Source organism: Lytechinus variegatus, chromosome 5, assembly GCF_018143015.1.
Source record: "Lytechinus variegatus isolate NC3 chromosome 5, Lvar_3.0, whole genome shotgun sequence".
NCBI lineage: Eukaryota > Metazoa > Echinodermata > Echinoidea > Temnopleuroida > Toxopneustidae > Lytechinus > Lytechinus variegatus.
This window is the reverse complement of record NC_054744.1, coordinates 3,728,049-3,872,227: the sequence shown is the minus strand read 5'-3', so window position 1 is coordinate 3,872,227 and position 144,179 is coordinate 3,728,049. Positions and strand designations below refer to the sequence as shown.

Below are 144,179 nucleotides of genomic sequence, written 5' to 3'. Positions count from 1 at the left end.
GTGGATTCGAAGATAAGGGTCTCACAGGCCTAATTCATTCCCATAGACTCATGTGTTAAATTGGCACTTTAAAAAATTCATAAAAAATAAGGATGAAATTCGGGGGTCGAATGTTTACTACCAGTGGATAGGATTTATATCTGGCAATCCATATCTGACCAGAAAAGGGTCCCTCGACCGGCTCATTTTAAAAATAAATTGGTGTGTTTGAAGACACCGTCGGGGGGAGCAGATTCATCAACTCAAACAGCAAAATAGCCCTAATCCTTCCGCCAGTCAAAATATAGTCCAAAATTGGTGATATTTCTTCCCAATTAGGGAAAAGGAAGTTCAGTAATTACCAAAAATAGAATCAGTGTTAGATGGACAATCATATGCATACACTTTGTCAATCAGCCATATCAAAATAAAAAAAAATAGCAATGGGTTGGCTCGAATGAATATCTATGGCCTGCCACTAGTAATTAGGCCCGTGAGACCTAAGCCAAGATTGTGAAAGAATCCATTTTGAATTTCACCAATAATACCGATCTCCCTCTCCCGTTCATTTTTATGTGCATTATTCATTTCTTACTTTCGTCTTCTTCGTTTCTCTTTGTATTATTTTTTTACTTTTTCATATTGTGTTATTTTCAAAGATAGTTAATTATATACCTTTATTATGTCATTCACATCCCGCCCCCTTGTTCGACTCCATCTGCATCTTATTCTTTTCTTCTTTTTCTTCTTCTTCTTCTTCTTCTTCTTCTCCTCTTCCTTCTCCTCCTTTTTCATCTCCGTTACGCAAAATAAAATTCATAGGTAAAATTTAAAACTGTATGGGATGAATATAATGTCCTGTATAATTATTGCAGAACCATGTCTATATATCCGTAAATCTATAAAGATAAATATACAAAAGTGTAAGTCAACAAAATTATTTCCACCGCATCATAGAAACTCGTTTCGGTTTCTTCTGACTCTTCTTATTCTCCTCCTCTCCCTCTTCGTCCTCCCTTCCCTTCTTCTTCTTCTTCTTCTCCTCCTCCTCCACCTCTTCCATATTCTTATTCTCAGAATTCAAGAGTTAACAAAAAATAACCATTTCCTTTAAAAAGACAAATATTATGATAGTGGAACCTGTGTAGAACTATAAATACAAAAGAGCAAGTCAAGAAAATTGTTTGCACCAACTTTTGCTCGATAAGCATGATGAAATAAAGGTGACCAATGATAAACAAAAAGAAAAGAATGCTCGCTCCTCTCCCCATTTTTTTAATGGTAGCACAAAGAATCATTTGTAAATCATTGACTTTGACGGCCTCCATCTCAACATCCACTCCCGTCGCTTCCCAAATGCATGATGGTTTTCAAGAACATAGACAATGTATTGTCAAATGGTATTCATGCCAAAGCACAACGAGAAGTCTTTGCCGATTTTAGGTGAATCATAACAGCAGTTCCGTCCTGGGGAGGGTTTCATGAAAGGACTTGTCGGACGTTTTATCCGAAAGTTACTATAGTAACAATGCTTCTCAACCAATCAGAATCCAGGAAAGTTGTCAGATCTTACAACTTGTCGGAAGAAAATATTGATGAAAACACCCCCCCCCCCTGGAATCTGGACAATCTACCTACATGCGATTTTTCGTCAGCTCCTAAACATATGACAAAACTGCTGTTCCGGTTCGACAAAGACCTTCCAGCCTCTTTGTCATTTGACTGGCATTTTCAATTTATTTGCTGTGTTCTTGAATCTGTCACCATGCAGATGCGAAAACTCTCCCTAAGTTGTGAAAACTGCCTTTGAGATAGAGCAGTAGGGCTTGTTCCATTCCATCGCGTCGGGTAGAGTCGTCGCGTAACCTGACTTTAGCGTCCGTCCATTTTACTCACATATAAAACACGTTAAACGATGAAAGTACCTTCTCGTGGTAACTATTACTCTCTCTTCAACTGGTGGGGAAGAGGCTTTGATAAAGAAGTGCTCAAGTTCTTCCAGTTGATCCTCTGTCAGTTGGACGTCCCCTTCGTCGAGCTTTCCGCCAATCAAAGCCAGGGATGCACATTCGAACGTGGTGTGTTGGGTGTACCGGAATGACTCCATCTTGGATAGAAGGATTTCAGGTGAAAGGTCACCTTCTGAAAAATCGTGAGCGATGACTCCAACTTTACTTTTTCCTGTCCAAATTGAAATAGACCAGATTGGAGGTGACCGTATCCGAAATTCCTGATAAGATAAGTTACTGACCATGTGCACAAGAGACACATCCTACTCTTGCCGCTTTTTAGAATCCCATTAAGGTATACAGGTGCTTATGATTGACTTTTGATTATTGACCTTAACATGCCGTTTACATGGTTTATGTCGGCAGGTCCGTGGGCCTTTATAATTGCCCATGGACAGATTTTACATAATAACTTGCAAAAGGGAAACTATTTATGTAGGTGCAACTGCAGAATTCAGCATTGGACAACTCTTACTACCGACCCGGCGACAATTCGAGATGCTACCGGACATTAGTTGAGGGCCCAATCCTGTATCTTCAATAGAGATCAGGGGAACAGTCCAGAGGCGGCGGAACATCAGGCTCGAACGAAGAAAGTGGAGGGGCACCTTTTGTCTACCAAACAATAGGTGCTGACGTTCCACCGCCTCTGGAACAGTGACCCCCCCCCCCCCTTACGAGAGATTATTTGCACATGTTGAAGATGTTTGTGTGTGGGAGGGTGGGTTGGTGTGTGCTGCCGAAAAATATCGGTGAGCTCTGACCGACCTCTTCTATTTTTTTAGATGTCCCAGTATTACCCCACCCCTTCTTGACATTTTCGAGTACGCTATAACACACGTTGATAATAAAGCGTAGGTCTATCCGGGAGGTCTATATAATTATTGAAACAAGACAACTGACGATATCTTACCGAGGGTTTTTCTGGCGCGCTGCAAGAACCCGTCGTAGATAGAATCAGTGACATCAGTAATAGAGAATCGTCTGTTGTGTATGGAGTGACACAGAAGCAGAACATCTATACCGGTCAGGTCAAACCTGTTCATATCACTAATGTTGTAGGGCAGTGTCTCAAACCTTACGGTCCTGACAACATCGTTCATGTGTTGTCTTATATGTTGGATGAGCCCCTCGACGCTGTTTGAAAGACTGCCGCTACAGACGACTACATCGACTCTCTGTTTTAAGGGAAGTAACTCTGCGGATTCCTCCTAAGTGAGAAATGAAATCCCGAAATGAAATCAAGACATCAAGACGATGGTGGATCCGGGGGGGGGGGTGAGGAATAAAGGGAACAAAGGATAATAGAAATGCGTTGAGAAAATAATGTTTGGGCACGCTTAAGGGGGTGGAGAGATGACCTGGTTTTTCGTTTGTGACATGTGTAAACTTGGCTAATTTCAAATCACAGGGGAATTCAATTCGCCCCTCCCCCCAAATAAAACACTACAATTCATTGGATTACAAGAGCTTACCAGGAGAAGAGCACCTAATATAATATAATAATAATAGCAATTGGTATAAAGCACTTTTCCCAGAATGGCCCAAAGCGTGTTACAGCATATTATTACCCCGGTCATTGGATTCATTTCAATCAAGCACGAAAAGTGCACAATTTCCACTCCCTGGGGAGCATTCCTTGCATTCATCGCAGCCACATTATGGCGCTGGCAAAATCAAAGTACAATATCTTTCGCATCCTACCGGGTACCCATTTAGCACCTGGGTCGAGAGTGGCAAAGTGTGGATTAACGCCTTGCCAAAGGACGCTAGACCGCCGTGGGATTCGAACACACGACCCTCTGTTTACAAGGCGAGAGTCAGAACCACTACACCACGGCTCTTCCACATTATCAGGGTCCCTAGATCGACTAAATCGTTGTCATCCTCCATTGATAACAAGCGATAATAGCGAGTTCTCGTAATTGCAACGAGGACGGATTATAGAACACAGTAAATATATTAAAATCGCCCGTCAAATCGCAATGAAAGGTCTTTGTCGAGAATTGTTGGACCGGGACAGCAGATCGTCCTAAAATTCGGAGCTGACGACAAAAACTGCAAATATGTAGTTTGGCCAGAGTCCAGGGGGGCGTTTCATGAAAGGCCTTGTCAGACGTTTTATCCGACAAGTCAAATTTTATCCGACAGTTTCCAAAGGGACAGTGCCTCTCAGCCAATCAAAATCATGGAAAGATGTCAGATCTGACAACTTGTCAGATGAAAATATTGATGAAACGCTCCCCAGGACGACACTAGTCTGCTGGGCAAACCCTTCACTCGAAATAAGGGTCTGAATGTGCAGCCTACTCATGCCTTGTGTACTGAAGGCTCTCTGTGCTAGTCTTTGCGTGGAGGCACACTTGTTGATCAAAGTTCCAATGAGGGTCTGTGCCTGCAGACTAGGACGACACTGCCGTTTTGATTCACGGATTCCGACAAAGGCTGCTTCGCTATGAAAGGCTTTTGACTATAGATTCTCTACGTTCCAGAAAAAAAAGTCTGCGTAGTTGTTTAATAATTTTGTATATTATGTGTGTCAGGTTCATGGTGTACAACAGCCTCGGCTGATTATGTTTTATCTTTATCCTGAATAAATATATTACAATAAAATGAGTAAAAAACGATCCCAATTCTTTAAGCAGCAGGGTCAACGAAACGATTCTGAAATTGTGGGTCATCTCATTCACATTGTAAAAGGTGACCAATTATGTAAAGATTATCCGTAACGTGTAACTTATCATCCTGCCCCATGTGTAGCCTACACGTTAAGGCCTACTACAAAATAACAACAAAAATCTGTTCTGTGATCCCTTGATAGAATGACAAGGGCGATGATAGGATTTTTTTATGGGAGTGGGCACGACCCAACATTCTTCTTTCCACCCCATTCAAATTTCCCCCTTCCTTTTAAGTTACACCCTCCGCCTCTGGAGTTACCCCTTTAAAGATGGCCCGTTGTAAAAAAAATACAAGTTGTTTTTACTACAATCACAGTGTCGGAAAGTAAATGGAGTGCCCCGGGGGCACTTTGGGTCCTTGCTTTTTCAGGGGGGGCAACAGTTTTTGTGTGTGTTTACGTGTTACAAGGGCGGATCCAATTTGTTGTGAGAAGACATTGTCAACCCTTGTTCATGTTTGTATATAATTTGTGTGTAAAAGTATGACATTGTTTTCTTCCCTTCACCATTCACCTCATTTTTCATAATTTACAAGTCCCCCCCCCCCCCCTCTATACATATCCCAATATTTTTGTGTGTTTTTATCGGTCATTCTATTTTCTCTTTATAAAGCATTATCCCCTTAATTATATTTCTGAACCTCGAGTGCAATATTTAATCTTACTATTATGTTCTTATTATATTTTGTTAATTCGTAGGTATATATAATTTAATGTATTTTTCCCTTTTTTCTGTTAACTTTGTATGTGTCAGTCTTCGGACTGTTTTACAATGTCTTTCATAATAAACCGAATTGAATTGAATTGAACATATGACATATACATGTATATGTCATAGATGTAACACACACGGAAATTTGAGGAATACATGCAGTAGTTTTATGACAGTATACACTATAAAAAAACACTGGGTAAATATTTTACCACCATGAAGGTAATTATGTGTCCAACCAATTTGGGGCAGTATTTAGCCAAATGCGGGAAGCATTTTGTCCAGTCGGTTTAAACAATAAGCAGCAATCACTTCCAAATGGGCAACATTTTCATCACACTGGATAAAGTGCGAAAAAGAAATGCGCAATGTTGGTTCTTTTACCCAATATTTTTAGAGTGTAGGCATGCAGTGAAATTGATGACTAATAATTAATACACTTATATCAAGTTTTGACTTGATATATACATGTACCTTTACAAAGTGAAATACTGTAGTCACCAATGGAACCAAAATTGAGAACCAAAACATCAATTATTTAGCCTAACTTTACCTTTCTCGAAAGTGCCGAAGTGAAGATCCCCATGCTGTCTATGCCATGTTCGCTCGTTCATTTAGTGTTCTCAGCAATGATGTATTGTGAAGAAAATTTACCGTGTATTTTATATGTGATCATACCAACTATGAGTGGTATGAACGGTATGCATTGTATCAGATGAGCGCTATTGGTGTCGGTCACAATACGTCACAATAGATTATTGTGTGAACGGTGTTCATCCGACCATAGTACGAGCCAGCAATTAAATTGTGGGGATTCCCCGCGAAAATGATGTACCGGTGTTATTGGAGAGTGAACAGGAGGCGAGAGAGGGGGAGAGTGAGGGGGAGAAAAGGGGGTTAAGAATTATATTTACACTGCAATAACTCTGATGTTGATTAAACATCAGTCCGGAATCTATATATGTCCATACCAGTGAAGTGTTAAACAATGCCGGTTTCGTTTAACACCAGATAGGTGTTTATACAACACCAATTATTCCAAACTGGTGTTGTTTCAATACTTCTCTGTTGTGGACATACATAGATTCCGGGCTGGTGTTAAATCAACACCGGAGTTTTTGCAGTGTAGAAAGAGGGATGACGGTTAACAATTAGAGAGGGAGAGAGGGGGGTGATACGGAGAGAGACAGGGAAGGAGAGAAACAAAGGGTTGAAGATAAAGAAAAGAGAGGGAGAAAGCAGACGGAAGTCGATATAGATTTAACGGAAGCTTTTGCCTTCTAGATTTACATGAGCTGTATGGATAGTATTTTAGTGTTTATGATTTTTTTTTAATCAGGAAAATAAGGAATAAATAACGTAGAATAATATTTCTTTCTCATCAAACCGTATCATCAAGACTATACGAGTTAATGGTTCCTTAGGTCCGTACGTTGACAAAGGCTGTTCCAATTTGAGCGTGTATAGATAACAGCCTTAATAATAATGATATGCGACATTTATAAAGCGCTTAATGCAAATGACATTTGTCTGTAAGCGCTGCATATATTACCCCGGTTCCTTTGTGCAAAACATTTTAAAATAAAATTGCTGCTTGTGTCATGTTGGGGGGGATTACTGTTGCATGAGATGTAATGTCTCAAGATATCGAGTGTTTGTTCTTTAAAGAACAGAAAGGAATTCTTTAAAGAACAGAAAAAGAATACGAGAGAATAAATGAAAAAGATATAGATGAAAGAGGGTGGAACATGAAAGCGTGGGTATGTGAAAAGTGTGTGCGTGTGTCAAATTGAGGTTGGCAGCCAAGTAAATGCTCTAAGTCTGTACTTTTTATATTATGTCTATAGAATATTTTCATTAACAGAGCTTCGTAAACTACATTGCTAATTGCATGTAGTACCGTACTTCTGTCACCTTGGGGGTACCGGGATTCTGAAAGTCTCGTAAGTTTCCACTTAAATTTCCTTTTAAGTTACCCATCTAATGTACCTCCAAATTCGTATTCTGAAAACTCTATTAGCGCTCAATTAAGTCCCTTTAGGCCACTCCCCTACTGAGCCGTATTAGCCAATCAAATGCGCTCTTACAACGTAAAATTGTCTCCTAGCGCGCAGTGTCTCTTCACTTTGCTGGCTTGCAGCGCCCGGCTGCTGCAGGTGCACTGTACCACGATCTTGATACAAAGAATTTTTGCTGAAAATAAGGCTAAAAGCGTTTGCATCGGAAATTAGAGGTTTGTTATGTTGTTGAAATTAGTCTTGTCCCTTTCTCTCTCATTTATTGTACCTTTGTGCTTTTCTCTTTTTTTCGAACGCGTTCTGATTTTCACATCCCCTTACTTGAATCCATTTGTAGCTTTCTTTTTGTTCTTTTTTTTACAATATTTTATTTGCCTCTGTCTCGGGGCCATGATAGGGGAGGGGGTTCATTTATATGAGAAATCTTCCCCAACAAAAAGCTGATTTGAATAAAAATATTTTAAAAATCAAACAAGCATTATAATAAAAAAAAGAAATTCTATGAAAATTGGATGTACAAACATTATGACATCTAAGTTTTTATAGGTTGGGAAAACGATGGTATCACTCACTATTTTTTTCTCTTGTATTTTATTCTATTTTTTTAATACTAAAGGGATCTATGCTTATTTTTTAATTGTCAGAAACAAGGTTTGATTCACCCCTAAAAAATTGCTGCACCTACCGTGATTTGGCAATCTCAGTATTGTCAAAATGTGCAAAACAAAACACTTTTTGATGCTAATGATAAAAGAAAATGTAGAAAAATATTAATCACATTTCCCCTAAAAGTATGCAATTTCTGTCTCCATTTCCCCTCTTTTCTAATCTCTTTATTACCAAATATACTCCCTATTCCTTATTTCTCTTTTTTCTATTTACCACCTTCTTTCCCTTTGTTCTGTTCCCTTTTTATACCTTTCTCCTTTATTCTCTTCCTTCCTCCTAATTTTGGTCGCAGTATTAAATCGATTTGATGATATTTATACGAAATGAAAGCCACATTTAGCAAGAGATGATGAGACTTAATGGACCTCTTATCACAATTATCTTTCCCCACGGCCACTGGAAAGTCCGCTAATTGAGACTTTTCAGAATACCAAAAGTCTCGTAACTACTCAATTAAGTCTTCGCGCGGTCATAACGCTAGTGCTATTGCTATTGATATTGCTATTGCTAGTGTGCGCAACGCAACCCTGTCAAATAAGGAAAGGGGCACTAAAGTGACTTTTCAGAATACCAAAATGCTAATTGAGCGCTAATTGACCGCTATAATTGAGCTTTCAGAATACCGCCCCTTATTTTCATTTTTTTTTCTTGCTATAATTTTTTCTTCTTTTTTTTCTTTTTTTTTTTCTTTAAAATAATTTTCCTATTTATCGCATTTTACTGTCCCATTTTATAATCGAATGAATTTCCACATTTTATTAACTGTTATTACTTAGCCTTTTCTCAATTACTTAATAGAAATTATTTCTTCAACTTCCTATAGGGTATACACGCTCTACAAGCAATGCTTTTCAGTGGATCCCCTCATTTCCATACACGCTTTATACTATTTTATACAAGCTTTTATTTTTTAATTATGTTGAGGTAAAACTGATCTTGTACTCATACTTTGATTTGTATCTGTATTTGATTTATATTTGTCATGGAAATGGAAATAAACTTCTTGAATTTTGAATAATTATGTATGTAGAGACACAGCTGAATATGTTTCCTTGGCTATAAAGAAGTGAAATGAATAAATGTATAGATAAGTCAATTATCAATCTTCTGAGAAATATTTTATCTGAGCAAGTTTCTGATAACCATCATCGTCAGCATCATTATTATAAATACCACGTTATTACACCGTCATCATAATCTATATCACCGATATCATTACCATAATTTTCATTTCATAGTCATCATTTCATCATGAAAAAATGTCTTCATCAACATCATCCACATAATCCTCATCATAATCATCATCATAACCTGTATCATAATCATTGTCTGCATCATCATCATCATCATTATTATCATAACCATCATTACCACCACCATCATCATCAATCATTTATTATTATCATCATCATTATCACCACCACCATCATCCGTATTACGATAATTACCATCATCACCATCACTTAAATCATTATCATCATCGGCTTCAAAGTGATGATCATCCTCGTCATGATCAACATTATAGTCATATCATCGTTTTATCATCAGTATCATAATAATAATTATCATCATTATCATCACCATCATTATCATCAGCTTCATCATGATGATCATCACCATCATTATCGATCATTTATTATCATCATCACCATCAGTATCATAATAATGATTATTATCATCATCATCATCATAATCATCACCCTCATTTCACCCTAAGGTTGTCATCATCAACATTCCCATTCCCATCATCATCATCATCATCAGTATCATCATCATCACCATCATCAGTATCATAATTATCATCATCATCACTATCATCATTATCATCACCATCATTATCGTCATCATCTTCATCATGATGATCATCATCTACATCATTGCTTGAAATCCGGGGGGCATACTGCATAGTGGGTATGTGCCGTGGAGGGGACCCCCATTTAAATTTCCGTTCCAAGGCATAGCATTTTTATCTTATTGAGAAAAAGAACAAAGAAAGCCGCTCCAAAGCATAGCATTTTCTTCTTATCGAGAAAAAGAAAGAAGAAAGAAATCCGCTCCAAGGCTTCGCATATTTTTCGTTACGCCGTTCCGGTCGCATTGATCTGCTACAATTTTGGTGAAAAGCGACTGCAGAGCGCTGTCCGACCATCGCCTCTGCGCGAGCGCACCCGGCGGAGGCCGCGCTAGCTGCATCATGCACGCATGCCCTTTCCATAGGGATGCATACATACGCACTCACACGCGGGCGATCCGTTCCAAGGAACCCCATTTTCACAAACATTTGTAGTTCCGAAGCCCGTTCCGAGGACTCTCCTTTTTACAATAATCCCGCTCCAAGGCCCCCGTTTTTTTGTCTCGCCCGCGGCACACCCCTACCACTTTTTTGGTCTGAATCTCATTTGTTGAAATGATTTATTCCTTTGAGCGATGTTTTCACTTCAATCCAACACCCACTTTCTCACTCACCCTCACACACTCGCCACACACCCCATCCTACCTAAACGAGGTCGCACTGAGGAACCAAAGATAATAATAATAATTTAGGGTATTTATATTGCGCACATATCCACTTTGTTAGGTGCTCAAGGCGCTCCTATATTACCCGGCTAAGCTAGGCGTTCATAGCGCACACAGCTTTTTAAGGAATTACTTCCTACCGGTACCCATTTACCTCACCTGGGTTGAGTGCAGCACATTGTGGATCAGTTTCTTGCTGAAGGAAATTACGCCATGGCTGGGATTCGAACCCACAACCCTCTGTATCAAAGTCCGAAGACTAATCCACTGGGCCACAACGCTCCAAGATTGTCAATATCAAGAAAATTTTACCATAAATTTCTTTGTTCGTCAAGTGGTCTGGTCTGGGTTTTGTTTTTAATGACACTCACGATGTGCATTGGGCTAATTACTTCTACACTTATCTTTTCAATTTTTCCGACAAGCTAACAACGAAATGAAAATAAAATATCAAGTGGATGCCGAGGAGGCATTGTTTCTCGAAACTGGACTATTAAAAAGGACTCCTGATACATAACCAAGGACGATAATTAAATACCCATGTAAGAACATAAGATCCTACCTCAGACAAGAATCTAATACTTTTGACATTCATACCGACAGTGTGAAGTTATCTTTTTGTTGAATCAAATGGTCGTCAAAGCAACTTAATAATTAGCAGGTCATCATTGTTTCTTATTGATAATAATTCAATGAATAGACAGCAAACAGAGGCCCCTTGGAATAGATTTTTTTTATATATTATTATAACCATTTCATGATATACAGTAGATAATGGAAATCGTTGAAGGTTAAACAAGATTTTAATGTTATCTATTCATTTGATCTACTTTTCAGTGATTTTATTAGCAAAAAAAGCTTACAAGTAAAATGGACGGAACGTGTTTTTAACCAGTTTTATAACTTTAACCAACTATTTTCAGAATAGGCAGAAATATAACCCCACGAGTTGGATATTGTGTATATGCTTTAATAGGAGGGTCAGTTTCCCCCTTACCCATATTAAAAAACAAAAATGTTTGAACTGATTTAGAATTCATTCATGACGTTGTTTTACTTCATTTTCGTTAAATATTGTCAAATGTGTGGATGCGTTGATCACAATTAATTGTACACTGTAAAAAATGAAGTGCGAATTTAACACTTCCAGTGCTTGTATAGTGATTGCACTACTAGTGCTGATTTTCTAGTTCAAATTTAAACTAGAAAATCAGCACTCGTAGCGCAGTCACTATACAAGCACTGTAAGTGCTAAACTAGCACATCATTTTTTTTACAGTGTGATGATGGTGATGATGGAGAGGATTATGATGATGATCATGATGATGATGGGAATGATGTTGATGATGACAACCTTAGGATGAAATGATGGTGATGATTATGATGATGGTGATGATGAAGATGATAATTATTATTATGATACTGATGGTGATGATGATGATGATAAATGATCGATGATGATGGCGATGATCATCATGATGAAGCTGATGATAATGATGGTGATGATAATTATTATTATGATACTGATGATGGTGATGATGATGATGATAAAACGATGATTATGATTATGATGATGATCATGACGATGATGATCATGACGGTAAAGTGATGATAATAATTTTAGTGATGATGATGATGATAATTATTATGATACTGATGATGGTGGTGGTGATAATGATGATGATGATAATAATAAATGATGGATGATGATGGTGATGAAAAAAAAATGATGATGATGGTGCAGACGATGATTATGATAAGGTTATGATGATGATTATGTGGATGATGTTGATGAAGACATTTTTTAATGATGAAATGATGACGATGAAATGAAAATGACGATAATGATATCGTTGATATAGATGATTATGACGGTGTAATTACATGGTATTTATAATAATAATGCTGACGATGATGGTTATCAGAAACTTGCTCAGATAAAAATATTTCTCAGAAGATTAATAATTGAGTTATCTATACATATATCTTCATTTCACTTCTTATCAAGGTAACATAATTATTCAACTGTGTCTCTACATACATAATTATTCAAAATTCAAGAAGTTTATTTTCATTTCCATGACAAATATAAATCAAATACAGATACAAACGGATGGAGCCAACCCCATAATTTTGCTAGTCCACTGTATCCTTTATGCATACGTTTTGTGTCCAACGGCCAGTGAGACCAGGCATGTGGTAATAAAAAGGTATTACTGGGTAGACACGTGAAAAATGACCACCAAGAAATACTGCATAATTATGTTGTCCATGGGTGAATTAGAGGTGTAAATGTTGTCTGACGTAAGGAATATCTCTGCGTCCCGTGCGACAAGCATTATTTTCACCCGTTCACTCATTTTGTGGGGTTGGTTGTCAGTTTTTACATAACTACCCACTAGAACTTCATCACCGACAAAAGAGAGCACTTTATTGCTCAAGTATTTTGCTAAGAGACTAGATATTGTCGAAATGTCCAATACGACACGTATGGAAACGCCCTAATAAGTCACCCCTACATGGATATTGAGATCTTCATTAAATCCTAGCTAAGCTTTAAAATGATAAATAATTTGTAATTTTCTTTAAAAAAAAATGCATAACACATCCAAGGCTCAGAGAATCATGGAGAGTCTGAGAACTAGGAGATAATAAGGTTTAAAGTTCGGGTTTCCATTAAGTATGAGATTTGTTGCACACTGTGGGAACTCGGTGAATCGAACAAGCAGTTTGGAAAAAATATCAAAGCGTCTTTGTCATGTTTTATTTAACTTTACAACTTAAAAATTGGCAGTATGTATATCGAACATGGAGTATTCTTTCAAATGAGCTAATTTACTCATTTTCACTTTTTGATGACCAAATTACTACACCCATCCACAGAACACTCACTGGCAGCTTATTGGTTTTGAGATAGATGGTCACATGTGCACTTATTTTTGTGTATAAAATATGGGATATTACTAACAGGTTTTCTTCAACCTAATTATTTTGTGTGACTTTCTGCTATTAGGAGTAGAACCAAAGTAATTGCGTTCGAACGACCCTTTAGCAAAAAGGTTTGCTTCGATCCAGACCACCTTGTGTCGGTCTAGTTTTTATTCATACTACCAAGGAGCTTGTGCTGGAAGCTCCTTGATACTACTCAATGATGTGTAGATTTGCCATTGGGTATAATACTTGGTATATTTTTTTTGGGGGGGGGGTTGAACGTGCACCCTCATCATTACTTCAAACATGTTATCTCGTTTGTGGAAATGATTTATTCCTTTGGGCGATGTTTTCACTTCAATCCAACACCCACTTCCTCACTCACCCTCACACACTCGCCACACACCCCATCCTACCTAAACGAGGTCGCACTGAGGAAACAAAGATAATAATAATAATAGCATAGGATATTTATATTGCGCTCATATCCACCTTGTTAGGTACTCAAGACGTTCCTATATTACCCAGCTAAGCTAGGCGTTCATAGCGCACACAGCTTTTTAAGGAATTACTTCCTACAAGTACCCATTTACCTCACCTAGGTTGAGTGCAGCACATTGTGGATCAGTTTCTTGCTGAAGGATTCGAACCCACAACCCTCTGTTTCAAAGTCCGAAGACTGATCCACTGGGCCACAACGCTCCAAGATTGTCAATATCAAGACAATTTTACCATAAATTTCTTTGTTCGTCAAGTGGTCTGGTCTGGGTTTTGTTTTTAATGACACTCACGATGTGCATTGGGCTAATTACTTCTACACTTATCTTTTCAATTTTTCCGACAAGCTAACAACGAAATGAAAATAAAATATCAAGTGGATGCCGAGGAGGCATTGTTTCTCGAAACTGGACTATTAAAAAAGGACTCCTGATACATAACCAAGGACGATAATTAAATACCATGTAGGGAGAACAGAAGATCCTACCTCAGACAAGAATCTAATACTTTTGACATTCATACCGACAGTGTGAAGTTATCTTTTTGTTGAATCAAATGGTCGTCAAATCAACTTAATAATTAGCAGGTCATCATTGTTTCTTATTGATAATAATTCAATGGATAGACAGCAAACAGAGGCCACTTGGAATAGATTTTTTATATATTAGTATAATCATTTCATGTATATACAGTAGATAATGGAAATCGTTGAAGGTTAAACAAGATTTTTATGTTATCTATTCATTTGATCTACTTTTCAGTGAATTTATTAGCAAAAAATGGACGGAACGTGTTTTAACCAGTTATAACTTTAACCAACTATTTTCAGAATAGGCAGAAATATAACTCCACGAGTTGGATTTTGTGTACATGCTTTATTAGGAAGTTCACTTTTCCCCCTTACCCATATTAAAAAACAAAAATGTTTGAAGTGATTTAGAATTCATTCATGACATTGTTTACTTCATTTTTGTTAAGAATTGTCAAATGTATGGATGCGTTGATCACAATTAACTGTACGTTCAACCCCCCCCCAAAAAAAAGAAATTATACCAAGTATTATACCAAATGGCACATCTATAGACAGTACTGAGTAGCGTGAATAAAAAAACTGACAGACACAAGGTCGTCTGGATCGAAGCAAAATTTGTGGCTAAAGGGTCGTTCGAACGCAATTACTTTGGTTGTACTCCTAATAGCAGAAAGTCACACAAAATAATTAGGTTGAAGAAAACCTGTTAGTAATATCCCCTATTTATACACAAAAATAAGTGCACATGTGACCATCTATCTCAAAACCAATAAGCTGCCAGTGAGTGTTCTGTGGATGGGTGTAGTAATTTGGTCATCAAAAAGTGAAAATTAGTAAATTAGCTCATTTGAAAGAATAATCCATGTTCGATATACATACTGCCAATTTTTAAGTTGTAGAGTTAAATAAAACATGACAAAGACGCTTTGATATTTTTTCCAGACTGCTTGTTTGATTCACCGAGTTCCCACAGTGTGCAACAAATCTCATACTTAATGGAAACCCGAACTTTAAACCTTATTATCTCCTAGTTCTCAGATTCTCCATGATTCTCTGAGCCTTGGATATGTTATACTTTTTTAGAAAATTACAAATTATTTTTCATTTTAAAGCTTAAAAAGGATTTAATGAAGATCTCAATATCCATGTAGGGGTGACTTATTAGGACGTTTCCATACGTGTCGTATTGGACATTTCGACAATATCTAGTCTCTTAGCAAAATACTCGAGCAATAAAGTGTTCTCTTTTGTCGGTGATGAATTTCTAGTGAGTAGTTATGTAAAAAGTGATAATCAACCCATAAAAAATGAGTGAAAGGGTGAAAATAATGCTTGTCGCACGGGACGCAGAGATATCCCTTACGTCAGATAACATTTACACCTCTAATTCACCCATGGACAACATAATTATGCATTTTTCCCCCGAGGGGCCACTTCCATTGACGAGTGGATACCGTTTTCATTCGCTCAAAGTGGCGAAGATTTGCGTAAACAGAACGAAAAAACAGACGCTGGTAGTATGTAGAGGTTACACTTCGTAATTCCGAAGGTTCAATATTCCGAAGGTTCGTAATTCCGAAACACGTAAATTGCCTATACCTCGATGTTCGTTAATCCGAAAACGTAAAAGGGTTCGTTAATCCGAACATTTGTGGCGTTATTCCGAAGGTTCGATAATCCGAAAACGAAAATAGGTTCGATGTTCCGAAGGTTCGTTAATCCGAAAACGAAATAAGGTTCGTTGTTCCGAAGGTTCGTTAATCCGAAAACGAAATCAGGTTCGTTAATCATTACGTTTCCAGATTAACGAACCTTCGAAATTACGAACCTTATTTCGTTTTCGGACTAACGAACCTTCTGAATTACGAACCTTCGTAAAAACGAACTTTCGGAATTTCTGAACCTTCGGAATAACGAAGCTTCGGAATTACGGATGTATCCGGTACGTAGAGTGGGTGTTAAAATTGATGTTTATCGGAAGTCTAGAGGGTGAAAGCGGATGGAAGTGGGGTTACCGGGGATTTGATTACTTTATACGGGTGCATACATCGTTTCTATTCCCGTGCTACTTACGATGTATAAACGTTCCATGTACCTTATATTTCCCCTTCCCTCTTTTCGTTTTCAGCTGCAGTGGATGTGAGTTGCGAGGATGTAATGTCCAGAGGAAGCAAAGAGGATAAGCGGACGTTTAAAAAGATGATAACGGACATAGAATATTTGTTGCTCGGATACGTCGTAGATTTACATCGTACACGGCGGAAAGTTCATCCTTTCTGAAAGTTTTGGGCAACCCAATACTTTTTGGCACGGATGAATTCACAGTGGGCGAGATCACTCGATGGAGAGCTCATGAAGCACGTAATCAATGAGTAAACAACGGATACATAACGCTTCCGTTTTAAATCCTCTCTGCATCCGTAAGTGCAGTGGGACCAAGGCTTGGTACTACGAAGGAAAATACTTGTAAGGATAATCCTATGTGCCTTAAGTTTCATGAATTATGCAGTAGCGTATCAGGCGGGGGCAAGCGGCCTCCCCCCCCCCCCCGGCTGATTCACCGGGAAAATTTTTAAAAAGAGAAAAGAGAGAAAGAGAAAAAGGGAAAGGGAAAGAAAGAAAGAAAGAAAGAAAGAAAGAAAGAAAGAAAAAGAGGAAATAAGGGGAAAGAGAAAAAATGAAAAGAAAGGGACAGAAAGAAAGAACATAAATAAAGAAAATGGAAGGAAAGCGGGAAAAGGAACGAAAGAACATTTGAGAAAGTTCAAATTATCCTGAAATACTAATATATTAGCATGATTAGCAAGAGAGGGATATAAAATTATGACTCAATGGCACAGGCAAGAATGGCAGGAAAATTGGAGGAAGAGGCGAAAAGAAACGGGAAATAAAGGTAGAGCCAATAGCTAAATTATAAATTCAGAATATGAAGAAAAGGGAAAAAGAAAAAAAAAGAAAAGAACTTAATAACACGATCGGGCTGCCGAGGATTAAAAAATATAAAGAACGGGAAGGATGGTGGATGGCGTACATTATAAGCTTGTTAAACTTTATGCAATAATGGTCGCAATCAGGACAAAAAAAATCCTTAGCCAAGGGCTATATCCCCCTATGTCGATCATAACCTATAAGCATAGGCGGCGGAAGCGGGGGGGGACGGGGGACAGGTCCCCCAAAAAAAATTTAGGTGGGGGGATAATCCCTCCTAAATTTTTAGGGGATAACCTTTTTTTTTTGCTTGTCAAATTTTTTTACATGTGTCCATCAAAAATTTCAGGTAGACCCCCTATTTTTTTTGGCTTCCGCCGCCAATGCCTATAAGTAAAGCATTACGCCTGCTAGATTTACCGTACAAAGCTTCTCAATGTTTACTTTGGCCAAATTTTCAAAGCTATTATCATATAATTAGAATTTAATTTTTAAATCATTTTATAAAATGCCAAATTTTCTGGCTCGCTTCGCTCGCTGGCGACTTTTTACTATTTTTACCACATTTGCTATGTTGTACTGCCTCAAAATATTTCGTTTATTACCCGCAACTGATTTGAAGTTATGTTCCGTGTATGTACCCCCGTTTGATAATAAAGTGGCCATCTGAAATGTTTTTTTAAAAATATCACGAGGTTCCGGGGTCTCCGCCCCGGACCAGTGACGACATGGGGGCATTTGCCCAAAATGAGTTGGGCCCCACTGCTCCCCCCACCCCGAAATTTTGAAGTTAATGTTCTCATAGGCATCCTAATAAATCTGCAAAGTTCTACAAAACAGCTTTTCGTTCTTTAAATTTTGAAAATGTTCTCATCATCCATTCACTTTTAGCTCCAAAAATATATGTCAACATAAAACTTTCAGGCCATTATATAAAATTCAAATTTCTGCTCGGGCTACCCGCTCGCAGTAACTGTCGACTGAGACATGGGGAATAAAATTCCAGTGTTCAATTCAATATACTTCTCGTGATTAGAGTTATCATTATTCGTTTTAAGGGAGATACATATTCTGCGTATTCATAATTTTCATAAATTAGATTTTTTTCAGCTCAACAATTGTTTAGTTTGATAGCCATCAAGTTCATGATAACAAAAAGTGCTTAGAACGTCCAGTTATCTTCTCAGTATATGAAAAGTATACCTTCGCGCTCGCATAATTATTTGGTGAGATGTAAACTGCATGATCCAATGGAAACAGTTATCCCTTAACAGGTCCCTTTTCAAATCAGTATAGTGCCTACATTGAAATGATTAGCTCACGCTTCCCCAACCCCCCCCCTAAAAAAAAAATTGCCTCCCCCTAGATTTAAAATTCTAATGCCGCCACTGCCCCGGACCCAATCCGCATAGCACTAGCCAAGAATAAAAAAAAAGGATAAAAGAAAAAGAAATGAAGATCTAAGATATGTAAGATATGATGTTATTTTCAGAATAACTTGTAAAAATCAATCCAAAAGTTAGATTCTGATGAAAAGATGATGTTTTTTTCTCGCTCGCTCTGGACTTACATTAAGCAACTTTTTGCCACGCGCGTCATGCTGTGCCCTTTCTTTTTTTTGTACCTATCACACATTGAGCTGTTGTTGAAATCCTGTTCATACCATGATATGCTCTGGCACAATCTTGTAAAGTCCTATTCATATACCGTGATATGACCGGGAAATTTTTGGCTCTTGCCCCCCCCCCCTGGAGTAATGTGAGTGGGGCAGATAAGCAGTGGCATACAGATAAAGGGACTCTTGCCCCCCCCCACCAAAGAAAAATCATAACCAAGAAAAAAGAGAAAAGGAAAAAACATGGAAAGAGATAAGGTGAAATATCATTATCATAGTATTTTTTTTGTCGTTAAAAAAAAAATTGCTCGCTCGCTTCGTCCCCTCGCAGCTTCTTAAATATTTACGTGATACGACATATCTAGCACCTTCAAATTTTTATTCATCACACCACTGTAGATAATTCTTAGTTGTTTTTTTTTTTAGATAGTGCCCTTTTGGAAAGAAAAGGTGCTTTTTTCCCTGTGCTCCCCCCCCCTCCCCACTCTCAACTTCACTCCGCCGCCCCTGCACCGGATGGCAAGATTTTTGTTACGTTTTTCATCCTCTTCGCATCCGTAAGTGCAGAGGGACCAGTCCTTAATGGTTAAGTGCCTTATACAGACGGATGGTTCCATGTTCTGAATTATTAAACTGTTATCTAATCAAGATGTGAACTATCAATTTCATCCTATACCATTGTAACTAAATGTGTGTTCATACGCTGAAAAAGAATGAATTTATCAGTCTCAATAGTTCAAGTGAACAAATGACTTTATTAACCATACCTCGATCAACAATCACTGTGAACTCAATGTGAACTCACTGTGAAATCACTGTGAACTCGCTGTCAGTAGTGAGTTCGCAGTTCACAGTGATTTCACAGTGAGTTCACAGCATGTTTATAGTGTGCTCACACATTGTATTCGAAGTGTGTCCACAGTGTGTTCAAAGTTTATTCACACAATGGGTTCATAGTGTGTTGACATAGTGTGTTTACTGAGTTCACACTGCATTCACAGTGTGTGAACACAAAGTGTTCATAGTGTGTGTTCACAGTGAAATTTTAACTCACTGTGAAATCACTGTGAACTCATTGTTAACCCACTGTGATCTCACTGTGAAATCACTGTGAACTCACTGTGCATAACAGCAAGACTTTAAGAATTCAAGTATGCCATGTACAGATCATTTAATTATCTTTTACTCGCCATAAGGCGGTCGTAGGGGGGGATTGGAATGTGACTGCAGGATCAGCCATGCCTATGTAATCTAAACGTGCATCAATATGGTTATGAGGCTTAAATATCAGATTCGACAACCGAATTCGATTCCACAAAGTTTATTCCAGCAGTGTACCTTGTCTTTCCTTAAAGGTGATTCTTTCCTAGGCTGTCCTAGCCTCTCGACCACTTTCTACGTGGCTACCGATTGTCACCCCCAAATAATATTTCCAATCCATTCATGAGTAAACTACTGAAATTGTTTAAAGGTCAAGTCCACCTCAGAAAAATGTTGATTTGAATCAATAGAGAAAAATCAGTCAAGCACAATGCTGAAAATTTCATTAAAATTGGATGTAAAATAAGAAAGTTATGACATTTCAAAGTTTCGCTTATTTTCAACAAAATAGTTATATGAACGAGTTACATCAAAATGAGAGAGTCGATGATGTCACTCACTCACTATTTCTTTTGTTTTTTATTGTTTGTATTATACAATATTTCAATTTTTACAAATTTGACGATTAGGACCTCCTTGTCTGAAGCACAAAATATTAAAATAATGAAATTCCACATGTTCAGGGAGGAATGAAACTTCATTTCACATGACAATGACGAGAAAATAAAAATATTTCATATAATAAAATACAAAAGAAATAGTGAGTGAGTGATGTCATCAACGCTCTCATTCGGATGTAACTGGTTCATTCATACAACTATTTTGTTGAAAATAAGCGAAACTTTAAAATGCCATAACTTTCTTATTTTACATCCGATTTCGATGAAATTTTCAGTGTTATGCTTGTTGAATTTTTCTCTTTTTATTCAAATCAAGTTTTTGTTGGGGTGGACTTGTCCTTTAACTTCTTTCTAGCAGGAAGAAAATCAGTCTCTGTCACCATCAAACAGTAGTTTTCATAACGGGCCTATCCACCCCTCAATCTACATGTTAGTGAACTTGATTCGATGTGGTTTTATTCGGTTACACTTCGTAATTCCGAAGGTTCTTTATTCCGAAGGTTCGTAATTCAGAAACACGTAAATTGCCTATACCTCGGTGTTCGTTAATCCGAACATTTGTGGCGTTATTCCGAAGGTTCGATATTCCAAAAACGAAATATGGTTCGATGTTTCGAAGGTTCGTTAATCCGAAAACGAAATAAGGTTCGTTAATCATTTAGTTTTCGGACTAACGAACCTTCGGAATTACGAACCTCATTTCGTTTTCGGGTTAACGAACCTTCGGAATTACGAACCTCATTTCGTTTTCGGACTAACAAACCTTAGGAATTACGAACCTTCGGAATATCGAACCTTTGGAATATCCGAACATTCGGAGTAACGAAGCTTCGGAATTACGAATGTATGCGGTTTTATTCACCGTATGAAAATAACAACAAATACATTGTACACTACAAATATTAAAATAGATATATAAACACTCAAAAGTAACAGATGGATCACTCTATTCAGAGCCATTGATACAATGGCTCAGTTCTTCTAGAGGTCCAGCTATCGCCAACTTCAGTCGTGACAAACTTTAACTGAAGACATCCAGTGAGTATTCATACCCTGTTGTCTGGACTTCAGCGTCTAACTCTAAGAATAGTGTCCTACTTATTGTCCCGGTTACTAAGCTATCATCATATGAAAATTCTCTTCACTGTTTTCTTACTTCTCCAATTTAGTTTCAACGACTGAGTGCTTGTGAATACAGAGAGAACAAGACTAACGAAGAGTCAGGGTGAGAATGGATGTAAATCAAAGAATTTCCCACCATCGTACTACATGTATATGAAGCACTTCTTAAAGGAGGAGGGGGATACTCCAGGCTATGCAATAACATGACTTAAATTTTTTTTGAAAAATCAGACAAACAAAGCACTGAAAATTAAAAAAAAATCGGTAAACAGTTAACAAAGTTATGACATTTTTTTTTAAGATAGGCATTATTTCGTTGAAAATGTTCTGTGCATGTCTTCGTGAATATTCATTGGAAAATTGATGATGTCATATCCACACTTCATCTTTTGAATTCTTCCCCCAAGAAATAAAAAAAAATGGATTGACAACTGATTTGATACATTGTATATTCATTGCTGCAACTTATTTTATCAGAAGTTAGACATACCATTCACATTGTATAGTAAATAAAATAATTATAGTTTTATGGAATAAGTTTAGAAAAGGCAATGTGGGGACGTGACATCATTACCTAATGAATATCCATGACGACGTGCATATAACTGTTTTCACAAAATGTTGCTTAACTTTGAAATTCAATTGTAAATTTCGTTATTTGTTGCCAGATTTTGATTAAATTTTAAGCATTTTGCTTTGTGAATTTTACTCTATTTATATAGATGTAATAGATGTTATATAGATGTGTTTGCATGCTTTTGTCCTATTCACAAGTATTTTAGGCATTTCTGATTAGAAGCTCACAATCTTCTAAATCCCAAACTAGCATTCATTATAATTCGACAAACAACCGATTCTAAGAATGGCATTAAAAATCTTCTGTGTAATTTTATCCAAATCCTGTCTGATAATAGAACGAAACATATTCTACTTTTAAGAAATATAGTCAAACTGAATTAAACTAATGTAATGTCTGAATAAATAGGAATGCATAAAATAAAAGGAATTACGCATGATTTATATTGTAAAAAAGAATGTCTCCAATATTGACTAAAGTACTGATGACATATTCTATGTGACCGCGGTCCAAAGCCTCCTTCTCAAAAAATAGTTTCTTGAACTGGAGCTTTTCCTGAATAATTAAAACAAATATTCCATCTTCAATATAGCGCACCAAGTCAGACAAATAAAACCAAACATTATTTATTAATGTCACTGAAACAATTCTGGAAAAGGCTAGACAAGAATACGGCTGCATTGGGGTCAGTTTGTCAGCGCAAGGAGGTTAAAATGAGACGGAGTAATAGCGAACAAAATCCCTTTCAACAACGTTTGAAGCCGCAAGCAGAAATCATATTTATGCCAGGCATGCACTTTGATCAACCTTCCTTGCAAATGTAGACAAAATATTCTCGCATGACTCCCTACCTATAAGTCATAATTTGTATAAAGGGAAATATGCAATTGTGATGATAATTGTTTTTTCGCTACATCTTTTTTTTCAGAGGCGTGCGAAAAAATGCAACACGTCCTGAAATATTGACAATATGTTAACTCGAATGGGCATGTACGGGCACTCTTCTGACTTATACCATATAAATATTCTTGCGACCGCATTCTAAATTTTCATTCACCGCAAACGATCGGAAAACTCTCAAAATCTGGTTTCAATACAGGTCAAATTCCCAAATATTTAATACTTAATAAAGGTTACCTGATACAAAGTGCTCAACCAAAACACCAGTTGACCATTTCCAAATACTGTTTATTGCAGGTGACTTTATGAATATAAAGACACATTATAACTTCCATCAACTAGTAACATGTCTCTAACCGCCCTTTCACACGGTAAAAATAAAAATAATCCCAATTTAACTGATGATTCCAGTGAAAAATAAGGCTAATGGCGACTATTTAGCACGTGTGAAACCAAACTAGAACATGATTAGAATCACGAACGTTAATCACAGTCACGATTACAATAGCAATCATCATTACAATGATGATTCAAGATTCACGTGTGAAAAGGCACTACGACTAACTATCCATAATGTTAGCCACTAATTCATGATAAACTAATTCAAGATGAACACAGCGCCAAATTTTACCATGCATGTTGCTACCAAAATGTACCAAGCATGCCACTACCAAAATATACTAAGCCATGTAAGCGGGCTACTACTAACAAAACCAAAATGTACAAAGCCTGCTACTGTCCAAAATGCACCAAGCATGCTACTACCAAGTTGTATATCACAACAAATATCAGCAGGAATTATCAAAATATAAAAGGTGCCAAATATGGCACTAGTATGATATATCATACATCTTACTACCTGTAGTACAAAAATTCAGATAAGAACAGTTCTAGCATAAAGTACCAAAATCGAATGAGCACGAAATATCACAATTGCCACTTTGATATGATTAATAAATATGAATTTCATTTGAGCAATATTATATAGGCAGACATATTCACATTAAATATCCATAAAATTTCGCCTGTGATCTGATACCAAAATCATGGTTCACAAGATAGATATTCCATCCAAAATTAAGTTTTTAAAGACTTTTCCAAAGTACAAAAGCGACCAAGCGCACTGGCGGATCCAGGGGGGGGGGGGGGGCAATTACAATTACAATGTGTAATGTAAAAATGCCATTAAAGCCGAAGTATGTGCCCCTCCCCCTTTGAAATTGAAGACCCTTTTTGTTTGCTTGTCAAGAACGAAATGTCCTAAATTTTTGATTGAAACCCCTTTTTTGTCTGTCAAACTTTTTCATAGACGAAAAGTGCTCCCCCCCCCCTTGAAAATCCTGGATCCGCCCGTGACCAAGAGGGTGTTGCAAGAAAATATTTGTGATCAATTGCAAATATTCTGATCGCAAGTTTCTTACAGCACCCCCACAAGCCTTTTTACTAATAAATAAAAAAAAATACAACCCAAAGGACTCTCTATACTATACGCTGATCTGCAAGCCAGCAAAAGCTTGCGCGGGAGACTCAAAATATGACGTCATCATTCTCATTTGTTCTACCCAAATTATCAGCTCAAATTTCCTTAGTTTGATTCAGTTTCAAAAAAAAAAAACAGTTTCTCTGTAAAAGTACCGAAAACAGCAAAGACAGAAGAAACATGACTAAGAAATCAATACTAAATATCGAGGGCGTATGCCGGGGGCACCCTCCCGCTGAGGCAGAGGAGTTCCGACACTAGCAAGCAAAACACAATTTGCACCCCTTCACCTGCTTTTCAACAGCTGATTTTCAAACTTAAGTTCTACCTCCCCAAGATGTGCCCCCCCCCCGCTCCGTGCCACCTTAGTTCCACCTCCCCATGCTCAAACCAGTTACTGGGGGCCATGATGCCCCCCCCCCCCCCCCCCCTCGACGCTACGCGCGATATTTCCGAAAGCAAAAAAATAGCCCTGCAAAATTTATGATTGTTTATTCAGCAATGTTTGTTTGTTTTGTGTTTTTTTTTGGCTCAGTTTCTACGCTCCATCTCATAAAAGTAACTGAAATTTATTTTTGAGAGGCTAAGGTTACCGCCCCTCCCGCCAAACTAATATAATCCATTGTATATTCTACCATACGTTTAAAATGACCAAATTTAACAGTTATAAAGATATTGGCAATTTTCATCATAAAGAAAATTTATATAATATTATTCTTAAGAGAGCGATATGATAATCCCCTTCATTTCTACACCCTCTTATGCCCCAATACCCAAAGCTATTTTTGACCCCCCCCCCCCTCAAAAAAGGACGTGCAACTCGGGTCTATAAATCAAGTGGATTTAATACCATTCAGTTCCATCCCTGGATAGGAAACGAGCCCTAAGTAGCAGTACTTTCATTTCACCCCAAGGATTTGTTGCTTTTTAGCGTAACTGCACCTGTTTTACTGTTCACGGATGTTGGCGTTGTTACGCGCACCTCCGATGCCAGCACTATTTGTTGACTGGGCCGGAATCGTTGTGTTGTTTAATCCATCCGTCTTCACATTGGTCAGTCGGGTTGGCTTATCAGTGTTGTTGTTTCTCTTTTCCTGTTCGAAGATAGCGGTCAGCGGTCGCCTCTGCCTACTGAATAAAGCCCACACTGCTTCTCGGAACTCCTTGAACCTGATGGCGTAGATGATCGGGTTGGCGCAGGAGTTGAAGAATGAGAGCATGAAGATGATGATCCATGCTGGACTCTGTCTGAAGCTTGGTGGGAGGATTCCGAAGAGGAAGAGAAAGACGGTCACTTGAGATGGGCCCCAGCAGATGATGTAGGTGATGATGACGATCAGCATCAACTTGACAACACGCCGCCGGGCAACATCGTGGAAGGATGTATCCTTTTTCCCACGAAACCTGCGGCCTTGTCGATAGAGATGCTTGGCTATGAGGCTCTGCGTCACCAACATCGTCACCGTTGGGATGAAAATACGGAGACAGAAGAGGTACAAGGAGAGAGTGATCTGATTTGTTCGGCCGACAGGCTTATAAAAGCAGACCCCCAACGTGCCGCGGTTGTCCACGCTGCGGACAGTGATGGTAAAGATGCGAGGCACAGAGGTAAGGATGGCGAAGAACCAGATGATGACAATGGATGCAGCCACGCGTCCACGTGTCAGGAAACGGTTGAAATAAATAGGATGACCAATGGCGATGTAACGCTCGAATGATATGGCGACTAGGAGATAGATTGACGCCGTGACACAGATATCTTTGGTGATTTTCGTTTCTTGTATCATGCAATAAAGTTCACCCAGCCAGTTCACAGGAACTGTAGCTGCCTTTGGGACAGGGAGGATGAAGATGGATGTAAGAAAATCGGCTGTGGCAAGTCCGCCGACCAAGGTATCGGTCGAACGTCGCTTAGCCCTTCTTTGGAAAAGCACCAACATGACAAGTCCGTTGCCTATGATGCCGATAACTGCGGTAATCGTTTGAAAAATGAGATACCTGGACCAGATAAATGGGCCGGTAGACCACGGCCCAAGCTCCGAATGAGGAATCACCATTCCATTTCCTAAAGTACTTGATTCTGTACTTTCCTGGTAGTCATAAATCGTTGTTGTCTGCGTTAGAATACCTTCAGAGGCACCCGGTCCAGGAGTCTTTGCATCATCCGACACATTCAGATTTTCCATGATAACAAGCTAGATAAATCTTTTTCTTCTGATGCGTCTGACTGCCTACGAACGTTGATCCTTATCTGGTCGGGGGCATTGCGCACGAAGGGTTTTTATGCAGACGACTACGTTTCCCCCTTTTTGTGCGTTCTCGCCAATGAAATGCGAGTACACAATGACGACATTATCCTACGTCCGTCTGTAGTCGTCTGGCACATAGCCTGATTGAAACTTTTAATCACCAAGTGTCTTCGCCCTTGTTAGCACAAATAACACATCTTGTTTATATTCCCAAGGGTCCTCTTTTGTCCACAAGTCTTCGGCGGGGGATTCAGGCTGCATATCCAAACTAATTTCTTCGAGTGAAGGGATTCCTAAGTAAAAAAAAGGGGGGGCTAGTCTGTTTGCTCTTGAAAAAATGTTTATTCCAGTTGCTGTTACAGGGAAAATATCATAACTTGCATTCCTTGCTAATGTTTCGACTTTTTTCTACTATCTATACGAAATAATTTCTGATAAAGTGTATCAATATCATTCACAACACACGGCCTATTCATTAATAATTCCCGATGAAACTGGCACCACCATTATTTTGGCTTGTGAAACTTAGATGTATCAAGGCACCCAAACTGATTTTTAGAAGAAGTGTGGCGTTTTCTTCATGTTCTCTCAATGAAGGCAATGATTGCTTGCTAGATATCACGTGAATAAAAGGCAATTTTAATAATAAAAATTGTTCATGGGTGACACTGGGGTATTCATTCCTACCCAACCCGCATATCAGGAAACCTTCCTCTCACCAACCCTAAGTTATTAATAACTCATAAATCAATTCGGCATTATGGTCCTGATATTTGGAACAACTTTCCAGACAACGTTAAGTCATTTTCAACTATATACTAATTTAAAGAAAAACCATCGAATCATATGCATCCCCCTCTTCAGGTTAATAATTTAACTGCCCTTGTCTTTCCGTTAATGCCCACAATCATTATATTGATTATTATGGCATATGAACGTCAAGATTAACTCGACGCGAATGTTGCTGGGACCGGCAGGTGCAATACACTAGGTGAACACCCTACTCTTTGACGAATAGTGTATTGGTTTTAACGTGCATAGGTTGCGTCCTTTCCGATGGACGGAGTGTTTTCCAACTGCATTCACACCTGCACTGAATACAGTGGTGAGGCACGCTTACACACAACGCTATAGCATCAGATTTTTGTTAGACGCGTTTCGGCATGAGCGGGACTCGAACCCCTCACGTTGAGATCTACGATCTTATCCGAAACATGCGCTCTAACCGACTGAGCGGCGCTGCCTCTGACTGAGCTACTTCACCCGCACCTGCATTGCACCCACTTGAAAAATGAAGAAAGAAATTCATGTACCATCTTACGAGGCCGCCATCATTTTCAAGCTTAACCGCTCACGATGGCGGTCTCCTGCATTCGTTTAAAGTGTTTTTTTCTTTCATTGAATATTTCTTATTGTTAATGTTTATTTTTCATTGCTTTACTATGACTATTGCTTAATTACTTTGTAAAACTTAATTGTATCACCTACATGTTATGTTGCATATTTATCCTGAGTGCAGAAATAAAATGAAATCAAATCATATCAAAATCAAATTCTGATCGGGGCGCAAGTCGACACATATTTTCTCTTAATATCTAATGCCAGGGTATGTTATATTTTCCCCTTACTTAGACAGAAAAGTTCCTGCAGAAAAGTCTAGAAAGCACCAGTAATTTGCATTGCTTAAAATTACCGAAAATATGCATGGTATACGGGAATATGTAACTTCTGAAGATTTATGTGGTAAAGAATACTGTAGTAGGTTTCACGGTACACCATGTATCTATCTTGGACAAGTTTTGGTTCCGAAAAGTCCCCCTTGAACAAACATCAATAATTTCCGAACCAATGCGAGTTTTGATATATTTTTACATGAGCGTGTAGGTAATTTTATAAGCTACCCTCTGAGTAAATGTTATGGACGTATTTTACGTCATGCTTCAGTGAGCACCGTCGGAAGGCAAAAATGTCACTTTTCAAAAGTCACAAGCCAAATATCATGACTTTGATTCCATTTTATAGGAACTGATTCCACATTCTCATCATGAAAAATAGTCAGAAGGCTTGTAAAAGGTACTTTCTAAAAGACGATACAACTTTTTGGGCTAAATTTCACGGTTGAATAAACACAAGTCCTAATTTGCTATAATTGGATTTTTTTACACATTTTTTATCAATAAAAATGATCGAATATGATGACAATTATTTTTGGGAAGAGTATCTTCAACAATATTCATCGTTTCACGGTTCAATGAACATTTATTGAAAACAAAAAATACGATTTTCAAATATCATAGGCAAGTATTGTGTCATTTTGGTAACTGAAACTGATCTTTTATCAATTTTTTCGTTATGTTCATGAGCAATTAACATGCTTCAATGATTCAAAGGTGTTTAATTAATTAACATTCACGCTTGAATGAACATGTGGAATGTGATTAGCTCTTCTTTACGTTAATGGAAAAAATGCAATTTGTAACTATGGATATCTGTCACAAACCTCCTTGCATGGTTCATTTTATTTGATTTTTATGAAAATCCCGATGTTTAATGCATCAGTGAGCACGCAATATTCGAAAATTATGCAAATGGGAAGAAAGTTCAAAACCTTGGCCCCACTCTGTGCCGCATCGAATTGTTATTTTGGTGTGCGCGCCATTTGGATAGCGTTATTCTGAAGTCATGTGCAAAGTTTCATGAAATAACTGTTGGCAGAAGTAACAAAAACCGTCCATGAAACAAACCCTTATTTCATATTTGTTAAAATTTTGACTTCCTCTCTCATAGACTTGTGTACATTATGGGTGCATATGTTAAAGAATAAGTAACCCCTTATTAAATATTTTTTTTTCAAGGCTGTCTTTAGCAATGTCATTTGGCAGTAATGTTTATCAACCTATGGGCAGAATTCTGTGCAAAAATGAAATCAATTTGTTTATTCATGGATGAGTGAGCACGCATCAAAGTGGGAAAATGTCCTGATGATTCATACTGCTCAGAATCACGGCTTTCAACGTAATACATTTTGTTTACAAATCTCGCTAAGATTGACTCTAAACCAGTGGCGTATCTGGAATCGAGGGGAGCGTTTTAACAACATTTTTTTTCTTGACAATTATTCAGATTTGACAACTCCCTTTGATTTTGATTGGCTGAGAAGCACTGTTACAATGGTAATTGTCAGATAAAACATCCGACGAGTCCTTCCATGAAACGCTTCCCTGGGGCCCATTTCATAAAGCTGTTCGTAAGTTACGAATGACTTTACGCACGACTGGTGACCATTTCTTTTGCAAAATGCTATATCCCTATGTAACTGATTTAGCTCCTAAGAACAGGTTCCAGTCGTGCGTACAGTAAGTTGTGCGTAACTTTACGAATAGCTTTATGAAACAACACCCGAATCATGAGGGGCCGCAGACCCGGGGAAACCCCTTCAACTTTCTCCATAAACGTGCACAAAACCTTTAAAAAAATTACAATCTGATTGTGATTCTGTACATGGTCAGCCCCCCCTCCATCTTCAAAAACATTTGGGGATCCCTGTCTGTGACAACCATTTTCTAAGATTCTAGAGACTCTTAATCTCCCTATTTCTCTTTTTATTTTTTTTCCTTTTTTTATCAAATGTACTGGTTTTCCACTCAAGTTGTCATCTTGTTAAATTACAATTTTGGGGTCTTTATTATTTTTTAGAAAATATACATCTTTTACATAAGAGGCTGCAATCTATAAGGTCCGCTCTTTAGCAGTCTCCTCCATTCTCAACCTGTTTGTATGAGAATCTAAACTATACAGTATATTGTACGTACATGTAGAAATTTGCTCTGTATTTATTGCTTAGCGAGATGTACAAAACAAAATATTACATTGTAATCAATGGAAAAGGAAATAAACGAAATTATTTGTTAATGTAAAGAAATTATCCCCGACACACGCCTTGCTCTCCACCACCTTATTTTTACATCATTATTTTTTTATGTAACAAAACTAGGGTCTATGGGATAATTGTTTGATACATCAATGACTTTGTGAAGATCTGTACGCTTTCTTAATTCGAGTTATAATTGGAATTGCAGTCAGTGTACTCTTTCTGGGCCCCGTTGCAGAAAGAGTTGCGTTCAAACGCAAGTCAAAAAATCAACTGCAAGTCCCAAATGCGCGCTGTTGATTGGTTGAAAATCAAGTTACGCATGATTTTTAGAGTTGCGATCGATTGCAACTCTTTCTGCAACGGGCCCTTTCTGAATTGCTTTGTCAAGAAAATCGTGGTGAAACAAGCGGGTGAGCTTTATTCTTTATATCGATTCTATCATCTTCAAAATGAATCAAACTAACCGACTCTGATAATTGCCGACGTAATAATCCCAGCCGCCCAATTTATACCGAGATAGGATTAAGGAATCATCATGCAATTATTTGTCCGTAATTATTTGCCAGACATTGCTCATTAGATGAAATCGACACTGATGATTTTTTGAACAACTTGAAAATCAACAATTACGAAAAAATTATGATGTGTATGGTCAGTTATATCGGTAGGAGAGACCTGGGGGACATAGTGATTCAGTTCGCTTTTCACCTCCCAGGCACAGGCGGCGCCAACAAACGAATGATAATTATTATAGCAAAGGGCGGTGACGAGGCTCTACAGCTGTGGGATTTTGTTAATGCCTGTTTATAGGAAAAAAAGAAATCTTCATGGATGACCCCTGATATCATGAACAGGGGTGTCGATCCATTTTTCAGATGGGGGGGGGGCAAAATCATGAATCAACGTTCCAAATGCGCTCGATCACACAAACAAACTCACCCACACACACATAGGCCCATATATTTATATGTATGTGTGTATTTATGTATATAAATATGTATATATCTCACCAACAAATTAATGCGAGCACGAAGCGCGAGCTGAAATTTATTAGAATACTGACGTTAAAACAGGAAATGGTATACATGTTTAGACAGTTTAAGACAAGTTTAAGACAAGTTTAGACAGTTTAAGACAAGTTTAAGTAACTCAAGTAACTTGAGTTTAAGTAACTCAAGAGGATTCATATCTCACTACACAGATAATGCTAATACCGAGAGCGAGCTGAAATTTCTTTATATTCTTACCTGAAAGCTTGATATTCTAAGCATTATTTTGTGGTACCAATGATTAAGATGTGTAACTAAAACAGCAATAGATGCGAGCGAAAATTCAATTTAGTAAAACAGTCACTAAAATATTTGAAAAAATCAAATGGGGGAGTGGGCTTTCGTTATTCGAAAGTCCACTCCCCCATCGTCTCACTTTTACTTTAGTGGCATCATTTTCATTTTAGACATCTATTATTTAAAGGGGAAGTTCACCCTGACAAAAAGTTTATTGTAAAAATAGCAGAAAAAATAATAAAAAATATTGCCGAAGGTTTGAGAAAAATTCATCAAATAATTAAAAAGTTATTAGAATTTCAATTATTTGATTTGTGACGTCATATGCGAGCAGCATTCCTACATAGCGAATGGTAAAAAATCAATGAAATGTCATTTTCTCAGAAAATTGAAAATGGTTTTCACTGTAACTTTTGTATATCAATAGACAAATCATTTCACACCCGATCATGAAAAGAAAACAAAATTAAGTCATCAGGAACCATACAAAATTTGAAATTCATACATTTTATATTACATAACACATGGGGCAGCTGCTCGTTTATGACGTCACAAATCCAAAATTTTGAACTCTAATAACTTTCTTACTCTTTAACGGATTTTCCTCAAACCTTCACCAATATTTTTTACTATTTTTTCTGCTATTTTTACAACAAAGTTTTCTTCAGGGTAAACTTCCCCTTTAAATACTAGACTTTGTGCATTTTCACTTACCTGTTACATGTATAGGTACTTACATTGATATTTATACGCGATCGTTTCATTCTTACAAACAAAACAGTGAGAACAATATATTCATTTTCCGAAAACCGAAAAAGACATCTAAAACTTCTGCTGAATGACTATTTAATGTTGCTCTTTCTTTGATTCAACAAAAGAACAAAATAGTTAGCACACCCTTATCCGAAAAAATCAAACACAAATATGAATATGACAGTTATTAAAAAAAATGTACTTGCTCTAACATGTCTAATGAATATTCATGCATTATTTGAATAAGTCGTGAATTGAAAAATATAATTACATTAAACACGAATTGAATTTATGAATTTATGTATTTATGTATTATCCAATGCAATGATAATACCAATTTACAAGTTTACAGACAATGATTTATGAATACATAGAAAAGCAAGGATCATAGGAACCAGAAAATAGCATGAATGCTAGTCAAGTCTGGCCCCTGCTAGTCTAGATAGATAAAAACATGTTAAAATCGTTAGTCTACTAACACACGCTAGCAATGACTACATAACATTTTAACAAAATTAGTTAACAGTATTTACATATGAAAGATATCTAGATAATAACAAATATAGATGGTATCAAAATTCATTTTTCCAACAGATATTCGACAATAGCTTTACGAAAACTTGATCTTGATGGTTTCTTTCTGATTTTGGTTGGTAGCTCATTCCAAGAAGTTGTGCCTACATAAGATAAACACTCCTTTCCCAAGCTTGTCCTAACCTTTGGTACATACAGGTAATCGTCTTCCTTTTGCCTTGTATTATATCTATGTTGAATCAGTGAACAATATTGCAGCAGTGAATGTGGCAAATTTGTATTAATTAGATCGTACATAAAACTACAGATAGATGATCTATACAGTTGGTAAATGTCAAGTATCTTAAGAACCCTGAATAATGGTGCTGATCTTGTCATATATGTACTGAATGTTATTGCACGCACTGCCATTTTTTTTAATTAATAATATAGAATCTAGATATTTTTTCTAGCTCCACCCTATACTTCAATACCATATGTGATGTGGGGCTGTATGAATGTCTTATACAGCAGAATCAAAATACTTCGTGGTACGAAGTGTCTCAGTCGATATAGAATACCAACCTTCTTGCGTATGCATAATTTAAGTTTTGCAATATGATTTTTCCATGTCAAATGTTTATCAACGTCTACTCCAATAAATGTTGTAACATCTACTTCATGCACCTCTGTGTCCATGAGATGAATTTTCCCTCTTATCTTAATTGCCTGTCTCTTCCCTCTAATTAGCATATAATTTGTCTTTGACAAATTTATAGTAACTCTATTAACATTATACCAAATCAGACCTTTTTTTTTAATTCTAGGGTCACTTCTCCCAGATCTATCTCAAATTTTCCAGCTTGAAATGTATGAAACAAATTGGAATCATCAGCAAACAATCTTAAGGTGAAATTGTTACTTGACCTTGGTAAATCATTAATATACAAAGGAAACAGAGTTGGTCCAAGAACAGACCCCTGAAGTACGCCGCAAGTTATTGGACTGTACTCAGAGAGTGCCCCATTATAAGTTACAAACTGAAATCTATCAGATAAGTAATCCATAAACCATTGAAGGGGCATACCTTTCAAACCCATAGTGTTCTGATTTCTTGAACAAAATAGTATGATCTATCGTATCAAAAGCCTTAAGTAATAATCATCTTTGCCTAATTGAGTTAGATTTTTACTCAACCAAAGCAAGCCAGCAATACGTGAATTTTCTTAAATGTATATTGAACCCAAATAAATCAAGTAAATGAAAAGACAAGTTAAAACTACAAAAAAAAATTACAAATCATAAATTCTACAAATATTCATTAAGTATTAACTACTTAGTCATTTTTTTTACATTGAGGGGGGTGGGCAGATAATCCAGGTGCGTGCAGTGATGTGTGTCTAGTCCGGTCTCGAGACCGAGACCGGACTCAAGTCCGTTTTGTCAGACCCGGGACACGAATGTTCATGACTCGGACTCGGACGCTGTGACTCGATGAGTCTGGCACGAGAACGGGGTTTTTTGGCGCTACTTCACGCAGTTTCCGTACTCCGAAATCTCTCCCAAAATGTCACACAATATTATCAAACATCACTCACACAAATTTCAGCCTAGCCGATTACGGAGTGTTTAACCTTTACCACTCGTCCAATGCTTGTGCAATGCCTATGCGCAGTACATGTTACGCGTAATATAAATAATAGTATGTGTGTACACACACGAATACACTCTGAGCTGCATGGTTATCTTGGGAGGTCATGCTCACTGTCTTTGATATACTATAATTGGACACGTATGATAAATGTAAAATTTAGTAATATAATCATACTTGCTTATATAGCGCTTAATACTTAACTTTGTCAGAAGTCTCTAAGCGCTCTACAGTATATGCAGCATAATTACCCTGGCTTTAGCAGTGCAGCTGTTACGCGCGCTGCGTTTCAAGGATTAAATTCCTGCCAGGTACCCATTTTCCTCACCTGGGTTGAGTGCAGCACATTGTGGATCAATTTCTTGCTGAAGGAAATTACGCCATAGTAAGCATTTTTAAAGGTCAGGTTCACCTCAGAACAATGTTAATTTGAAAACAAGCATAACGCTGAAAATTACATCAAAATCGAATGTAAAATAGGAAAGTTATGACATTTTAAAGTTTTGCTTATTTTTCACAAAATATACACAAAGTCAACCCAGTGACATGCAAATGATACAGACGATGATGTCCTTCACTCATTTTTTTAATTGTTAGAATCTTACAATATTTCATTTTGTGCATATTGACAATAAGGACCAACTTGACTGAAACATATAGTATTATACAGTATAATGCTAATTCCGCGTTTTCAGGGAGGAAGTGTAGTTGTTTCACTTGTTAATGAGGAGAATATTTCATCTAATAAAATACAAAAGAAAAAGTGAGTGAAAAATCAAAGAAACAGATCAACAAAAGTTTGAGAAAAATCGGACAAATAATGAGAAAGTTATGAGCATTTGAATATTGCGATCACTAATGCTATGGAGATAGCAAATTGGCAATGCGACAAAGATGTGTGATGTCACTTGTGAACAACTCTCCCTATTACTTTAGTATATATTTCAACTGAATTGCTTCTTTTATCACATCTATCCATAGATCATGTGTTCTTTCTACATGAGGGCATGTAATACATATTTTTTTTAAATACATCTTGGATAAAGAGTTTGTATCATCATAAGAAAAAGTAAAAAGAGACATTTTGAGGGTATTTTATAGTCCACCAAAGGGAAAGTTGTTCATCAGTGACATCACACATCCTTGTCGCATTGCCAATGGGAGGATCTCCATAGCATTAGTGATTGCAATATTCAAATGCTCATAACTTTCTCATTATTTGTCCGATTTTTCTCAAACTTTCTTTATTCTTATTCTTTGATTTTTCTGTTTCTACACAAGCCTCTTTATTCAAAAGGTTTCATTCCTCTTTAAGTTATGATAAATCATCGTTATATCTCGGTTTCGTTTTTTGTGGGACGCACTGTATATCAGTACGGTGGCACACTCTCTTCGTTAACCACAATTCAACAACAACCTGAGAAGATGGAGAGTAAAATACGTTGAAATGTCTTCAGTCTTTGATTAATTCAACGTTCGCTGAAAACTTGAAATCAGACAACCCTGTTTGGGAAATTTCTCTTTTTTGTACTATTAGAATAAGATCATTTAATTTGGGAAGGAGGGCTTTCATACAGCCGTATAAAGACTTACCCTCGGCGACATCTCAGAGCGATTTCGTCCAAAAATCCAGAAGTACTAATTCTGGACCGCTCTGTACCCATTCGCCTCTAGAGGTCCTTGATGATTTTGGGGAAGTTCCTGGAGGAACTTCACAGATATCATGCAGGAGATACTGTTTTCAGACAAAAAGAGACTGCCACCATAGCTATGTTTTAAAAATACAGCCTTTTCTTAGCTGCCCACATTTTTTTAACTTTAATGAGATACGAGGTTTTATCAGCAGAGCCCCGGTAGTATATGGGATTTCCCGGCCAAAGTCGGGGATTTCGCATTGATGTTAATTTCCTTTCTTTCAAATTCAACGGATTCGGAGTATTCGAGGATATCTCTGCTTTATATTCATTTTTCTTGCTTTAAAAATTTCATTTAAAAAGTTTTCATTCGAATTAATGGAAATTCTTTCTAATTAATGAACAATGCCCTTTTTTGCGAAGCGGTCATTCTATTGAAATCTGTTTTTGGTTCTCGCGACGGCGTGATTTTATCATTTAATTTCGTTTATAGCAATCAAATTAGCACAATGTTCAGTTTAATTTGCCTTATAAGCGTTTTTGCAGTGCTCATGGGATTTATTTTCCCCCCATTATTATCTCCTTATCTATATTAGAGAGTATTCTTCTTCGTTTATTTCTTCAGCTTCCTTTCATCATTTTTTGTATGAATTCTTGCGGTGATTAATGCTCGGTTTTTCAATTATATTGCTCGACTTAAAAAATCTATCTAATCTTTTTTAATACATCAGCCTATTAAATGGAAGGGGGGGAAATTATCTGCCATATATATATATATATATATATATATATATGTATATATATTATGTGTGTGTGTGTGGTGTGTGTGTGTGATTCCTCTTATTTATATTCATTATAATTTGATTGTGGGTCATGCCCATCATGGAGGGTGTTAATTATTCTTGTTACATTCCAAATCTGTACAGCGAAGTGGGCAGTTGAGGGTAACACAGACATGTCTGTGCAGAATTTGCATTTATTACTCCCTTTCTCGGCTAGAATTCTGAATAGACCCATATACTATGTTCTTAAGAACGAATAAATGAAAGAACAGAGTAGATCATAACGTCAAACAGGCATTTCCGGCACCTTCTTAGATCGTAAACACATTTATTCCCCTGCATTCTTAACTTGAATGATCCCATCCAAAAAACGAATTCCAGTCGCTAATTTAAGAGCTAGAAATGACGCTTTGATAATCACTGACTATTTTAATTATTAACTGGCTCGATTCTATATAAAATGAAAAGAACACACAAAACATTCGACAAACATCCTAAATCTTATGTAAAAATAAAATATTTAATGATAATTTTAACGGCAAAACCGATCTACGATGATTTAAATGCCAAAAGTATTGATTCAACTGAAAATCGCGTGAATTTCGCCGGGAAATCCTGTATTATACAGTGCGTAAAAAAGTTTACACTTTGAAAAAGCCCTGGGAATTTAAGAAATATACCACATGTGGGTATTTTTTTTCATATATAATCTTAGGTTTGGGTCTCATCTTTCCAATGAAAGTAAAAATTTTGACAGAATTTTACACTTGAGTGAGCGCAGTCCATTTTTGTAACGCTCGCAGAAATCTGCGCAAAAATGCTTGTTTTCACGCTGTGTCAAGTGGACAGGGCGGAATCATACTTACCCTGCGAAACATTTCTCATACATTTCCCTTGCACCCTTTAGTCGATTGAAATAAAACGGATACATTCAAGCATTTTGTAACAATTTTGCCATCAAAATTGAAATTTCAGCACTTAGTAAGCACAACCTTTACCGTTTTGTGCCAGCTGGATCTGAGGACATAACTGAATCTGAACAAAAGTTTATATCAGACATCTCCAGCATTTTTTCACTAAGTTTTATCATTTAAAGTGGGTTTACATTCCACTTTTCTTAATACCTGTTTTCCCACATTTTTTTTAAAGCTTGACAATGATTAACAAATTGAAAGCGTATGCCATTTCATGTAAATCACAGCTCAGTGTAAAGCAAATATCGTCACGATGGCCTCGTTGTGTTAGGGAGTGGGGTGGGGCGCAACGCACTCTTCGAAGTGTTTTGGGCAAGGAAACAAGTTTTTAAAAAACTATCATAGAACTCGAATTTCATTTTATTTCGTTTTGAAGTAAGGAAATTTTGTTACAGACGCCGTGTTGTACTCCCTCCAATTGGTTTTGCTCATTGCGACACTGCATTTGTACGATTTTCAATAAATGGAAGGGAATGAAATGAGATGATAGTACACCCTGCCTGTGTTATTATGTCCACATTAGTATAAACCCCTAAAAAAAGTTTTGCAACTCAGTTTTGGGGGATGATATCTTTTTGGTTAATGAAGTATAACAGATAAAACTGGTATCATTGGAAAGCTGAATTATTCTCCTTTACAATGACATGCCATTTGCTGTGATTATGTAATCATGGAATATGCAATCACCCTAAACATTGAGAAAAGTCAGAAGTGAAATGTTGTAAAATGCATAGATTTCTAACAAGAGTCTCAATTTCTATAGAATTTCCACTATGCAGGTGACAGTGAATGCACTCGGTCCATCCTCGAACAATTGGAAACTCGCTATGGGAAACGACGCATTTTGCAACATTTCATTTCTAATATTGCTGCGTATTATCATGTCTGTATTTCATGATAACACTAGCATTACAAATGATACATGACTGTAAAGAAGAATAATCATACTTTCCAATGATACTACTTTTACATATGATGATGGCACACCAGGAAATTTATTAGCACACAAACTTGAGTTGCAGAACTTTTTTTGAGGGGTTTAGTGTATTCATATATTTACTATATTTACTACATTCATATCACATATTTGGTCTCTAGAAGGAAGTAAATGATTACACCATGGCATGTCTTGTAGAGCACATGGACCTATGACATGCATGAAATTCACGGTGTGGTCGAACTCTTTGAAGGGAAGTCCCCATTTTAAAGTTCCAGAGAAGTATTGAATAAGAAGAATATGAATGCAGATATGAAAAAGTACTAAATCCCTTGACCAGGTTGAAGTTATAATCTTACAAAAAAATTTAACGACGATACATTCTGCATAAAGCATGGAGACATGGATATCGTGTGATTCTAACCATCAATTTTCTCTTAACGGATATGATTTCGTAATGAATAACCGAGAAGACAGACCTAGGGGTGGGGTAGCGTTCTATATTTCACATGACTACGAGTATACGGTTTGTGATTATTAATAATTTCACGAAATATTGGTATTATTAATAGGCTAAAATTTTGTATTCCCTCCACATCACTAATCATGCTCTACTCATCCTTAATCTTGCCTTATTTGAACTATGGGATTCCTATTTGGGGTGATACCCATCAATATTTATTAGATAGATTGTTGCTTTTGCAAAAAAAAGCACTTCGTATTATTCATAGTACATGTTTCCGTTCTCATACAGACCCACTTTTTCTAGAAAGTAAACTGTTGAAAGTCAAAGACCTGTATTTACTACAGTTAGGGCACTTCATGTATAGTTATAATAATAATGCACTTCCCCATATTTTTGATGCCATGTTCCCTAAAAATCAATTTTATCATAACTACCCCACGAGACACTCTGACGAACTTCACATTCCACTTTACAGAACTTTACTGGCCAAAAATACATTCCTATTAAACGGTCCTAAATTCTGGAACTCACTCGCTAATAATGTTAAAGACAGTGTCTCCTTGAATTCATTCAAACGTAAACTCAAATTTATCCTGCTTAATTCTTAATTCTTATAATTCTTCGCAAAGGAACTAACACTTCATTATCTTGATTACAATCATTACATTTTTACACTTTTATTTTATCTTTTTTTCATCTATATTGTCCAGTCATATCTTTTGTTATTTCACCAGATCAAGCTGGTTCATGGTCAGCCCTTTCCCATTCTTAGTTTTACTCCTTTTTAAAAAATAGTTGTCTTGTACGGTCCTATCTCTTGTCTTGTCTTGTCTTCTACGTCTTGTCATCCCCTCTTTCTGTTTTTTTTCTTCTGTCTTGTGCAACATATCCTTTACAACGAAGACCTCTTTGTGTGAAAAGCTTTGCATTTGTTCAGTAATTATGTTTCCGTCAATATGATTTCTCTTTCTTTCCTGTAATACATGCATGTACGCATATAGTAAGTCGACTATAATTTCTTCTTTTCCAAGGGGATCCACAATTTTACAAGCTTTGCTTTTTAGTGGATCCCCCTCATTTCCATTCATGCTCTATATAATTATACTGTTGTTTTTTTTACGAAGTAAGAATGCCCTTCTGTAAAATTGTATTCGATTTGTATTGTTTTAAATTACTTTGTATTATGTTTTGAATGGAAATGATATAAAAGAATTGAATTGAATTGAATAATATTTGAGGTTATGCGTCCTTTCTGAAAAACGGCCTTCCCCTTTTTAAGGATATGAGTAATTGTCGGTTAAGAGCAACTGGTTACTCATCATCAGAGTTTAGATTCAGTGTCAGATTAGAAGACATCATAAAACATATTTCATATCATGCGATGTCATTCTGATGACTGTATTTAAATTTAGTCTATCAACAGTAAAATAAGAATTGTGTCCCTATATTTGCTTTGTTTTCCTCTTTGGTAAAAAAAAACTACATTTCTCCTGCCTTGAAATTCATGACAGTTTTAGGATACAATGATATAATATTCGCGTATAGCTTCTCTCTTACGATGTGCTATCACATTCATCAGACTATGTTCGAAATGATCTCATTGGGGAAAAATAACCCCTTAGGCCCATATTCTGAAGTCGGGTTTAAGTTAAACTCAGCTTTAAAGTTGTGGTTTAAGTATGGATGGCCAATTGTATCATGAATCACTAACAGTAGAGATATCATATTTCAGCTCATTTGGTTATTAAATCATTCATAATTATCTAGGAAGTATGAATAGATGATTGTTTTCACCATCGATGAATCAGGGAAGAGCAGAGTAAACATAGGAAAAGTACAACATAATAAAAATGTTGATACTTTTGTCTTCCCATACTTAAACCAATACTTAAACCTGAGTTTAAGTTAAACCCGACTTCAGAATACGGGCCTTAAACGTTTTGTATGATCAAAGGGTCAGAATCACATTTTCATCTATTAAATAGATTGATAAAAATGATACCTAGGTCACCACTGCATATTTTTTAAATGTTTTCATAATCCGATGGGATGCATATTGATGAATCTTATAGTGAAATTGAAGATATGCTTTAACATAATTTTCTGAGGGGAGGTAACTGGCAATAAAGAATCTTAAAATGTGACCCACTTCTGGGATAGTTGATCACTGATGGGTCCTTCACCTTAAGAACATATACAGTGTGCATGATGCATACATACGTGGAGCCTTGTGGCCCAGTGGAATAGTCTCCGGACTCTGAAACAGAGGGTCGTGCATATGGGTTCGAATCCCAACCATGGCGTAATTTAATTCAGCAAGAAATTGATCCTTAATGTGCTGCACTCAACCCAGGTGAGGTAAATGGGTACCTGGCAGGAATTTATTCCTTGAAACGCAGCGCGCGTAACAGCCGCACTGCTAAAGCCAGGGTAATTATGCTGCGTATACTGTAGAGCGCTTTAGGCTTCTGACAAAGTAAGTATTAAGCTCTATATAAGCAAGTATAATTATTATTACTAGCAGCAATTACCCGTGGGAGCACAGGGGGTAGGAGTCAATTTTCTTTATCAAAGTGTGTGTGGGGGGGAGGGTGACAATCTTGTATGTACAGCTAGACTGCCTATTCACACTGAAAGCCAAGCAGTTTACTGATGAAATATATTTAGACAACTGATTCATAGCAGACTTCTCTTTCAATATAGATAGGAGGTTCAATTAAGTTAAGCATCTTGGGTTGAACTGGAGGAAGAACTTCAATAATCATTACAGAGTGAAATCCAAATCTAACTATAAAATGGAAAAATGTATTAGAACACGGTGTATTCAGTAAGCAGTCAAGAGGCAATTATTGTGATATAGAAATGTTATGATTACATGTATTGGGTCAGAAATAAATATGTAAGTACATTGCACATGTACCTTACAATGTACATTAGACTGCGGTTGTTTGTACTTCTTAAATTAAAGGTTGCTCAATCATATATAAGTATGGCAGGATGTCGAAAAGAAGTGAGAGTGAGAGAAGGGGGGGTGATAAAATGAGTGAGACAGTCTGTAAAATCATTTTACCAATGCTTGTTTATTACGATCACACTACATTAGTATTTTCATAATCACACAGAAATAAAGTTTAACATATGAATTGGCGAACATAATACTAAATATAATTAATTTATACCTGTAAATGAATTTTAGAGACATTAATTTTGTTGAATGTGTGTAGCGAAGAAAGAAAGTGCCACTGTTACCAATGTTCCAAAGAAAATCTGATCAAATTTGCCCTTAAATAAAAGGGTTAATAGCAAGTCTATTAAGAATTTTTTTAAATTGGGGTTTTGGAACTTAGCACTGAGTTGATTATCAGACTCAACCAAACAACTTCATCACATATTGGAATTTAGATTTACTGTTGCATTAATCATTCAATATAAATATTATGTCTTACGTCAAAATACTAACCATGCACTGAACTGTGTGCAACAGAGCACTGGCACAGCTTGGCCTTGGAGCATTGAGTGGCAGGTAGCTGAATCTGTTAAAATACAGGATTAAATATAAAGGATGTTTTAATGAAACTGGGCAGAAACATTAGATCTAGACCCTTACCCCCCCCCCAGCATATAGGCGCCGGAAGTGGGGGGAGGGGGGGCTGGGCAGTCGCCCCCCCCCCCCAAAAAAAAAAAAAAAAGTGGGGGGGCAAAACATATTTTCGCCCGCCCCCCCCCCCCCAAAAAAAAAAAAGTAGTAGTAATAGTACCATTGTTATTATTATTAAAAGTAGCAGTTGTAGTAGTGTATATATAAGTGTTCAAACTCTTACTTTACCTCACAGGTTTTTATGTTTCATAGAAAGAATTGTATTTTGTTAATCACACAGAAATAAAGTTTTACATATGAATTGGCAAACATAATGTTTAACCCTATCTAGGCCGGGGTATTTTGGGAGTTCATATGGCCGGGGGGGCCTGGGAGGCCCCCCCCCCCCTAAGATCTCGGCCGTCGACCGCGCGATCGCGCCGAAATTTGGCACGCGGGTTGCCTGGGACATAACCTACAAGATTGTATAGTAATTTATTTCATACGAATCGCTATTAAGTGATTATGCTAATTTATGCGTAATTAGTATGCGAAATCATACTTTTTCCTCTAACTCCCTAAATAAAGCTCCAAATGTACTAATTTTGGGTATAGAAACTCATTGTGGTGTTTTTAGCAAGTGTACTAGAAAAAAAATGCGATACCAAATAATTTTCTTATGTACTTTATTGTTTTTTGCAATTTCTTATGTATTTCTTTGTTTTTTGACCTTTTGTTTTTCATTGTTTTTATCAATGAAATTTGTTGGGGACTCTTCTGTGATCATAAAAAGCATAAAATAAATACATTTAGACCAGCAAAACTAAAAATAATCATACATTTATAAATTTGGGTAAAAAAACAATTTGATTTTTGATTTGATTTGATTTTATTTATTTCTGCATTCACATCAATATCAGAATTACAAAATACATATATACAATATTTACAAAGGTAATACATGATTATAACAAAATAATAGTCGCATAGTATAAATATTGTAAATAAATATTAACAAAAAAAAAGATGTGTGATATATTTTTTCAAAACAAGGTTATAAATGAATGCAGGAGACCACCATCGTGAGCGATTAGGCTTGATGATGATGGAGGCCTCATAAAAGGTACGTAATAGTTCTTCATTGATCAAGTGGGTGCTGTGCAGGTGTAGGTCCAGGTGCGGCAGAGAGCAGTTGAGATATTAAGTTTAAGAGGGGGCTGCGTAAGATGTAATAATGTTACGTTTAATATTAGCTTTCAAGGAGTAGATTGTTGAACATGATTTGATATTGTCTGGAAGATTGTTCCAAATATCGGGACCGTAATGTCGAATGGATTTGTGGGTTATTAATGATTTGGGGTTAGTGAGGTGGAGGTTTCCAGATATGCGGGTTGGGTAGGAATGGACAGACCTGTTGAATCTAAACATATTATTAAAAGACTGAGGAAGTTAATACTTATACATAAATATAGCAATTTGAATCTTATTAATATGTAAAATTGTCGCCTTGCGACAATTTGTGCTCTGCACTTGCCCGACTCAATTTTAAGCATTTTTGGAGACTGTGCCGTAGCTGAGTCGTTTGAGGCGCCTGATTTGCATGGAAAGTCCGGGGTTCGATCCCCGGGCGTGGCACCTATGCCCGTGAGCAAGACATTTAATCGACAAATTTGTATCGGCAAAAAGAAACCTAGAACCACAAATTATCTCCCATTACACAAATTGTCTTCACCCACCAGTCTGGGGACGTACTTAGGCCGCGGAACGGTTTTTAAATTGGGGGGGGCTGACCATGCAAAAAATCACAATCATATAGTCATTTTTGTCTCACCTGCGAAGCAACGTGAGACTATAAGCGCCGCTTTTCCGACGGCAGCGGCGGCGGCGTCAACATCAAATCTTAACCTGAGGTTAAGTTTTTGAAATGACGTCATAACTTAGAAAGTATATGGACCTAGTTAATAAAACTTGGCCATAAGGTTAATCAAGTATTACTGAACATCCTATTAGAGTTTCATGTCACATGACCAAGGTCAAAGGTCATTTAGGGTCATGAGTTTCACGTCACATGACCAAGGTGAAAGGTCATTTAGGGTCGATGAACTTTGGCCGAATTGGGGATATCTGTTGAATTCCCATCATAACTTTGAAATTTTATGGATCTGATTCATGAAACTTGGACATAATAGTAATCAAGCATCACTGAAAATTTTGTGCAAGTTTCAGGTCTCATGATTAAGGTCAAAGGTCATTTAGGGTCAATGAACTTTGGCCGAATCGGGGGTATCTGTTGAATTACCATCATAACTTTGAAAGTTTATTGGTCTAGTTCATTAAACTTGGACATTAGAGTAATCAAGTATCACTGAACATCCTGTGCGCGTTTCAGGTCACATGACCAAGGTCAATGAACTTTGGCCGAATTGGGTGTATCTGTTGAATTACCATCATAACTTTGAAAGTTTATGGATCTGATTCATGAAACTTGTACATAAGAGTAATCAAGTATCACTGAACATCCTGTTCGAGTTTCAGGTCACATGATCAAGGTCAAAGGTCATGTAAGGTCAATGAACTTTGGCCATGTTGGGGTTTTTTGTTGAATAACCATCATCTCTGTAAGTTTATTGGTCTAGTTCATAAAAAGTGGACATAAGAGTAACCATGTATCACTGAACATCTTGTGCGAGTTAGAGTAGTATTCAAAGTCAGCACTGCTGCTATATTGAACCGCGTGATGCAGGTGAGACGGCCAGAGACATTCCACTTGTTACGTTTTTGTACACGGTTTTGGAAAAAGGTGGGGGCTGAAGCCCCCGGGCCCAGCTTCCCGAAAGGTCGAGTTACCTTTCTTCACTTCAACCTGCTTCTATTAAAATCATCGCTACTCACGCTATCATCCACGAGGAATTGTGTCTCATCCTGACTTACAGTCTGAATCACAATCACAGCATATATAAGGCAGTTGTTGCGAAGATAGTGGCCAAATTATCATTCTGTCACCTTACGAAGAAAGACCTCGTTTAACCACACCATCAAACCTGTGGATGAACAATCTATTTTCTACATGACTATCTAGAGGCGGTCAGCCCTCGCTGGTATATAGAAGCTCTGCGGATCGGAAAGAAATTTGCAGTGCTGCTATCTGAACTTGTAAGTGGTAGCTTATTTTTTTTCATCAAAGATTGTATACTCTGTCGGCCTAAAGCTTAGAATGAGCCACAAGGAATTTGTCTTTTGCATAATTTACAAACCACTGATTCGACATTTTAATAAATTTACTATTCCTAAATCCATTTTAGAAATATAAGTGATATTTCAAGAGATTGACTTTACATTCCATGCTCGTTCACAATCTAACTTAATTATCAATATGGTATTTTCTTTATCCATTGATACAATTTGAAATAAACCATGAATGATGATGATGATGATGATGATGATAACAATAAATGCTAATCGTCATAAATGATGTATCCCCTAACATTCCAAGAACGTATCCTGGATCTTAAGTGACTTGTGAAAATAATGTTATTATACTTATGTGCAACAGGGTGACCAGATTTCACAAAATGAAATACGGGACAATCGACAAAAAAGATCAACAAAAAAGATTACACAGTGTTACACCTGTGAAAAATTATTATGAATTGGAAGGGAGGGTGAACGATAGAATGAAGGAGAGAAAGAAAAGACGAAAGAAAAAAGATGAATTGAGAAGAAAGAAAGAAAAAATGAAGGGGGAAATGAAGGGAAAAAAAGAATAAAAGAAAGTTAGAATAAAACGATGAAAGAAAGAATAAAAAGCGAAAAAAAATTCTGTCATTCTTTGAATGGAATACCGAAAGAAAGAAAAAGAAAGGAATGGAAGAAGAATACATGTGTGAAAGACAAAATAAAGGAGAGAAAAAAAGAAAGTAAGAAAAGGAGGAGGAAAGAAAAAATGAAGGAAAGAAAAATGTTTCCTTCATTCTTTGAAAGAAAGAAACGAACAATTAAGAAAGAATGAAAACAGTAAGTGAGGAGGGAAGGAATTAAGGGAGGGAGGAAGAGAAAGAATAAGGGAAAGAATTAGAAGTGAAAATAAAATAAAGAATGAAAGGAGGAAAGAGAGGGAGAAAGAATGAAGTGAGGAGGAATGAAAACATAATGGAAGAAGAGAAAGAATTAAAAGAAAAAGGAGAGGAAGGGAGGGGAGAAAAAAAGTTTAAAGAAAGAAAGAATGAAGGAAATAAAAAAAGGAAATTTGATAAAGACAGGTAAGAAAAAGAAGAAAAGAAAGAAAAATGAACAGAGAGAGAAAGGATCAGGAAAGAAAGATAGATGGAATAAAAACGGGCAAGCAGGAAGGGTAGATGGATGAAGAAAGAAGGATAGAAAAGTAAGAAAGAGGAAAAAAGTTCAGACTTCAAGCAAACAAAATCCAATCATCTAACAAAAATTCAGAATGATATTTGGTGTTTTTCAAATATGTTTTTAAAACTAAAAAAAAGTTTCAGAAATGAATAAAATTTCAAAGTGATTTTCTTTTTATTTAAAAATTAGATGAAGCATCGCGGCATCATACACAACAAGACTCAAAACGAAGGCTTAAACAACTAGATCTATAAACTCAAGAACTTGTTCCTCCGATCACATCTCCAAATCAGTAATCTGAGAACCCAAAATATTATACAAATTTTGTACATTTTTTGTGATTATTTTCGCACGTTTGATGGAGAGAATCTGCTCCGATCCTACATGCCTAGCTAGTAGCCTGCCACACAATGGCAGGAGGCCAGTTCGTTTGCGATGTACTTTACTTTGTCAATGTTCGACACGGCCCCAATGGAAATCAGTCTGTGAACTGTTTGGGCTTTTTAACCGTGTATAAATAAAATAAATCTTATCTTATCTTATTGGGGTTAGCAAGAAAATCACCGCAGAACTTGCATAAGTTTATTCATCAATTTCATTGTTGTCTCTGCTTCTTCATATGTTGGTTATTTGGATGAAAATTCGTCACTTTTAAATACATTTTGTTCAATATTCTGAAATACGGGACAAATAGGCGTCCCGGGAAGGGTTTGTCGGGACGCCGGGACAAAGAAGCAAAATACGGGACAATCCCGGGAAATACGGGACGTCTGGTCACCCTGATGTGCAAATAAATGATGTATAGAAAGTGCATGGTGAAATTCGCTAAAAAAAAATATTGAGCGAAGCATAATGTAGACCTGATTTTTCTAATATAATTTTTTTTTTTTTACAGATTCAGAGAAGATGGATATTAAATTAAAAGGGGTACTGCTGACAAAAATACTTGTATCGAAATATGTAAGAGCACGATTTACATAGCAAACGCTGAAATTTCATCGATTTGAAAATCTGATAACAAATAGCGAAGTTATTGAATCTTAAAGTTAAGCAATATTTTGAGAAAACAGTTAAATGCACGCCGTCATAAACATGCAATATATGGGAAGATTAGGTTGTTTCCCTACATGTACTTTCTATTTCTATGTTATCACAAGAAATCATAATTTCATTATTTCGTATTTTCATACATGTATGTATGATCTGTACCCCTTGCAACAAATTTCAACAGTAAATACATTAAATCAGTTGTCCATCCATCTTTTTTTATTCTTCTTGGGACAAAATTTATTAAATACAATTTCATGTATTGAAATACAATGATTAAGTGGGGATATGACACCATCAGCTTGCTAATTGCATATTCATGAGGACATGAATGTAGGATTGGTTTTAAGCAACATTCTACCCACACACTCTGCAACTCAAACAATACAATAAACTTAAAAACACCCAAAACAGACTTTGCATGAAATAGCAGCCTATATCTTGTTACACTTTATTTCAATTCATTGCAGAACGTATTCGCACTTTACCAAATCTTAATTCATTTGAACCTGAAATCGAAAAAGTCCTGAGTCCTTGATTATTCTTTTTTTTTAAACTTTGTTTTTTGTTACAATTGTGTTTTTGTTTGATTTTGTTTCTGCTTTGTTACACCCCCCTCTTTGGTTTTGTATGTAGGTTTTAGTTTGTTTTGTTTTTTTAGCTTACTTTGTTATGATTTATTATTATTTGTGTTGTTTATATATTGCACGACCTCTTTGAAAACCAGCCATTGGCTGATCGAGAGCTTTCTCCTGTGTTTAAATAAAATAAATCAGATCATGCATAGATCTGTTTCATCAAAATAATGCAAAAAACTTTTAAATTGTCATAATTCCATTATTCCTTGACCGATTGCAATGAAATTTTCAGAGTTTTGTTTTCGTCTGATTTTATTTTATCTGTTTAAATTTCATATTTTTCAGCCTGGAGTACCTTTAGAAATGTAAGCAGATGGGTGCGATAGCTCAGGAAGTGCTGAATAGCTCACTAGATAGAGCGGGGTTCGTATTCCGGTGACCCGGGTTCGATTACACTTGATGGGCTAGTTTAATAATGCCCTTTGCTAAGGCATTTAAATCCTCATTACCAGGTCCTAAAGCCGTCGGTCCTCTGGTTGCTTGCTTACAAGCGTTCATGCTTTCTTAGCAATCAGGTTTAAATAGAAATCACTACCAAACCACTAACCGCCCTTTCACACGGTACCAAAATCGTAATTTGAATGATGACTCCAGTGAAAAATAATTCCAATGACGAATTTTTAGCACGTATGTAACCAAACTAGAATCACGAACACCAATCACAATCATGAATTCAAATTCTACTCTGGAGGTGAATTCCAGTTAAGTTTCACTCAAATTACGGTACGAATTCTACGTCTGGAAGGGCTGACCGCCAAAACATCTTTTGAGGGACGGAGCTTACATGTACGTGACCTTTCAAGCACTTCCGTAGATAATACAATTGCCATGCACAAATCGAAGTTTTTTTTCGATGCGTTGCATTGATTGGGTTTGATTGAAAAATCACCAAAGGAACACAATATCGCCTTCGCTCCAAGAAAAAATCGAATTCAAATCACATTTTTCGAGCGAACGTGTGAGTGGTGCAATTATTTTACAAACGAATTGCAATAATCATGACGAATTGATTCAAGATTCTCGTTTGAAAAGGCCCTAAATGAACTTGTGAACTAAGGAAGCACCTCATCCGGGTTTGGCTGTCCGGTGTATAGCTTTATGACTGTATGCTTCTCTCCGTGGCGTAACTACGGGGGGCATGGCCCCCCCCCCATCGGCTGGCCAAAATAAAAACGGGGAAAGGAGAAAAAAGAGGGACAAAGGAAGAGAAATGTAGTGGGGTAAAGAAGAAATTATTGTTCATTATAATATGTTATATTATATCACAAAAAAACATTTTTTTCATCATTTAATGAAACATCATTTGCTCAGGGCCTATGTCTTCATTGTTCGTGCTGCTCGCACAGACTGTTTAACGAGATCTATAACCCTGCTGTACTAAAACCTCCCGTTTTCATATCAATATACTGTACCCCAAATACATTTCCTCGCACTTCGGGTTATAGTTTTATGTAGTGACATTTGCTTCTTTTCATGACCACTTAAAGTGATTGCCCTATTTTAAGGTCTTTGTATAAAACATTTCCTGTCCGTGCTAACGTTCACATAAGTTGAATGGTGAGATGTCTGCTCTTCATAAATTCCTAAAATCAGTCCTTAAAACGTCAACTTTTCTGATCTCAATATTAAAAATGTTTAGCTCGCGCTTCGCGCTCGCATCATTTGGTAAGTGAAATATGTACGGTCTCAGTGAATCCCTGCCAACAAGCCTCTTCAGGTCTGAATTTCCTAAATTTTCACCTCGCGCTTCGCGCTCGCAGTATTTATTTCCATTAAAAATATACAAAGTCAAGAATATACAACCAAACATTACAAAGTATAAAAATGAGACATTATACATATGATGTATCATACACATACTTTTTAAAAAATGCACAACAGTTCATTATCAGGAAAATTGGATGCCCATGAAAGCAGTATGCTTGTTAAGTAGGGTCACCCCAAAAAATATATTAATCGGTAAATGATAGAATACAAAATACAGTTATTTGAAATACTGAACAGATAAAACTTCTATCAATGATAAAGATATATTGTATTTATATGATACAACTAATAAGATGCGTATGACTATGACAACAAAATGTGCTTCATGTGTTAAGATGTAATTCTAACAAAATCAGCAAAGGATGGCATTATATCATTAGATGACTATGATGAGATATGTTTACTCTTAATGGATTCCTAAAACTACAGTCCTTAAAATGTCCGTTTGGGGTCAATATATACAAAATTTCAGCTCGCGCTTCGCGCTCGAATTGTTTGTTTAGCGAGAGGTACGTATCATGATTACAAACAAACTGCTTATAATGTCCCTTTTCAGGTCTGAATATCAAAAGTTTTCAGCTCGGGCTTCGCGCTCGCATTATTTAATCAGTGAGATACATATCCGTTTAATGGCACTGCATGTCCTTAAAATGTCTCAATTAGGTCAGTATACCTGGCAATTGAGCGTCCCTAAGTGACTCAAATTTTTTGCTGGTGACCCCCCCCCCCCCATGCCGTGACCCACGGTACGCCACCGACTTCTCTTATCTGTTTCTGGTGGTTCGTCACGTACAGGAGAGTTTCGTTAATAGTTTTGAAATATGGGTACTTCCATCAATAAGGGGCCTACGTGTACTGTCACCTGTTTATTTTGGCCCTAAAATCAGTCAACATTAGAAATAGTCTTATTGAGAAAGTATTCAGAATGAGAATAAACCTATTGTGCAAAGCTATAGGCCTACAACGTGTCTTAGCAAAATATTGGAGGATTATTCCAATACCATTCCAATGGGAGTGAAGATGAGGCAGAGATATTCTGCTCAATAGGGAGATACAATAAGATTAAAGCATAAAAAATCCCCATACTGGTTTACGGAGGGACTGTGCTTCTCATGTAATGGGGGACACCAAAGTGCAAAATTCACATTTATGCACTCCAGAGGCCAAGGACTTCAACTGTTCTAACTTTGCCATATTGGCAACTACCGTGGCAACAGGGCTCAGCAGCCAATCAAAATCAAGGTTACCATGGTAGTTGCCATAATGGCAAAGTTACAACAGTTGCAAGTTCTTTATAAAACGGGCCCCAGAACAAGTTCAAGTTCAAGTTTTATTTTCCATTTCCATTATCAACATTACAAGCAAATACAAATCAAACATACATTATAAATATAAACAAAAACAAATGAAATGTGATAACAATGATTACAAATCAATTACAAGTTACAAAATATTTGTAGAATAGTTTTAACAGAATCTGATATGGAAATGAGGGGATCCACTAAAAAGCATTGCTTGTAGAGCGTGGATCCCCTAAGAAAGTATATTAAACATTTGAGAAATGGGACTCATTCGCAGGTGTAAATACAATAAGTTAAAATAGAATATTGGAAATAATAACAAGATGGTGAGTGATAGCGAGAAATGATAAAAAGATGACAGAGATACGGGACGATACTAAAAACTAAAAAGAAAACAAAGACATGATAAAGAATAGAGGGAAGAGAGAAGGAATAAAGTACTGAAAGGGGAGCTAGAGGGAGAGAGAGAGGGCAAAGATAAGTAGGGAGGGGGAGGGAGAGAGATGGATGCACACACACACACACACAGACAGACAGACACAGATTATGTGGAGAGAGAGGGTCAGAAAAAGAGAGAGATAAAGGGGGGGGGCAAGACCGAGAGTACAAACGTGGATCAACGAGAGTGTGACTCAATAGCGTGCTTAGATAGTACTAAAAATATACAAACTAATTAATTACTTTGGTAAGACAGTAAAAGAATTATTTTTAGTTTTCTCTTAAAGGAGTGGATAGAGGGGGCCTGTTGAACATCTTTATGGAGTGAATTCCAAAATTTGGGGGCGGTGAAAATAAAAGTATTTTGCGCAAAACGAGTTCTTAAGATAGGCAGATGAAAGTTATCGGCTTGTCTGGTAGGATACCTATGAAAATTGTTGTTTTGAGAAAACAAATGATTAAATGCAAAAGGAACCATACTATTTTTATACATAAACATAAACTGCCCAAGCTGAAATTGGTATAAGTCTTGAACCTTTAAAATTTTGTAATCAAGGAAAAGCGGATCAGTGTGAGAACGGGGGTGTGAGAATGAAATAATACGAAGGGCTTTTTTTGTAATAATAATATTTTGTTAAGTAAACTTTGATGGGTATTGCCCCAAACAAGGATCCCATAGTTGATATATGGTAGTATAAGAGAAGAATATAATGTAAGTAGAGAAGTAACAGGAATAAACGTTTTCAACCTATTTATGATGCCTATATTTCGGGATATTGTTTTGCAAATATTATCAATATGGCATTTCCAGGAGAGTTTGTTATCTACATGAACTCCCAAAAATTTAATTGAGGTGACACTTTCCAATCGGAAATCTTCAATAAAAATGTCAAAAGGTAAGGAATCTATGGTATTACTGAATAAAATATATTTAGTTTTTTTAAGGTTAATTGATAATTTGTTAGCTCTGATCCAATTCAAAATATTGGTTAATTCGGAGTTTATTATGTTAACAAGTGTAAGCGGATCATTGTGAGAGAAGAATAGATTTGTGTCATCAGCAAAGATAATGAAAGATAAAATGTCAGATGCTCTGCAAAAATCATTTATATATAAAATAAACAAGAGGGGTCCCAGAATACTTCCTTGTGGCACACCACAATTAATATTACACAAATTGGAGGAATGGTCATTAAGAAAAACAAATTGTTTTCTGTTAGAGAGGTAATTCCTGAACCACTCCAAGGCCTTCCCACGTATGCCATAATGCCATAATTCATGAAGTAGGATGTCATGATTAATAGTGTCGAAGGCCTTGGAGAAATCCAGGAAAATACCGACCATGTGTGAAGATTTATCGACAGCATGAGCAACTTTTTCAACAAAGGATAATAAGGCGTGAATTGTACTGTGCTTTTCTCTAAAACCAAACTGGAAATTTGAAAAAACGTTGTTATCATTCAAAAATTTAATCGTTCGAGTATATATGAGTTTCTCCAGAATTTTAGAAAGACATGGTAGTAGGGAGATAGGTCGATAATTGTTAATATTCAGTCTATCTCCTTTCTTATAAATGGGAATGACTTTTGCAATTTTCATGGAGTCAGGAACTTGTCCATGAAGTAAAGACAAATTGAAAATGTAAGCAAGAGGATCAACAATATATGGAATTATAGTTTTAAGTATAACGTTATTGATATCATCATAACCGGAGCTTCTTTTATTATCAAGATTAGAGACAATATCCATAATTTCATAAGGGGATGTCGGGGTCAAAAATATTGAATTTGGATTGGGTGTACCAAGAAATTCGGTAAATTGTTTGTATGAGGGCGCTATATCCATAGCAAGGTGGTTTCCGATCGATGAAAAATGGTCATTAAATATATTAGCGATGTTGAGGGGCTGTTGAATAATCTCGTTGTTTGATTTAACTTCTGAAATAACATCTTTATTTCCTGAGACATTCATAGCTTGCTTGAGAATTTTCCAAGTGTTTTGCATATCATGTTTATGTAGTTGTAATTTATTTTCGAAGTATCTTTTCTTTTCAATACGAATGATTTTAGTCAAAGTGTTTTTATAAGATGTGTATTTCAATTTGGTATTTTCCGTTCCTTTTGCTTTATATTTATAATAAAGATTATTTTTTCGATTAATTGAGCGAAGTATGGATTTGGAAATCCAAGGTAGTCTCGGAGACTTTTTATAATTCATCTTGTCATTTCTCCTTTTAGGAAGGTGAATGTCAAATTGACCTAAAAGCAAATCGCAAAATTTATCGTAACAAGAGTTAACCTCTTCTATGTCATAAATACAAGACCAATCCATATTTTCAAGACTAGTACTTAATCTGTCTAAATTGCTTAAATTGACGCTACGTCTTGAGGAACAAGCACCTTGTCGAAAGGACGGTTGTGCTAATTTGTAAGAAGTCATAATTGGATAATGATCTGTAATATCGGACAAAATTATGCATGAATCAGGATGAGGTATAATATTAGAGAAGATGTTGTCAATTAGCGTAGCAGATGAGTTTGCGACACGAGTTGGTTTGGACACAAGTGGTAGGAAAGAGGCCGCTAAGAAAGTTTCAACAAGCTCGTGTGCAATGTTATTGTTTGTAAATTTCAGTATATTTATATTGAAGTCCCCCATAATAAAACAATCCTTGTTGGTAAAAGTGGGACAATTTAACAGGTCAGATAAATACGAGGTAAAGTCATTTGCATTAGAATTTGGAGGTCGATAAACGACACCTGCAATTACATTCCTGGCGCCGGTGATTTCAATTTCTATTAAAAGAGATTCTTGTCTATAAAAAGAGATTCTTGTCTATAAAAAGAGATTTATCTTGTCACATCTTTCACATTTGTCCATTCTCGTTGATAATCGAATTCCACCTTTCTTGAATAACATGAAATACAGTTGCTCGTTGCACTTGGTGGTTTTTTTCCTCTCCTACTAATTTCATTAGACTGAGGTCAAGACAACCCCAAGAATAATATTGGTTTGAATCAAAAGAGAAAAATCAAACGAGAATAACACTGAAAGTTTCATCAAAATCAGGTTTAAAATAAAGTTTCTCAATATTTTTCACAAAACAGTTGAATGCACAATTTATGACATGCAAATAATGAGGGAGTCGATGATGTCCTTCACCCGCTATTTCTTCTATTTTCGTTGTTTGAATTATACAATAGTTTTTTCTTTACTGATTGGGCAGTAAGGACCAACATAATATGAACCATGCAAAGTTAAAACAATTTAATCCCACATATTCAGGAAGGGGGAATTGTGTTACAGGAGAATGAGGAGAACATTAAAAGATTTCATGTAATAAAATGCAAAAGAAATACTGATTGAGTGATGTCATCAGCCCCCTCATTTACATACTGACCAGGTTGTCCATATACATGTAACAATATTTTGTGAATTTAACCGAAACTATCTGTTTTTTATAACATTTTCAGTGTAATGCTTGTTGGATTTTTCTCGTTTCATTCAAATGAAGTTTTTGTGGGGGTGGACTTATCCTTTAAGTTGATGTAAAAAATCCTCCTAATTGACAATGTTTCTTTACCAGAGTAGGCAAACTTCTAACTTTCGTTCCTGCCTTTGTCACTTGTGACTAAAGATGAACATGTAGTTACATAAATTAGAATCAGGAAAAGGACTTTGAATGTGAGAGGATTTACCAAAAATAGAACTAAAGACGAATCCACAATAGTTAATTCACTGTAGGGAATACAACAAGCAACGTACCCCAGTACTTCATACTAGGTCCGCTATTGTTCAAATTGTATATAAATTGCTTTCCAAACTTTTCTCCAGACCATTCTTTGCACACATGGTTGATAAATATTTGCATTTTGAGATACAGTATCCCTATTTGGGGCTGATGTCTACACGAGAACGTTATTTTCACCCCCTTCCCTCTCCCTCTGTTTCTCTCTCTCTCTCTCAATCTATTTTCCAAAACATACAGGCTCTTACACTGACGAACTTCAAGATAGATCTAGATCGCAGTCCGAAGATAATAGCGAAGCATACAGGCTAATAGCAATATGGCGGATAGTAAGGATTCGAAGACAAGCAGTGTTCCCAAAAGCATGGCTGCCAGGCTCATGAACACATTCGAGTACCAAGGGATTCACTTTCCAGCCTATACCACACCGGATATTCTGGTCGGAATTAGAAACATGGATGTCAGAGAAGATGATGTCATATTGACGTCTTACATTAAATGCGGTAATGTATAAATCTGATTTAAACTAATATAGCTTAGGTCAATAAAGTATCACTTATAATATCCTATAGTGTAGATCAATGCTTTGCCAAAATGAATCAACTTGGTGGCGTGGTGCACTTGTAGCTTAGAAAATTCAGTTTCTCAATTCTTTGTTGCCTTCCCAAACCCTAACTTGAAGAAAAATGCTTTGGAAATTATCAATTTCCATGGATGAAACTTTAATTTATATCAACATCCTTGACAAATCTCTCCATTCCTTCTCCTATTCAGTCCCGGTGGGGGGGCACTTCCATTGACGAGTGTATACCATGTGTGACCAAAACACGTAAAAAGGATCTTTTTTTCGAGATAGGGCACGTTACGTACGTAATAAGGGTGTCAAAATCACTCAGATAATGACGCTAGGAAAACTACGTGTTTTACTGTCCAATTTGCGAGGGTTTAAAAAAATACTAAAATACTTTAATTATATAAAGGATGTACTCTTTGCCCCAACACTACTTGTAATTTAGGGTTCGATTTGAGCGAAGTGTGTGGGATGGTACTAAAGTAAAGGTAAAGCCGACGTCCGTGATCACGTCCGGGATATAACAATGAAGATATCGTTGTACTTCTCTAGGGGTCAATTCAGGGAAAATTGTCAAGGGTGCCGTTTTTCCAATACTTATTAAGGGTAGGGTATCACACGCCAATACTTGTGAAAGGGTGCATTTCCAGATCATGGAAAATACCTGTTTAAGGTACTTTTTGAAACCCCTTGGCCACGCATCGTATCCTCTCGTCAATGGAAGTGCCCCCCCCCGGGCATTCGGTCTCCTAACACACTAGAGCTGTCAAAACCCCATTTCTTTACTGGTCCACTATCCCCAAGGCTAGGGCGGATCCAGATTTTCCAAAATGGGAGCACATTTTTCCGAGAAGAATTCGACAGCAAAAAAAAGTTCCCCGAAAATTGTATTTGACAAGCAAAAAAAAAATCCTTGCTTTCAAAGGATGCCACACTCGTGTTAGAACGGCATATTTACATTAAATATTTTGATTATGCCTCTCAGCCTAAGGAATCATCTACCCTTTCTAGTTCAAATGCCTTTCGGTGTGGTCACACCTCAATCTTCACCAAGGTACAGGTCTAAGGTTCAGATGGGTATAAAAATCGAAACAGTATACTTAAAAAACTTTTTCTCGTTTCCTGATATTTGTTTAGGTACACACTGGATGGCTGAAATTCTGTTGCTTGTACTTAATTCAGGCGTCCCTCTCTCAAGCCAAGATCGCTTTGATCGATCATCTCAGTTGCTGGAGCTTCCCGCTTGGATTCATAATATGAGCAAATCCTATGAATACATTGCTACAATTCCTTCCCCAAGGATGTATGTAACGCATCTCCCGATTCAGTTCCTGCCAGAACAAGTTTGGAAGAAAAAACCAAAGGTTAGTCGACACAAAAGATATTATTTAGTCCATAAGATAAAACTGAAAAACCAACAAAATTTAAACGATTCAAAAAACCACACAAACTTTAAAGTGCTATCGACCTGTAGAGATAGCGAGATAACTTATCTCGCCAAGTCTACATAATAATATCATTATGTCAACATGGTGAGCTACGTTATCTGGCAAAGGCGACATATATACAAACACATTATCTCCCAAAGTCGACATTCAAAAAGTTGCATGTCAACATGGCGAGACACGCCAAGTCCACATTAAAAAATATTGTACGTCAACATTGCAAACTCGCCAAGCCGACTGACAAAAAGCTGTTTGCCAACATGGTGAGACACGTTATGTCACCAAGTCGACATACCAAAAAGTTGTTTGTCAATATGGCGAGCTACGTTATCTCGCCAAGTCAACTTATAAAAAGTTGTATGTCAATATGGCGAGGTAAGTCATATCTCGCCAAGTCAACTTATAAGAAGTTGAATGTCAATATGGCGAGCTACGTTATCTCGCCAAGTCAAGTTATAAAAAGTTGAATGTCAATATGGCGAGTTACGTTCTGTGTTTCCACAGCTCCAAAATAAATTTCCCGAAATTGGATTCCAAATTTCCTGGAATTCATAAATATTTCCTGGAATTTTCAAGTTTGATTTTTAACGAAAATCGGGCAAGGATACAACGAGTGTAAATTTGTTCCAGGTGGCAAAAATCAGGGAATTTAGCATATTTTTTGTCCCCGCCCTGTTTAAAAATAGGAACAACATTACGAAATGCAAGCTACGTATGGAGGTTAAAATCATGTAAATATAACATGAACATTAATAGTTGCTATATTTAATCGTTGTTTCATTGTAATTTTCGGATTTCCCGGAATTTCCTGGAATTTTTTCATTTCCCGGAAATTACCTGGAAAACGTCTGGATTTCCCGGAATTCGGGTAATTTCCTTCGAAGTGGAAACACTGGCTACGTTATCTCGCCAAGTCAACTTATAAAAAATTGTATGTCGACATGATGAAGTACGTTATATCGCCATGGCGACATTATAAAACGTAAATGGTGAGATTTAATTTTACATCCACATCGTGCACGCACCACTTTCAGTTTGAAATGAATCTAGGTCATGTAGGCCGTGGCGTGGACTGCTGATTATAGAGGTTTCACATTGACTACGGAGTCGCTCTCTACAACGCACCAATTCCTTTCAAAATGCGAGTCAAATCACAATGGAAAGCTGAAAGGCATTTGTCAAATGCTGGTAGTGGAACGGGACAGCAATGCAGTCTCTTGACTCTCGAAAACGACATATTTGCAATTATTCGTCCTGTGCAAATCTTCGGATGATCTGCTATCCCGGTCCGCGAAATTATTTTCCCACCTCAATTCCGGATCCCAATATGAATACTATTGACTTGCGTCTTCGGAATAAGAGTACGCATGCGCGTGGACGTTGTTCGCGTTGCCATGATTCCCATGAATGAATCAGCACCCTCAAATTCCCAATCAATTCAATTCATGGTTTATTAAAAACATGAGTCGCAGCCAAATGGCTGAATTGGTCATGTATACAAAGTAAGAACAATTAAAAGACTCATTACATATTTCAAACATTAAAAGCAGTAACCTTTGTAAAAACTGACATGAGAAATGTGTATAGGCAAGAATACTTAGGCAATGAAAATTTATATACATGTATATAAGATAGTGAGGAAAGGTAAATTAAGAATAATAAAAACAAAATAAGTAAGCTGAAAAAGGATCAATAAAAATGTATGGATATTAAATAAGAGAGTTGATTTTCTCATTCATGAAAAACTTGATATTGCAAATAGGCTGGTATTGCTTTCAAATGATCAATATGTTTATTGATTGGGCATGTCTTTATTCAGGAGATCTATGAAATATGGTATGGGGCTATTGCGAAATCGATTTGTATTACATTTGTATTGCTCTTACATTTGTATTCCCGCTACACTTATGTAGGCCTTGGGCTTATATCTAGATCCAATTCTTAAACTCTTATCAAGTGGCCATTAATGACAAGACAAGATGTTTGGTTAGGCTATGGCATTGACATTATCTTAGAAAAATATGGACCTGCCTAATACCTGCAGCCGACTAATCGTTAACTTCGAACTGGTTAATTCCGAACTTTACGTTTACTTACGTTAGACCAATGAGCTTGGTAGCCTTGGTTTAATAGGTCTAGTCCGTATATAGAACTAGTCCTAGATCTAAATAAATTAAATTTAGATCAAGTCTAGTCTAGTCTCTAGATCTAGATCTTGATAGACTCTGATCTACAGATCTAAACTCACGTATAACGTCAGCCGTCGGGCACAAATTCCCGACCGTTCGTTTGAGGACGCGCACGCTTATTTAGGACGGTAGTTCATGTTGGAAGAGACTTTTGGGCCCGTCGTCATGGTCGTAAAACTCCGTCCTGTAATGCAAATTGTGTGACATTAAATTTTTTTTTTTCGTTTCGCATCTGGAACGGAAACATTCAATTTGCGTTTCGTGTGCAAAATTCTGGTTGCTACTATGGTAAATATACCCAGATATATCCGATTTAGGACGACCTTCCAAATCCAAATTCGGTTCCTCCCAGAGCCGAGAGGCCGCCCGGGGGACCCTCTTCCATTGAATGGTGGACACCAGGCGCGACAACACGTAAAAAGGGAAAGAGTGGATAAGTACGTTACCTGGTCTATGTAGCGTTATGAGGGTGTGAAAAACGATGATTAAAATACTGAAAAAGGGATATATTTCCACTACTTGTAGGGTGTCACAACCCAAATACTTGTTGAGAGATGCATTTTCATAATCTGGAAAAGACTTGCTTCCCTTGTTTAGGGTGCTTTTCGAAACCCCATGGTCGCGCCTGGTATCCACTCGACAGTGGAATAGGCTTTTTACACAGGATTTTCTTAACCCCGGACTATCGCTAACCCCGTACTATCCTTAACCCCGTACTATTTATTTTCCTTTTCACACATGCCAAATTGTTTTTGCTAACCCCGGATAAGGAATGCTTGCTTTTTACACACGAAACTCGCTAACCCCGGACTATTGGTAGCTCATGAATATTCACGAGCGCACTGAGAGGTCATTCGGGTCTTTTAAAAAATCGCTGACTTCTGGCACGCGCTTTTTTTTTCATCGCCGTGATCGCTGTTCATGAATATTCATTATACTTACCTCTGATTGGACAACAGGGCCGGCTCTGTTGCGGGGCATGAATGGAGCGCTTAGCCCACTTTCGTTTTACACATGCGATCTTAACCCCGTACTATTGCTCTTAGCACCGCAATTGGTGGGATAACCCTGCTTTTTTGCAGGGCCAAATAATCCCGTACTATAGGTGGGGTTAGCCCACTTTGCAAAAACGCTGTGTAAAACGAAAGTGGGCTAAGCTTAACCCCGTACTATAGGTGGGGCTAAATTGCCATTTAGCCCCACCAATAGTACGGGGTTAAGGAAATTTTAGCCTGTCTAAAAAGGGTATTAGTGTACCCCCCGGCAACCCCCCCCCCCCCCCCATTTCTGCGGAAAAGTAAAACATACTGCCCATTACATTGTGTGTTAGAGGCATATCGTTTGTGTAGAAGGTGCAGGCAAAAGAAAAAACTCCGCAAATTTAGACGGTTTATGGCCTGTTGCATGCTGTGTACATGTCAACGCATGCGAAATGATTCGGCTTGAGAGGTGATCTGACCCATGGAATCAATTGCCAGTGATCCACAAATAATGCACATTAAATGCAATATCGATGGACTGTAATGATCTATATCTAAGCCTTAATTCGGTAAGTTTTTCCTTACTCAATAATTTTTTTGTACTAGATTTGTTTGAAAAACCACTTTCTTATCCATGTCATAATCTACATTTCGCATGTCTCCAGCCAGCTGGAGTCATAGCCATGATACAGGTACAGTCCCGCGGCGAGCTCAGGCAGGCAAATGGCATGACATGGCATGCTGGTATCGTATGAAAGAGCTTTGCACACGAAAAGCAAGATCTATAGGGCCTGTAACACAAAGCTTAGCAATGATTGTAGAACAGTTTTCTAACGTTTGATTGTATTGACTGTAATGTACAATCAATCAAGAAAATCGAGTCTATGATTAATCGTTACTTTTTGAGTTACCCGACTCTAATCTCGCGTTGTAGAGGTTTGCGAAAGGTGCCTATTGAGGTCCGGAACTGCGGTGGGAAAATGCTTTCGCTCCCGGTCCAACAACTTTCGACAAAAACTTCTCAGTTGTCCATTGCTATGATTGTGATTTGACTTGCATTTTCAAAGGAATCGATGCGTTGCAGAGAACCGCTCCGTAGTAATTGCTACAAGTCTCTAATAACAATCACGTGCGCACCCTGTATTTCTTTTTAATGTACCATTTGTTTTATCATTATTACATTATTGTTTTACGCTATACATGTTTAATTGTAATACCTTTGTAAATAAATACATACATTTCAGCTTTTTAGCTGCAGTATGTGTATGATTGTTTTACTGGAAATAAATAAACCATGAAATGAAATGAAATGAAAATTAAATGAACCCTGTGGATTTTTATATCACATTGGCCAGATAACGTATCTACCCATGATGACATACAACTTGGCGAGAAAACGTATTTTGCCATTCTGACGTATAACTTCTTGTATGTCGACATGACGAGATTACGTATCTCGCCATTTTGACATAAACGCATCATTATGTCGACTTGACGAGTTAAATTTTCACTTTATCTCTAAAAGCCTATTAATTACACTTTAAAGCTTCCACTAAAAATATAGACAATTTTCCTCCAAGAATATGTTAAAAATCATGCAGTTTGAATATAATGAACTCCACAAAAAATGTAGCTTTTTTTTCTCCTGTAAAATATCCATTAAGCTTTAAAAAAAGTGGGTGGGAGAGAGTGGTCGCAACTCCCAGGTCTCAGAATAAGTCAATGGTATGTGTCTATTTAGCTTTTAACCCATTTTAGTTTCATAACTTCATCATTTCAAAATTTATTTTAAAGATAAATTCCAGTTTTGGTAACGATCTCAAAATTAATTTTTACAGAATCTAATATAATTACCACCCAAGTGTTTGTTTGTATGAATAAAAAATATGTGCCAAAGGATTCTGGAAGAAATTGTGTAATTGCTGAGAAATAAGCAAAATAAGCACGGATTCGGTCACTTCCGTCGGGTCTTTATTCCAGCAATAATTATACACCGTCCCACGTGTGCCTATCTGTGTTGGTGATCTTCGGTGTGAACGTTTTTCAGCGTAGATTTCAAGATTTCACAAAGTTCAGTTTATGTAACTGTACCAGATCTAGATCCTCGATGATATAGTGACAATTAAGCCTGGTTTTACAGACTTTCTCATGAAATCAGTGTTTACTGCAACTACTGGAATTTCTCTTTAAAACCCACGACTGTGTTCCGTATCACACGTTTTGAAATGTTAATTCTGTCATTCACCCATACATCCTCTCTTTCTCTTCATATTCTCTCCCTCCCTCTCCCTCTCTCTCTCCCCCCCCCCCCTCTCTAACTTTCAAACCCGTACGCATCTCTACCCCATCCACCCCCCCCCCCCCCGCAAAAAAATCCTCTTATAGATTGTATACGTAGCACGCAACCCGAGAGACTACCTAGCGTCCTTGTTTAATTACCTCAAACCTGATCCTCAGCCGTATACTTGGAATGAGATTTTCAATTTATTCACATTGGAAAAGAGTAAGTTGACCAAAGCCCTAAGCATTGGCAAATAAAGTCGACTGCCATATGACAAAATATTTGACGCCTTGAAGCCCAGCGCACACTTATGCGATCCGATGCGACGCGATTCTTTGATAACTCGCATTTTGCATTAAATGTGAAAATTTCTATAAGTAATGTTATTTCATTTTAAGTTCGGCATAATGTTAGGAATAATAAAATGTTAATTTTGCTTCGCGGCAAGCCCTGTGGTCGGAGTGAAGTCCAAATCGACTTCAATAGACCAGTTCGTAGTTACTTCGTGGGCAATTTTGGTCAGATGACCTGATAGGCAGATTTCAGAGCAAGATATTACGTAAGCTTGCCTTACATAGCAAGATGAAGGAACTACGAACTGGCCTTTTTGATGACATCCTGGTAACCAGCATCGCGTAGTTAAACCTGGCTGGACTACCAGCTGTCAACATAATAAGCAAGAATGGAAGTTTCTTATCCTTCCTCAAACAGTTATCCCAAACTGAATTGAGTCATGGAAACAGAATACTGGAAAAATGCCAAAATTATTATGAACTTTAATCAATCAAATTGTTACATTATAATCGCCACGAATATGGAAGAAATACTACTATTCCGCCCAGCTTTCGATTGAAGTTTGGTTAAAATTTCTAGTCTCGACTACGGTTAAACTTGTGTTTTATTATCAGAATACCGCAAAGTGAACTGAATTAAAAGCAATCGAAATACGATATCTATACGAATAGCTTAGATCTTGATCTGGTGATTTTAAAAGAGCAAAATGTTGTGTTTTCACATTCAAAATAGCTTCCGTTATACCTATTATGTAAATGTGAATGGCGAATAACATTTCACACAAGAAAACACTGTTTGACCATAAAATGCATGTAGTTGTGATGTGTGAGTGAAATACTGTATGATAAGCTGCTTTCCTACAAAATATGTTGTTTCTTATGTCATTTATTTTTGCAGTGCCTTACGGCTCAGTGTGGGATCATCAGTATGGCTTTTGGAAGCATCGCAATGATAGTAACATCCTCTACGTCGATTTTGAGGATATGAAAAAGGTATATGACTTTTATTTAAAAATACCTTTAAACAACAACATTTTAACGAAACGATTATGGGAAAGATAATTTGGCAGTAAAATTGCTATATATTCACTGACAAACTAGTTTCAGGAAAGTAGCTGATCTGCCAATTCATGCATAAGTGGGGATATATTTAAGGCAAAATATTACTTTTAAAAACTTATGAGGGAGATTTTGGAATTGATTCTACTGCTTTTTTCATTCCTCCACATTGTCCCTATGATATAACATCTTCGCTTGAAAGGGACAAGCTTGTATGTTTTTAATGAAAACGTGAATGAATAAATATATGAATTGATTGATTGATTCATAGATAAATTAATTATTTATAAATACTTTAGGGTCCAGTGAGTTAGTTTAAAATAAGCACTGTTTCGAGGAACAAGAAAAAGAAGCAAGCCCCATCAGTCCGTACTCTGGAAAGTCTAGTTAAAATTCAAGCCGTAGTCTTACCCTGCTAATTATTAGGCCTATGGGAGGCCAAATATGTTGAATTTTGTTTAAATTTATGTGGAAGAAACCATTTTCAGTTCATTTAAGGCTCGTATTCTGTTTACTTCAAACCTGGGGCACGTTTCATACAGTACTTACAACTGTTGCAACTCTGCCATTATGGCAACTACCATGCTAACAGGGCTCATCAGCCAATCAGAATCAAGGTTGCCATGGTAGTTGCTATAATGGCAAAGTTACAACAGTTGCAAGTCCTTTATGAAACAGGCCCCAGGTTTGAAGTAAACAGAATACAAGCCTTAAAAGTCATTCACTATCAGAATTAAAATTTGCCCTTACTCGGTCGCTACTCCCACTCGCGAACAAGTAATTAAACTGTATTTTGCAGAGTGGTGCTTAAGAAACTGAAAAAAAAAGTAAAATGACTTCTTAACTTGTTACCCATGTGACTCCCTGTTAAATAAGTGAGAGACAACTGACACATTAGATTGAGTCAAATGACACACAAAAGTGAGTCGAATGGCGTATTGAACAGTCCTATGAAATTCTCATGTGAGATACAACACACATAACAGACTTCGACGCACCTGTGTACATCACAAATTATTTGTGTCATGTCGTATAAAATTGTGTCATGGGACACAAAGAGACAAACTTAATATTTGACTCACTTTACCGTTAAATGTTACTCAGTTTCGGGAGTGTCACGTGTGCCCCGTTGCATAAGAGTTACCATTATGGTACGTTTGAAGTTCAGTAATTACCAATCACAACCACGAATCCTTTTTTATGAGGCCGCCTTCAATTACAAACTTAACCGCTCATGATGGCGGTCTCCTGCGTTCATTGAATTTTGTTAATGTTCGTTTTTTATTATTATTAAAATAATAATAATAATAATTAGACTTATATCGCGCCAAATCCACTCTGTAGAGTGCTCAAGGCGCTTTTTAGGAAATTATAAAAGAAATTAAGAAGAATTGAAAAGAAATGTTTTGAGGTAATTTTTGAAAGTTTCAGAAGTCAAGCACTGTCTGATGTTATGAGGGAGGCTATTCCATAGCTTCGAGGATGAGTAAACAAATGATCTTTCACCCCAGGTGAAGTATGTGAAGTATATGCCCACACTATTTTTTCTAATTATGTATTATGTTTATATTATATACATTATGAATTATTTTGGATATTACAACCAATGTCAATATTTTTGATAATGTATTGTGAACGCAGAAATAAAAATAAAACAAACAAACAAGTGTGATGGTAACGTGCATTACCTGATCCTTGATTTGATTGGCTTTTGTTCAACGTTACCATGGTAGTAACGATTGGATGGCAAAGTTACCATAATAGCAACTTTTATTTGATGTTACATTGCTTTTATTTGTAATGATCTTAACCCTTTGATATCTTATAGTTAGACATACATTTATAACTGATTGCCATTTTTCATTGTTCATTGTTTTTATCAGCGAATAAATTATACAATTAGTAGTTTTAAAATTAGTTACTGTTCCCTTTTAATGATTTAAAATATTTTAGTTTGATTCATATTATCATTCAAGTAACAATATTTGTTTATTTATGTTGCTAAGTATTGTTATCTTTGATTTAGATTTTGACTTTGTTTTCATGTATGATTTGATGATTTATGTTGTTCTTTATGTTTTCATCAGGTCATTGATGAAAAACTTCTCTCTCTAGCACCTAGATATTTTAAAAGTAGGGTTAGGGTTATATTTGAGGGTGACGCCACCCCCACCCACATACCCCTTTCAGTATTGGATGTCCACCATTTTCCACTGATGACCGTTTCGCGGGAGGGGGTATTATCTATTAAACTTTTCAGACAAAAAATCACTTTGTCAGAGTCTGACTCTGGATCCGCGCATGCCATTTCCTGGAGTGGAATGTTATCACTACCCATAGAAGGATATGAAAGTTTTTCGGATGTGCTAATTTTGCTCCTTCTTTAGTTATTTGTTTACTTCTCTCTTCACTTTTTCTTCCAATATTTTTTCTCTCTCTTTCATTCTTTATTTTCTTCCCTTTTTTTCGTTTCTTTTGGATCTCGCAGGACCCTGTCGGCAATGCAGCTAAAGTAGCCGCCCACCTTGGCTATGACCTCTCTGCTGAACAACTCTCTGAAGTCACTCGACTTTCCTCGCTCAGCGAGATGAAAGCCACCTACGCCAGACTTGAAGAAGAGCTAGGCGACAAAGGAAAGCTGCTCACCCATGCTGCTGGTATATTACCATTTCTTCACCAAGGTATGTACGAAAGATGAAATTGATGGTGGGTTTGATACAGGCCCATCCCCTCCCTAAGGCCCTGGGAAACGGTGTTACTGCTGAAGCACCCCAAGACTTATCTTGAGGTGTTGTGTGTTGTATTTCCAATTGGCAGCACCCCCAAGAAATCTTAAAGGGATACTTAAGAGTAAAAATCTAACCCAAATCACCTTAATTTTGTATTGATGATGATGGGTTCTTTTATAGCACCGGTATCCGCCTCAGCTGGGCGCTCATGGCACTTGCTCAAAAATAGGAAATATCTCATAAATTCCAATGTCTTTAAACAGTGCTTAGGATCATCGTTCAGTTCAAGTACTGTCCTAGTAATGCTACAATTGAGTTATTCTTGCAATAATGTTGGAGAGGGGAACAGAGAGGTCTTCAGGTAAGACTCAAAAGTTGATTGGGCCTCTGCTCTCCTGATAAATATTGGGGAAGGCTATTCCACAACTTTGGTACAGAGATGTAGAAGCCTCTGTCACCCCAAGTTGTGTGGCTGAGAGATTCTGTCAGCAATGCTTGATCTGCTGATCTGAGACTGCGTGTTGGTCTATGCTGAGATAAGAGCTCCGATATGTAGGGTGGAGATTTATCGTTAGGCGCTTTAAATACGAGGACCCCAAGTGTACAGGCTATTCTCTGGTTGACAGGTAGCCAATATAGGCCACCCAAAATTGGAGCAATGTGGACTCTCTTTCTTTGAAGGGACACAAGACGTGCGGCCATGTTCTACAAACGCTGAAGTCTGTGCAGTTGATGTTGAGTCAAACCAATTAAAAATGGAGTTGTAAATGTCCAGTCGGGATATTACAAAGGCATGAACAAAGAGTTCAGCAACTTTCTTAGTTACATGCTTGCGGATCCTTCCAAGATTACGAATAGAGATACAGGCAGCCTTGGAAGTGCCTGTGACATGCTGCTCCATTGTAAGTGAGGAATCAAACTCCACTCCAAGGTTTCTCACTTGATCAGAAGGCTTGATTAAAGAGTTGCCAATTCTTAGATAGTTTATTGTAACTTTGGCTCGTTTTTGACGAGATCCCACAACAAGGAATTCCGTCTTGTCCTCATTCATCTTGAGATAGTTATTATACAGCCATTCCTGGAGGTCAGCTACACAGGATTCAATGCGCTGAAGTCCTAAATTGACCTCAGTTTGAGATGAGTTGACGGTACAATAAATCTGTGTATCATCTGCATATCAGTGTTACTGGAGTCCGTGCCTCTTGGTGATGTGAGATATATGCGGGCCGAGGACAGAGCCTTGAGGAACGCCATACTTCAGTGTTGATGAGTCGGATCTGGCACCGTCGACGGAAACATAGCTCGTCCTTCCTGTCAGGTACGATCGAAACCACTGTAGTGCGACTCCGCTGATTCTATATAGGTCACCAAGTCGATGGAGAAGAATGTCATGGTCAACAGTGTCGAATGCTGCTGAAAGGTCCAGTAGGACTAGAAACAATATCTTCTTTTGATCCATGCCGGAAAGTATATCATTCTGGACTCTGAGGATTGCTGTCTCGACACTGTGATTGGCACGATAGGCAGACTGGAATGTGTCATGGAGAGAATTATCTGTGATGTAGGAACTCAATTGGTTCATCACGACGCGCTCCAGTGTCTAGCTCAAGAAGCTGAGGTTGGAGATCGGGCGATAGTTGCTCATTTTCTCTGGATCCAGTTTTGAATTCTTCAGCACTGGATTAACTTGAGCAACTTTCAAAACTTCTGGGACTTCTCCAGATTGTAAACTGGTAAAGAGGTATTAATGATTGATGTCACAATAGGGATCACAGTAGAACCACAGGATTTGAGCAAAAGTTTTGGGATAGGATTAAGATCACATGATTTTGGTGGTGAAGATAATACAATGCGTCGTACCTCATCGTCTTAATACCTCTTCGAAAACCGACAAGTTACCAGGTGATGACAGTATTCCAGCAGAAGGAAGGCTTAGGAAGGCCTTTTACTGGTGCTGTGGGGGAGGAGACTTGCTTTTGCGATGGAGGACTTTGTCAGCAATACTGAAGAGTCGTCTCTGGTCTTTTGCCTTCTCTGTGAACAGGTCATTGTAGTATGTATTGTAGTAGTATTGAACATTGAAAATTGAATTTCGTATTGGAAACCTGTTTTGCTTGTCAAATAGAGCCAGTACCCCCTGTTAGAAAATTGTTCACAGGGCCCTGCCTCCCCCCCCCCCTCTCAGTAGGAAGAAATGATGTGATATAATTTGGAGTTTCCCCGATTGCAAAAACCCTAATCACAGTCATCGTAATAACTCCCAAACTTTGGCGAACATGCTCATAGCATATGAGTGAAGCGAACACTACAGTATATTGTAAATGAACAGACATCCGATGACGGAAATAGCGATTTCTCGCGACACAACCGAGGTTTGAGCCGGTTCGTAAAATTACTGACGAAAGGGGGACCGATATTTTAAGGTCAAGTCCACCTCCCCCCCAAAAAAAAAAAATGTCGATTTGAAGCAATAGAGCAAAAGCAAACAAACACAATGCTGAAAATTCAATCAGAATTGGGTGTCAGAAAAGTAAGTTAAGACATTGTAAAGTTGTATGCGGAGATGGACCATTTTATAAAGGTGCATATTCAAACCGTTCTTAATTTCAAGTATTATGCATCAAAAAAGATGGAAGTTTGCCCCCTTCTACGATACAAACGAGCATATCTTGGTGCAAATAATAAAAAGGTGTAGTTTTCTCCCTTCTTCCACTTAGGGTGCAAGGTTACACCCAGTAGGTGCTCTTAGTGTTTCATTTTTCTTTTTAATCGTCTGGTGCGACAGGAAAGGCCATTTGGATGTTTAACTCGACGAAGCCCAGATCCGTCAAGTAGTATTGTGTGTGTTATTGAGTTTTTACATACGTGCATCAATCAGATATGATTTTCCACCTCTGGACCGACTTTACCTCACAATTCTGTTAACCAGAACCTCTACATCGGTTACTGTCGGATTCGTAACCTCCCCCGTATCGACTGGATTAGAGCTGCCCTATTGGTCTATCAAGAGAGCGAGCCCTTTTCATATACCCATAGGTATTTCAATAATACCTGAACGCACTCGTCACCTCAAAGACAAATTTAATTGTATAATTGTCTTTTCACTTATGCGTGCATGAGTCCATGGGCGTTGAGGGCGGGGCTCGAATTTTTTTCAATTCAATTCAAATAAACATTTATTTTGGTATAAAGAAGAAGGCGTATACCCTAAAAGCCAAGGCTTGTGGCAGGAAACGCCTATAGACAAAAATACAATACAATAAACAATACAAAGGAAAGGGCAGCCGCTTATACAAATAGTCTAGATCTTGTTCATGTGTAAATATTGTGATTTGCCGATGGTTTTGTTGAATTACTTATGACTGCATTGAATCTAATAATTGATTGAATTGATTCAACACAAAAATATGTTTAAAAGAAAACATAAATAAATGGACTGTCTTTCGTCCATGGTTATATTTCCTTCATGCAGGTACTGTCGGCGGATGGAAGAGCATTTTCACTGTGGCCCAGAATGAAACATTTGAGAAACAACAAGAGATGAAGATGAAAGACTTTGACGAGGAGTTCAGGAAAAAATTCAACCTTAGAACGGCGAATCGGTCGGTTTGGCGTTGGATTATTGACTTAGTCGGGTCCCCATTGTAGAATATAATTATGCTTAGAAAAAGGGGTGACATTCGTAATTCCGTAGGTTCGTTATAACGAAGGTTCATTATTCCGACGGTTCGTAATTCCGAAGGATCGTCATTCCGAAGGTTCGTTAATCCGAAAACGAAATATGGTTCGTTATTCCGAGGGTTCGTTTGTCCAAAAACGAAGTAAGGTTCGTTTATTTCTGATATTGTAAACAAAAGCATAAATGAGGCCACTGTCCCATTGGCTTTGAAAACGGCCCTTATTCGTTCTTTATTGAAAAAAAAAACATATTTAAATTGTGAATCACTCAAAAATTACCGACCATTTAGTAATCTTCCTTTTTTGTTCAAGATTCCCGAGAGGGTTGTCTTTTCAAGACTCACAGATTATTTGTTAGAACATGATTTATTTGGCCCGTTTCAGTCTGCCTACCGACCTCATCACAGTGTCGAGACGCTCCTCACTAATGTTTCTAGTTTTATCTTACAGAAAATGGACGGTGGTAGTCCTAGATCTGTCGGCCACATTTGACACCGTAGACCACACCCTACCTGTGGAGCGTTGTTGCCCAGTGGATAAGTCTTCTGACTTTGAAACAGAGGGTCGTGGGTTCGAATCCCAGCCATGGCGTAATTTCTTTCAGCAAGAAATTTATCCACATTGTGCTGCATGCACTCGACCCAGGTGAGGTGAATGGGTACCCGGCAGGATCAATTCCTTGAATACATGAGCGCTGAGAGGCAGCTCGAGCTAAAGCCGGTGTAATAATAATAATAACAACGTGCCTCGGAATAGAATATTTCTAGATAGATGGCGCTATATAAAGGCCTATTATCATTATTATTATTACCTATTAACGCCCTGACTAGTTTAGGTGTTCAGGGCAAGGCCCTACAATGGCTGAAATCTTATCTCTCATTCCATTCACAGTCGGTCCTCATAAATGGTGTTACCTCTTCATCTCGGCCACTGGTATGCGGCGTCCCCCAGGGCTCTGTTTGAGGGCCCAATTTGTTTGCCTTTTATTGTACGGGGCTTTAAGATATTTTTAAACGTCACTCTGTTCACTATCATTCATATGCAGATGATATTCAGATTTTTGTATCGTTTTCACCCAGTCAAACTAGTGCCACACAAGCCCTGTGTAATCTTGAAAGATGCATACTGGACATTGACACTTGGTTAAAGTCGAACTCGTTACTTTTGAACCATAGTAAATGTGAGTTCTTAGTTTTTTGCTCAAAGTTTCAACTTCATAAATTCAACATTGATTCCATTTCTATCTCAGGCAATGACATCCCCTTGTCAAAATCATGTCGAAGTCTTGGGGTTATTTTTTATTCTCACATGTCCATGTCCAACAAGATTACAAACATTTGCAGATCAGTTCGCTATCACTTGCGCAATATTGGTTTCATAAGAAAATACCTCACTCGCTCAGCAACAGAGAAACTGGTACATTTACTCATTTCTTCACGATTCGATTTTGGTAATAGCCTCCTTTACAACTTACCAGTTTCTCAACTTGGAAAATTGCAAAGGTTGCAAAATGCAGCTGCGCGTATTGTAACGCTATCTAGCAAGCGCAGCCACATCACCCCTATATTGAAAAATCTTCACTGGTTGCCCCTGAAGGAACGCATAGTCTTTAAAATCCTTCTTTTGATTTTTCATATTGTCAATGGAACTTCCCCCAGTTACAATAGGTCTTTGATGCATCATTACCAACCTTCAAGAAATTGACCATCCTCATCATCTTATCTCTTACAAATTCCAGTTACTAAGAAATCATGCGGGGAGCGGGCCTTTGCTCATGCAGGGCCTAGCCTGTATGAAAACCCAAACTTCAGTGACCACCTTCAAGGGCAACCTGAAAACATACCTGTATAAAAGTGTTTGTTGATAGACATTGACTTATTGTTCAGACATGTATTATATGTAACTAGTTTATGTCAGCTCTGAAGCGCCTTAAGCATCTAATCAAGATGGAAAGTACGCTATATAAATCGTATGTATTATTATTATTATCATTATTATTAATCCTAAGGATTTTTAGTCCGAAAACGAAATAAGGTTCGTTCATCCAAAGGTTCGTGAGTCCGAAAAGGAAATAAGGCTCGTTTTTTCCGAAAATGAAATTAATTCATTTTTGGAACAAAAACGGTGTTGTAATTAAAAAACTAACAGGATATTATGCAGTAATAGTTTCACCGGAGGAAGATACATGTTGAAGTTGTGGTCAAAGCATGTGTTGCAACAAGAATTGGCGCTTGGATCAAACATCTTAATTTTGATTTCTCTGAGCTATTGCTGCCTGATCGAGCGAATGGATTAAGAATATTTGGGAGTATGTGTTGGTCACATGTAACCTAAAGAAAAGTGGATTTTGTAACACTTTCTGCTGGTTATGAATTTAAAAAATCCCCTAAGTAAAATACCCATTTTTCAAAAAGGAAAATGTCTCTTTTAAATTAAAATGTGCAATTTATCGAAATTAATACTATTTTTGAAGTACAACATAATACATTTCAGGTTAGAAAACCATTTTTGCTCGCGCTTCTCGCTCGCCTCAATTATTTTGTAGTATGGAACTCATCAGCTCGCACTTCATGCTCGCGTTAATTCTTTGGTTAGATAAACATTTTTTTGATAACAAGAACTGCTCGGAATGTTTAATTTTCATTTTTATTGAAATGTCAAACAGTTTGAGCTCGCAACATATCGTGAGGGATTCCCTTTTAACGGTATGGCGGCTATGGCCTATTTAGCCCGATAATTGACCAAGTGAGTTTTATAACTTCAGATTTTGATTTTTTTTTTGAAACCGCGGAAAAGCCTAAATGTAAAATAATAATAATCATAAATCACTTAAAAATGCTTTGCTCAACTTAATTACTACAAAACACACAACGACATCACACAGATGATAATCTTATGGTGAAATTATCACCAAAATGCCTATTTTGACATATAAGTGTCCCTTTTTGGCTTTGCCCCCCCCCCCCCCCCCCAAAAAAAGAGAAAAATACGTTCGACCGCGCCTCTGCCTTCCCATCCTAACAACGATTGAAAGTGAAACGGAGTTTCTCCCCCCTTATTTCGTTTTCGGATTAACGAACCTTCGGAACATCGAACCTTATTTCGTTTTTGAATTATCGAACCTTCGGAATAACGAACTTTCCGAAAAACGAACCCTTTTACGTTTTCGGATTAACGAACATAGGCAATTTACGTGTTTTGGAATTACGAACCTTCGGAATAAAGAACCTTCGGAATTACGAAGTGTAACCGTCTGGTGTGACCACAATTAAGGGGCTAACCAAGCATTAAAATGGAAAATTTAGGCAGGAATGTCGGGTGGGCCTAAACTTTCAACTGCCCATATTTTATCTTAAACCTATTACAGTCAAAATGAAGAATTTTTCTGCATGAAATGTTTCAATAAAACCTTTAGGTATACTGCTATAAGCAATGGCGATAAAGTGCTTGATCCTATTAAGATTAATTTTAAAGACGTGCACATTTATTGCTACACCAGGGGCCCGTTGCAGAAAGAGTTGCAATTAATCGCAACTCTAAAAATCATGCGCAACTTGATTTTCAACCAATAAACAGCGCGCATTTGGGACTTGCGTTTGATTTTTTGGCTTGCGTTTAAACGCAACTCTTTCTGCAAAATACGGGCCCCAGAAGAATTTTCTGCTCTTAGATTTTTTTAGAATGTAAGCAATAATACATTATTCATTCACTTGATTTTTTAACGCATAATTGAAATTTATAATAAAGGAATTTCATTCTACAAAATTGCCTTTATTTTACCCTTGTAAATGATGTTCGTTTACATTTAAGAGAGTTTGAGTTCAAGATTTCGTTCCAAGAGTTTATTTTTTGCATCAAGTTGGGGTGAACTATTGTTTCATGCAATATGTTCTGGAATTGTTTGGTTGAATGAATTAATCATTTTAAAATGAACAAAGGTATTCATAGAGTTATCTTTAAAAACATAATTATAGGTTATTTCCTGTAATTTCGTATCTAAAAAATATTATATGATAATTATAAATCATAATTCATTTTTTTCATATTTTTAGATTTTATTATTTTTTAATGACATTTCAGATAATTTCTTTTATGAATATTATTCAAAAACATATACAAACATTCAGAACACTGTTATACATATCAATGTTTTCCCGGGGCCACATTTACAGCGGGAACCTTCCTTTACCGGAAGGGCATTCAAGCCCCAAGTGGATAAGACCAAGTAGAATGAAAGCAACGAGGAGCATGTGAAAACGTTTGAATCATTATTCGATCTTTATCCCTTTATGAATATTATGAATATATATATATATATATATATATATATATATATATATATATATATTTATATACATATATGCATATATATACATATATATATGTATTTATATATCTCTCTCTCTATATATATATATATATATATATATATATACGTGCTTTCCTATTATACATGCATTTAATTCTTTCAAATGTGACGTGTACTAGTGTCGGAAATTATTCATATAACTTGACAAATAATTTTTTATGGGAAAAAAAAACAGAGTGCAAGAGGCAATTGCCCCTTTGCTTATTCAAGCGATAAAAATGGAATTCAAGAAGAAGCAAAGTAAAGAATATAAGAGAAGAGAGAAAAAATATCTAAAATCGAGAGCTGGTGCATAGCACTATGCAAACCATTGAAAAATAAGTTCTTGCATCTTGTACCGCCCTTTCACACTGTAGAAATCACAATTTGAACGATGATTCCAGTGAAAAAAAAGGCTATGGACGAATTTTTAGCACGTGTGAAACCAACTAACGCTAATTACAATCACGAATTCAAATTCTACTCCGGAGGTGGATTCCAGTTAAGTTTCACTCAAATTGCGGTACGAATTTTACGTGTAAAAGGCTTGACTTCCAACACATATTTTTTGGGGCGGAGCTTACGTTACCTTTTAAGCACTTCCGTTGATAATACAACTATCATGCACTAACAAAAACAAATTCCAAATAATATTAGGTAGCAATGACATGGATATTAGCAAATTATGTGTTATAGGAATAAAGTTATATGTACGTGGAGAGACTTAGGATGCTTGAAAGTAAAATATGATATTATACTTATGTATTATTTTGTATATGGGTGTATTAATGTTTAGGTATATTATGTATGTGTGTGTATATTTTATGCATTTATGTATCTCGCATCTAACATTGCATCCAAGATTGGTGTTTTTTCTTATGTTTTTTTTTTTGCTTTGTATTTTTTTAATACCTCGTTTTCACTATGTTATGCTTATGTTGTATTATTATTTTTCTTATGTTTCTTTGTTTTTGATGATGATCCTATATGTCAGGATTTTATATCAATAAACTTTTGCACTTTTCGTAGTTTGTATAAGCAGTGATTTGATTGACATGTCACCAAGGACACATAACGCCTTCGCTCGGGAATTCGAATTCAAATCACAGTTTTCGAGTTACAATGATGGTTCAAGATTCACGTGTGGAAAGGCACTTAGCCACCCCTTTCAAAATACCCTGGTACTGGTATTGTTTGGATGGATAGCATGGATTTGGGTTATCATTTTAATTTGAAAAAAAAGATAAAGATAAAAAAGCATAAAACAAATGATGCTGACTAGATCTTAAAGAAACGATTACATCATGATTTGATTCAATTCGTTCAATTCTCTATTTTTTTTCCTAAAAGAAATACACAGTAATATAAATCAGATACAAATTAATAGATTAACATTTTTTAAAAATGCAATACATGTATTAAATACGGAATTTGACTTGAGGGTTGCACTAAAATCAATGATTGTAAAGTGTGGATCCCCCTCGAAATGTGTAAAATAAAGTAAGTGGGTGCTTTCATACCTTACATGCGATGTATGTCAGGGGCCCGTTGCAGAAAGAGATGCATTCAATCGCAACTCTAAAAATTTATGGGCGCAACTTGATTTTCAACCAATCAACAGCGCGCATTTTGGACTTGCGATTGACTTTTTGGCTTGCGTTTAAACGCAACTCTTTCTGCAACGGGCCCCTGAACTGATAAAGAGGGAGAAATGAATAGGGCGGATGTCATGAGGTATACAGCATAACGGACCAGGGCCCCGTCTTACAAAGAGTTACGATTTATCCAATCAATCGTAACTCTATGGAAAGCCATCAGTGTCATAATTTTTTTTTCTACAGGAGATGTGCATACTGCCCTTTGTAAACAAAGAGAAGCACAGTGTATTTTCAATAAACAATAAATGCATGAATATACATCATATAGTTAGAAAATACTTTAAACAAACATGCATAACAGATTATGACGTTGCTGGCAGTCCATAGTTGTGATTGATCGAAATAATCGCAACTCTTTGTGAAACCATGGTGAAACTGGGCCCAGAATAGATCTCCTGCATAAAGACATGCCCAATAAATAAACCTATTGATCACTTGAAAGCAATACCAGCCTACTTGCAATATCAAGTTTTTTTCATGAATGAGGAAATCAACTCTTATTCAATATCCATACATTTTTATTGATCTTTTACAGCTTACTTATTTTGTTTTTATTATTGTTGATTTACCTTTCCTCACTATCTTATGTACATGTATATAAATTTTCATTGCCTAAGTATTCTTGCCTATACACATATTTGTCATGTCAGTTTTTACAAAGGTTGCTGCTTTAAATGTTTGAAATATGTAATGAGTCTTTTAATTGTTCTTACTTTGTATACATGACCAATTCAGCCATTTGGCTGCGACTCATGTTTTTAATAAACCTTGAATTGAATTGAATTGAATTGAATTGAATTGAGAAGCAGGTCATGGTTTTGCTCTCCTATGTAAACAAGAAAAAAAAATAGTCGAAATAATAGGTCATTCAGTCTCACCGTGACTGCTACTGGTATTCTTTATTTACATTAAAAATCACTTATTTGCACACGACCGTACTTTGGACACGCTAGCCCACTGGAAAGCACTTGTAGACCGAAGTAAAGTTTGTGGCAAACATTAACATTTGAAGAACCATTGTAGATTTGTTTTTACATTCGTAAGATTTGTACATCGTCCATTCTATCAGTGCCCCTGTAGACTGCAGATTGGCGGCATCTTACGAGAAAGAGGCTGAGAAACAGTGAGTAACATACTGTAACCAAGGCGGGTTGATGGGGCCGGGCTACAAGGGAGGGCTGGTGGAGAGTGGTTATCGGGTTGGTTATCAATTATAGAGCAAGGAGTGCGTGATTACTGTACATGCGTACGCCTATTTAAAAAATATTAGCGTATTTTAAAGGTCAAGTCCACCACACAAAAATCAAACAAGCATTACGCTGAAATTTTCATCAAATTCGGATGTAAAATAAGAAAGGTTATGACATTTTATATTTTCGCTTATTTTTCATAAAAGAGTTACATGCACAACTCGGTGGTTTGCAAAATGTGATAGTCGTTGATGTAACTCACTCATTATGTCTTTAGGTTTTGTTTATTGCTTGAATTATACAATAATTCATTTTTTACAGAATTGACCATAAAAGGGCAAACTTGAGTAAAGCATAAAATGATAAAACAATGGTATTTCTACAAGTTCAGGGAGCAAGAAAACTTTGTTCCACATGAGAATGAGGAAAAATTGAAATATTTCATATTTCTTTTGATAAAATACAAAAGAAAAAGTGAGTGACGTCATCACTCCCCTCATTTTGCATACCGACCAAACTTTGCATTATATAACTAGTGAAATTAAGCGAAATTTTAAAATGCCATAATTTTCTTAATTTACATCCGATTTGGATCAAATTTTCACAGTAATGCTTATTAGACTTTCCTCTTTTTACTCACATCAACTTTTTTGTTGAGGTGGACTTGTCCTTTAAGGAGAGGGAATACGCAGACGCTTTGTATAACGCAGATTATCTATTGTCAAAAGCCCTCCAATGGCAAAAAAATCCTTTGTCGAAAATCGATGAATCGAATTAGCAGCGTTGTCCTGGACCCCGTCTTACAAAGAGTTACGATTGATCCAATCAATCGTAACTCTATGGAAACCCATCAGTGTCATAATTTTTTTATATTCAAAATTTGTAAACAAAAAGAAGCACAGTGAATTTTCAAGAAAACAATGAATGCATGAAAATGCATCATAGTTAGAACATGTTTTGAACATGAAAAAAATACATGGGCTGATGTTGCTGGCCGTCCATAGTTAAGCTTGATTGGATCAAACGTAACTCTTTGTAACACGGGGCCCAGGACTCTGGATAAACGACATGTTTGCGATTTTTCGTCTGGTCCGAATCTTCTTCGGACGAACTGTTGTCCCGGTCCATCATCTTTCGACAAAGACCTCTCAGCTGTCCACTGACACGTGGTTTGACTTGAGTTTTTTTTGTTGTAGAGAGCGTCTGCATATTGATTGCGAAAATGCGCTATTGTCCCCTACTAAAAGTAGGCCTATCCGAATATTGTATTTTTCGTTAAGCCATTGTAGCCAATTTCTCCTAACCATACATAATTTGTATTGAATTCCTTGAAATAAAGAAATCCTTCCCTTTTTATTATGTTTTTTCTATTTCATCTGTTTTTCATAGAACATGAAATCTAAATCAAATCCCTACCAATATGACAGTACATAATTACTTACGATTCATCAAATATTTATTTGGCGTTCGTTAAACTAGTGCATTCTGTCAGATGTTTAATGTCCCGAAAATGTTTTCCTTCCTTTTATTTACATTTCGAAAAAAAATTCTGTTCCCACAGAATAGGAGTAATAGCCGCTAAAACTTAAACATTGACAAAATATCATGACGCGGAGCTGCAACTGCCTACTAGCATGACTAGTAGTAGAAAATAATACCTGCATTTATTATACAGTGCGTATCAAAAAAAGTTTGCACTGTAAAATTATACATTTGTATTATCCTAAAGATTTTTCCACATTTCAACATTAGTACAGATCCATTTAAGCAAATGACGATATAACTGTCGAAAAATATTTCCGCTTGAGTGAGCAGATTTCTGCAAGTTTTACAAAAATGGACCGTGCATACTCAAGTGTAACATTCTGTCATAACTATTACTTTCATTGGATAGATGACCCTATGGACCACCCCTTTAATTCCCAGGGCTTTTTCAAAGTGTTAACTCTTTTTTGATACGCAATGTTTAAAGGACTCAGAAGGTATATTTTTCATTTCTATTGACTGAAATGAATGTATTGTCTTGTGCGTGTTACAACATACCGGCGCAGAATTGTCAAGACTGACGAATGTTCTACATCGTATTCCCTAGAAAGATAGATACTCTCTGCATGCAAGAGGTTTAATCCAGTCCCTAATCACAATCCTTTTAGAGTGATATGAGAGACTAGTCTATGAGAGACTAGTCTTAAATAAGATTTCAATCATTCAAGAGTGATTTTTTTTTCACTTTTGAGAGTGAAAGTGCATATCTTGACTTTTTACATTTTGACTCCAAAAATAAAAGGTCACTCTTGAAAGATTGAATTCTCATTTCATTAGGACCGGTTAATCATCTCACTCTGAGAGAGGATTGCTAAGGGACAAGATTTGCTCTTTTGCTTTTTAGAGAGTAGACAAGATGGCGAACCCTGAAATGAGTAACGTTCCTCGGAGTATGGCTGCCAACATCAGGAATACCTTCCTATACGAGGGAATTCACCTAACATCCTTTGTGACAGCAGATGACATCGCAAACATTCGGAACATGGAAGTTCGAGAAGATGACGTCATCTTGACTACCTACCCGAAATGCGGTAATATCTATCATTCAATATGCAAGATAAATTTCTAATCTTTAAAAGAAAAGCAAATGAGAACAAGGACATAACGATAAAATCTTAAAAGGCCTGAAAAACGATTGCAATTGGAGAACTGAGAGTTTGCATTTTGGTTCATGGCCGTATACACATATTTTTTTGCGGGGGGGGGGCAAGGGCGGAAATTTCTTCCCAATGGAGGGGTTACCAGGGGCTTGGAAATTTGACAGGGAAAAAAATAAAAAAATAAGGTCATCTCGTCCAAAATACATGTTTTTATTTCGATTTTGAATGATGTATTTCTTTCCATCATAAAAGACAAAAAAATAGTAGGGGGACATTTTATATTGTGTCCCCCTACTATTTTGGGTAGGGGGACCCTCTGGAATTTTCGCCCATGGCGGGGGTGCAGGACGCGTTATTATTTTTTGGAGAAAAAAAAATCAAAAGCGAGGGAACGAAGGGACCAAGCTTGTCACTGGGGAGCTTAAATTGGAGGATTTAATGCATACTTTTGGTTAACCGAAATTACAGTAAAAAGGTTATTGGGGCAACTCACATCTGCCCCCCCCCCCCGCTGCATACGACCATAAGGAAAAAATCCAATGACATTTACTTTGTCTCATCAAAGACGTGGAATTCAATGTAAAGTATTCCATTGACAGATAAAATTGATGATTTATAGAAAATTCAATTTTTGTGAATTCATTGCGAGCTGCTCTCATCGATTACTTGCATCAATTTATCGTTTAACACTATAGCAAACATTTTTAATTTGTGATCCGGTGAATCATAAACTAGCCTGGTAATCTTTCAGTTGAAATAGAATTAATAGAAAGATGATGCACAAATTAAAACACATTTGTTTTTTGATCCTGTTGAAATGTCCATGATCACCGGCTAACAAACCTTAACAACCCTTTAAACCTTATACAGATGGCCGTTGTACGATGAATGGGAATAATGACTTTAAATCATTTTCATTAAGACACTTTTATATATTTTATTTTTTTTTCTTGTTAGGTACACACTGGATGTTGGAGATATTGACCCTTGTCAAAAGTTCGGGCGTCCAAGTTTCTAGCCATGAACGCTTCGAAAAATCCGCTCATTTACTGGAGATTCCAGCTTGGCCTAAACAGTGCAAATCATACGAGGTTGTCGCTGAAATGTCTTCTCCAAGGATGTACATCACACATCTGCCTATTCAGTTCTTACCAAAACAGATATGGGAGAAGAAACCGAAGGTACGAGAACAAAGAAGACAAATAGCTAGAAGTCAGCTCCAGCTAAAGCAGGGGTAGTAATAATAATGACAACGCGCCTTGGAATTTACTTTCTAGATAGATGGCGCACTTTCAATGCCTATTATTATTGTCATTATTGCCATTGTTGTAGTTATTATTATTATCATCATTATTATTACTATTATCATTAATGGTATCATCATCATCATTATTATTATCATTATTATTGTTGTTATCATCATCATTTTTTTATTTATTTATTTCATTGTTTCATTTATTTATTCATTTTACTTAATTTCATTTCATTGCATGGTATGATGCATCTTGAAGGTATAAAAGGATGTTTTGATTATCACAAGAGAAGGAGTATATAACAACAAAACGAATTACATTTTTATAAGTGCTAGAGAAAAATATATAGGTATGACAATAGTGAAACGTTCCAACTCCTTGGCATACAAAATGTTCACATATATTCCTAGAATGATGGGATGTAAGAAATAAAAAAATAGAAAAAATTATCCTACCTCCTTCTCCTTGTGTCCCCCTGCTTCCTCTTTCTTTTGCATGCCTTCCTCGTTCGTCTCCCCCCCCTTCATCTCCCTTTTTTCAATCTCACAGATTGTGTATGTAGCCCGCAACGCAAGAGACTGTCTGGTTTCATTTTATAATTTCTTCAAGTCCGACCCACAGCCGTTAGACTGGAATGAGGCCTTCGACTTCTTCATTTCAGATGAGGGTAAGTTTTCAAACGTCTACAATCATGTTGTTCTTAACGCCATCCCGGGAATTTTTTAGCATTTGCTCTGGGCCTTGATCATGAACTGAAGCTCTTCAACCTGACGATAATTAACGCATCTGAAAATAGTCCCCCGTAAGTCACACGCAAGGGTTGCAAGGTTTGAAAATATTGTCAAAAAAGCTAATGCTTGCCTGAAAATTGCATGGACGTGAAATTAAGACGCATGTAAGTTTTTTTCTCAATACGATGCTTAGTTTATTATGCTAATAAGGCATCGTAACGTAGTCTTGGCAAGGTAAATAAAAAGCAAGCTAAGAATAATCAAAAGCAAGATGCTACTCTCTTCTTCCTGATCGCTCATCTGAATGTGACCTTGTCAATAGGTTTGCTAAGTTCTTTGTCAAGAAGATATCCAATGTTGGATCTGCTTTCTCAGACTCATCTTCAGCACCAGCATCCACTTAACCTCAGTGCAAATTTTCAGAATTTCGTCCTGTTTTTGGCCTGGAAGTTCAGAAATTCATCACATCACTACCAGCAAAGCACTGCAAATTAGACCTACTTCCGACCTGGCTATTGAAAGACACTCTTCATCATATCCTGCCTCTCATCACTAAAGCTGTTCAGCGTTTCTTTGTCCTCCGGTCACTCCCCGAGCCATTCAAGTCATCTGTAACTCCTTTCTCTCCTTAAGAAGGCTACACTATAATGCATTATGTAACATGCGTTTGCTTGTAAGCATGAACTTAACTCTTTCTGAAACACGTGGTTCAGTCCCGGGGGGGGCCACTTCCATTCACGAGTGGATACCATGCGCGACCATGGGGTCTGGAAAAGCACCCTAAACACGTAATTTCCATATTATGAAAATGCACCCCTGAACAAGTATTGGCGTGTGAAACCCTACCCTTAACAAGTATTGGAAACAAAACGATACTCTTGGCAAATATTCCCTGAAATGAACCCCTAAACAAGTACAGGAATGTTTTATTGTTATACTGGTCCTTCGGTCGTCGGCTTTACCTTATTTGGTTTAGTACGACCCCACCTTCTACACCTCGCGCAAATCGAACTCTAAACACGAAGTGTTGGGGCAAAAAGGACATCCTTTATAAAACATTTTAATTTTGTTTTATCATCCCCGCAATTTCGACCCTAAACACGTAATTTTCCTAGTGAAATAGATACCCTTTTTTCATTATTTTTGTGTTTTTGACACCCTTATCACGTTACGTACGTAACGTGCCCTTTCGTGAAAAAGACATCCTTTTTACGTGTTTTTTTGGTCGCGCATGGTATCCACTCGTCAACGTACGTGGCCCCCCCCCCCCCGGGTTCAGTATTGTCATATTCAAAGTTTGTTTGTAGATCTATAATCCTCTACTGTTCTTACATTTTCAAAAAACTTTCTCTTTTCATCGAAATATGAATTAATTTAGAATTTAAAAAAAGGCTACACTGGAATCCTAGAGTAAGGTGTTCGAGAGAATTGTATCGTCACACTCAGAGTTCATCTTGAGGGATTCGGCGTGTTGATCCTGTGCCTCAGTCTTCTTATAGGAACCATCACTCGACAGAGACAGCGTTGGTTAAACTTGTCAAAGATTTTCTCCTGGCTGTGGAGATGGGCAACGAAGTAGCATTATTCCTTCTCAGCTATATTGCCGCTTTTGAAACTAAATTTGCTTTTGTGACGTAGTTTGGTCTAATTGTTCTCTTGGTTTCCTTGATATACTTACTACATTACACAACAGAATGGCAAGGATTATCTTACATTTGTGATTTATTTTCTGTTCTTAAATGTTCTTGAATGTAAAGGTCTCTTTTCCAAACGGCATTTTCACCGAATGTATGAAGTATTTAAATGTGTTAACTGTATTAAATGAACGATTCATAAGTAGGCCTGTAACATATGGACTATATCAGTGTCCACTGCCTTCCTTTAGGTAAACAGTGCTCATTTGCACAATAATAGTGCATGGCTAGAGGACTTTTCAATACATCGGGACCACGGAGTGGAATAATCTGAGGAAAGTTCAACGCCAGACAATGTCCCTTATTTAAAGATTGAAAAAAAAACATATGCCTTGCAATGCAAGAGCTGCAGCATTGAGTAGTTGATTTATTATAATTTGGCAACATTGCTCAAATTCTTCTTATTACACATTACCCATCACTCAACATCTACTCAAATTATTTCTTAACCAATTGAACGACAATCTGTTACCAGTCATCCTTCCTTTTCCTGGTAAATCTTTTTAGCGGTTTCCAATTGCCTTAACTTTTTTCTTTTGTCTTAACTTTACAATAACCTTTTCTTTTGATTAGGCTTTGTTATTTTATTTCATTGTATTTTGATATTTATTATACCAATCTGGTGAAGTAAGACTGTAATCCCTGTATATGCCTTTTTGATTCTTTGTAAATATTTTACATGTTGATTTTTTAATCTCACGGCCCTCAAGGACAGCATTTTATATAACTGATGAGGCACCTTGGTTGATTAAAACTTGGAATAAATAAATAAATAATATATATATTATTATCTCGGCGTATATTATGTACTTCATTGGAGGGGGTTATGACAAAGATAATGATCAAAGTTCTATATACTATGCAGCGCCATACGGCACGGTATGGGATCATCAGTATGGCTTTTGGAAACATCGCAATGATGACAACTTCCTATACGTTGATTTTGAGGATATGAAAAAGGTATATTCATAACATCTTTTAATTATTATCGTTAAACTTTTTAATTCAACAAAATACTAAAAACTTTGGTAATAATAGCCTCCGTGGAGCAACTGCCATTATGAATTCTTAGAATTAAAGATTAGAGGAAGAGTATTCCAAACTCTCTTTTCCCATGCAAGCTCTGGTGTGCAACAAATTCGGAACTGACAAAAAAATCATACAACAGTACATATCTCAATCTGATCTGCAGTGCAGCAAACACTAAATCAAAATTTGTTATTCAATATTTATTTTGTGATGAATTTGTCAGGTATATTGATTCTCATTCTCAGAATAAACATAGGTGCAGACGATGATAGACAAAAATGAGGTCCGATCAGCCAAATATTTGCTTGTATAGAAATCTATTCCATTATAATAAGGATTTTCAAATACTATGTTTCTTGAAAAACGAAATTCATGCCCGTCCCTTTAATAAATGGTGGGAAGTAGTTTATGAACATGTTCACTCTTCCGCAGGACCCAGCCGGGAACGCAGCTAAAGTAGCCGCACACCTTGGTAATGACCTCTCAGCTGAACAACTTGCTGAAGTCACTCGACTTTCATCGATCAAAGAAATGAAAGCCACCTATGCCAGAATTGAAGAGGATCTGGGTCCCAAAGGAAAGCTACTCACCCATGGTGGTGGCATATTACCATTTCTTCACAAAGGTACGAAAGATGACATAGAAACAAGGCTCGTCAAACGGATAATATCTATTTCCCATATGTGAATCAGACCGTAGGTCTCGGAATAGACATATGCACATGATGCCGGTGGAGGACAAGAAGATTGGTCTTCCCCAAGGACGTGTACTCGTCCCTCTTTTGTTCAACCTAGTAATGAGTATACCCATTCAACCAGGCTATATTTGAGATTACAAGGTCAAAGGATATACAAGTTGAACATGATATCTTATACGTTAATATGATTACTTCGTCCAACAGCTTCAGAAACAATTGGCAAAACGAGTCCATATGTGATTTTTTTTTATATAAGTACACGAAATATAATGATCCCGTATACATGTTTTATGATGTAGTAGGTAATAAGGGCTTTGTAATTCATTCTTTTTATTGATATTCAAATGTTACAAATGCATAGGCTCGCAATCCATAATCAATCTTCGAATTTACCTCACAAATATCTGAGCCATAATGACCCATTCTCTTCTTTCATCCAGGTACTGTCGGTGGATGGAAAAACATCTTCACCGTGGCTCAGAATGAAATATTTCAGAAACGTCAAGAGATGAAGATAAAAGACTTTGATGAGGAGTTCAAGAAAAAGTTCAACCTCTGAATATGCAATGGGGAGAAAGGAAAACCATGGGATTCACAGTCATGATAAAAAACCGTCATTATGCTTTCATATATCTTGGAAAAGGTTGGTCTACAGACTGAGGGATAAAGTGTAATGATTTTATGATTGTTGGAGGATATTAATTTTCTGTCCCATTTATGAAAACGAAATGTTCAACATAATTTGTACAATTAAGTTCTATATGTTAGTCTTTAAATGTACCTTGAATATCATGCAATCTATCGCATCTAATATGCACAGCTAGGTCCTGATACATTTCAGAAATAAAAGGAGAGAAGTTAGGCAGAAATATCGAATTGATATTATTTTATATTTCAGGAAGCAATATGATAATTTACCATAATAAGAAAAAAATAAAGTGGAAAATGTTTTTCAACTCATGTAACAGTGTAAGCAGCTATTTTTTAAACGCAATACAACGTATCAGCTGAATGATAAACCTGTATTTTTATATTTTCACAGATTTTGAAATACTTTTTTAACATAAGTTATTAGGCGTACAATGAAATTCATTTTCTATATATTTCAAAATTGGTCTTTAGTCTCACTAACCTACAGGTCCTGGGAAGCAGGGGTGCTGGGGGTCCTTTTTCAAAGGGGGTGCTGCGTGTATTATTTTCCATATGAATCATGGTTAGTGTGTAAAATTGAAAAATGTAACCAAACGACGTATTTTTATAATGAAACTCTTTTTTTTTCTTTTTTTTTTTTGCTTGTCAAATTTCTCTGGACCAAAATGACCTTCGTTTTGTTATGAAACTCTTTTCAAATTTACATTAGCACCCCCGGTAAAAAAAAAGTGGTTCCCAGGGCACTGCTAAACTATTCGTATTCTTTTAAGGATCCTTTCTCCTCCCCCCCCACCCCCCCCCCCCCCGCCGGACCCAGGATGTACCAGTACAGGAGCGCAAAATTATCCCACTTTTTCTTCAATGGTTTTCGCAAGCGAGCACAATAAATACACCATGATTTTTGTTGATACAGGGCCCCTTGGTCGAGCAGTTCTTGTAACTGAAAGGGCTACCCTGTTAAAATAAAACAACAAATAAATAAATGAAATGAAATAGGTCATCACCTTTTCAACCTTCTTGAAGATTTATTCAATTCATTTATATTGTATCAAATAATGATGCTTGATTTTATATACAGTATAATGAACATACGTGTGTACGTTTGTACGTTTGTTATAAATCGAATTTTATGAACAATTATATATGCATAATTATGTTCTCCATTGAATTTTATTTTTACATGTGGAAGTGAATTAAATTAAATTCTATTTTCTTTAAGAAAAATAAATTCATAGAAGATAATTAAAATGTTTAGTGACAATAAATGGAATAAATTGCAAAGAATGTAAGGGTATATTTTTTTTTCTTTGATATTCCTACGTAATATAAACATGTAAATAAGTTTCACACACAAAGTGACATTATCCTTTCTTTCCCTTTCTTCAGATTACACAGCAGAAGCACCGGTGTTGAATTAACACCAGCCTAGTGTCTATATCGGAAAACACCAGGGAAGTGTTAAGACAACACCTGCAGTTAAGAATCGAACTAACATTGGTTTAAAACTGTTTAGTGTTGTTTAAATGCCTATGTGGTGTTAGCGTAGAGCCGAAGTGGTGCTGTTTCCAACACATCTCTGGTGTTTTCCTATATAGATACAAAGCTGGTGTTAAATGAACACCGGTATTTTTGCAGTGTATTCCCCTCTTTTTGATCACTGCATTGTGTATTGGTATCTAATGTTTATTGCACTAGCGTTACGAGACAAGAATTTGAGGGGGCCTATGGGCGTATGTTGGGTAAAGGTGGTGTCACACCTTGGCGTTTTAGACAGCGTATGCCCGACGTATTAAAATTTCTCTAAAACGTCGGCATACGCTGAACTTTGATTTTTTTTTCAACTCTGGGCGTATAGTTAGCGTATTCATAACGAGTTGGGCGTATACATAACGTATTAGTAACTTATATCGAACGCTTCGTTAACTTATAAGTAACGTATTCCAACGAATGCTTAGCGTATTGCTGGCGTACACAACTTATGCCCTACGATAGCCTAACTTACGCATAGCGCGCGGCAGCGTATCGCTGACGAACACGTGTCGTAGCCTATAAAAAGGCTGCCGCTCGACTATTCAAATCATAACCGCACGATACATCACCGTATCAACACCACCGCCATGCCGAAGAAAACTCCTGTGAACCCCACCTTTATATACCAATTCCTATAAACATGATAAACGTTGTCAATACGCCATTATACGGTAGCTGTAAGTTATAAACACGTTCAGTAAGTTATGTGGTCGTCCGGAGCACGTCTTCATACGTCAATATACGTTGGAGTTAAGTTACACATACGTTCAAAGCACGTTACTCATAGGTTAAAAGTAAGTTTTATGGTACGCTGGACATTATCTCGACGTACATCGACTTATGAGTAACTTACGATTAACGTGTGTCAACGTGTATCAACGATCGCGTAACTTGCCTACAACTTATGGCCCGCGTATGCGGGACGTATGAGCCATACGCTGGCATACGTCGAAAAATTTTGTGCTTGCACAAAATTTTTCGACGACCTCGCCGTATGACGACGTATACCAGCGTGTTTTAGCGTACTCTTAACGTATGCAAAACTTACCCGTAACGTATTCGACGTACGCCAGCGTATTCGCCAAATTCCTCATACGTCGGGCATACGCTGTCTAAAACGCCAAGGTGTGACAGCGCCTTAAAATTCTATTAAACAAAATTTGATCTTTTTGATAGAAGGTCTAATTTTGTAATAAATATTGACAAATACAAAGGAAATTATATCATTTTCCTCTCCTTTTCTTTCATTTTTCTCCCTCTTTTTTTCGTGGTCGTCATTTTGTAGGGGACATGGTCCCACAGCCCCCACCCCCATCTATACGCCAGTTGTTATACATATCGGGGAGTGTGTCATGAAAAATCTCGTTAGCGATTTTCATCGATTTTTTTTTTACTGAGTCAATCAGATGTTACGATTTCAGTAGCTTATAACAATAGTCAGTGAAAATCACTGACAATTTGTTTCATGAAATGCTGCCCCTTATCCTAAGCAGGAAAGTGTTCAAGAGAAGCCGAGCCAAAGAAATGGATTTCGAATTTATTGCCGTAAAATAGCTCATTAGAAGACGAGTCGTTTGAATTAAACGATGAGAATTTCAAGAATTTCATCAATCATGCATGCTACTAGCTGTTTTTTATTCGTCAATTATTCTCTTATTCCTTTAAGTTTCAGACTTAAATAAGATAAACCATACATTAACTACCACATGTTTCAGAAACTTGACAGGATATGGGAAAAGCGATCGGTAAAATTCCCTTAGCTAATATATAGGTCACGATTAGATCTCTCTCTTGATACTCTTCTTTCTCACCCCCCCCCACCCCTTACCCTTACCTTCTTTTTTTCTTCCTTTTCAGATTTCCCCCTTTTGATATTTATGTATGTATCTGACTTTCGTTTTACATGAATCGACAATTAATAGGCCTATTTTCTATGTTTAAAAGAGTAAAAATGTACTCGTGTGCATGCAAGGACAGTGTCACTTGAAAGGGGAGGGAAAGAGATTGATTGATTGATTGATTGATTGATTGATTGACTGACTGACTGACTGGTTGGTTGGTTGGTTGGTTGGGTGGTTGGGTGGTTGGTTGGTTGGGTGGTTGGTTGGTTGGTGGGTGGTTGGGTGGGTGGGTGGGTGGGTGGATGGGTGGATGGATGGATGGATGGATTGATTGATAGATTGATTGATTGATTGATTGAGATTTTGCAATTCGTGTACAAATCCAATCCAAACTGTGTTTTTAGGCAAAATTCATAATTTTCCACCTTTAAACTCAGCCGTCTCGTTTATGGTAAAGTTGCCGAAGATTTCAACCCTTCTCCTTGCAAACTGTTAATGTTATATCTTGTTGGTAGTAAATAAAATTTGTTAAGAAGGCCTTTTTATTTATTATTTTTTTTCTTTATGATTTATGCAAAAATCAAATAACAATAAATTATGTTTGTTTTGTAATGAATAATGTATAATATACAAGTTTATGACTGCAGAAGAAAACAACAAATCAAAATAAAATAATGGGAAAGAAAAAGTCGACTAACAGACTTTACAAAAGAATTTTATTTTTAAATACGGGTATGGATTTTTTAAAGCGGGTCTGTGAATAATAATGATAATAGGTCCATTTATATATCGCAGTTACTATGTGCATATACTCTACTGCGGTTTGATAATTGGTATCATATTATTACCCCGGCTGTAGCTGAGCCGCCATATTAATAGGCGCTAAAGCGTTCAAGGAAAAATCCTCACCTGGGTCGAGTGCAGCACAATGTGGATAAATTTCTTGCTGAAGGAAATTACGCCATGGCTGGGAATCAAAAAACAGATGGGGAGCGTTATTTAGTTAATAGGAGCAAATTATTATTTTACGCATTAATTAAATTCTTTGACGAATTTTATTCAACAGTTTTGTAGGTAATTTTATATGTCATGGGTAATGCGCGTAAAGTTCTTTTCGTCGCAAAAGCATGAGCCATATGGGAGATTAAATCAGCCCCGGCCCCCCCCCCCCCCCTGTCTTCTCAGTCATAAAAAAAAAACTTTTTCATATGGCTGACCAAGAGGAAAATGACAAAATATAACAGATTCACTATCACAAGAAATGATATCGAGACAATATTTCTATTTTTGTATATTACTATACTTTGGATATAGGTTGACTATATATCACTGGATCAACGCTGCTTTTGTATACGAATTTGACTCGGGGTAAAGTCCAACCCCCAGGGCTTTGATATATATGTATAATGTTTTTAAGGACTGAATGATGTTTAGTACTAGCAAAATACCACTGAAAACTGGCATACCGGTGCTTTCCGACATCCACTCAGTGTGCAACCCTTCACTCGAGTTACGGGGCTGAATGTGCAGCCTATAACGCCTTGTGTACTGAAGGCCCTCTCGCTAGCAAGTTTTATATGTGTTAGTCTTTGCGTGGGGACCCATTTGTTGATCTAAATTTCAATCAGACAATGCCCGTCATCAATGTGAATACTCATGAGTGAACAAATCAAATGAACAAATATAACCAAAAAATTACCGTGATTCGGTTCCGATATTGTTTCGTTCTAGCATTCTGTTCGTTCATTCGATTTTACGCTTATGAACGCTTACATGTCGAAAAACCTTCACCATATCCGTTTTAGATAATACTTTCCAAAGGACTATAGTTCACGTTTAATACATGAGGATTCATTGTTACATATTTGTGTAATTTCAGAATTGAATTTTCTGTCTGAACTATAACCTCTCGTGTCGCATGCAACTACTTGAAACTGATAGTGTGGAGTGTTTTCATAATCATGCAAGCTAGGTTATAATCCTAACAGCGTCGGTGAAGTGTGTAAAGATCGAGGGCATCTAACGAGGCGAACACCGAAGAGTATTTTTATTCTACCGGAGGGTCGAGAAGGCGGGTTGGTGGTATGGAGGGTATTATATCCTGATGCAGGGCGGCGCTACCGGGGGGGGGGGGCGGAGCAGCTGCCCTCGTGATTTTTCAGTGAATTGGAAGACAGCTTGGGGGCAATGAAAAGAAAAATATAGGAAGAAATGGGAAGGGTGTACAGCAAAAACTGTGGTGTTAACCGGTGTACATAGAGGACCACACCAGTTATTTTACACCGGTGTTAAAATGGTGGTGTTACATTTGCACTCTTTGGTGTTATGTTTAATCTCTAGGGTGTAATTTTAACACCTCAGGGTGTGGTCCTCTATCAACATCAATTGGTGTCAGTTTTAACACTGCATACAGTTTTTACAGTGTGGTAGAAAGAAGGGTACATAATAATAATATGCAACATTTATATAACGCTTAATACAAATGTTTCTAAGCGCTGCATACTATTTCCTTCGGCTTTAGCACGGCTACCCAGATCAGATGCTTGAGCATTCAACGAATTCATTCCTACCGGGTACCAATTTTCTACACCTAGGTGGAGAGTGGCAAATGTAGTTGAACGCCTTGCCAAAGGACGCGAGTGATTCGATGGGATTCGAAACCCCGGACATTGTGGTTCAAAGTCCGGAGAATTTTCCACTGAGCCACAACATCTCTACAAATAATAAAGAGCTGTCTCAGTCATGGAACTTTATAATACCCCTTCTACTATAGTATTCGAGTGAGAAAAGAGACGTCACATTTGGATCTTCATCCCCACCCCCTATAAAAGAATTCTTGCTCTTCCCTAGGAACATGACGATAGGTGGCAACTTGTCTGCTATGTAGACTATATGGCTCATGAGGTGAGATCTCAGCGCGCGAAGCGCGCTGCTGCTTGTTTGCCGAGAAGCAAACCAGCCTGAAAGGGAGAACGAAGTGAGACATGCAGAGTCGTTGAATCAGCTGTGGTACACGTACTGCAGATGTGGGTCTACATTTGTAGACTAGGTGGTATAGGGCATCTTTCTTTTTTAACAATATGCCAGTTTTGGCCATGTTAGCCATCATATTCTTTTACCAATGATGACTGCGCTATTCGGTAATCTCAAAGAGGGCTTTACAAGGGTTTGTTCCTAATTCGTCTAATGCCAATTCGCCTACTACCATTTGATCTGTCATTAGTTCGTCTACTCACCACATGGTCTACTTTTATTTAGTCTAATGCCATTCCATCTAATAACCAGTTGTTCCAAAAGCCATTTAGTCCATATACCATTTGGTCTAAGTAAGCTAAAGTGTTTTTTGCAAAATGAATGAAAATAAAATGGGTATTAGACCAACTGGTTGTTAGACGAAATGGTGATTAGACGTAGTGATGATTTGACCAAATGGTTGTTAGACGAAGTGTTGATGGACTGAATGGTATTAGACTAAATGAAATTAGACCATGCGGTGAGTGGACGAGTTGGCAGTGGAAGAATTTACCTTTACAAGCAGGGATATACCCTATCTAGCACCGAAAATTGCACCAGAAAATAATATTTTTTTATGTAAGTTATTTTGGGGCTTGTTTACAGAATTTATCAAATGTAGTAAGAATTAAAATATTTCTCTTTGTATTGCTTAATTCAATCTGTCTTGTTTTTACACCTTTTTACAACATTTCGGAACAGAAATCGATCCTGTTCACATCCAAGACAGACACAAGAAAAACAAGATGGCGGATCCTGAAGCGAATAGCATTCCACGGAGCATTGTTGCCCATATCAGGGATTCATTCCTATACGAGGGGATTCGCATAGCCTCCTTCGTGACACCGGATGATATGTCAGGCATTCGGAACATGGAAGTTCGAGAAGATGACGTTATTCTGGCGACCTACCCGAAATCCGGTAATTATTTATCACTCAATTTACAAGATAAATTTCTCTTTAAAAAAATAAGCATTTTAGAACGCGAATATTACGGTAGAATGATAGAATCTGAATTCAAAAAGAATGTAATTAGAGAACTGATCTCTCTTTTTTTAGTTCAATGAAATATAAAATGATTCTTTGTTTTGCTAATTTTACTAATTATAATGCTCATGAAGATACTTCCATTAATTTGCAATGCGACCAAATATTTGTCGCAGAGATAAAACTCTCCCCTTTGCACACTGAAAATAAACTTTAAAAGATGAAATTTTGGAAATTATAATAAAAATATATCATGTATGTGCGCATGAAAGGTTTGAAAAACCTTTTTAACATTACATGTCATCTTATGAAAAAAGCGCCTGATCTTTATATGGAATTTTGAAAAGTGAGAATTGAAAATGTGTACGAAACTAATAAGGGAGTTTTACATTTTTGATTCGGTAAGTAGGCCTATGACCCATAAGGGGAGGATGTTCATACAATACAGTGATCTCTACATACAAATGCTCATAATTTTCTCATTGTTTGACCAATAGTCTGTTATCAAAAATTTCACTGACCTTATTCCTTGAGTTTTCTGTCCGCACACATGCTAGCAAATTTTTTCTCAGAGAGCGTTTCATAAAGGCATTTTCCTTCATCTTTTATTTTCCCCGTTAGATACGGATAGCGAAGATAATAACGCTTGTCAAAATTTGGGTGTCCAAGCGTGGCCATACGAAGTGGGGGAGGGGGTTCTACCCCCATCTCGCCTCCGCAAAAACGTTTAAAACTTTTTTTTAATTCACCGGAAATGTTCAGTTGCACATTAGAATATGCAAAAGCGCCCCCATGACGAGCTCGGTCGTTTTGTTCCCTCGCTTTCGAGTTTTTTTTCAAATATTTTTAAGTGCCTTTCCCCCTCCCTCCACTCATACAAAATTTCTGTGCACGGCAATGTTGCCCAATTTCAAGTAATGGTCGCTTCATATAGCTCGAGCTTCTGTTTGTATTCTAAGGAATAATTTGACAATTTTCTCGCTTTCTAATACTTTAAAGGCACACACTGGATGACGGAAATACTGTTGCTTGTACGTAATTCAGGCATCCCTCTCTCAAGCCAAGACCGCTTCGAGCAATCATCTCAATTGTTAGAGAATCCTGCTTGGATTCGAGGTGTAGGCAAATCATATGAACACGTCGCTTCAATGCCTTCCCCACGGTTGTATAAGACACATCTACCGATTCAGTTCTTACCAAAACAAATATGGGAGAAGAAACCAAAGGTACGACCCAAAAAAAATATTATAAAAAAAACATGTTTAGGCAATAGGAGAAATGACAAATGAATGATACTGATAATACTATTGATGATGAGAAGAAGAAAGAGGAGGAGAAGAAGAAAAAGAGGGGATTTAAAACGAATCATGCAGGTTTACTGTAGTTAGAGATCAATCGAACATGGGATTTACTTTCAATCTTATAAAATTCAGAATTTCAAAGGATTTGAATCCTTTGAGATTTATAAATTGAGATTTAAGAATAAAAGCTAAATCCAAAAGGAAGGAGGATGAGGAGGAGAAGAAGATGATGAAGAAGAAGAATTTTTCTTGTATTTTTGTTTAATCCGGACGGACCATATCGTTATGGTCAAATTGAATGCACCACGTTTGTTTGTTTGTTTGTTTCGTTTACTTGCTTGTTTGTTTGTTTGTTTGTGGATTTTTTTTTATTTGGGAAAAATTTCTATTCAACTAAGAATACAATCCAATGACATCTCCCCTCCCCCTCCCCCACTCTCTCTCTCTCTCTCTCTCTATCTATCTATCTGCATCGTTTTCTCCCCCTCTTTCTCCTTTTTATTTTTCCCCCTTTCTCCATCTCATTTCTACCAATCTCACAGATTGTATATCTAGCCCGCAACCCAAAAGACTGTGTAGTGTCATTTTATAACTTCTGCAAGTCTGATATTCATCCGTTAGAATGGAATGAGGCCTTCGATTTTTTCATCTCAGATGAGAGTAAGTATTCACAGTATGCACTCTACGATCTTTAAACCTGAGGGGGGGGGGGTCAATCAAGATTTGGATCCTGAACAGCACTGGCATATGGATGGTTTATTTCCAATTCGTCTAATGCCCATTCATCCAATTGCCAACTCGTCTACTATCATTTGGTCTACCATCAGTTCGTCCGCTCACCGCATGGTCTACTTTCATTAAGTCTAGTGCCATTTCCTATTCGTCTAATGCCAATTCGTCCAATTGCCAACCCGTCTACTATCATTCGGTCTACCATCAGTTCGTCCACTACCGCATGGTCTACTTTCATTTAGTCTAATGCCATTCCGTCCGATAACCAGTTGGTCCAATAGCCATTTAGTCCATATACCATTTGGTCTAATTAGACTAAGTGTTAAATTGTGCAAAATGAGAGAAAATAAAATAGATATTAGACCAACTGGTTATGAGACGAAATGGTCATAGACGAAATGGTGATTAGACAAGTGATAATTGGACCAAATGGTTGTTAGACGAAATGTTGATAGACGGAATGGCATTAGACTAAATGAAAGTAGACCATATAGTGAGAGGACGAGTCGACAGTAGACGAATTGGCAATTTGGCGTATGGATGGGTATTACCTTAACAAATAAGTAATTGCTAAGAATAAATAGGGAAACAAAAAGGGTGAAATATAATTATCATTATACGTCAAAATTTATCACATAAGACTTTTTCTTATTCGAATAGGTCAAAATATTTACTGGCTTATATTGCTCGCTCGCAGTTCTTTAATCATGGGAAATTTGCCAATTTTTCCCCCAACACTTGCCATTGGTGCAACTTTACTATAGTTATACACTACAAATTAACTCATTGTACATGTTATTCCAAAATAGTACCGTGATTTAAGGAAAATATTTTTCATACATCCCAGTCACTTACGGTTCGATATGGGAACACCAGTATGGCTTTTGGAAACATCGCAACGATGACAACTTTCTCTACGTTGATTTTGAAGACATGAAAAAGGTAGGCTCTATTGACTTTTTCATAGATATTTTTTATTCTAATTCGGAATTTTCATTGCTCCAAGATATATGGGAGGGGAGGAATACTAAACAATAAAATTGTGAGCAACTGCCGATAGAATAAAAAAGAACTCCAAATCAAGATCTCAAGACGACTAAGGCAGTCTTTTCAAATCAATATTTAAGATAGAAATGGTTAATGATTATGATTACTATTGCGTGCTAATGTCCATAATAATGTCAATAATGTTGACAGACATACACGTTCAGGGGCGAAACTCACTCCTTAAAAAATATATGGACTCAAGTTTTGAATAACTTTATAGAGAATGACAGTGCAAGATTCTGAAACTGAGGCTCAATGATGATCTTGATATGTATTCATTGTCACTCTCAGAATAAACAGAAGCGCGTGCATTTTGAAAGAATATGGTGGGTGCAACCTATAAAGCAACGTGTAGGGAAATACAGTGCAAATTTGGTGTTGATAAATGAAATATCATGAAGCAAATAGTACCCCTTTTGTGGAGATTCCTCTAGTCACCTCCCCCCTCTAAAAATGAAATATAAACAAACATAAAAACAGTGTAGAGCAATTCATCGTAATTGTTTTTGATGATATTTTATCACATTTTCTTGTTCGATAAAAGAAGTAATTATATTCCATGTAATTTTCGTTAATGTGAATTTTACACATTATTTTTATTCAAACTTTGACTGCGAGGCATGTTTTAATAAGCCGTTTTTTAATTGAATTGAATTTGATATGATAAATACAAGTTTGAGGAATTCTCTTTTTGTATGAAGACCCGTGATGTAGTGGTTCTGACTCTCGCCTTGCAAACAGAGGTGTGTTCGAATCATTGGCGGCGGAAGCCAAAAATTTTAGGAGGGGACAACCAAAAATTGTTTGACAAGCAAAAAAAAAAGAAGGTTCTCAACCCAAAAATTTAGGGGGGACGTAGGAAAATAAATTGACAAGCAAAAAAAAAAAGGTCATCAAGAACAAATTTAGGGGTCCCCCCCCCGCTTCCGCCGCCTATGGTTCGAATCCCACCTCGGTCTAGCGTCCTTTGGCAAGTCCACGCTTTGCCATTCTCGACCCAGGTGCTAAATGGGTACCCGGTATGATGCGAAAGATATTGTATGTTTGATTTTTCCAGCGCCATAATGAGGCTGCGATGAATGTAAGGAATGCTCACCAGGGAGTTGAAATTGTGCACTTTTCGTGCCGGATTAAAATGAATCCAATGACCGGGGTAATCAGCTGTAACGCGCTTTGAGCCATTCTGGGAAAAGCGCTTTATGAAAATTGACTATTATTATATTATTACTATTATATTATGAAAAGGAGCCGTTATAAGAAACAAGTGGAATGCCTCTGGTCGTCTCACCTGCATCACGCGATTCAACATAGCAGAAGTGCTGACTACTATATCTCGCACAAGATGTTCAGTGATACTTGGTTACTCTTATTTCCATGTTTTATGAACTATACTAATACACTTTACAGAGATAGGATGGTAATTCAACAAGTACCCCCAATGTGGCCAAGTTCATTGACCTCACATGACCTTTAACCTTGATCATGTGACCTGAAACTTGCACAGGATATTCAGTGATACTTGATTACTCTTATGTCCAAGTTTCAAAAGTCAGATCAATAAACTTGCGAAGTTATGATGGTAATTCAACAGATACCCCCATTATGGCCAAAGTTCATTGACCTTTGACCTTGGTCATGTGACCTAAAATGCGCACAGGATGTTCAGTGATACTTGATTACTCTTATGTCCAAGTTTTATGAACTAGACCAACATACTTTTAAAGTTAGGATGGTAATTCAACAAATACCCCCAATTCGGCCAAAGTTCATTGACCCTAAATGACCTTTGACCTTGATCATGTGACCTGAAACTTGCACAGGATGTTCAGTGATACTTGATTACTATTATGTCCAAGTTTCATGAATCAGATCAAATTTTTTTTAAAGTTTTGATTGTAATTCAACAGATACCCCCAAATCGGCCAAAGTTCATTGACCCTAAATGACCTTTGACCTTGGTCATGTGACGTGAAACTCATGCAAGATGTTTGGTGATACTTGATTAACCTTATGTCCAAGTTTAATGAACTAGGTCCATATGTTTTCTAAGTTATGATGACATTTCAAAAACTTAACCTCAGGTTAAGATTTTGATGTTGATTCCCCCAACATGGTCTAAGTTCATTGACCCTAAATGACCTGTGACCTTGGTCATGTGACATGAAACTCTAATGGGATGTTCAGTAATACTTGATTAACCTTATGGCCAAGTTTCATGAACTAGGTCCATATACTTTCTAAGTTATGATGTCATTTCAAAAACTTAACATCAGGTTAAGATTTGATGTTGACGCCGCCGTCGCCGTCGGAAAAGCGGCGCCTATAGTCTCACTCTGCTATGCAGGTGAGACAAAAATAAACAAAATAACAGACTATTCGATGTTTGGCTCCCGTAGGACCCAGCCGGGAACGCAGCTAAAGTAGCCGCACACCTTGGTTATGATCTCTCAGCTGAACAACTTGCTGAAGTCACTCGACTTTCCTCGCTCAAGGAAATGAAAGCCACCTACGCCAGACTTGAAGACGAGCTAGGCGACAAAGGAAAGCTACTCACCCATGCTGCTGGTATATTACCACTACTTTACAAAGGTATGGAAATTGAAATAGGTCTTCCCCAAGGGAGTGTGCTCGTCCCTATATTGTTCAACCTGATGATTGACCTGTTCAACCATATAGGCTATCTGGGGGGAGTATGATAAAACAAAACACTTTTGATCATCCTTTCTCTCTTGTATCCCTTGATCATTCATAAAACAATTCGAACCAAACACAAAAAGCATTTTAGGGGTTTCTTTGGAATTTAGGGGTCATGCAACTGTGTATCCAACGACGCAACTGGGAATGTTGAAGCAAGAGAGCAAGGGATACCCCCAACCCGATTTAGCAAACAAAATATAGCGAACAAAATAAAGATATGAAAACAGAGGGAGAAAGACGAATGAAGAAAAAAGGTATCCATAGCAACCCATGTTCATGATCACTTAGGCCCGTATTCTGAAGTCAGGTTTAACTTAGACCATGGTCTAAGTCTGTGCTAAAATTATGGAAAGCCAAATGTTCAAAGATTCTGTTTATATTTCTTATGTTCACTATTTTGTTTCTTTTTGTTTTCATAATAAAGAAAAATGCTTCAATTAACATTCCCAGACAATTATGAACAATTTGGGTGTCATATGAGTTAATAAATTTGATTTGTATTGTTAGGGATTTGTGAACCAATTGGCTCTCCATAGATAAACCACAACTTTAAACCAGAGTTTAATTTAAACCCGAGTTCAGAATACAGGCCATAGAGTCCAAGTCATAATGGCCTGTTCATGGTTATATTTTGCTCAGGTACTGTCGGTGGATGGAAAAACATCTTCACTGTGGCTCAGAATGAAACATTTCAGAAGCATCAAGAAATGATTATGAAAGACTTTGATGAGGAGTTCAGGAAAAAGCTCAATCTTTGAATACTGGATAGACTGAAAAAAAAAGACGGAGGGAGCAAGAAGAAAAAGTAAAGCCTAAAGAAAAAGTTTTCCGTCTTTTGTTTTGCCGTAGGCTCAGAAAAAAGGATTCAATGAAGGAAAACACATTTGAACAATTTATAAATTGAGGATTACTCTTATGGTTTAGCGCATAAGAAAGATTCACCGGTCGTTTTTAAAGTCACTCTTAATTTACAATAAGACCCCCCTGTAAGATTTAACAAGCCTTCAGTTAGCGTTGTGGCCCAGTGGATTAGTCTCCGGACTCTGAAACAGAGGGTCGTGGGTTCGAATCCCAACCATGGCATAATTTCCTTCAGCAAGAAATTGATCCATGTGCTGCACTCAACCTAGGTGAGGTAAATGGGTACCTGGCAGGAATTTATTCCTTGAAACACAGCGCGCGTAACAGCTGCACTGCTAAAGCCAGGGTAATTATGCTGCATACTGTAGAGCCCTTAGAGACTTCTGACAAAGTAAGTATTAAGCGCTATATAAGCAAGTATAATTATTATAGCACCATGCAAATCGCATCAGGAGGGGTGCATTATCTCTCTTTCTATTTATCCCTCATTTTCTTTGTTTTTGGCTCCTTTCCCCTTACAAATGCCAAATTGTCAAAAGATTGAACATACGGGTAAATTATTTATTAGTTCACAATAAAATTTTGAATTACATGTACATCACCAGAATAATCATCCCTCAAAACCAAGAAAGCAGGCAATATGATGATTATGATGGTTTCATAAAGTTCATTTAAAGAAAGAAAAAAATACAAAGACAGGTATTTCATACTTTGTCAGCATTTATTTTCAAATTCAATATGACATAAAATTAGTATCATGAATACAATTTTGAGTACAATAATGCATTCTCAAATAAATGTTTTATTACAGGATCTTGAAGAAATATATCAGACTGTAAGGACGGCATTCGCAATTTAAAACAGTAAGGCTTAATATGAATTACAAATATAAATATCTTTATCAATGGTGTGTTTTAATAAACTTTGATGAAAATAAATACATTTATGCCACAAATGTTATGTGTTTAACCACAGATAATTATTCTGCATGTGAGAATGAAAAATATGAATAAAGCTGTTCGTAAGATAAGAACGACTTTAAGAACGACTGGTGATCCTTTCTTTTGGTAAATGGTATACACCATAGGCGATGGTTAACCGCGTAAGAAAGGATCACCAGTCGTTCGTAAAGTAGCTCTTAACTTACGAACAGCTTTATGAAACACCCACCGGTAGTTGTTTCTAATTTGTCTAAAAAAAATAAAGAATTACAAACATGGGAAATGTGCAGATCTTCAGTAGTTTTGAAAAAAAAAGGAATAAATAAAATGTAATGAGTAAAAAGTGAACAATGTAACCTTTTCCTTCATATTCATACACACTTTAGAAATATACATATGTACAACAAATTTCCTTATCAGTAAAATTGAAAGATTGAGAAAGGCCACATGTTTCCTTTGTATCGAAATTAGGAAAAAAAAAATATATATTGGAAGTTGAAATACAGAGGCGTCGTAAATTCTTTTCACGAAAAAAAAATGGAAAAATAGAAGCAAAGTATTGTTGAAGTTGAAGTAAAGATCATGAATTTTGAGATAATGGTGGAGTGGAGAAAATGTTATGTCGATAGATAGTGACATGTTGGTATTTTAATCCATTCTTCCACTGACATAATCACATGGAGTGGTGATTTCATAGTATTTCTTATAAAAAAAGCCAAAGACAAAGAATAGGCTTCAGATTGCGATTTGGGAAATAGCATATAACCACACCTGTACTTATGGACCAGTATTTTGAAGTTGGGTTTCATTTCAACTCTGGTTTAAAGTTGTGGTTTAACTATGGATAGCCAATAGTGGCATTAATCTCTAACAGTAGAATTTCAATGTATCAGCTTATTTTTCTCTCAAATCATCCTTAACTGTTTCGGAAGGATAAATAAGATAGTATTCTTCACCATTCACGAATTAATAAAGAGCACAGTAAACTTACAAAAAACATACAATGTAAGTGAAATTTTGACATTTTTAGCTTTCCATAGCACAGATTTAGACCATGGTCTAAGTTAAACCTGAATTCAGAAGACGGGCCAGGGTGCTTACTGACAAGCTTCAGTTTCAATCCCCTTTGGATGGATCTAATAAAACCAGACAGTAGTCTGCAATTACTCCCAATGGGTCCCAAAGGTGACACCAAGAAGCATTTTATGAAGCATCTTGTCAGTGATATCCATTGTCACAATTTGCTCTTAGCCAATCAAAAGCAAGGATTTCAGTAGCTTATAACAGATGTCAAATGGCAAAGTGCTCCATGAAACAATTTCCATTTTTACAAAATCTCAATATATGGAGAACAGTGAAATGATGAATTTGTGCTGTAATCTATAATTTAAAGTTAGGTTTGGCCAGACAATTGCCCCCATTTTTTTTTTGTACCCAGTCATTAAATTGCTCTAGGTGTCCTCTTAGCTTTTGTTATCCTTGGGTGGCTCTCTGACCAGAGCCAGAAGCTTGTCCATCTTGGCGATCTCAGCCTCGGGGCCGTGGTTGAGGGCGGCACCCTTCTTGTCCTTGGGAACCTTCCTGAGGTTGGGCGAGAGCTTGAGACTGGAGACGTAGCCCCGGTCATCGCCCACCAGCACGATGGGGAAGTTGGGGTTGAAGGTGATGTGAGTCAGCTTGGTCTTCTTCTTCTGCACCACTGCCTGCTCGCAGATCGGCTCGTATTTATTGAGATTGAGGTCAAAGACATGGACCTACAAATGATAAAGACAAATACCACCTGTTCACACACACACAATATTTATATCTAAACTCGATTTTGAAATGTCATGTAAAATTTTCATATAGCGTTTGGATCATTCAGACACATATCGTGACTGACTAGTTTTAGGGTTTGGTCAGAGTTTCTCACTGCGGAAAATGTTCATGGTGGCCGCTGGCCCTAAACGATGGAGCCAGGACATCACATTAAGTCCATATATATATATACAAATAATGAATATTTATGAGTTCAATGGACAGAATACTTCATTCTGTCCATTGCACAAATGAAAAAAAAATCATTATTTGGTTTATACGACACCTAAAAATAGATTTGTTTTCATATGAAATTTATGAATTTTGATGCAAAATATGCTCATGCAGTGCGAGCGTACATGCAACATGCACTGCAAACAGGACAAAATCAAATGGACCCAAAATTGCACGGTTTATGACGCCATTGTAAAATGGGCTGAATGATTGATATCCAACAACCAATCAAATGTCAAGGATCTATCTAGGTGTCATATAAATCACTCTCAGGTAGCCATCCATTTGCTTTACACCCATGAAAGATGCATAATCATCAGAGTCTCTGGTCAAATGGTTCTCTAACTCTATAAGCCTGTTCACGATTGTAAACTGCGCACGAGCACAAAAAGGTCATTTGAGATAAATCATGAAGGTGGCTTTCAAATTCACTGACATAGGCACTTGTGATTTGATGATTATTCATGTATTCCTTTCAAAATATTCATTTATCACATCCAAGCTGAAGAGCACCTAATAAATAGAGCCTTCATAATCACTGGTATTTGACAGTAGCCTAAACAATAGTCAAATGTGCCAAAGGCAGATAATAAAATAGATTTCCAAACTTTATCCCTGATGTACTATTCTAGTCACCTGGTCTATACAATGCCTTTGTTCTTAGAATTTGAATACTCTACTGGTAAAGCTTATGCAACATCTACATTTGAAAATGATAGTGCTCTTCCGAATGAAAAACCACAAAGGTCACTTGAGAAAAGTTGATCATTAGCTAACCGTGAACTGGCTTATTTTACAAGTATGAAGTTTCACAAGTCGGTATTCAGACACCTAAACCCATTGTACAACAATAATTATCTTCTTCCTGACAGAATGAAAGAATGTTTCTTTACTACTACTGCCACATGGGCAGATTTCGATAGCGATCATATATTTTATTTTTGAGACTCAAGGTACTATAATAGCAGGGCCTGCTGGGAGAACAGTTTTCGGGACTGAAGTGGCTACCCTGGGTAAATATGCCGCTATTATTATTATTATTATCCCCATCAGCGAAACAGCGTCATAATCCTTCACTTACCTTGCCATCTGCCGTAACTGCTGCAAAGACTGTGGAGGAATATGGCGCCCAGGCTACGTCGCCCACTGCACTTCCAAGGTCAAAGGTGAACATCGGACCATTTCTGTATTCAAGGAAATGTTGGGGGAGGGGGATTAAATACAATTCTATTCATTATCACTAATATTCAACCTACAGAAGAAATTTCTTGGATATGAGAACTTATAAAAAAGTTTGGCAAACAATAGCACATTTGAAACTACTATTTTTCACTTGTTACTGTTCAATTTTTTTAACAAAATGCTCATGGAATACCAATTTTGACTGGGAGCCGTTCATAAAACTCACAAATTTTTCTCGTAATTATTTCTAAATTATTCATATCCCTTGCACTGACAATGTTTGTCAATAGTACATTACGTCTGTGTATTTCAACCTTGGCTAATGTGGTCAGGGGAGTGTTCCATGAAAGGACTTGTCAGACGTTTTATCAGGCAAGTCCTATTTCATGCGACACTTACCATAGTAACAGTGCTTCTCAGCCAAATAAATTCAAGGAAATTCTGTCATATCTGACAACTTGTCGAATGATAGTGTTGATGAAATGCTCCTCTGATTACGGGAGTGTTTCATGTTTCATGAAAGGCTTTTTTTCTGATATCAAGCTACTCGGACATCTTATACAACAAAGACTGTTTATCCGACTGTCACCATAGTAATGTCACCATAGTGCTCCTCAGTCAATCAAAATCAAAGAAAAATCTGGCAACCATTCAGAGAGACCAAAGAGGCTTGCCAAATCACAGTCGTTCATAAAGTCATGCATAATTTTACAAACAAGTTTACGAAACAGCCCCAAAAATTACAAGACTTCGGAACTGCAACCAACCTGTAAGTGTGGTCCCAGATCTTGACGCTCCAGTCCGCACTGCAGGAGATGAAGATCTTTGGATGGAAGGGATTCCACATCACCTTGTAGACGGCCATGTGGTGGGCCTCGAAGGTGTCCAGGAACTGACTGGAATAGGCCTTCGAGCACTTGTGGATTTTGCCTTCCTCCGTGCCAACGAGGAACAGGTAGTCTGTCTGCTTGTGGAAGTCAAAGCATGTCCCACAACCTGGATCATGGATGAAGAAAAGAATTCAAAGCTTAAGTTCGGTTATGACAGCAAAAAGTACGCTGAGTTGGGACCCCATTTCATAAGGACTTACAACTACCGCAACTTTGCTACAACTGTAACTACCTTGGTACCTTGTTAGTGATTAGGCTACTGAGCCTCCTTGATATATGGTAGTTGCCATAATCAAAATCCCACGCACATTCCTATTCTTTCGGACTGCTGCGCTGCCGATCCTACCAAACTACAGCGAGTAAGCGCTAGTTTGAAGAAACCTGCAGAAGCGAGCAGGCGAAAGCTCACAAGGTAAACACCAACATGATTGTGAAAAGATGAAAATTTGTTTCCTTGGAGTTCTACCAATCAGAAGAATCTCTGTACAGTTGGCATGATTGCAAAGTTGCCATAGTTGTAACTGTTTATGAAACAGACCCCAGATACTGATTAAATATACATGCACGACTAATTATACCTCGTTGTCAATGCAATCAATTGTAAACAAAATGTTCTATGATGATTGCTATGCTTTGTGATACAGGTTCCAGAACTTATCATCATCAAGGACATACTTTTTCTTCAGCATGTTCCATAATGCATGTGATTACCACCTTTAAGAACTTAGCTAGAAAAGAAAATAGTGACTGTTGCCAATTTGAAGAGTGAGATGATTTCAGAAAAGCACATGTATCGATGGCTATCCTTACCAAGAGGGGTAAGCTGTGTGCCTTCGGGTCCATCTTGAGGAGCGGCATCAAGCTGTAGCTGAATCACATCAGTGTACGTCAATTCATTCTACATCAAAACAAACGATAGAGCAAACTTAGGGGGTGTTGCAAGAAAATATTTGCAATCAATTGCAAATTTTCTGTTAGAATTTTTACAATCAATGGATCAATATTATCTGTAGCAAATCAGATTACACTCCTTGTTTCAAGAAGCAGTTCAGCAATCAATCACAAATTTACAATGAATAACAAGAGATATCATTAATTAGGGACTGAAAATAGACTTGCAATAGATTGCAAGTTTCTTGCAATGCTCCATTAGAGTCATATATCAAGAAATTGTTGTTGTTGTTCGATACCGGAATTGAAACGAAATAAAGATTCATTCATTCAATGCACTTGAATGACTCCTATCACACATATGTCAGTGTTTATTCCTTGGAGACTATGCTTCGATAATGAAAGGGGCAGGTATAAAAATTGGGATAGTCAGTTGACATATATGATCTAAATGATACATGGTAAAGCACAGTACTACATCATACAAAAGGATATCATTATTAAAGTATAACATTGATAAAATAGAGCAGACTGAACTGTAGAAATTGTGCTAACCCCTAAACTATTACAAGCACACAAAAAATATATATATACCCTAATTGACGTTATGGTCTTTAGTCCGTTCATGTTTATTTTTTCTTCTCTTTCTTCTAATCCTGTCTTGTATTGCACCTATCCTCTTCTTTGTCATTTTTTTTTTTGGGGGGTGAGGGACTTTACCTTGACTAATGTCCAAGCGACCACTCGTCCATCAGATGATACAGAGAAGAAGTTGAGATTGTTGTCCAAGTCGTCCTTCTGCCAGGCCACCTGAAATATTCATAGGGAAGGAATATACCATAAAACGATATGCTGTGAATGCTGAACTCATCTCTACATTTAGTTATTCTTTGTCACTTTGAAAAAGAAACCCCACAAAATCCCTCTCATGTTTAGCCTAGCTCTTAATGTTTCAGGTTACTTTAAAACACTGCAACAATAATCACAATTTTTTTTTTCAAAATGAATTTTGTAAACCCACGAAACAGGTTTGAGACAAAGACAGTTAAATGTAGATTCCTGGTGATGTCATTTCAAGGTTTGAATGAACAGGTGCAGTCTGTAATACTGTAATTTTTGAAAGGTTTAAGTACAGCTTAAATCACTTTGCTAACATCCTATCAGAGCTTCCTACTTCCTTCCTTACAGGTGATAGAAGTGAGGAAAACAATTCTTGAGAGGAGGCATTGATGGGTGGGGTGGGGGAGGGGCTTCATATCAGGGTAAGGGATGGAAAAAATTCTTTAAATGCTGCAAGAGAAACAGGCTGCATGCTAATAAAGCTGGGGTAATTTTAGAATGCCTTGATCACCAGGTTTGTTGGATAAGAGTGATATAGATGTTTAACATTCGACACTATCCTTGCCATCTTCATCATCATGAACTTCAACATCATGTCACCATCATCATCATCGTCACCACCACTATCATGATCATCAGTATTTGTATCATTTGCTGATAAAACTGACAAGAAAATTCTTTCTCACCTGCCAAACTGGATCCGTGTGCTTTCCCGTCTTGGCTGTACTTTGAAAGACGGGGTTGGCATCTGTAGTCGTCACATTGTAGACTCCAACCGAGCCATCATAGTAGCCAACGCAGATCAGGTACGGGTGCTCAGGATGGACATCAAGGCACATGACGCCACTGTCAGCAGGGTAGATGTACTCTGGGAATGACGGGTTCTTGAGGGTGTAACACAGGATCATGCCACGAGACTGCTTCATGAAGTCGTCTATTTTAGCAAAAGAAGAGAAATAAAAGTTATGAGAAGAAACTTATACTCGGGGGAACGATGGGTTCTTGAAGGTGTAGCACAGGATCATGCCACGAGACTGCTTCATGAAGTCGTCTATTTTAGCAAAAGAAGAGAAATAAAAGTCATGAGAAGAAACTTATACTCGGGGGAACGATGGGTTCTTGAAGGTGTAGCATAGGATCATGCCACGAGACTGCTTCATGAAGTCGTCTATTTGAGCAAAAGAAGAGAGATTAAAGTCAGGAGAAGAATCTTATACTCGGGGGAACAATGGGTTCTTGAAGGTGTAGCATAGGATCATGCCACGAGACTGCTTCATGAAGTCGTCTATTTGAGCAAAAGAAGAGAGATTAAAGTCAGGAGAAGAATCTTATACTCGGGGGAACGATGGGTTCTTGAAGGTGTAGCACAGGATCATGCCACGAGACTGCTTCATGAAGTCGTCTATTTGAGCAAAAGAAGAGATTAAAGTCATGAAAACAAACTTATATTAAGGGAATGACTGATTCTTGAGGGTGTAGCATAGGATCATGCCATGAGACTGCTTCATGAAGTCGTCTATTTGAGCAAAAGAAGAGAGATTAAAGTCATGAGAAGAAACTTATACTCGGGGGAACGATGGGTTCTTGAAGGTGTAGCACAGGATCATGCCACGAGACTGCTTCATGAAGTCGTCTATTTGAGCAAAAGAAGAGAGATTAAAGTCAGGAGAAGAATCTTATACTCGGGGGGGGGGGGGGGGGGACGATGGGTTCTTGAGGGTGTAGCACAGGATCATGCCACGACACTGCTTCATGGAATCGTCTTTTTGAGCAATAAAGAGAGAATAAATCATGGAGAGTAACGTTCGAAAGGATTTCAACCAAAAATTATCTGGCGCATCCATCAAACGGCTCAATATATACATGTAGGTATGATCATCAACTTTAGCAGTTGAGGATGACATGTATCATCTTGAGCAGCACTTGAGCTGTTCTGATGGTTGAAAGGGTCTCACTTTGCCAACAGGTTAGGGATCAATTCCTCTTGAAATAAATAATCGAAATGAAGGCAAAATGGTCAACTGCAATAAAGTCTGGTATAACACATTTTTTCTTGCACATACATGGTGGGATAAGATTATTAAAGGATAATCAAAGTCAGGTTTATCTTAATGCAAACAGATTCCTTTAAGGAATCTTTAAGCCATACCAAAATCATCACACTAAGGTTTCATCAGTTAAAATTTATAGCAGGACTATAATCCCCCTAAATAGAACAAACGTGAAGCATGCACTTTACTCTTGAGAAGCAACAATTCAATACCATAAAATTCAGAAATACAATTTCTCTCTTCACATTACTTTCTCAAAAACTTAATGTAGTGATAAAAAAAAACTTACATGATCCATGGGCTACGACAAACATATCCTTATACTTAGGATTCCAGCAAACTGAAGTGACGGCCAAGCGCTTGGACTTGTCGTAGGAGAACTTCCAGAGGGGCAAAAGAGTTCCTTCTTGGTCTCGGAACTCATCGGAGAGGTCCTCGTAGTACTTGAAATCTTGAGAAATAAAAAAGATCAGGAGAAACCGTATTAGAAATATCAAGACAAACAGATGACCAAAGGAGAATTACCATTATGAAAAAAAAACTAGTTAATGTTACAAATAACAAGCCTTGAAAATGTTCTGTTTTGAATTGGGGTAAGAAGATAAACTGGCTCTAAGTCACTTCATTATTGCTGCCAATTCTTTGAGTATGCAAATACTCTCTCGTCAGTGTTTAATTATGTAATAATTAGAGGAGTCACATGGCCATTTTCCAGCATTGTCTTCATAATAGGGCTTTTCTGCACCAATAGATAACAATTGTCAGTGGGTAAGACACTCTAATATTGTCACATTCTCCATGAACGATGACACTTGAGTCTGCAAGGCTGCATTTATGATTCCTTTGCAAGGGCAGAATAAGCATTTTAAAACATCATAAATGCTTATGGTAAACACTCTCCCACAAAGAACTTTTTATACCCCCTTTTTTCCCAGCGAAAACTATATTGGCCTTGGAGGGATCAAGTTGGGGGTGCACTATTATGAAAAAGAGAATTGTGATGTTGTGTTACGATCTTATTCGACAATTTGTTTATACCTTTCTGGAACGTCAGTTGTCAAAAAGACCTTTATTTAGGTTTGCGATCAGTGTTAAAATGTAAATGAGAAAAGTAGCAGCTTCGTTTTGAATTAACCATAAATCAAAGGCCAGATTTTGATCGAACATAGAAATCGTAAATAACATCCTCAGATGACTGAAGTAAAAGCTGGAAGATATCAAATATCATCTTTACACCAAGATAATTACATTTCCAGTCACTATTGAATAGAAGCTCTGAGTATTGTAGGGTATTGCCAATTTTCTTGGTTATTAACCTTTCAAAATAGGAAAAAGAAGACAGAAAATGGGCCTGGTAATTGGACCATCATACCTTGTGAAACATCATCAAAAGTGTTCTGATTCACCATCCTCTCAATGATCTTACAAGCCCCAGCAATGCGACTCATATCGTCTGATTGGGTCTCAAGGGCCGTCAGCTTCTTCTTATTCTTATCCTCATCCTTCTTGGTTGGTGCGGCCTTCTTCTCCTTGGCCTTCTCCTATAGACCAAAGAAGAGGGTGGAATAACCAGTAAATCTCCCGAGTCATTATTCTTATCTTCTATTGCTTAAGAAACAAATTGGTACTGTGCGACCCCCCCTCCCCCCCCCCATGATAAATAAATAGCAAAACATGTGGTTTGCTTGTCAAATTTTTAAGGTGGCAAATAATGACATGGGTCTTGTGAACTCATAAACTTATTTCATATTTTGAAATGGGTTGCTTTGAATTATGTGACATAGGTTTCTTTGCTGTTTAAAACTTTGGGAGATGGGATGAGGGGACGGCCAGAGAAGACATGAAAAAAGCGAGTGGAGGAGGAATGCTTAATGAGAGCCAAATGAGCTGAAATATTATATTTCTACCGATAGTGATTTATTGGCTATCCATACTTAAACCACAACTTTAAACCTGCTATCAGAATATGGGCCTTATTGTTAATGCCCACCGTTGACTTATAATATGATATGATATCAAACCTGCGATGAAACTTCTTAACATTGATTTTTCAAATTCAAAACGTTATTGAAAATCATTGTTAGTTTGCAAACAGGCAAGCAAATCAGATCGTTAGTTATTATTCGTTAAAAGTACAGTTTAGCATGCATCATTGAAGACTTTCATCTGCTTTAGTGCAATGACATAGCACATATTCCCTTGTCACTAAGGGTAAATTTCCTTGAATTGTGATGAAAAGATTGTCTTCTCAGGCTAGCATACAGATCACAGCTCACACTATGTGATCCGTTGGGATCCAAATTTTTTAACAAATGTTAAATTTTATATGAATATCCCAACCAATAAATCTTAGCAAATAGAGTTCAGAACAGAGGTAGGACTACTGAAATCTAAATTCAGTCTTGTTCAAGTCTCCCTGTAGGAATGAATGAAAGCAAATTTCATTCCAAATCATAATTGGCTGCGAATTAAAGTCAATTTTTACTTTACTCTGACCACAGGGCTTGCCGCAAAGCAAAAATCTGATTCTATTATTCTTAATATTATGCAGAACTTCAAATAAACTTCCATGATTAATGCAGAATGGACTTAATAAGAATTCATAGTGCAACAGATCCCATAGTGTGTGCTCCGCTGTAAAGACATATTTTCTTTTCCTTTCTGTAATACTCCCATCCCTCTACGTCTTGGAATAGTTTACTAGATAAATGGCGAATAATAAATACTGCGTTTTTTATTATTATTATTATCATTAAATATATGTCGCTATAACAAACTGACTTTCTTCCCAGTAAACATCGACAAAAAGTCAAGTTCGACCCACTCTGATGGACAAGTATACAACAAAAACCCCAATCACATCTTCAGATCACATATATATTCAAAATGAAGTTGAGATAACAAGGAGTTTGATGAGATTCAAATTGAATTCTGCTCAATGTGTTAACATTAAATAGAAAGGAACACAGATTATTGCACAACCAACTAAATAAAATTATAAATCATTTCTGTTTTCAATCATTAATTCATAAAATAGCACTTTATCCTATCAAGTTGATTTAAATTGAAGATGACACAAAAAGGCTGCAGAGTTTGTCAACAGAAAACTCTAAAATGTAATAAAATTCAGGACCATTCAACCTAAAAGGCAAAACACACAACGTTAATCATTTTTAAAAGTGACCCATTTGTGATATTTTATGAATTTTCTCCAATAACTTTTGATGCACAGCCTTAAAAATAATAATACTACATATACACGAAGAATAAAACATTCTACGTGTACATGTATATGCTTACTGATACATGTACTGTATTGCATCAGTACAATAAAAATATTTATAAAAGATAATCCCTACAATCATTTCACTGGCAATGCGATAGAAATCTCCTGATGAGATTTCCTACGAAAAATCAGGGTTCCGTTTCATAAAGACTTGTTATAGTAACAAATGTACAATTTTTATGACAAGTTTGAAATCAGCCAATCAGATTGAAGGATTTCAGTAGCTTTTAACTGTTAATGCAATTTGTTATTATAACAAGTTTTATGAAACAGGCCACTGGATATATCAAACATATATTCTCTATGGATCAACAATGTTGTAAAGTGATCCAATGAGGCTTCAAATAATTTCAATGTCACAAATGGGTCTGCTAGAGCAGGCATTACGTCAAGGAGTCCATGCGGAAACCAACTTTCACTGGTTATGACGTTAGTTGAGTTAAAGCTAATGCAACTTGATTAAACTAACTGCAAACATATTACAAACCTCAGCCTAGAGTAATAGGAGCAATAGTGAAGTAGTCGTTTCACAAAAAAGACCGGCGGCAGCAGGGTTTAATCGGCAGCAATGGCAGAATAGATAGATGATGGAATATATAGTATTATGGATATATACATGTATATGCAAGAGTAATGACATCATCAGCACAGTAACTACATGTATGTATTAGATATATGAAATCAATGATGACTAAAAAAATCATATCATGCTGACATGTGATCCCATACAAAAGAAGTTTGATATTACACCTTTTCCTTACATTTCTATGTAGGCCTATGTTGCACATATGGTTTTAGTTTTGAACATAATGGACTTATGTAAATAAACAGGCAAGTGTGTTATCAAAGACCATAACACTCATAACTTTACAAAATAAATAATAAAATGTTATAAATAGCTTTTCGAATAAGATATTGAAAAGGTTTTTTTTTCAAGGTAGGGCTTGAAATCTTCCGAAATTCTCTTCTCTCTTTTTGACTGACAACTGCCTATGTACATGTATGCTAGGGGAGAGTATCATGGAAGTAGATGTCAGTGATTTTGTACCAACTTTTACTATTATCTACTAGAAATAATTCTTGCAACTGATTGGCTAAGAGCAATCAGTGGAAATCGCAGACTATACTCTTCATAAAGAGCTACCCAGATCAATGATCTCTGGTGTTCAAGATATGTCTAATCTTATGACTGATATCAATCATAAGTCTATGGCAAAACATGAAGGTAAGAATTACAAGGATTGTAAACAGTATGTGCTTAGAACACAGTATTGATCACTTCTTTATACCAATGTTTAATTTCTGGTTTGACCCATAGGTCATCCCTCAATCATCTTGTTGCGCAATTCTCAGTCTCAGAATATACATTAAAAAAAATTCTACAGACGCTTCTAGTTTTCACAAGTCTTGACCCCAAGACTCATTCTAAATCATTACAATTCCTTAGCACACATTTCAAATATCATCATATTATTTGATTTAACTTTCAGAATCAAAATACTTTTGATTTGCCATTGAAGCAAATATTTATGACTGGGCTGATGAAACCTTGTACCTCAAAATTAAAAAAAAAATCAGGGCAAGTTAGAAAAAGATGTATTTTTAAAATATAGCGATGGTGGCAGTCTCACATTTCTAAAAACAGTCTCCTGATACCTGTGAAGAACTCTTTTGAGGCAAAAGAAGGTTGCTACCCGTGTTATTACTCTAAAATCTAGCTTCTGAGCTGTCGTCAAAATATCTAAATTTTAAGATACAAGGTTTTATCAGCTCAGCCAATATGTAGTTCCTAACAAATCATGTGTAACTATTATATATATATATTCCAACCAAATCGTGAATTAACTACGTATATTTTGGCAGATATACCACAATTATCTCACCTGTTTCTCAAGATCATCCATATATGCATCATATATCTCCCACTGGTTCGCGGTGGATGAGAAGTTAGCCCGGGGTGGCGGCTCAGTCTGTGTTCCTCTTTCCTACAAACAGTAAATAAGATACATTAAGTCAATGGTCCGTATTCTGAAGCGTTTAGCTTAAAGCCTGTGTATAGCTTTGGTAAAGGGTCAATAATGTGATTGATAATCGAATATCATCTAATATGACAGTCTTACTGAAGCGTAGAGACCGTTAGATATTTTTCCAACTGCACTTCTCTGAGAAAATTTCAAATATTCAAATCTTGGATATATAGCGCCCTCTCTCGGCAATGCTTGTTTTAAATTAAAAAAATGGGCATTCAAGCACTTATCTTATAAATTTAGTGATTAGATATCCAAAAGTTACAGACAAAGAACATATCTTGAAAGTTTCAGCCCATTCCATGATTTGGAATAGGATTTAATTGAAAGACAAAAACACAGAGATATTTTAATTTGATCGGGTGACCCGATCAAGTTAAATTTCCATGTAAAATCGCAATATTTATCCTGAAAAACACATTTTCATTTCATATCCTCCACATCATAACTGTTATAGGGCATATCCATTCATATTAGCAAGCAATGAATTGGAATAGTGATAGGTGCATTTTGGTGGATTTACCAAAACTATACACAAGCTTTAAACTCAGGTTTAAAGTTGTGGTTTAAATATGGAAGGCCAAAAATATCAAAATTTCATCAAATTGTATGTTTCTTATGTTTACTGTGCTATTTCCTGATTCATCGATGATGAAGACAATCATTTATTTATACTTCCTACACAATGAGTAAATGATTTGAGAACCGAATGAGCTGAAGTATGATATCTTTACTGTTAGTGATTATGTGACAACTGGCTTTCCATACTTAAACAACAACTTTAAACCTGAGTTTAAGTTACACCCAACTTCAGAATACGGGCCTATGGCTTTTATTTTGAAGTCAGATTCAATTCAAACTCTGGTCTAAAATTGTGGTTCAACTATGGATAGCCAATTGTGACATAAATCTCTAACTATAGAGGTTCATAGGTTCAGCTCATTTGACTCCCAAATCATTATTTAACTTCTGAAAAGGATGAATAAGATAATTGTTTACACCATTAAAGAGCAAAGTAAACATAAGAAACATACCATGTGAACACATTTTTGACATGTTTGGCTTCCCATAATTTTAAGGCAGAGCCAGACCATGGTCTGTTATACTACAGGGGGGGACCAATCACTGATTCTCTCAGCAATTCCTGATGGAAAAGTTCAGAAGTGTAACCTCATAGTAATAAAAACTTTTCTTTATAACATGAATATTCCAATGCACTTCACAACGCTATGATTAACCTTTATTATTAACATTCAGAGCCAATCAAACACTTTTTTTTCTGGAATTGACTAAACATAATTTTTGTTTTCACTATACCCCATATCTACATGTAGTCTGAACTATCACAGAACTGGAAGTGACATAATTACAAAAAAATCTGAATGTACTGTTTTATCATGTCTATCCAGAAATGAATGATGCTACATAAAACTTATACATGAAAATGCAAAAGAGGGCCCAATTTTAACTCTTCATTATTTGCACATTTAAGAAAAATATTAATAAATGAGCCAAAATCGGTGTGCTGGCTCACTTGTTAGAGCGTCTGCCACACAAATAGGAGGTCTAAAAGATGTTAAAAGATGGATATTTGCTGTTAACCTTTTTTGGTGTTCAACGATTTAAGGAATAGAGCAACATAGAAATAGAGCAACATAGATCTGGCACTGCTCTGTGGCTGCCGGCCGTTGATCTATAGGGCAAAATTAATTTAGAGCATTTCTATTTTCTATGGGGAAAAAATTCGAACAAAATATGGAGACCATTTGGGACTATTCAACTTAGAATTTTAAACTTGATCAGAAATGCTTTAACTTACCCTGTATGGGTTGTTGTATGTTTGTGAGGCCCTCTCACTGAAGTTAAACTGATTGGTCAGTTTCTGATCCGACTTGGCCTCGCCGGGAGCGGGTGTGGCCTCTTCGTCCCTCTTCTCACCTTCCTTGGGCTGTGGAGGATGGAGAGAGAAAGAGAGTGAAGAGAGAGATGGGAAAGGGGGTTCCCAAGGGGCGGAAGGAAGAGACAGATATATAAAAGGAGAGGGGAACATGAGGGAGAAAGAGGGGGAAGAGAGAAGAGAATAGGGGAGAGGGGAAGTGTAAAAGATGAGAAGAAAGAGAAAGAGAGAAGAAGTAAGAGGGTGAAATATGAAGGGGGTATGGAGAGAGGGGGATGGAAGGGAAAGAAAGAAGGGAAAAAAGGAGAGAAATAAAAGACGAAATGCAGAGAAAAGTGAGAAAGATACAAAGACAGGGAGACAAAGCAACATACAGGAAAAAAAGGATGATAAGTGAGAAAAATGGTTAAAGAGAGAGAGATGGAAACAGAAATATGCAACAGACAGAACAGTTACCTGTACATGTAGCTTCAATGATCTCTAATTAATAGTGACTCTGGGAGTAATCTACTATTAGAGTTAAAATCACTTGTAATAGATATCAAATTCATTTCATGAGATGTCATTGCAAGATCTTCAGCTTTTTAAAATCATTATTAAACATAAAATAGTGAATAACCACTCTCGGAATTTGAAATAAACTCTCTGTCAAATAGGACTTACTCACTGCTTCAATGATCTTGGGAAAACATACAGGAGCGCTGCTAAACTCCTTGGTTCGGAAAAGGCCAAAGTGAATACTTGTAGATAAAGCTTTACTATAGAAATACCAAACTATATAGCAGCCCAATTACAAGCCATGCTTGTATAATTACCCCCAATGAATATAAAAATTTGAATCAAACTACTTCTATTTCTTAGGATGGAAGAGAGGACTCAAGTTTAAAAAAAAATAGCTTAAATTACGCTTTCATGATCAAGAAAAAAATGTTAATTGTATCAAGGTATCAAGATTAAAAGTAAAGAAAAAACTGAGTAGAATTAAGTGAAATCCACGAGTTTAAAACAAAATTAAGGTGACAAAATATAACACAAAACCATGCCAAACAAAGAAAACCGAGAGAAATAGAATAGTTGTCCAAAAAATGGTGAAATACCATGCAAACAATACTTATTACCATACTGTTCAAATATCAAACATTGCATGTACCTTGCTACATTAAATATTACAGGGTGTAAGTGATTGGATTTCCGGCACTGTTCCTGCAATTTGAATGTTAACCAAGTGGGATAAAATTCATCCTCTGTTAACGCAAAATTTCCAACACGTTCAAGAAACCCAAAGAAAAAACAAAAGCAGAATAAAAGCTGACATACAGATTACTATTCGCAAACGAAATAATATCCCTCAGACTTGTAAACGTGCACGAAGAGCCAGATGAATTTCCCTTGAAAGGTGTGTTCAGAATTGTAAAGACGACAACAAGAAACCAGGACTCGTTATCTACATCATGTATGATGTAAAGTAACAGCATTGGCCACATACCAGAGAGAAAATCAGTACTAGCCGGTGGGTGTTTCATAAACACTGTGGGTAAAGTTATGCACGATTTTATGCACGACTTTACGCATGAGTTGAAGCAAGACCGGAAACACGACTGGAAAATGTTCTTAGGTGCTAAGCCAGTTTATAGGGATATTATTTAGCACAAGATAGGGTCACCAGTCGTGCATAATCATTTGTAACTTACAAAAAGCATTATGAAACACCCACTTGGAATATTAAACTGTCCTACATGTATTCATGCATTTAACATTAGGCATGCAGCACTACACAAAAAGAGGACAAAACCAGTCCAGAAATACACCAAGGAACAATTCCGGAAATAAAAGAATTAAGAAGATTTGAAAAAAAAATCTCTAACATTTAATGTCATTAACATACCTCCGAACCTTCCTCTTGTTTATCACCCTTCGGTAAGGATAAAAGATTCACTTTTAGTTTAAGATCGCAGCATTATTACATTTATAATAAGTATACATTATGATATCATTCTATCCAGAGTATTCTGTTGTTGTTGCTGTTGTTGTTATTACTGCTGTTGTTAGACAAGCTTATGTGTCCTGCGCAGTGGGGTATTTTTTATCAAATTTCCTGTGCACTTTAACTGGTTGTTGGGAGCAGCAACTTTTCCTGAATAAATGTATTGATTTATGAACTGGCATAAGATCTTGACCTACATCATTACCAAGAAGGCAACAATCATTTCAATGTTACAGTAAAAAGTATTTTAAAAATAAATTTTGCAATAAAAAAAAAGAAAAAGATGATTAGCACTGAATTTCAATGAATTCTTTTATTTGGTACATGTATGTACATTTTTAAAATGAATACCAAATGATGATATTTTTTGAGTAAAAAAAGACTTAAGGACTTGTCACACCGCCCGAGCGTTGTTGGAGCGGTCGTGGAGCGGTAGGGAGAGAGGGTCGAATTTCGCTCACAAAATTTGGGGAAAAAATCGGAAAAAAAAACAAAAAAACAATCAAAATCGAAAATGGTGAACGGTAGCGAGCGGTGATGATTTTTTTCTCTCCGCTCCACGACCGCTCCAACAATGCTCGGGCGGTGTGACCAGGCCTTTATGTAAATAAACCAGGAATGAGTGGTAAACTTCCTAACATTAAGTACCGGTAAAAAGTAACCATGCATACATGAAGCATATCACAAGGGCCATGGGGTGGGTGGGTATTTGGGAAGGGGCAAGAGATATTTACCTCTTCTGTCTTCTGATCACCGTCCTCCTCCTTCTTCTCCTCGCCAGCTTCGCTAATCGCCTGTTCACTGATAGCTGGAAAGGCAAATAGAGATTGTTTGATTGAGAGCAAATTATTAAAGATATTACATTACAGGTCATTAATTAAATTTATTCCCAAAGGCTTTTTTATTGTACATCTATACTGATTCACAGCCAATTGTCTTTGACAGTGAAATTCATGCAGCTTTTGCACAATTGCAATATCAGAAAACACTGTATCACTTGTGATTTGATGCAAAATGACAAATAAAACTAGTGATAAATTATAAATCAAAGACTTCTTGCATCACTTCTCACTTTTGAAATTACAGTATGTAAATACTTTTATATACACAGCCTGCAGCCGTTACATAGCCAAAGCACATTTGCTGTATTCATGCAACGTGCAAATGATCATTGTTCATGCAAAAGTATTTCAGCACAAAATGTCATTGAGCCAATGCTGCAAGCAAATGCTTCATTTACATTCCCTACTATGATAAAAACATTTACTGTACTTTTTCAATTAAATACATGTATGTATGGGTATAAAGCACTAAAATGAAAGAAAAATATATACTTATTAGCAAAGGTCTGACTCATCAAATCTGTGGATTTTTGTTCAAAATTCATGGTGCATTCATATGAGAAAGCATTTTCCATGCATTTATATTTTACCATTACTTTACAAATTCATTTATAAACATCATTACGAAAATGTCCCGTTTGATTCTCGACCTCACTTCGGACTGCAAACTGCGGTTTTATACCCCGATTCGCGTTTGGAAACTTTTCCAACCCCGATAAACCCATCCTGCCAGGTAATCCCCTTGTCTCGATTTCACCACCACGGGCCAGCTAAATGAGCGTTGAGCCAAGGACGAAATGATAAACAACGCTGTGCTATTACGTAAGACTTGTCTGCCTGTAGAAGGATCTTCGGAATGAAATTATTGTATTCGATATTAATCACGTTTTCAAAGGCATATTACATTCAGACATCCAATACTAGTCCATTTTCAATTTCGAACGAAGAAAATCGACCTTGAAATAAGGAAAGTAAGCGAATAAAAATTACGGTATGCTTAGCATGCAAGGACCGCGATGCATGCATAGTTTCTGTCCGTCCAGCAAGAAAATGGGTTCACTCGCGCAATGATACAGTCTTAACGTTCGGAAAATAGAAGTAATGGCATACCAACATACAAAGTATAATAATCATGCTGCTGATATGCACAAAAATATGAAATCATTATTTTTTTTTACCCCAAAGTCTTATTCATAATTTAAATACAAACTATGCCTGTAACTATTTTTTAATCGCAAACGTATTATTGCACCATACGTGGTTCTCCGGTAAACTGCCCATGTGCGCTGCATCCATTCCACCGTTTGTTTTGGGTCGTTTATACTTTTAGTTTCCACCATTAAATGTCTAACTTAGATATGTTGTGCTAATTTTTTTGTAAGTCAAAATGTTCATCGTTGGAGAGCGAGTTCAGGCGATTGATGAGTTGGGAAGATGGAGTGTTGGAAAGATCGATCACGTGTCTTAGTTTACAAAACCGCGTGCCCGTTGAACCCCGATCCCTTCAGTGCCCATTTTTAATATGTTCCCCTTCCTCAAGTACATCTTGTTGAATAATCACTTTAAAAAAAGTTGTTTTTTGCCCCCCCCCTTAGCCCCCTTTTCATAGTGAAAGTTCCTTTGCAGTGTCCTTTTTTATCTTTGATCAAGCGACCCATTTGAACATGCCCATATTTGATTGTGATAAATGTCTGTTTTATTTTCTAGTTCAAAATTTATCATTCTGCTAATATGAGGTGATTAAAATTAGCGCCTTGTCCTTTTTGTCGGGAGAAAGAGAGAGAGAGAAATAGAGATGGGGTGGAATTTCCACCCCATCTCTATTTCTCTCTATATATCTTTAACAAGGGCGCCGGAAGCGAGGGGGGCAGGGGGCACTTGCCCCCCCCCAAATAAATTTTTTGGGGGGCAAAACGAGATTTTGCCCCCCCCCCAATGTGCCCCCCTGAAAGTAGAAAAATGATAAATTTTTAAATAATTAAAGGACAAAAGTATACGATGAAGGCACTTTTATGCCCAAACATTGTCATTTCTATTGTCAAAAATGAACAATTTTGCCCCTGACGGAGCAATGACATTATCATAGTAAGCCTGGCGTCTTTTGACGAACAGTTCCTCTGTGAAACATACCTTTGAAAAGCCCCTTTTCCATCTTATTACAGTGTGATAACGTTTAACCTTTTAATGAATACATTTCAGACTAAAACCGAATGGCAAGCTAATTTTCTTTAATATCTAAACCTACAAATTATGAAAAAGATGGATATCTTCTTAGATAAATGATTTGATTTTATATATTTCGATCCAAAAAAGTGAAAAAAAATCAAGCACGTTTTGAAATAAAAAGATGGCTGTGTATTTATGCAAAGCGCAAGCGATTTTATTATTTTTATAACATGTCCTGAAAGTTTTCTTTTTTCCCAATTATTCACCTCCCTTCCATCATTCAACTTTCTTCCCGGTCCTATCTTTCTTCTTATTTTTCGCCTCACCTTCCGCCGCTTCGCCCCTTGATCTACCTATGATGACCCCTCCCACGGCAGGAATTTTGTGTAAAAATGGAGTATAAGTCTCGTTAATAGAGTGTTTAAAAACAAATTTGGGGGATAAAGCATAGTTAAAGTTCATTGTGAAGGATTAATCATAACTCATGAAAACTATTCTTTATACTGAGTACGCAAACAATGAAAATATTCTCAGTATATTCCAAGTAAATTTGGAATAAAGGGAAAGTGAATTGGATTAACAAAGGTATGATTTTACTGGGTATGGAACATTCTCGTCTAACCGTCTATGCACTAAATTCAGAGGCGATTTTCTTTTTTCATCATTTTTATTACTTATGAAATTGACAATGGCCATCGATGTCATCACTCTTTGGCTGGTATAAAGGGCTAGATGAGAGTTGGAGAATAGTTGGGCCGGTATGCCTTTTCTTTTCCTAACCAAGTTCTTAACAAAAACTATCTGTTTATATATATTTCGAAATTCGAGGATATAATTTCGATTTGAAATTATGTATTTTTTCCATAATAAAAGAGCACAAATAGTAGGGGGACATTTGATATTATGTACCCCTTTCCAAAATGGTAGGGGGACGCGTCCCCCCTGTCCCCCTGGGATTTCCGCCCATGGTGATGGGGGAGCTTTTGCATTTTCTAGAATAAAATTGAAAGATTTCGTGCACACTTTGGGTGAATTTTGCCCTCTCGATCGGTGGCCCCCGGATGCATACGGTCATGCATGTTTGTCATCTTAAAGTCTTTAAAAGGCCTATATTACATTGGTTTAAAACAATAGAGTTTGCAATAAGGCTCGTAATTTGCTGGAACTGCGACCCTGATCATGAAGAAACACCAGTCTGGGTCAGAAGGGAGGAAACAGGATCAAAAAGAACCCCAAGACTGTTTAATTCTCAAGAAATTTATTTTTGAATGCTCTTAGAAACGCAACTTTTACACTCAATTTTTACACCCTCAACCACACCCTCTCCCGCTCGATCGCTTCCGTATCTCACGCTTTCAAAAATATTGTGCCCCCTTCGGGATTTTGCCCCCCCAAAAAAAAAAAAGTGAAAGTGTTCCGGCACGCCTTGGTGGAAACAAATCTGAAAGAAAACATGAAACCAAGAAAGGTATTTCAGAGGGAGGTTTACCGTATACACAGGCTATATAGCCTTATAGGCCTACAAAATAAGAACAATAATGGGAGATAAAGAAGATCACCTGCTAATAACGCATGTGAATTAGAAAACGTTCTGAATAGATATGAATAGAACATTGAAATGCTATCCAAACATTGTGATTCATAATGCTGGTCTTTGTATTTTAATGTTCTATGTATAGGCCTACACCTCAGCTTTGAGAAAAGGACATTCATAGGCCTTACTACAGATATGATTGGCAAATGCACGTTCTTTAGAGGTGTAGATCAAAAGGGGGTGGATGAAGAAAATAAGTCTAGAAAGAAAAGAATTAGACAGCCAGACAGAGAGAAAGAAGGAAAGAAAGGAAGGAAGAAAATAAGTCTAGAAAGAAAAGAATTAGACAGCCAGACAGAGAGAAAGAAGGAAAGAAAGGAAGGAAGAAAGAAAGAAAGGAAGGAAGAGAGAGAGAAAGAAAGAAAGAAAAAAAGAAAGGAAGGAAGGGAGAGAGAGAAAGAAAGAAAGAAGGAAAGAAAGAAAAAACTTTCTATCAACGCGTGTATACATCCATGGCCATGCGCTCGCCGGAACTACACACATTGCAATCCATCGTGTGTGGCCCCCTGCTGTGACCGTAGATGCTGGGGTGAATTATCTTCGCGGACCGAGGTCAAGAAACAGGTGTTTCTATACTTAAATTTAATCTCTTGAGGGCAATAGGATTTGTATTACTGGGAGAAGATATTTGTTGATAAGGAAAAATGGGGTATACAGCCCTCAAACGAGAGATTTTCGTCATGATGACATAACCAGATTTCTTATCCAATGGATATTTCCAGCTCAATGAAAGTTGAGCTAAAGATGAGACCAAAAGTTTATCAAGAAGATGTCTATCCAGAAGTTCAAAAAAATCATGTTGTGAGCACTGCTCCTAGCCAAGAAATATTTTTGGTTAAAAATTGATATGAACTATGAGTGTTTCTGAAGCTATCCTCCTAATGTTTTCATACTGAGGGTCCATTGTTAATTGAATAAGATGCACTTGTGTTTTATACCGAAAGCATGGGGGTATATATCCATCATGACCTCTTATATATTTTTTATAAACTCAGAAAACAAACAAGTATTTTATGCACATTGTCACCTCCTGAGTTAATGCAATACAATAAATAATAATGATTATAGTAACCCTAGCCGGATACAGTACGTACAAACTCACTTTTATGTCTGTGTGGGTATAATTAATATATATGCTTTGAAGTGGAGTGGTAACAACAATGTTGGGACATAAAACAGAGTGATATTTTGATGTGAATTTAATCATTGAGTACAATACATGTATATATTTGTAAACTTAGGTGGTATTTAGGCTAATTATAAAAGCCTTACGTATACACATGAATACCTTGTCACTATCACTTTGCGGATACTGTATAAGCAACACTTTACAGTAAAGTTTAAATATTTTGTCTGAAGTCATAAATGAGAATATATACAAGAATTGACAAAATGCGGCCATTGAAAAAAAATCATGCAAGAGGATACCATACACTCTTGTCTCAATTAGTATCAGGAGTGCCAACTCTGTATTAAAATTGGAAATTTTAATGGATGGGGACAATTATTTAGGATGACTAAAGAGTATTTTCTTTATTCAACATTCTCCAATAGGTATGTGTATTATAACATTTTAGAAAAAAAAATGTAATTTTCATTAACTTTAAGATAATTTTCATAAATATACCAAAAATGGGAAAATTACGTAAAGGGGTGGTGTGTTATAAAGCAGTTTGTACATGTAAGTTGCAGGGGGTGTTGACAAGGCCACATTTTGCTGGCCTTGTCATCTTGCCAAGTTACATGTACAGATGCTCGGGGAGGTGTTTTTTCTCTTGTGGCCTCGTGATCCCGGGAAGTACCAGCCTGGATTACATCCTTGGTATTATAGTTGCAAACAACTTTATGACTTGGTGACCCATTTGAGTGGTAAATGAGATCTAGTGCAAGTACTAAAACCCAAATCATATTTCCTCAAATCATAAACTCTGCATTCAAGGGAGCATCTCATTAAAGAACTTGTCGGGCATTTTATCTGACCAAGTCCTGTTTCATCCGACAGTTACCATGGTAACAGTGCATTCTCAGCCAAACAAATCAAAGTCAATTTGTCAGATCTGACAACAAAAATCTTTATGAAATACTCCCCAAGGATTTTAATACCCAAGACTGGGACTTCATTTCACCTGATGAGAAAAAAAAAGATGGTTGTTGTTGAAAATGATAGGTCACCAATTGTGCCTGAAGTTGTTTGAAACTTATAGAGTTTTTGAGAGACCAACCTGATACCAAACAGGAATACTTATGTTAAAAAGGCAACAGACAAGAATACACATAACAGACTGAACACATGTACAGAACAAGCAGCAATAGATAGTACATGTAGCGCATAAGATAGGTGATTGATTGTTAATAGAAACGAGACCTACCGCCACTCCAACGTTTGAAGAAAAGACCAACTTTGTATTAGAAGAGGATAAATGGAAGAGCGAGAGAGTTAGAAACACACCCGTTAACATTCAAAAGTTTATTCAAACATCCACTCCACAGTCGTCTACAAGAGCATTCTAATCTTGAGACATTCGAGATTAAAACTGAAGTGGGGATACACATACATGTATTCTTTCACGTCTTTTATCTGATTACATTTACATGTACTAGGCCTACTAAGTGTTAGTAATTGTGAGATTTGGGAAAGTTTCCCAGATTATCCCTTTAATGTACACAGGAAAATTTACACATTTTCCTAAATTCTAGAATCAGAGTCTTATGAAAGAATACACTATCAAACATGCATGTTCAGCAATTCTGTGGATAACTAATTATAAACAAGATTTTGATTTCCTAAACTTCTTACAAGAAAATATTTCTCAAAGTGCCAAATATACTATATGTACAAATATTCAGTAAATGTAGACTACAGTGCAGCAACGTTGTGTAAAATAAATATAATGTGCACAATGCTTATGAATTATAACTTTAGTGTAAAAAGAAACAATTCTAATATCACTTTTTGAACATTTTGAAAGTTTTGCAACATATATGTTATACTACAACACTTAATCTGGAGTCTATATTCCTAATTTTACCATACTAAACATCAATCGTAGACCCAAAACCTAACTTTGACCAAAATTTTACATGGTTGAGTGTATGTACATATAGTAGTAGAGAGAGAGAGAGAGTGAGTTAGTGTCATGATTGCACCTATTTCAGTGTGGTGAGAAATCAAGATATGAAAACACATGGTGTCAAAGATACTATCCCATTTTGAAACAAAAGAAGATACGCATACAAGTACATGTGAAGTCACTTTGCTATTCCACTCATATCAGGTGAAATTAAGTGCATGACTGCCCGTCTTAAAACCTTTAACAAGTTGGCCAAACTGACTATTAAGTCCTCAATGTTAGTCCGAAACACTGTGACTAAGCTTTAAAATGATACGTCTTTTTTTTAATTAACAAACTGAACCCATATAGCAAACTTGATTGAATGCACAAGAATTTCAGGACTGGTGTCTGAATATATTCACTCTTGTATGCAAGATCTGTTGAAACTCTTATGGAAAGAATCAAAATGGCAAAAAGGAAACTTTTGTGTCTCCTGCTGCTTTTTCCAATATACACAATTTCATAAATTTTATTTTGAAACATAACTATTTTCAGAGATAAGTGTTTCGCACCATATTACAGGTTTTGAGGAGATAAAAGCGTGCATATCTACAAGCTTTAAAAAAATATAAAACGTACCAAAATTAGTTTTTTGTTCAATGACAGTTTATGCCCTTTTACTTCCCTTCGTCAAGAGTGTATAATACTATTGGCTCCTTGTGTCACCGATAGCATCAGCGTGGTCGCTGATTTCTTGTAATTTGCATAGGTTTCATATTTATAAAATGTGTGGAATGTTGTAAGGGATTCAGTCCTATAGTCAAAACTATACACAGTATTTGTTAGTTTTTTTATTCAATAAATGAAGAAAAAAAATCTCCTTCACAAATGTCTTTCTAAAATGCAAGAAACTATAGCAAACTGTTTTGATACTAAAACTGCAAATACCATGAAGCATAAAACAGACCCTGATATATATTCATCACCCATGTTTTCCCTATAGATGCAAAGTTCTATCTACCTGCACTAATGTTATGTTAGTAAAAGAGACGAGTTCAAAGAAAAATTTAGCCAACCACATTCTCAGATCTAGTCATGAAACAGTCGGAAACAAATCAGAAAATGCAGCGGGAGAGGTTTGAACAACTTTCCCCACAGCTAAGGCTCTGTAATCCAGACCAGAGGACCTAGTTTGGATACAACTTCCTTGATTCAAGCCTTCAGAAGCCCCATGTTTTACCTTCAGAAGCATTATGTCTTTGCTGTTGTCTCCTGGCTTCATCGGAATCCTTGTGGATCATGTTACCATCAAGCGAGAAATGGATGGCCAGTTGGTCCACGTGGGACGTTTGCTTGAAGGAACAATCCTACAATATGAAAAAGATACATTAATAATAATAATAATAGTACATAATGATGATGATGATGATATTGATGATGATGTCAGACTCCACCCAGGGTAGCCACTTTGGTTCTGAAAACTGTTCTTCCAGCAACCCCTGCTTAATATAAAATTATCATTACCCTGGCTTTATCGTAGCTACCTTGATCGGGCGCTCAAGCATTAAAGGAATTCATTCCGGATACCCATTTATTTCACCTGGGTGGAGAGTGGCAAATGTTGATAAATGCGTTGCCAAAGGATGCGAGTGCTACGGTGGGATTAGAACCCCCAGGCCTTGTGGCTCATAGTCCAGAGACTTATTAACTTGCCCATAATACTTGACTTCTACACAAATAAAAAGAAAAAAATTGTGACAATTTTCATTTTGTATGAAAGCACTGTATGGATAAGACTTGAGAACATGACCAGCTGTGGGTTCATCGCTGCAAAATTAAAAATCAAAGTAGATTCAATGAACCAGGCGCAGATCCAGCCGGATTAGACACAAAAGTTTGGGAGGCCTCCTATCTGGTGATAGTGCAAAAACAATATGGCCCCTGAAATTGCATTGTGTCTCATCTGGCTGGGACCAACCCTGGGCTCAACAGCACATCTCAATGGCAGTTAATGTGAATTTATCATAATAGAAAGAATGTAGGCATATCAAGAGAATGTGATATCCCCTATTCACTTGCCTGCATGAGAACTTGCACACGCCGGTAGTGGCAGTGGCTAATTGACTTACCTTGAAGCTGTATCTGACGATATTTTGTGGAGCATGAGGATTGTTGGCAGTTAGGATCCTGGTGAACTCTTCCTTCAGCTCCTGTTGGGTAAAAATAGAAAATGAAGTGTAACGATCAGCTCTGAATACCATCTGAAATCTTAAACATCAACTTTTAATATCATGCTCCATTGGCATACATCTATTGACAATTACAAAAATATTGAATGCTATAAATAAAAAGCATGCTGACTGTTGTATTTTATTTCATACCTTATTCCCAATATTTCAATGTATTTCCCCAAAAATGTAATTGAAATCTATATGGTAGGGGGTCCTAAAGCTGCGCGGGTCCTAAAGCTACGCACCACTCATCGCGCATGCAGTTCTTAATGGCAAATGCGCACTTTGTGTTGAATTGTGACTGCAGAGTGACGAACGATTCCTATTCAATTTTTTCTACAGAGGCTGCAGTAAATCTCTAAATGCAGAGAACACCCACAACTTTTTTTGAGCTATATTCTCTTTAATTTCATATTATCCTATAATAGCATGAACATATTTTAGAAATTGAGGCACAGGAAATTCTATTTTTCTGCATGATAAATCGAGTGCGTAGCTTTAGGACCCCTTCTAACATCGGGCGGCGAATTCAAGAGGTGTTCGGAAAACACGGCGGGATTTTCGTATTAGTGAGTTTTGTGATATTTTGTTCTTGCTTAATGATCTTTAGAATATTTGCCACAAGTTAGCGACAGATAATTTGTTCAAATATTAAAATTGGCATAGTTTCTATCGTTTGTAAACAAAGTGCGTAGCTTTAGGTCCCCCCATCATACATCCCGTTGTAACAGGAATCTAAATTTGTGTGTTACCCCAGATTTGTTTAAGACAAGAAGCCCAATACCTTCAGTCTTCATTGGGAGAAAGGCTTAATTGTATGTATTTGGCCAATATGTACTTGAGTGAAGCAGAGTGGGGCAGAAACATGTGAGATTTTTTTTTCAATCATGTTTTGCAATGCATGCAGTGATGTGCAGAGGCCTCAGGATAGCAAGGTCTATGTGAACGTTTCACAAAGTGCTTTGTCAGTAATCATCGCTGAAAACAGTTACAAACTACTTTATAATTCAGGTGATCTGATGTGCTGAGAGCAAACTGTCTATGAAAAATTACTGCCACAATGGTTCATATGAGAGCTACCTTGATATAAACACTGAATTGATGCAAGAGTGCTGATAAGTGGAACATTAATCCTCATTGCCAAGCCAGGATCCCGTAACACAAAGCTGTTCGTAAGTTAAGAGTGACTTTAAGAACGACTGGTGATCCTTTCTTACGCACTAAACCATCGCCTATGGTGTATACCATTTACCAAAAGAAAGGATCACCAGTCGTTCTTAAAGTCGTTCTTATCTTACGAACAGCTTTATGAAACACCCACCTGGATCCAGTAACACAAATAGCGATTGAACATAAAATTGATTTTTCAAGATTGATTGTAAATTCTAGTCAATGCAATCAATCGTAAGGATCTTCTTCTGCAATGACTGCTAAGCTTTGTATGCTTGTAGAGGACTAGGGGATTTCTGTTCCTATATGTATTTGCGAATTTGCAAACATCAACATACTTTAAATTAAATAAACTTAGATAACAATTTCAATATCTTCCTAACTCAGTGATCAAATGTGACCTACAATTATAAACTTGACCAAAATTCCATTTGATTCAGATGGGGGGAAACATGGACATGTGACTATATATAATACAAAAAACAATGGTTTTTAGACAGGTTAGGATTAAAAGATAAAATCCATCTTGGTCTTACTTGTTCATTCAACTCCAGCTGATCATCTGGCTTTATCAGAGACTTTGTCTGCAGAAAGATAGGAAGAAAACAAATAGTACTTAATGAATAATAAGTACAATATATCACTCAAAATGCAGACACACATTGCTTTCAAAAGCTGAAGCAATTATTCTTTAATCTCCATTTATTGAGATATAAAAAGAGTGAAGCTGAATTTCAACAAAAGTAAATACATGTGTTTCAAAAAAGTAAATACACATTGCATTGAAAAATGGATATTAAAACTGTATTACAATTAAAAGTAATCCAAAAAGCATATCATTTACATGTATATTGAAAAAAAATACATTTAAAAGGTGACAAAATGCATAGAACTTAAAAGTGACAAAACTATGCAGAGTTTCCAAACACTGTGTTTCACCATTACTGCAACAAGTATAAACCAACAAAGGTGCAGCCTATGCCTAAAAATACCATATAGTTTGACAATGTTAAAGTGATTAAAAAAATGTTTAGGGGTATTTTTTCTTTTGAATTGGAAAGAAATCAAGCTTACCTGCATCCACTCCTCACCGCCATGTTCTCCCGCCTCTGTGGCGTCATCATCATCCTTTCAAAAAATAATAAAACAAATAATTTAACATTAATGGTGCACCGGGGTCTTGTCTTACACATACACACAAGTGTAACAGGTTCAAAAAGATTATGAATGCTTTTATAACATTAACATCCAATATTTTCTGAACAATTCTATAAGATTGTTCCATCATCCAAGACGTTACAAATTTCACCCTTATCATATCAATTTTCCCTTTAGAAATGCCAAGTAGCTACATGATTACAGTCCACTGAGGTAAACTATAAGAATCAACTGGGGCTTGTTGCAGAAAAAGCTGCGTTTAAACGCAAGTCAAAGTATCAATCGCAGGTACAAAATACGGGTGCTTCAATGGCTGAAAATCAAGTTGCGCGAGATTTTTTGAGTTGCGTTTGATTGCAACTCTTTCTGCAATGGGCCCTCTTTCTGTTAAGAGATAAAAGCAATTCTGTCTACAGACAAACAAAATTTTAAAACAATACAACAAAATTTTTGATATCCTGTGCCACTTTTCTGAATATTATATTTTATTCTAATAATTGTCATGGTGATCAAAAATGATATTGGCTTAAATCTGTGTACATATGACTAAAGTCAATCAAAAGTGCACCTTCAAAATCTGTTATGATAACTATAAGAAAGAAGATAAATAAAGAGATAAAATGATTTTCTAAATTACTAGCCATGGTTAATCAGGAAAGCAGGATAACACCTTCATGTACAGCGTACCAAAAAAGAAACTTGCTTAACATCATTCCAGAATCATGTATGTATCCATCAAGCCCTGCCCTCATTTTTTCTCCCCTTTTCCTCCCTCTTCTCTTTCTCTCTTTCTTTCTTTCCTTCCTTCCTTCTTCCTTTCCTTTCCTCTCCTCTGTCTTATCCTCTCTCCTCTCCTCTCTTTTTTTCTCTCTGTCTCTCTCTTTTCCTCTCTAACCTATTTCAAGCTACTTTTTATTACTCACCTTCTTGCCCTTTGCTGGTGCTCTGGCTTTATTAACCTTTAGGGTACTGGCTCCACCAGCTTGGCTTCCACCTTGGGTGGAACCCTACATGGTAAAACAAAGGAAGATAACATATTTTAATTGAACAAGGACAGAATATTTTGAACAAAGTTGCACACAAAAACTAATGAACAACTTTCATCTTACCTAGACCTATTAAATGGCATAAAAAGCAAAAGTTTAAGGCAGCATTTTTTTTTATTTATAAAAAAATCAGTAGGTCTACTAGCCCTTAAATTGTGATAAAATTACAAACTGTTAATTGTATGAAAGGGGCCCATGGGACATGTCTGCACACCAAATTGGACTAAAGATTAAAGCATGAATTTCTTTGATAAAAAGTCTACCAAACTAAAGGCAAAGCTTAATCCAAATTCAATTTTCGAAATTTGTCTGTTATAAAACAATCATGAGACATTAATCAATTAAAAATAGTCAAACATAAGTCTAAATATTTAGGAGTCTTTCTTCAAGTCTACCGTAAGATTGGAAAGTGCATTTTCTAATAATAATATACATGTATAACCACAAAATAAGACAAATTAATCCTAGGCGTAAATTCATATCTGAATTGTACGCACCTTAAAACCCAAGATAACAACAACAACAACAACAGTCCACTAATCACTCTCACTCACTGTGTCAGTGTCTAAGACTCAAGTCAAGCCTCGAGACAAGTTATTCAATCAAATCATTGCAACTTGCATGAATTGGTCACTCAATTCTCAACTTAAGTCAAGACAGTTAACCACTCACCAGGCAGCACAGTGTCACCGACACTCGCACTGGCACGCACAGACAAGTTGCATTAAAAGGCATTATCGTGGTTTATGTCACCAGTTCATTCACTGCCATTTATTTTGTCAACGGCAGTGACTTTCCACTCCCATTGACTTTGTAGTTGTACACAACGAGCGCACACAAGAGAGAGAGCGGCAAATTTCACGATAAGGACCATTAAAAAATAAACAAAACCATGGGCACTCTTTCAATTCTGTTTATCTTCCAATCTTTTTTTAATGAACAAAAGAACACACTTATATTTGAGGCGTGGAGCTACGCGCGGCTTCCCTAGCCTTGGCCTAGGCCAAAGCGAGGCTTATTTTACCGGGTACCGATCGGGCTGCCGTTTGTTGCCGCTCCGTTTCTGCACTGTCTCCCTCTGGCACTCTGCAGCTGTTGTTACCGACTCTGTCAGCCGAGGCAAAGGAGGCCGCTAAACCCTTAAAATTATCAAGTGATATTGAATTAATCATAAGTAAAAATACAAAGAATATATTACCCCTTTTGTTTTGGTCGACTTCACTGGCATTCCTCCTCAAGTAAATAGTTAATTATTGCATAATATTACAGAAAAAATAGTTGTCGTATCGACTCACAGTGACCACGGAAGCCAAAGTCTGTTGTTAAGGAAACTGCGCATGCGCGTGCGATCATGTTTTTTTTCTCCGACGACTCGTACTCGATTTATCAGGGATTTATTTCTCTTCCTTCTTTCTTGTGTTGAGTTGAGAAAAATGACTATTTTTGCCACTGCTTTGATTTTACAACCTAAACCAAATACTTTTACAAACTTGAAGTGACATTCCTAAGGGGTACGTGGTAAAACATTCCGGGCGCTTGGTTCCGGAGGGGGGGGGGCACTCGACCCAAAAAGTGGTAGGGGTGTACGTGTGCCGCGGGCCGGCCGCGACGAAAAACGGGGGCTTGGAGCGGGCTTATTGTAAAAAGGAGGGTCCTCGGAACGGGCTTCGGAACTACAAAAGTTTGTAAAAACGGGGGTCCTTGGAACGGATCACCGAGTCCGTATGCATCCCTACGGAACGGGCATGCGTGCATGATGCAGCTAGCAGAGGCGATGATCGGATAGCGCTCTGCGGCCGCTTTTTACCAAAATTGCAGCTCACTCCAGCAGATCAATGCGACCGGAACGGCGTAACGAAAAATATGCGAAGCTTTGGAGCGGATTTCTGTCTTATTTTTTTCTCGATAAGAAGAAAATGGTATGCCTTGGTCTTGGAGCGGCTTTCTTTGTGCTTTTTCCTCAATAAGACAGTATGCCTTGGAACGCAAATTCGAGTGTAAAAGTGGGGGTCCCCTCCGCGGCACATACCCACTATGCATTATATACTGAGTGCCCCCCCCCCGGGGCTTGGTTACGAGGACTCTGTAATTGTTTTCTTTATTTTTCAAAAGTTATGTATAAAAAAAATGATGATGGACATTTTATTCTATTTCTTCCTGGATTATTTTTCTCCTGCCATTTGTTAAAATAAATGTTAAAGGACTCTGTTTTTTTCATTCAATAACGAGATAAGAAAATTCAGGATAGTCACCATGATGTATATGGGGCAGTTAATAGCCTTGCTATCATCATGATCTTGATCAGTGGCGGACCGTGACCCCGAGGAGACAAAGCATTGGGGGGCGGCATTGTTCACAAACAATGCAGTGCCCCCCCATGCTTTGTCTCCTCCGGGTCACGATCCGCTACTGATCTTGAAAACCTTGTATATACTTCCTCCTTATCATCGTGATCATCACTGGCCGATCCAGTGGGGGCAAAGCCGGCCCGTGCCCCCCCCCCCTTTGAAAGTGTAGACTTTTTTTCTTTTTGTCTGTTTGCTTGTCAATTTTTCCTCGGGTAAATGTGCCTCCCCCCTTTTTGAAAATCACGGATCCGCCCCTGATGATCATACTTGTCATATGATTCACTATAAAATAATAAAATGTTCGACTGTCTTTAATTCTATTGGGGGATGATAATACACGGCGCACTTCCCCACCTGAAATATTGGGCGGATATCCCTCACCCCGTGATCAACACCGGTGGTAAATCAGAGATTGGCCGAGGGGGGGGGGTTACAAATGAAGAGCTCACTTGCAAAAGGGGTTAGGTCCATTTTCAATTAAATTTGATTAATTTATGTCTCAATGTATAGGTTTTTAGTATAGCTCTATGATATGATGCCAAAGAAAAGTTGAAATTCCCATTAAAAAGTGAACTAAAATGGGAAAGAAAAATCACTTTTATAATAAAAAGGGGTTAGGTCCAGCCAGATTTTTGTTTTTGGAAAAGAATATATATGGAGACAGGTAAATTTTATTTATACCCAACTTTTTGTTTAGACGTTTTTTTTTGCAGTGATCCGATCATTCACTTCAAATGAATTATATCATACAAAATAATATAACAAATGCACAAATCAAATGACATTGTAGACAATCGAAACAAATAAACATAGCATAGGCCCCTATAAATTGTATCAGGAAAGAGACATAATCCAAAATCACAGCTGTATGCAGCTAAAGCAACTTAACAAAATGATATATGTAACAGCTACTCAAACTGAATGAATGAATGAATGAGTGAGTGAGTGAGTGAGTGAGTGAGTGAATGAATGAATGAATGAATGAATGAATAGATGGATGGATGGATGGGTGGATTCATGGATGGATGGATGGATGGATGGATGGATGAGTGAATTAATGAATGAATGAATGAGTGAGTGAGTGAATGAGTGAGTGAGTGAATGAATGAATGAATGAATGAATTAATTAATTAATGACTATGCATTCTTCAGCCCCATGAGTCCCCCCCCCTCCCTGCTTAATCAAGACACCGATACGCTAATCAAACTACTAGTAACACACCAGACAACAGCAAGAGAAATATACAGGGAAAAATACCAAAAGAGAGAGAGCAAGAGCGAGCGAAATAAAAACAAACAAAAGACAGAAACAAAAACACAAAAATACTAAACAACAAGAAGAAGAAAGAACCAATAAACAGACAAGACAGATGGCAGTTCACAATGGCAGTGATTGATCGACTCAATCGGCGCTGCCAGACGAGGGACCCCCTCCTCCCTTCCTCATCCTTTTTATTTTGCTTTAAAAAAAACTTTCAAGACATTTTTATAGTGGCGCGTTAACGTATTTCGCTCTATTGCAATTTTCTTTTCTTCTTCTTTGCTTATAAGTAACATTTCACTTATCTCTTCATTAGTTGGTGGTTTACCCCTCCACCTTCCTTGATATATTAAATAGTAGATTACCAAAATGATATAATTGAGATATTTATCGTTTTCAGTTGTTTCCTCGAGATGTAGCGTACATGATAATATGACTTTAGGTGGACTTCGATCAATATTAAAGAGCGTCATCTACGTCAACAAAATTTTCAAGCTTGTGGCCCTTCTTATTTGATCTCCGACCTTAGCGAAGAAGAACACATAGAAGAGAGATTATGTGTGTGTGTGTGTATTTGAGTTTTGTCAAACGTGTATCCCTTTTTTTTAATAACTGATTTCATTGTTTCTCCTTTAAGTTATGATTTATGTTTGTATTAAGTTAGTGAAAAAAGTCAAATTATGAAATGTAAAATATTATATTATGTGTTTTGAAATGTTATATATTTTGTTCATGGAATCAGAATAAAACAGTATGGAAAAAAAAGTGTATCAATCAGATATGATTATTTACGTCTGGGACCGACCTTTAACGTCACCATCCGAAAGACGTGACCAGGGCTCGAACCTCGAACCTCTGCATCAATTTGTAACTTCCCCACAGCTTGGATTACAGGCGCACGCCACAACGCCCAGTTATAGCAGGCCTCAACGCCCAGTTATAGCAGTTATAGCAGGCGCGTAGCCAGGGGGGGTGGGGGCGGTCGCCCCCCCCCCCAAAAAAAAAAAGAAGGGGAAAAGGAGGAAAAGAAAAAGCGAAAGAAGGAAAGGGAAGAAAGGTATACCTTTGTTATTTTTTCCTTCTTTTTCGGTCAAAAGAATAAAAACCTAAACGAGATCGTTCTTCGATCTCTGGATCTCTTCATACAAAATTTTGCTTCCGCGCTCCGTGCGGGAAAAGTACGAATTTTGCCATTCCCTTTTGTTTCCCACACCTTTTTTTTTTACTCCGTTTTTACCCTTCCCGACTGTGGGAATCGTTTATTCTTGCCAGAAGTTATAAAATATTCATGGATGTACAGAGTGGAAAAGTATTTTATTTTCATATTGAATTGACACAAAATTTTGGCTCTTCTGTTCGGAGCGGGTAAACATTACCATCAGTGGCGTACCTAGGATTTTTCACAGGGGTGGCAAACCGGTCGAAAAATTTGACAAGCAAAAAAAAAAGTCTTAAATCGTATCAGAAAAAAATGTGACAAGCAAAAAAATTGTCTTCAATCGCACCAGAAAGAAATTTGACAAAAAAAGGGTCTGCAAGCTCGTCAGGGGGCAGGGATATGTCATTTGCATGAGCTGTGACTCGGGGGCAGACTGCCCCCTCTGCCCCGCCCGTAGGTACGCTAGTGATTACCATCACTCCCCGAATCCCCAAATATGCTATATTTTTCCGCTTAATTTTCAGCAAGTAATTTTTGGCAAAACATCTGCTCAAAGGGGGAGGCATTAAATTCGTGCCGTGCTAAATGCAAAAGTAGTACGATACTAAACTTCATTCTTATCGCTGCACATCCATCTGCTGTCTTGTTTTGACATTATTTGACATTTTGATTATCACCGAAGTTTCTTAAACAAAAGGAAGCGCTTAATATGAGCGAAATTACACAATTTTTTATCTTCCAAAATAAATCACAGAGGTTTCCGTACTTCGCGAGCTTGCTGGGAAAGGAAAAGTCCCTCTTCTAGCTTGCATTACCCCTTTCACATTTCGAGCTCTTTTTCTTCTTAATCGAGTTATATATAATCTAAGAAATATCAAAATTAAAACAGGTTAAAGTTTCCGAGAAATTTCTAAAATTCAGAGCTCCAACGCCATTCGCAGGAAGGAATAGGGCCTAATTTCTTTCTTTATTTACCCGTCTTTTACTCTGTTTTGCGACTTGAGTTGACACAAATTAATGTGGATAAACTTTATTTTACAATCAAATCTGATGTGACCACGGTAGTCACAATTATAGGCCTATCATTTCGATTCTCTAGTTTTCATAATAAGTTTTAAGCTTCCGCGCTTCGCGCGGTAAGAGCAATTATTTCAAATTCTTCAATCTTCTCCAATTTTTTGGCGCTCGTAATTTCTTAAAAAACTATTTTCTTAGAAACACAGCAAGTCAATATTCGAGTTGATACGGATACTAGAGACACAAGAGACACCTTTTGATTTGAATGTGATGAGATATCAAAACTTCGCGCTCCGCGAGGGAGGGGGGGGGAGAAATTTGGTTCTTCTTAGATAAAATGGGCACTGAACACGTTTGAATTGGGAAGGGGAGGGCAGGGGCGGATCCAGGATTTTTCAAAAGGGGGGGGGGCACATTTTACCGAGCAGAAAATTGACAACCCCCCCCGAAAAAAAAACTTCACTTTCGAAAGAGGGGGGAGGGGGGCACACTTCTGTTTTAATTGCATTTTTACATTACAAATTTTAATTGTGGTGCCTCTTAAAGGGGTGGGGGCACGGGCCGGCTGTACACCCCTGGATCCGCCAAAGTGGAGGAGGGGATATGTTTTTTTCTTGGGAAAAAGGGGCACTGTGCCCCCCTGAGCCCAGGATCAGCATTCTGGACTTGAACTTTCGAATTTCTCCCCTTTATTGTGTGCAATGTGGATGGTGCTGGTGTGTGTGTGTGTGGGGGGGGAGGTCGGCTGATACCCCTCAAATCCCTATTTTGTTCAAATCAAAGTGATGCTTTCATTGACTCTTAAGATGCTGATTTGAGATTGTATATTACTTGGTCAAACCGTAAATAGTTTCTTGAAGGACTTTAGAACAAATTGTACAATTTATCGAGCCCCTCAAAACTTCTTATAACAAGAAGTTGAGGGGCTACAGGTGTTGCAAGAAACTTGCGATTGATCGCAAGTCAATTTTAGGTCCCAAAGTAAGTTGAAAGTTATGCATTTTATTGCAAATTTGCAATTGATTTTTGGTGTGTTTCTTCATGGACCTACTACAAAGGCATCTTACATCAACAAGTAAAAATTACTTTGCTTTAATTAACCTGTAATTGGTTGCAAAAATAGTATAGCAACAAAAGAAGAAGTTGAGGTGCTCTACGAATTGACAATATTAATTTAGAGCCAAAACACGCAACAGAATCACCGTGAAGTATTATGAACCAACAATTGCGAATCCCAGTTGTCAGTAATTGACTACATGTTCAGAATGAGGGGCCCACACAATACTAGCTCTGCTTAGTGGATCCCTCCATTTTCTCAGAATTTTATTTCAAAATGGTTATGATATTTTGCTTTAAAAATATGATATATATAATACTCTGTTTTGTTTTACTTTTATTTATAGATAAATATCATATACTGTACATGCCCCAATTTATTTTGTCTGTATAAGTTCATTGTGACTATTTTGACCACATGACTTTGTTCTGTTGAAAACGAAATAAAATAAATTGAATTGAAAAAATGCTGATATGACACATTATTTGTTTTATTTTTACTAAAGTGAGTTCCCCCCCAAAAAAAATTATGTTCCGTCACATAGACATAGTACATAGTCACCTTATTGGTCGCTAGCTATCATTATGCTGCTAGCTGTGTGGATGTTCTGTTCGAAGTAACTTCCACTTCTCCAGGCCAGGGTCAAACTAGGAACGGAACTTCTAAATTTGGATTTTGAAATCCCTTTCTTCAACTTTCTACATATTATCATGCATGGATTGACAGAGATGATGTGAATGAACATTTATCTGGCTTTCAAGATTCCATTTAGTTTTTGAGAACGGTAAGTCCATCCACTTTTTTGCGCTGCTGCGGATCCGAATCAGTCCCACATGTTCAAATTACCGTATGCTTAACGACGAGCTAATGACAATGCTTTGCCTTTGACTTGAATGACAGCAACACCTCGAAAGTTGTGATCAATCAGTGTAAGATCTGTCTATCAGCATGACCATTTTTGTTTGTTTAAAAAATGAAAGATAAGATCCCCGGTTAATTTCTTTCTTAAGTTATAGACAACAGCCCTGTTGATTTGATTGTGGACATTATTTAAAAAGACAAGTCAAACTTGAACAAAGACAAGTCAAAAAGTTTTTTTTAATAACTTTTGTAAAACTTTTGCACTATCTCAGTGAATTGTTTTGTACGTTGTTGTGTTTTTTCCAATATGTTGTTATGAAAGAGCATAATTTCCCTAATTATCCTGTTTAAAGAGCAAGAGCAAGGACAAATACTAGTTGTAGTACTACTGCACTGGTAACTGTCAGTGTGGTCGTTTTTTAGAATTTCAAAACCCCTGGACGTAATGACCGTCTTTCTTGCTTGTTCACTGCTACCACCCTGCCTGTGGGGGATCTACATGCAGTGTACAACATGCAACACACCTTTTAAAAATTAATTAATATCCCACTTTTGTATCAAAAATACTAATTTTCATACAGTTGCAATCTAGTATTAGATAGGGATCAATTTTGTGTTCACTGGAGCGCTAAAATTTTTCAATTTTTGGCATATTTTGTGCACTCCCTCTATTGGTGAAAAATAAAAGTTAAAGAAAATTGTCAGTTTTCAATCTCTATCTTTAATTTAGAAAAAAATAATTAAAGACTTAAATTTAGGATAAGAACATTATGAATAGATACGGAAACTGACAGTGTAAAAAATATCAAGCATTTGACCCCCCAAAACGAGAGAAAATAAGCCATTGTTGCCAACATTATTTCCCCACACAGGGAATACCAACAGAGAACAAGGTACATGTACTACAACCTTGTTCATTGAATGTGTGGTGTTGCCCATCTTTTATGATACGCTATATGCTGGATATTTCTGAAATTCATGATAAACAATAAAAGATTTACATGTAGCTAGCTAGCTAGCTTTTAAATAAATTTTTATACTATTTCATGCTGCATCGCATCATTTTATAAATACATGTAAATATTTGTTTACTTTAATGGACGAATAAAATATGTTTGCAGATAATTTATACACGAAAGACAGTCCTTGCAAGACTCTTTCGTGCAATCGGCCCTTGAATTGTATGTAGAATGAACATACATGGCATATTAACCAGTAATATCTTGCAAATTTAAGATAAGATTATCCGCACTCTTTGAAACTCTTAAGAACAGAAACAATACTACTTTAAAGAAAGTTTAAGTTTTGTGGAATTTAAATGGAATTAATCTATTGAATCTGAATTTCTTTTTTTTTGTGCTCAGAAATTATATTGGGCACCATCTACATTGTATACTTTCATAATTTCATAATCACTCTAAAATATCAGTGAGATACTCAGATACATGTACATGTAGACACTTCAAAGCATTTTTTTTTACAGGAATTGATAGTTTCTTACCAGTCTAAATTATAAATGTCTAATTAAAATAGAAAAATTAAAATGCAATGGAAAAGGTTATTTTACAAACATGTTGTTACTTTACAAAATAAAAACAGATTGGTACAAAGGCAATTGTCTGTTGTCAATTTTAAGAATAAAAAACTGATGTAAAAAGGTTCAAAGTTCAAATAATTCATTGTACAGTATGTGTTGTAAATTTGTTGAAGAATATGTTATGCAGGTCATGCGAAAAGAGAATTATGTAAAAGTGGTCAGTCAGCCTGTGTGAAGAAGAGGACTGTTTTTAATATGAGAAAGAAATCATAGCCTCATAAAGTATCTTGTCACTGTCAGTGATTTTTCGCCAACAAATTCTGTGAATTATTGATCTATAGAAAATTTTGTCAATTGGATTATTAGGCCCTTAAATTTGGATGTCCACGATCCTTCTATCACTCACTGTAGGGTTTCTAGTGAATATTGGTGTGAGTACAGTTTCATATTCTGTAATATGGCTAATATTATTAAAGCTGATTCTGTTGCTGACTGCTGCTGCTGACTACTACTACCCCTACTACTACTGCTGCTGCTGCTGCTGCTGCTGCTGCTGCTGCTACTGCTGCTGCTGCTGCTACTGCTACTACTACTACTACTACTACTACTACTACCACTACTGCTACTGCTACTGCTGCTACTACTTCTACTACTACTACTACTACATGTACTACTACTACTACTACTACTGCTTCTACTACTACTACTACTACTACTACGACTACTACTACTACCCCTGCTACCTACTACTACTACTACTACTACTACTACTACTGCTACTGCTACTGCTACTACTACTACTACTACTACTACTACTACTACTACTACCACTACCCTACTTCTACAGCAAAACTACATGTACTACTACTTATAATAATATTACTACTAGTACTACTACTACTTCATTAATACATGTAATGTAATTCACTGTAGTTTGTTATTAAAATAGCATGAATGTAAAAAAGTTTTGTATGTTTTGTATTTACTATTCAACTCCATCTGAAAAACAATATTTTGAACTATTTGGAGACCAGACAGTTTTGGTCTACTGTTTCCTAATACCCTTTTAAACCTGACAATATGGGCACTGTAATTAGATCAATATAATTGATTTTCTTCCACTGCTCATTGGTACGATTCAAGGAAGCCTCTTTTGATAGGTCCTTCACTCTCTGTGTACATGTACAGTATGTGACATTTACTCACACCAGAATGGATTTAATGTACAAATGTGGATTTGTCACTCCATTCTACAATGTGTAATGTTTTGTACACTGTAGTAGGTCTTTATTAAGCTACATGTACATATATATAGGACTATCCCATGAAACACAAAAAGGTTGTTGGATGCATGAGTGGACAGTCTACTCTTAACTCAAAAAGTGTAACAATGGGATTCTCACAATGGGAAGTGTTGCATACTCTGTACCTGTACTTTGATTTTACATGCATATATAGTGTATGTTGGCATGAGGATACTATCAATTGCACAATTGTGTAGATCAATTTAGGCATTGATGATACTGAGAAACTATCAAATGTCAACAAGATTCCTTCCCGCAAAAAAAAGTCTGGATCATAATTCCTACAGATGCCCGTTGACTTGCTGCAAAGTATTACTTGTGTCTTGATTATATTTACATGTACATTC

At 36.9% G+C, this 144,179-nt stretch overlaps 5 protein-coding genes across 11 annotated transcripts; 2 read left to right on the top strand and 3 right to left on the bottom strand.

The window, feature by feature from the left end:
- Positions 1 to 433: 433 nt before the first annotated feature.
- Positions 434 to 6,107, bottom strand: LOC121415094. The gene is made up of 3 exons (XM_041608188.1): positions 5,934 to 6,107; positions 2,902 to 3,199; positions 434 to 2,160 (listed from the first exon to the last, which is right to left on the bottom strand). Exons 1-3 carry the CDS (start codon positions 5,964 to 5,966, stop codon positions 1,868 to 1,870), a joined length of 624 nt encoding a protein of 207 aa, XP_041464122.1. The 5' UTR covers positions 5,967 to 6,107; the 3' UTR covers positions 434 to 1,867.
- A 19,310-nt stretch (positions 6,108 to 25,417) lies between these two features.
- Positions 25,418 to 27,139, bottom strand: LOC121414723 (growth hormone secretagogue receptor type 1-like). The gene has a single exon (XM_041607787.1). The coding sequence runs from the start codon at positions 27,072 to 27,074 to the stop codon at positions 25,836 to 25,838; it is 1,239 nt and encodes a 412-aa protein (XP_041463721.1). The 5' UTR covers positions 27,075 to 27,139; the 3' UTR covers positions 25,418 to 25,835.
- A 51,924-nt stretch (positions 27,140 to 79,063) lies between these two features.
- Positions 79,064 to 88,073, top strand: LOC121415093 (sulfotransferase 1C2-like). The gene is made up of 7 exons (XM_041608187.1): positions 79,064 to 79,233; positions 81,690 to 81,876; positions 82,903 to 83,126; positions 83,748 to 83,865; positions 86,489 to 86,583; positions 87,085 to 87,277; positions 87,790 to 88,073. The coding sequence occupies exons 2-7, from the start codon at positions 81,702 to 81,704 to the stop codon at positions 87,906 to 87,908; spliced, it is 924 nt and encodes a 307-aa protein (XP_041464121.1). The 5' UTR covers positions 79,064 to 79,233; positions 81,690 to 81,701; the 3' UTR covers positions 87,909 to 88,073.
- A 7,026-nt stretch (positions 88,074 to 95,099) lies between these two features.
- On the top strand, positions 95,100 to 102,146 carry LOC121414721 (sulfotransferase 1A1-like). Its single transcript, XM_041607786.1, has 6 exons — positions 95,100 to 95,304; positions 96,370 to 96,596; positions 97,214 to 97,331; positions 98,251 to 98,345; positions 100,847 to 101,039; positions 101,787 to 102,146. Exons 1-6 carry the CDS (start codon positions 95,130 to 95,132, stop codon positions 101,903 to 101,905), a joined length of 927 nt encoding a protein of 308 aa, XP_041463720.1. The 5' UTR covers positions 95,100 to 95,129; the 3' UTR covers positions 101,906 to 102,146.
- A 1,144-nt stretch (positions 102,147 to 103,290) lies between these two features.
- Positions 103,291 to 134,623, bottom strand: LOC121415092 (dynein intermediate chain 2, ciliary). 7 transcript variants are annotated; one of them, XM_041608180.1, is made up of 20 exons: positions 134,487 to 134,623; positions 133,166 to 133,249; positions 132,159 to 132,212; positions 131,621 to 131,668; positions 129,813 to 129,893; positions 128,924 to 129,050; positions 127,000 to 127,029; positions 120,763 to 120,836; positions 119,930 to 119,956; positions 117,967 to 118,095; positions 116,004 to 116,105; positions 114,608 to 114,613; positions 112,207 to 112,375; positions 111,124 to 111,285; positions 109,470 to 109,717; positions 108,664 to 108,753; positions 107,863 to 107,950; positions 106,930 to 107,158; positions 106,062 to 106,164; positions 103,291 to 104,703 (listed from the first exon to the last, which is right to left on the bottom strand). In XM_041608180.1, the coding sequence occupies exons 1-20, from the start codon at positions 134,514 to 134,516 to the stop codon at positions 104,413 to 104,415; spliced, it is 2,172 nt and encodes a 723-aa protein (XP_041464114.1). In that variant the 5' UTR covers positions 134,517 to 134,623; the 3' UTR covers positions 103,291 to 104,412. The 7 variants fall into 7 exon arrangements, with proteins under 7 accessions (XP_041464114.1, XP_041464115.1, XP_041464116.1 ...); XM_041608181.1 differs by lacking the exon at positions 114,608 to 114,613 and having other exon boundaries at positions 134,487 to 134,622; XM_041608182.1 differs by lacking the exon at positions 119,930 to 119,956 and having other exon boundaries at positions 134,487 to 134,622.
- Between the last annotated feature and the right edge of the window lie 9,556 nt (positions 134,624 to 144,179).

What these genes read in the sequence shown, in the direction of transcription:
- LOC121415094 (XM_041608188.1), bottom strand. Translation starts at nt 5,966, where the DNA reads ATGGGGATCTTCACTTCGGCACTTTCGAGAAAG. An exon ending in CTTCGGCACTTTCGAGAAAG is followed by an intron (nt 3,200 to 5,933) that starts GTAAAGTTAGGC and finishes TTTCTCACTTAG; the next exon opens with GAGGAATCCGCAGAGTTACT. An exon ending in GCGCGCCAGAAAAACCCTCG is followed by an intron (nt 2,161 to 2,901) that starts GTAAGATATCGT and finishes CAATTTGGACAG; the next exon opens with GAAAAAGTAAAGTTGGAGTC.
- LOC121415093 (XM_041608187.1), top strand. Translation starts at nt 81,702, where the DNA reads ATGGCGAACCCTGAAATGAGTAACGTTCCTCGGAGTATGGCTGCCAAC. An exon ending in CTTCTTCATTTCAGATGAGG is followed by an intron (nt 83,866 to 86,488) that starts GTAAGTTTTCAA and finishes TATACTATGCAG; the next exon opens with CGCCATACGGCACGGTATGG. An exon ending in ATTACCATTTCTTCACAAAG is followed by an intron (nt 87,278 to 87,789) that starts GTACGAAAGATG and finishes TCTTTCATCCAG; the next exon opens with GTACTGTCGGTGGATGGAAA.
- LOC121415092 (XM_041608180.1), bottom strand. Translation starts at nt 134,516, where the DNA reads ATGCCAGTGAAGTCGACCAAAACAAAAGGG. An exon ending in CACCAGCAAAGGGCAAGAAG is followed by an intron (nt 132,213 to 133,165) that starts GTGAGTAATAAA and finishes ATTTTTTGAAAG; the next exon opens with GATGATGATGACGCCACAGA. An exon ending in AAGACATAATGCTTCTGAAG is followed by an intron (nt 127,030 to 128,923) that starts GTAAAACATGGG and finishes TCTAATACAAAG; the next exon opens with TTGGTCTTTTCTTCAAACGT.
- LOC121414723 (XM_041607787.1), bottom strand. Translation starts at nt 27,074, where the DNA reads ATGGAAAATCTGAATGTGTCGGATGATGCAAAGACTCCTGGACCGGGT.
- LOC121414721 (XM_041607786.1), top strand. Translation starts at nt 95,130, where the DNA reads ATGGCGGATCCTGAAGCGAATAGCATTCCACGGAGCATTGTTGCCCAT. An exon ending in TATGGGAGAAGAAACCAAAG is followed by an intron (nt 96,597 to 97,213) that starts GTACGACCCAAA and finishes CCAATCTCACAG; the next exon opens with ATTGTATATCTAGCCCGCAA. An exon ending in TTTTTTCATCTCAGATGAGA is followed by an intron (nt 97,332 to 98,250) that starts GTAAGTATTCAC and finishes CATACATCCCAG; the next exon opens with TCACTTACGGTTCGATATGG.